At 54.2% G+C, this 139225-nt stretch overlaps 5 protein-coding genes and 1 long non-coding RNA gene across 10 annotated transcripts in view; 4 read left to right on the plus strand and 2 right to left on the minus strand.

Moving 5' to 3' along the window:
* The window catches only part of RSPH1 (radial spoke head component 1), an 18611-nt gene extending 12491 nt beyond the window's left edge, over positions 1-6120 (plus strand). The window contains exons 6-9 of one of the 2 annotated variants that reach the window (XM_043593535.1): positions 1015-1086; positions 3531-3693; positions 4522-4677; positions 4908-6120. In XM_043593535.1, coding sequence (XP_043449470.1) covers positions 1015-1086; positions 3531-3693; positions 4522-4677; positions 4908-4912 — 396 coding nt within the window. In that variant the 3' untranslated portion in view covers positions 4913-6120. The remainder of the gene's footprint in view (positions 1-1014; positions 1087-3530; positions 3694-4521; positions 4678-4907) is intronic. The other variant, XM_043593534.1, reaches the window with a different exon arrangement.
* Positions 6121-22945: 16825 nt separating this feature from the next.
* On the minus strand, positions 22946-63432 carry UBASH3A (ubiquitin associated and SH3 domain containing A). Of its 3 annotated transcripts, none has more exons than XM_043593537.1 (14): positions 63221-63432; positions 61381-61434; positions 58477-58663; positions 56061-56259; positions 52482-52651; positions 51235-51443; positions 42742-42868; positions 37902-38001; positions 34660-34782; positions 32917-33009; positions 30291-30435; positions 29459-29565; positions 26811-26917; positions 22946-23473 (listed from the first exon to the last, which is right to left on the minus strand). In XM_043593537.1, the coding sequence occupies exons 1-14, from the start codon at positions 63331-63333 to the stop codon at positions 23336-23338; spliced, it is 1872 nt and encodes a 623-aa protein (XP_043449472.1). In that variant the 5' UTR covers positions 63334-63432; the 3' UTR covers positions 22946-23335. The 3 variants fall into 3 exon arrangements, with proteins under 3 accessions (XP_043449472.1, XP_043449471.1, XP_043449474.1); XM_043593536.1 differs by having other exon boundaries at positions 26811-26920; XM_043593539.1 differs by lacking the exons at positions 26811-26917; positions 29459-29565 and having other exon boundaries at positions 23410-23473; positions 63221-63416.
* Positions 63433-76251: 12819 nt separating this feature from the next.
* On the plus strand, positions 76252-89580 carry TMPRSS3 (transmembrane serine protease 3). The gene is made up of 11 exons (XM_043595963.1): positions 76252-76262; positions 76801-76976; positions 77809-77925; positions 78297-78420; positions 80391-80516; positions 81724-81767; positions 82445-82610; positions 83348-83517; positions 85593-85688; positions 88262-88404; positions 89012-89580. Exons 1-11 carry the CDS (start codon positions 76252-76254, stop codon positions 89336-89338), a joined length of 1500 nt encoding a protein of 499 aa, XP_043451898.1. The 3' UTR covers positions 89339-89580.
* Positions 89581-98428: 8848 nt separating this feature from the next.
* LOC122491138 lies at positions 98429-108097 on the minus strand. 2 transcript variants are annotated; one of them, XR_006299287.1, is made up of 3 exons: positions 107882-108097; positions 100687-101172; positions 98429-99492 (listed from the first exon to the last, which is right to left on the minus strand). It is a non-coding gene; the product is annotated as an uncharacterized LOC122491138 (long non-coding RNA). The 2 variants fall into 2 exon arrangements; XR_006299288.1 differs by lacking the exon at positions 98429-99492 and adding an exon at positions 100108-100520.
* Positions 108098-109194: 1097 nt separating this feature from the next.
* TFF1 (trefoil factor 1) lies at positions 109195-111967 on the plus strand. The gene is made up of 3 exons (XM_043595993.1): positions 109195-109481; positions 111215-111367; positions 111790-111967. Exons 1-3 carry the CDS (start codon positions 109406-109408, stop codon positions 111804-111806), a joined length of 246 nt encoding a protein of 81 aa, XP_043451928.1. The 5' UTR covers positions 109195-109405; the 3' UTR covers positions 111807-111967.
* A 10140-nt stretch (positions 111968-122107) lies between these two features.
* On the plus strand, positions 122108-125132 carry TFF2 (trefoil factor 2). Its single transcript, XM_043595995.1, has 4 exons — positions 122108-122235; positions 122916-123065; positions 123959-124105; positions 124950-125132. The coding sequence occupies exons 1-4, from the start codon at positions 122151-122153 to the stop codon at positions 124961-124963; spliced, it is 396 nt and encodes a 131-aa protein (XP_043451930.1). The 5' UTR covers positions 122108-122150; the 3' UTR covers positions 124964-125132.
* The last annotated feature ends 14093 nt before the right edge of the window (positions 125133-139225 follow it).

Below are 139225 nucleotides of genomic sequence, written 5' to 3' on the forward strand. Positions count from 1 at the left end.
ATTTATTTTTGAGACAGAGAGACACAGAGCATGAAGGGGGGAGGGGCAGAGAGAGAAGGAGACACAGAATCAGAAGCAGGCTCCAGGCTCCGAGCCATCAGCCCAGAGCCTGACGCGGGGCTCGAACTCACGGACCGCAAGATCGTGACCTGAGCTGAAGTCGGACGCTTAACCGACTGCGCCACCCAGGCGCCCCTACAAAAATTTTTAAAAAATTTAAGAGATACACGACCAATGGGGTTAGGGTATTTGTAACATTAATATAAATATAAAGCACTTCTATCAATCAATGTGATTTAAGTGGCCAAAAAATGTTGAAAAAAAACCCAACCCTACTAATAGCTTAAAAATGTGACTTCATGGTGAGATCCTGTTTTCTACCTGTTCAAAAAAAATGTAAAAGTATGTTTAAAAAAATCTAAAAGTAGAGCAAAATGTTAATGCCCAGGAAAAAACAAGAGTTTGAGGACAAGGTGTTCTTGAGTGCTGTTGTGGGAAGGGACATTATTGGAGCCTCATTCTGGTCAATATATTTTAAAAAATACGTGTGTCCGTATCTTTTGTGTGTAAATATGTGCACAGTGTATGTGTGTGCGTGCGCGTGCTGTTGCCCAGAAATTCCACTTCTGGAAACTTCCCCGCGGAAAATGTCAAGAGGGGACATAAGATGTGACTCCGCTTATGTTTCCGGCAGTGGCCTTTGTCCAAGACTAGTATCGGCACACCAAATATTAGCGGAGTAAATGGGTGAAATAGACTATAATAACTCTTTTTTTAATAGTTTTTTAATGTTTGTTTATTTTTGAGAGGGGGGAGGGGCAGAGAGAGAGGGACAGGCAGAGAGAGAAGCCCTCTACTTGGCAATTCCGGGCGCCACGAATACAAAAAGGCTTTCTTTAACCCGCACCGGCCTTCCCGGGACGTGACTTTGGGCGGGATTTCTGCAGCAGGTGCACCGGACGTTGGGCGGTGAACTTGGGAATGAGGTGCTTCTCGGTTTCCCTTTGCTCGCAGCCCGTCGGCCCTGGAAAGTACGTGTTCGACATTGGATGTGAGCAGCACGGGGAGTACCGTCTGACAGATGTGGTACGTGGCAGACCGCAGACCGCTTCTCTTTTCGTGGGCGACCGAGCTGCCCCGTGACGTGGACCCTACGGCCCCGACGAGGTCGGACGGGAGTGGTGCCAGCCCTCGGCATCGTTCACGCTCTCCTCCTCCTCCTGGGCGTGCGGGCGTTGGTTTGGCCCCCAAGTGCCAGGGCCGAGTGGTATCGCGTCACGGTTCTCGCCGGAGCCTGTGCGTAGCTCTGGCCCCGAGTCGGGGGGCTGTGGCCCCCCCAAGTCCGTCCAGCGACACTGCTCCCCGCGTCCGGCAGGTAGCTCTCCTAGTTTTGTCTTTTTGTCCCTCTCCGGTACTCAGCAGTAATGCTGATGCGACCTCGGTGCTCCCTGGTCGAAGCGGAGATTAGCCCGGAATGATGTCATTAGCAGGCATCCGTGTGTGTGTGTGTGTGTGTGTGCGCTGGGGGAGCGCTGTCTGTGCTGGATTTCCTGTCATTGTCGCCTGATGGGGCCTGTAGGTAACAGGCACTTTATCTACAGCCCCCCCCCCCCCCACGTCCCCTGGGCTCCCCCGCACCCAGCCGCTGCTCAGCCCCTTTTTTCTTGCTGGGCTCCACTTCCTGTGTGTCAGTCTCCCGGAGCCCCTGGGTCCCCCAGACAGCCTGTGGTTCCCAGAGGTCTGCAGAGTGAACGTCCACCTTCTCTGCAGTGGCCAGGATGCCGTATGAGCCCACAGTGACCCGTCCCCTGGCCTTACGGCCCCTGCTTGCCTTCACGGCCCCTTTGGACCAGCTGACACGGACCGAGGTGGGGCCAGCATCCTAGCTCACTACCCAATATGAAACGGCCCAAATGCGCGACTCTGTTGCTAAAACATAGGCCCCGCCCCCACGCCCAGTAGAGGACGCGTCGTCTGAGCGAGGGGCTCCCAGAAGCCGACGCGCCCACCAGCAAGGAGAGGGGTTTGATGCGTCACCCCCACGGGGTACGGCCCCCCGCGTCTACGTCTGCGCGGAGCCCCGTGCGCGCGCGTCAAGTGCAAACGCAGTTAATTGCTGTGCTGTTGGATCGTGACAGCGACGTGGCGCGTGCTCGCTGGGCTCCGCCTGGCGCGGAAGCCTCTTACCCGCCCCCCGGAGGAACCCGTGGGCTGAACTCATTACACTGCCCCCCGAATCTGGCCTTTGTGTTCTCACTAGTGGTCGCACAGGTATTTTGCTTTGTGAAGTGATAAACACTAAAACAGCGGCGTCGTGGGCGGTTGAAGTGTGTCCCGGGAGAAGTTCTCAGAGGTCGGGGCCTCTAAGTAGGGGGAAGTAGGAAGAACATTCTAACAGCTCTAAGGGGGAGAAATAGTGCGTAAGCCCCCAGACTGCTCCTGTTCGGGAATAAGGCCGCGTCCGAGGCCACCCTTGTGCCTTCTGGGACGGTGACTGGTCTGTGATGAAGCAGAGGAACCCGGGTGTCAATGGTGCACGCAGGACGCGAGCCGACGGGGGCTCCAGGGGCGGTCCCCCGGGCCTGGTCCTGGGCCTGCATCGTGGGCATCACCGGGGCCTCCGCTAGAAGTGCAGGTGACCGGGCCCCACCCCGATGTTCGGACGCGGCCGCTCTGAGCCGTGTCTTCCCGGGTCCTCTGCTGATTCTGGGACGGTTCCCTTTGCGGCACGGCCGTCCTGGGGCATGGATGCTACACGACACGGGGGACAGGGCTCAGATATTTTGAAACTGCCTCCTCTATTTCCGAGTGACTCAGCGGAAGTCATAGGGAGGTGTCTGTCACTCTTTGCCATAGGTATCATCCTCCATGTGACAGTGACGCTTTCCACACTTGTGGGCTGATATTCAGACCTTTGGAATTTCGGGATAGCTATAAAGCTGGGGAGGAGCTGGTCTGCTTGGCCCGGTGGGCGTGTGCCGGCCGCTGACCATTGTCGGGATTATACACTCTTACAGAAGACCCCACGCTTAGAGGTGACCAGCGCTCGGTCTGCTTTCACAGAATTCCATTTTCCCTGCAGAATCCTCGATTCCAGAGCTTTTAGTGTTTAGGCCCTTTCATATTATATGGTTGTCTCAGGACCCTCTCTGTCCCGTCCTTACGGTGATGGTGGTCTTGTTACATATAAAGAATCTGGGAGCTGGAAAGTGTGGCCAAGCGCAGGAAGGCGCACTGAGCCTGGGTCAGTTCCCAGCTGTTCCAGAGGGAAGGCTTGGGAGTGTCGGGTCTGAGAGCCGTTCACGGCATGCATGGGGGAGCGGGCAGGTGCCGCGTGGCGATGCCCGTCCGCACCTCGTCCTAGCGCTTCCCAGACCCACCCTCCAGCCCAGATCACCACCAGGGCCAGCTGGCAATCGGGCCGACCCCTGAGCCGTGCGGGGACAACACCCGAGTGGCCCCTCACTGTGAGCATCCCATGGCGAGTTCACAGAGACATCAGTAATTTCACATTTTCAAACTTAAAATAGGAAAGAGGAGAAGAGGAAGAGGAGGAGGAGGTGACCCTGATGACCGTCGTTCCCAAATGGAAGGCCACCAGCATCACAGAACTGGCTCTGTGGACACCGACCCTCCCCGAGGAGCAGCCACCTGCGGACGGGACCATCCAGGAAGAGGCTCCGGGACCCGAGGGTGCGGGGTGTGGAGGAGGGCGCCTCCTCTCCATGGGCAGGTGGCCGGTTGAGCTCTGGGAGTCAGACTCAGCCTGTTTTGTGTGCAGGATGTAGTCAGGGGGCCGGGAGCCTTGGGGGTCGGGCCCTCCCGGCGGGGCAGGAAGGAGCAGCGGCAGAGACTGGCTGTGGAGGGACAGCCTGGCTGGTTCCACGGGAAAGCCCTGTGGTTAAGAGCCCCCCCCTCCCGCCTCGGTCAGCGACTGTCTGTGGGCGGGAGCTCGGGCAGGGCCGACAGCAGCTGGGCGGCAAGTCCTTCCCGAGGAGGGTGCGGCCTCTGTGCCCGGCCCGGGGTCTTCCCGAGAAGCAGCCATCGTGCCGTGGGACGATGAAGAAGGTGACACCGTGCAGGGGTCCTTGCGTCGCAAGTGATTGAAACCCAAACCCGTACTGGCCCAAGTGAAATTATACTAACGCGCTGGGGTCCCTACCGCTGTGGGGTCGGGGGTGGAGGTGCCTCCCCGGGCCTGGTGGGGTCAGGCCTCGGCTCTCTGGTCTCTGCTGTGTGCGCTCCGTCCCCTTTGGAGAGCGGTGCTCAACCGACTTCATCAGATTGTGGCCCCATCAGCGCTGGAACCCTGGGGGACAGAGCGTGTCTTGTCAGTGGGGAGTAGAGATCCCCCTCTGCGCCCCTCGCCGGGGAGCGGGACAGGCGCTCCTGGTGCAGGCTGGACTGGGTGACTTCGGGAAGGGGAGGGTCCCCGGAGGGGTGGCGGGCGCCCTATCAGCAGGAGGCCGCCTGAGACAGGCCGCAGCCCACACGACAGCGGTTCTCATGGCTCCGTCTCAGGTGGCGGGGAGCCCGCGGAGGACGACCAGGCTCTGGCGGACCTTTCCGAGGGGGAGGCTGACCTCACGAGGCCTGGGGAGGACGACGAAGACGCCACCAGGGAGGAGGGGCGCGAGGACGGCCGAGAGGAGCTTCGATACGGCACCATCGACCAGGGTGAGCTCTGTAGGTCTGCTTGGGGCTGCAGGTTCCTGGAGCCGTTGAAGGTCTGCCGAGAGCTGTGGGCACCAGCAGTCCAGGGAGGGCTCTCTTCAAACCGGATTTCTTTTATCTGATTTAAGGCGGGTGTGTTGGCGCTGAGGGGGCCGGTGGTCTGGGAACGGCCGGCTCTAGACGGTGGTTGGAGGGCCAGGGGCCCCGCGCAATTTTGTTTGTCTCTGTTGCAGAGTAAGAGCAAATGTCTTTCCCAGTTTTTTGGAGATACCTGAAAAGATGAACTCCCGTAAATCAGGTTTCAATCTAAATGCTTGAGGTGCACAGAGCGTTAGGCTTTTGTTGGCAAGTGATTGTAACTGCTGTAGGGCCACACCCGAGAAGCCTGCGCTGGCATCGGGTGGCCCATGGCTAAGGGGCGGCCCGGTGACGTCTCACTTGTCCCCCTGCCTCCTGCATGTGGACCGGATGCCCCAGGGTTTGTGAGGGCACAGTAGGCTGTGTCCGTAGAGCATGGAAACAGCACGGAGAGGCTGATGCAGAGCATCCCCGATGGGATGACCGGGTGCTTCCCAGGGGAGCCGAGAGGCACTGAGGGCCCAACAGGAAGTGAGCGGAGAAGCATGTGCCATGTGCCCCCGTGTGCCTGTGCACGCCTGTGTGTGGTTGTGTGTGCCCGTGTGTGCTTGCGTGTGCCCGTGTCTTCCTGCCGTGTGCCTGCGTGCACAATTACCCAAACTTGAGACTTAACTTGATTCTGACAGCGTGTCTGAGGTTCACCCTGCTCATCACTTCTGACATGTTACAGAGCCCACTTCCCAAAACAAGGTAACTCTCGATTTCATGAAGCATTCAAGATAACATCTTTCCAGAATGTAGCAAGTCCCTGCTTTTCTTTTGATTGATGCAAAGGCCAAATAGTGACCCCTCGCGCTTGTAAAGCTGCCCGTGTTTGGATGGCGTGTGCGGGCAGAGACATTCCCGAGCTCACGCTCGCTGACGCGAACATTCTCAGCCTGGACTTGGAATACAACTTTTGCTTAATGTATTAACTGGTGCCAAAGAAAAAACCCACCAGCGTCTGTGTGAGATAAAATTGAACATTCCTTTTTTTTTTTTTGCCCGAGAAAGGCTTAATATTTATGATATTATTCACTGCAAAAGACCTGTTAGCTCACAGAATTTCAAGATAGCAAGAGGGACGTGGGATAGACTCATGTTTCTTTGTCCCCCCGCCCTCCAGGAAATGTTAATTTTGAAGAAGAGGAAAGTAAGCAGGGAGAGCAGCCCGCGTGAGGGGAAGCAAACGGGAAGAGTAGCAGAATGCGTCACAAACGCGCTGTTACTTGCCTGCTGACGCGAGTCTATCCAACTATCTTACTAGTTGTTTATATGGTGCAATATAGTGACAATACGAATAAATTTCTTCCTCGTCCTTTGCTTGTGGAGGAGCTTCTGCTTCCAGTTCTTTAAGCCCGAAGTCGCCAGGTTATTCTGCTGTGTTTGCCCAGGGGTCTTGTCTCTTGGGACAAAGAAAGAGGTCCCACGACCCGGACTCTGCAGAAGATGGTTCATGGCAGCGGCCTCCTGGCCGAGCTCGTGGAGTAACTACTCACCAAAGCTTCTCTCTCAGGCCTTCCTCGACAGAGCCAGGAGGACGCCTGGAAAATAACCCCGTGTGCAACACGCACGAAGCACAGAGTGATGAATAGACTATGGGCTTGAGCGAGAAACCATCGGCTGCCATCGGAGGGGGCGCTCCTGGCCATCCTAGGGCTGCAGCATCCCAGTGTGGGTTTCGGGGGTCCCTGCGGATGGTTGAAGGGCAGGGCTGCCCACAGGCGTGGCTCTGGCCTGTGGTGCCAACTCTTCGGGTCCTCCGGTGGGCCGGGGGCTAACATGTAGACCACGAGCTCTCTGTCCTGGCCCCTCCTGACTGCCCAGCACGGCTGTGAAGTCCTGAGCTCCTGGAGGAGCCCCTGTCCCCTGTCTACCCCAACTCCACGAACAGCATCTGTCTTCCTCCACCCCCAGAATGGCTTGCAGGGGGGGGGTCTTCATCACCCCAGAATGGCGTTCGTAGCTGGTGCGCCCGGCGCCGTGCCCTGCATCTGGTCATCCGGTCCCCAGAGCAGGGGGGCCTCTTTAAGAACAATGCATTATTAACATGGCCTCCGAGCCTCTCCACAGAAACGCACACAGCATTATGAATCTAAAATTACACCAAGGCGGATACTGTTCTAGGATAAGAAATTTCAAAAAAAAATTACCCACTCAGAGGCCAGCGAGTCCACAAATAGCACATCTAGAAAACTATCAGAATACGGCGTGAATTCGCCGCACGCCCCGAGCCTGTCTCTTCCTACGACGATAATTTTGCAAGATTTCCTGCAGGGAGATCAGCAAGGTCATCACTTTTCCCTTGAATGCGGTTTGTAATTCCTGGCGGTTGATGGGCTAGAGCATTGCCCCTCACACCCCACATCTCTTGGCTCACAAAACTGCCTTCGACTGTGCGCTATGTACAGGCGGTCTGATAGATCCTACTGGGCGCCGAAAATTGTGCACGGCGCATCATCAAGTTCCCGACGGGAGAGCGTCCTGTAGATGAAGTGACGTCCACACTCTAGAGCCTGGTGTCCCTCAAAGCTCGTTCCTCCACTCCCACAGACGTGGTGCTGGGTCCACGGGACAAGGGCAGATGGAGACCTGACCTTTGACCCCATACCTATGTGTCAGAGTGCAGGGTAAGTCACCCAAATGGGTGGCAGGAGTATTTCCGGAAGCTATTCCAGAGCAGCATGCAAGAACGGAACCACACGTGGGAGTTACTACAAACCAGTAACACGCATGTATTCCAGAAACCCACACCTGCCAAATCCATCCCCGATTGGGCCCTCCCTTAGCGTGTTCTTTTTTTTTAAGTTTATCTATTTTGAGACAGAGAAAGGGAGAGCACAAACAGGAGAGGGGCAGAGAGAGGGAGAGAGCGAGAATCCCAAGCAGGCTCTGTGCTGTCAGCACAAAGCCCGACAGGGGGCTCAGTCCCGTGAATCCTGAGATCATGACCTGAGCTGAGATCAAGAGTCGGACGCTTAGCCGACTGGGTCACCCGGGCGCCCCATCCCTTATCATGTTCTAAAAGTGCTGTGATGGCTGTATTGCCACCCATCACCAGGGGACAGGTGTCAGAATGCCTCAGAGGGAAAAGAGACAGAGGACTTAGATGGTCATGGGGAAGATACTTGTGCCAAATGCACAAGAGCCTGTACCTGTGAGAGCACACCGTCAGGGTGTGGAGGGACCTCGGGCTCGTGAGCCTTCACACCCTTTATTGGGCGCAGTCCCTCCCACGTCGCTGGTTTTCAGGACGGAGCTGCTGTCTGCAGACTATTGCAGCCCCTGGTTGTGTCTGGGCTCTCTTAGCTTGTTCTGCTATCCCCTGTATTTCTAATTTCTAGAAGTTATGGCCAAAGGCTTGGTGGATTCACCGTTCACGAACAGTTAGCTAAATGCACCGTTTTTTGCTGTTGTATACTTCCTGTGTCATCTGATCAGAAGACACAGTGTGGCTGGCTGGCCCCTGCATTAGCTCTGCCACCCTGCACTGAGCAGCCTGACCCCTCTTGTCCCACGCAGCCAAAAGCGGCGTGTATGCTGTGAACGCTGACATCGTACGACCTTCTGCTCTCCATCCTCACCGCCCAGTTTCAACACCAGCTCCTGATCATTGTCCGAATCTGTTTTATTGTTACCTTACTTTCTCGTGGCTGCTGTCTCAGATTACCACAAACAGGGTGATTCAATCAGCAGACGTCTATTCCGTCACCGTGCTGGAGGCTGGGAAGTCCAAACCTGAGGTCTGTGCAGGGCTGTGCTCCCTGAGGAGCTCTAGGGGAGGACCTGTCCTTGCAGCTCCTGGTGGGTCCGGTGCTCAGTGACTACCCTGATGCCCCCTCTTCCATCTCACGTGTCCCTCTGCTTCTCTCTTGCAAGGACCCTTGTGATTGGACGATCCGGGACCACGTCCCCATCTCAGGTCGCTTGATTTAATCACACCTGCAAAGACCCTGTTTTCAAAGAAGTGACATTTACAGATTCCAGGGATTAGGACCTGAAATCTTTTGGGCCACCCCTCAGACCATTACAACCATGGTTTAATCAGTGGTTTTCCTTTTTTTTGTTGTTATTAAAAAAATTTTTTTAACATTTATTCATTTTGGAGAGTGAGAGAGACAGAGCACGAGCGGGGGAGGGGCAGAGAGAGAGGGAGACTCAGAATATGAAGCTGGCTCCAGGCTCCAAGCTGTCAGCACAACTCACAGACTGTGAGATCATGACCTGAGCCGAAGTCAGATGCTTAACTGACTGAGCCACCTAGGTGCCCCCAGATCTCTCTCTCTCTTTTTTTTTAATTTTTTGTTGAGCGATCCTTGTGGCCTCATGGATTTTCACTGAGTCAGTGTGTTTCAACCCAGTGCGATCCTCATTCTCTACTGTGCTGAAACGGACGGCTTTGGCCACTGGTAGCTCCGCGTACTGACTTCTGGTCCTTCTGACACAACCCCATCAGTCCTTGAAAATTTTATTACATTTTCCCAGTGCTTTTGATGTTTTGTAAGTTATCTTTATATAATTCCAAACTTACAGAAAATTTGCAAGAATAGTAAAAGGAACTTGTATTTTCTTCGCCCAGACTCTGAAATTGTTTCCATCTTGCCCCGTTTGCTTTAGAGAGAGCAAAAGAGAAAGAATAGTGTGTGTGTGTATAACTGTACACATGTGGTTCCGTGGTCACGCTTATCCGAGGACGATGTGTTCCCAGACCCCCGCACATGCCTGAAACATGGGTAGTACCTAACTCCACATAGACTATGTTCTTCCTATACATACACGCATACATATAATAGAGTTTAACTTATAAATCAGCACCGTAAGAGATTAGCAACAATAATAACAACATAGAACAATGATAATATTCTCTAATGAACGTTATATGAACGTGGTCTCTCTCTCTCTCTCTCTCTCTCTCTCTTTCTGCACTCCCCCCTCCTGTGATGATGGGAGATAATAAAATGCCGCGTGATGAGGTGAGGTGAGTGTCGGACACGTTGTGACCTAGCGTTAGGCTACTGTTGACCTTCCGATGACACATCATCTGCTTCCAGATGGTGATGGACTTTCGACACAAAATGGACAAAACTTTTAATTGTTTTAAAGTTTATTAATTTTGAGAGAGAGAGAGAGAGCACAAGTGGGTGAGGGGGCAGAGAGAAGGGGAGACAGAATCCCAAGCGGGTTCTGTGTCACCAACACAGAGCCCGATTCAGGGCTCAGGGCTTGAACTCTCAAACTGTGGGATCATAACCTGAGCTGAGATCAAGAGTCAGATGCTTAGCCGACTGAGCCACCAGGGGCCCCTGCCTCCTTGTCTTCTTGTCAGAGTCCTTGATGTGCAGGACTTTGAAGCCAGGCGAGTCTAACTGGGCAGATGTACACCCGGCTCCTGGATTCTCCGCTCACTTTCCAAGGCTGTGGCTGCCTGAGCCCAGCCCTCTGGCTCTTCAGACTGGACAGGGGCCGAGGTCGCTCTGCGTGGTTGCAGCGGGTACGGGCTGAAGCCACACGAACAGAAGTCACCCTTACCAGGTTTTCCTGCCGCTGTTGGCTCTCCTAGAAGCTGGCTGCTTTTCGTTCACTGTCCACTGGCGCCGGGACCTTGTTCTGTAACCTCCGCAGAGCGCGTAGCTATCGTCCTTGGGAAGGCTGGGTCCCAAAGGGGCTCGCCAGGTATGGAGCCTGCCGCGTGTGACGCTGGGCCGAGCACAGAACGGTTCGCCAAATGTCTTTATCACAAGCGGAACAATGGCGACATTCTTCTTGACCTCAAGATGGAAATGGTTCCTGTCCCCTGGCCTCCGCCAGCCTTACGGCTTTGTCTCCGCTGGAGCCGTCCTGGGGGCCGCTCCCCGCATGTTTGCCCTCCTGGGTGATGCTCTTGGGGCCCCATCTCAGAGAAGTTCCTGCACCTGCCCGTTCTTCTCCCTGACAGTCCAGAGGGGTGGCCTGGGCCCTGGCCAGGCCAGCTCTTCTCTCTCACTGGGGACCCAGCCTCCCAGGGCCCTCCTGTCAGATGCACCCCTGTTCTTCCCTGCTGACTTGGTCTGGTCTCAGTTTGGGCAGCAGGTAAGGTCTTCCTGATGACCAGCCCCCACCTGGGAGCCATCCTGAGCCACCTCGTTCGAATAAGAGATGCTCCCGACACCCCAGAAATTCCAAGGGACTTAGGAGCTCAGTTTCAGGATCCAGGGTCAAACACCGAATATCTCTCATCCCCTAAGAAATTATAAGGGTTTTAGGATTTTAAAGAACAAAAACTCAACCAAGTAACTTCATTTATTTAAAATTTATTTTATTTGAGAAAGAGAGAGAATGTACAAGCAAGGGAGAGGGGCAGAGGGAAGGGGAGAGAGAGAGAATCTTAAGCTCGCTCCACACTCAGTGCAGAGCCTGCTGCGGGGAACGATCTCGTGAACCGCGAGATCATGACCTGAGCCAAAATCAAGAGTCGGACGCTTAACCGAAAATGTAAAGATCTAATTGGCTTTACTGGCGGGTTCGTGAATGGGGCAGCATCCCGCCTGCCAAATGGACGGGAGCTCTGAGCAGTTGTACGGAACGGAAGGCTTTCGGGGGCAGAGATGGGCGGGACCGGGAAGTTATTAGCAGAAGGCAAACCGTTGTCCGAGGCAAGGTCACTTTCCCCTGGGAAGGCAGGGGGGTCTCATCAGGCAGGCCACCCGCTCGTGCTGATCAGCAAAGCTCAGGCCCACGGTTCCCGGTCCCGCCGCGGGGGAAGGCTGCGACTCCTGTCAGGTCGGTATTAAGCCTTGGTGGCGCCCAGCTACGACTTTGCACGATTTCCCTCTTGGCGAATACGAAGTAAAGGTGACCTGGGTTCGCCATTTTTAGTTTATCAAACTGAAGTCCGATCGAGCCCGAGCTTTCACAAATAGTGAAACGTGGATTTCGCTGTTTCACCTAGACTGTCCTCGGGGGACTTTTTCTCAGCGCCCTTATCTTCTGGTAAGGAGAGCTTCCTGATGTGGTTATTTTTACAATGGCCCCGGTAGTGACCACCGCCCCACCGGATACTGTCCTCTGAGAGGGGGACCCCAGCAGGAAGCGGATGACCCTGTCCAAACGGGTGATTCAAGGGAGCACTTGGTAAAGGAGGGCCTCCCTAGAGAGGTGTGAACTGGGTGTAGAAAACTGGCTGGGAAAAAGCCATCAGTCAGGTCCCTTCTTAGCAGACCACGGCTTCTCGTACCCAAACAGGTCACGCAGCACTTTGAACGTATCTCCTTCGTGTCCAGGGACCTCATGGACAAGGAGCCAGCCACACAGGCCAGTGGGTCAAGACACCGTGCCCTCTGGAGGCGTCCAGGCCCGCCTGACCCCTGGTGGCCGGATGCTACTCCCACTCTGGGATCCCATTATCCCTGCTGACATCGGAGTTCAGTGCAGGGGCTGTGCCCCCAGCACCCCCTCCAGGCTGCAGAGGACAGCCCAGGGCTCGGCAAGGACTCCCATGCAATCTTCTTGTCCTCGGGGCCCCCAAAGGCGGGAGGCTATGACGAGGCAGTGGCTGAGTCAGTTGCAGAGAACAAATCCGTTTCTCCACTTCTGCGTCCCTGAGCCTTCGACCTCTGTCCTGGACAGGAGCCCAGGACCTCAAACAGTCTGCCCTCATTAATTCCACACCACCCTTGTTCAGGCTTCAGGTAGTCAAGCTGGTAACTCATTGACTACGCCTTCGGGGCTTGAGGCAACGCGTACGTAGATCCCAGGCGAGGGCGCTTATGTCGAACATTTCAGCAAATCTCGACTAATTCCACCCTATTTGGTCTGCCGCTTGCTCCCGGGTTCCTGCTGGCGTGCTGGGGGTACCCGACGTCTTCCCCTGTGTGGGCAGCCCCCTCCTGGAAAGGTCTGTGCCCCCCGACCTGGGCTCCGTTGACCTCAACTCTTCTCTGGGGCCGGAGCGATGAGAGGAGGAGGGGGCCCTGAGAACCGACAGCAGATCAGAGGAAACTTCCCCAGATGCAGGTGTGGAAAGGCTTGTGTAGCAAAGAAAGGGTGGCTTCCTTCCCTGGGGGAGAGCAGAGTGGAGGCGTCGAGGGGAAAGGGAGGAGGGAGAGGAGGGGAGGGGAAGAGAGGGGGATGTTTCTCTACCGACAAGGGAATTTGCGCTTTCAAATCTTCAGCCTCTCATCCACTTCTGCCCAAATGTGTCCACGACGTGTCTCCACCTCTCACTCCCTTCTAGCACCTTCTCCTGGAAGAGATCTGACAGGGTTGAGCATTTGATGGGCTCTCAGCTCCTTGCCGCCCTCCAGTCCTATAATCAGACCCATGTCCTTGGCACATCTACCCGGTGATCAGCGGAGGACCCCTGAGTCCCCGTGCTTGGTCTTGTTTGTATGCCCACGGTTTTTCGTCTCTCTCTCCCTGGACGTGTGCCTCCAGGGCCATGAGACGCCAGGTGACTGACGGTGCAGTCTGTGTGTTATTAGTTGCTATGGTGACAGCCACAGCTAAAGTGAGCAGTAGGGATGCTACTGCTCGCCGTGGGTGACCTACTCCTTGTCCCAGCCAGCGATGGGGTGACCACAGCTGGTTGGCGTGGAACCTGATAATGGGAGAAGCTCTTTCTTGAGCCACTCTGGTACCGATGACTTTATTAGTCAAGGCCACGGCAGGAGTGAATGCACGAAGGTGAGGGTAGCTTGACAGAAACCTCGTAAGGGAGTGAGCTGTGGAAATAGATACCCCAACCCCGCCCTCCTTCCGGGCGCCCCCCCCCAGGCTCCCCATGGCCCCGAGGACACAGGAGCCTGGGTGATGTGTCCACGCAGGTCAGCCTGGAGACAGAGAGGCAACTGGAAGTCCTCGAGCTCACTGCCTACCCAGCCTTTGGCCCGGTACCCAACCTGGCACAGTGTGGACCCCCAATGATGCATGCTGCAGGAACACTTCTGGAGGAGGAGGAGAAAATGACCATCAAGTGAAACACTGTCCGTGCCTCCAGCTTCCCTGTGGTTCGGATTTTACCGACGGGCAAATTATGTATGTGTCTAGATAGTTATAAAGTCACGGGACCCTCTTCCCCTCATATGGGGGTCTTGCCTTTGAGCAAAGCTGACATGAACACCTGGTGGCCAAGTTCAAGGGGCTGATCTTCGTAAGGGATTTGCGATAGGATTCCTTTACAAAGCAAGTCCCCCTACAGCGGTGGTTCTCAAACTCCAGCGGGCGAGCACCAGAATCACCCGGTGGGCTTGTTAAAACACAGGTTACTGGGCTCGACCCCAGAGTTTCTGACTTAGTGAGCCTGAGTTGGCGGGACCTCAGAGGGTACGTTTGTAACAAGCTCCCAGCGGATGCAGGTGCTGCCGGTCTAGGGACCCCACTTCGAGAACCACCTGCTTAGGGCCTTTCTGACGTGCCTCGGGGTCACGGTGGTCAGGACCCGCGAGTTAACGCATCCGGGTGCCGGGATTCGGGCACCAGCCTCACAGCCAGCCAGCTTCACGACTGCCTCTGCATGTGATGTGATTTCTTCATCCTAGATCTGAGCTGCCTTGCAGATTCGGTGAGATAACGCAGGAACGTGCTTATCACAGCAGCTCCAAGGACTGAACCTTTGCCTGGCAGTCGCTGCCGTCGTTAAGACTCAGTCCGCTCGAGTTCGTTTTATACAGCAGTGGCCCAGAACACATCTGCTGAACGAAACGGACTTGAAAACGGTTGCCTGGAATCTGGATTGTTAAGAGTGCATAACACAGATTACACGACACTATTGGATTTCTTTGCCTCTTGCAGATGCAATACAAATGCGTTTCATGATGCCACGAAGTTCGGAACGTTGGCAAGTCGCAGTGTGTGTTAAGATCACAGAGGATTATAACGGGGCTCCCGTAGGTTTGTCACCACAATAAAAACAACTGCGGAAATGGATGATAAGCCATTATACTCTGGGGGTTTCCTTCGCTGCTGTCCCTAAGACCCAGCAGGGCCAAGGACCAGGTCGGATTTACAAGGAGGGGCCCAGTCTGGTCTGAACGGGGAACAGGGGGTAGTTTTCTCTGTGAGTAACCCCGGGCTGTACCTGCCATACTCAGCACACCGGGGTTCAGGCTGGGGGCGCCTGTCTGAGGCTTGTTGGATCTCTGGCTCATATGAAATGGTGAGTGTTTTTGCTCGAGAGTCCTCATTGGTTTGTCCTGCCCAGGCTCCTGTCTTGTGCGCCGAGCTGTGGCATCAGAGTACACGCTTGGGGTGACATTCACGACCCAGTGACAGGGGCTGTGCTGGGCAAGGTGGGCACACCCCCTCCATCTTCCCTATCATGGTCCCACCCACCTGCTTGGAGACCCACCTGCCTGGAGAGCCACCTGCCTGGAGAGCCACCTGCCAGGGGACCCACCTGCCCGGAGCTCCTGCAGGACAGGGTCCGAGCCTGCATTTCTGTTGCCAGGACCTCGTGGTGCGCTGCCCACAAAGACACCCCGTGATCGCCTCACACAAGCCGCGTGGCTTCCTATGAGGCCTTGAAGGGTGAGGACAGCTTTCCCTCCAGCAGTAAGAATATGAGTCCACTTATCTCACGCAATAAACAAAGCAAGAGGAAGACTTAGGGAGATGTTCAGGTGACCAGCTGTGACCTGGGGGACAGTAGCGGGTTTCTCTAACAAGGCAGTGTCCCTCTCTGTCACCGTGTCCCTCTCTGCTTTATTCTTCCTCATCTCCTCACGGTATATTGCATTGTGTACACTTCGGGGCAAACGGCTCGGCTCCTCGTTGGTGGCACGCAGACCCCCTGGGGACAGTGCTAACGGCAGCTTCCGGTCCAGCAGCCTGGCAGGGGGCCTGGGTCTCTGGTTTCTTTTTCCAAGTGTGTTTATTTTGAGAGAGACGGAGACAGCACAAGTGGGGGAGGGGCAGAGAGAGAGAGAGAGAGAGAGAATCCCAAGCAGGATCTGAACCATCAGCACAGAGCCCGACACGGGCTCAAACTCACGAAACTGTGAGCTCATGACCTGAATGGAAACCAAGAGTTGGAGGCTTAACCGACTGAGCCCCCCGGGCGCCCCAGAAACGGCATTTCCAGCAAGCTCCCAGGTGACGCCCAGGGGACCACACGCTTGAGAAGCAAAGTAGCCAATGACTTACGGGGCCTTCCTCACCTTTCCTCAAGGCTGGTTCTATTTCTCCAGATACTGTGCTCTGGGAGCCCCGTTTTTTAATCATGTCAAAGTGAACCAGGGCACAGGTTTCACCCTCTCTAGCTGCACCCAGACCAGGGAGAGCAAAGTGGTCCAGGGCTCACTGAGGGCAAATCAAATGTGCGTTTCCCCAAATCAATCACTAAAATAAGCTGTGTTGCCTTTCTGGGAGGCGTCGGTGGGGAAGTCTGCCTGTGGGTGGCTGGTTCACAGACTTCTCCTTTGGGATTTAGGTTCATTTTGTGCTGTAGCTTCTTTGGAAAATACGTTATTTATTGCACTGACGAATCTTTACCTCATTAGGGGTGGCACACCATGAAAGATGAGTTGAGAGTTAAAAGAAATATGCTTTTGGAGAGAGAAGGAGACATCTGACGTTTCCAGATCGTTTATTTGCCGAATGACTTCTCAGAGAACTTGCAGGTTTCAGCAAGAAGAGGGGTGTGTGTGTGTGTGTGTGTGCGCGATTCTTGGCTTATTCTGTGGGCTCGAGTTTTAGGAGCATATGGTCCTCAACAGCTGCAAGTAGCATCTGCTTGGAACCAAATGGGGATGAAAAGTTAGCGATTCCGGAAATGTTCCGCGGCAGCTTACAAACACCTTTTGACACAGCCGGCTTCTGGTTACACTTTGTGATGGAGCATCTGTAAAATCCCTCACGTCTCTAAAGATTCCGTCCGACTTAATAGTCCGATGCCCGCCTGCAAATTCACTGTCAGTAAACCTGACGTGCTGGCTTCGTCTCGCCTTGGCAGAAGTGTGTGGCTTCCTGGCGTGGCTGAGCCAATGCCGCCAGGAGAGGCAGAGACATCCAGTTGAACAGGGCGGGTGGGGAGGCAAGGAGTCGGGCTCCCTGCAGGCTTGGTCCGGGCGCCAGAGTCGCTGGCTGCTGGGGGGAGCTTGGAGGAGGCATAGCCTTGGAGAGATCCCACGTGGCCTTTCGCCCACTCTCCTCCCCAGCACTGCTACCCTTCCAGATCCAGTGTCCCTGTTCCCCTCTCCTGGCCCTGCCCGAGCCCAGATCGCGGCCCCTCTTCCCCCCGCCCCGATCCCCACTGGGGAGACTGTTCACTTCCTTGGCGGGGGAAGGGGGCGGAGCCTGAAGCGCATGCTGTGTTGTCCCGGGTCCCCGGCAGACCTGTCCAAGCACCTTCTCGCTAAAGGTGACCTCTCCCCACAGAGCCAGGTTCATGCTTACTGTCAGCGGGGGGCTGAAGTCGGCTCACACCCGCTCATGAGAGCGGATTCCTACATTTTCAGGCATTTTCCAAACGAGCTGTTAAAACACTGGTGGCTCATGATCAGCCACGGTGGGGGTGGGGGGAGCAGGTACACCATGGGGACCGGCCGACACCGCACACACTCCAGATCAGGCCACCACGGCTCACCACTCGGAAGATTCTTCCGGGACAGAGGATGGGAGGCTGTGACCCGGCTGGCCTGCAGCTAAAGTCACAATGGGCGAGAGACGGAATGGGGGCCCAAGCCCAGGTGTCCTGAGTCCCAGTGTGATTCCTTTGCCCAAGATTGTGGCTGATGTTCATTTATGTTGACCGATCACCGTCTCCCTCATTAGCGGAACCTGTTTGCTGCAACTCCACAAATCCTCATGCCTGCACCGGACGGGGCTGACAAGACTCCTCTCTCAGAGCATCTGCGGTGCTGGGATCGTGCCCCCCGCCCGAGGACTCTGCAGGCTCTGGATGATCCTGGCACGCTTTCGAGATCTAGAGTCTGGGCGGGGGGCTTCGTCAAATCAGGCTCTGCTGTCATCCGGATGCAGGTGCCACGGCAGAGCGGCCCCCTCCTCAGGCTGGCCGGCGCTGTTCTTGGTGGCCCTGGCAAGGTGTCCCCACCCGGGCTCACATCTTCACCCGCATGCTTCCAAAAGCCTGGTTCGTGCCTGGACGTCCTCCGTCTTCATTTCATGGAACCCTGCCCTTCGGAACATCACGAGCTGCTCGACTCAAGATATAGGCATATTCTGGGGCGCCTGGGTGGCTCAGTCGGTTGAGCGTCTGACTTCGGCTCAGGTCATGATCTCGCGGTTCGTAAGTCCGAGCCCCACATCGGGCTCCCTGCTGTCAGTGCAGAGCTGGCTTCGGATCCTCTGTCTCCCATCTCTCTGCCCCTCCCCTGCTCATGCACCTGCTCTCTCAAAAATAAACATTAAAGGGGCGCCTGGGTGGCGCAGTCGGTTAAGCGTCCGACTTCAGCCAGGTCACGATCTCGCGGTCCGTGAGTTCGAGCCCCGCGTCGGGCTCTGGGCTGATGGCTCAGAGCCTGGAGCCTGTTTCCGATTCTGTGTCTCCCTCTCTCTCTGCCCCTCCCCTGTTCATGCTCTGTCTCTCTCTGTCCCAAAAATAAATAAACGTTGAAAAAATAAACATTAAAAAAAAAAAGAGGGGCACCTGGGTGGCTCAGTCGGCCGAGCGTCCGACTTCGGCTCAGGTCACGATCTCACGGTTCGTGAGTTCGAGCCCCGCGTCGGGCCCTGTGATGACAGCTCGGAGCCTGGAGCCTGCTTTGGGTTCTGTGTCTTCCTCTCTCTCTGCCCCTCCTCCACTCATACTCCGTCTCTCTCTCTCTCTCTCTTTCTCTCTGAAAAGTAAATAAACATTAAAAAAAAAGATACAGACTTATTATTTTTTTCCTGGCTTTTGTCCGTAATAGTGTGTAGATTCAGCCAGGGTGTGAAATAGTTATTCCAGGCTCCCCCGCGCACCTGTGCCGTCATGTGTGTGCCCGAGGGCCTTGACACACCACCGGGGACCAGGGCTCTCGGCACCTGTACGAAGGGGACACGTCAGGGGTTTTCAGCAGGGGACAGTTTTGCTCCCCAGGGCATATTTAGCAAGATTTGGAGGCATTTTTGGTTACTGTAACTGTCAAGGGGGGGGTGCCATTGGCATCTCACTGGGTCAGGTCCAGGGGTGCTGCTAAACCCCCCACGATGCCCAGGACAGCCCCCCACAACGAAGAGTTGTCGTCCCCAGAAGTCAGCGGTGCTGAGATTTCGAAACCCTGGACACACAGCTTTGCAGGTAAGTCGTGATCACAGGGGCTCCGTGGTCACTTTGCGGATTGGCGCAGGGAGACGTCGCCTTCCGGGTGTCGAATCTTGCTGCAAAAGAACACAGTGCACCTGCCCAGCCAGTGGGCCTTCTTCCGTGCCCCTCGGTGGCACGTTTATGTGCTCAGGTGTTCCCACAAGCGTGTTCCTGGGCATTTTACGTTCTGCTGTCGGTGCTGGGCAAACGGGCCATTCCCGTCACCACGTGTCCTGGCGATGTCGGCGTGCACGACATCCACCAACGTCTGGGCTTTATGTTTGAGCTCAGGCACTTCCTGAACTCGCTTCCTGTGGCTCTAGGATTTCGGTTGGTTTTCTTGGGGTTCCAGGGCCGTGGTCTTGGCGTCTGCAAATATAGACGGCTTGCCTTGAGTGTGCGGGCTGGGGGGAGGGGCTCTGGCTGGGTGCGGAGTGAGACCTGTGCTGCCCACCTCCGTCCACCACGACTCCTTGCGCCGATCTGGGGCTCTGAAGGGTGCAGCAGGATTTTGTGAACCCCTGAGACCAGGTGACAAAGTGGCTCGGAGTCAGAGCGGAGAAGCCCGCTCCCTCCAGCCGGGCACTGGAGGCTCTGGGAGCACTGGGTGGTGACCCCAGGTGGGTTCCTGGCCTTCTTCCCGGCGGGCAGGCTGGCTAAGGCAGCAGAGGCTTCCGGAACAGGGGGGGCTGGGAAGGGCCGTGGACTCTGCAAGGAAGCTGGGGGGGCTGTGTCACACAGACTCCTCCCTGAGCACCACGAGCCCCCTGGAGGCTCCCGGCACGCGTGGAGCGGGGACAGAGGAGCCCAGGAAGCACCGTGACAAAGCTCTTCCCCAAGGCTGGAGCGGGAGGCCACGCGGGTGACCCGTGTTCTTGCCTTTGCCCCTCACGCTAACCTCATCTGCCCACGCGGGGTCGGACTCTTATGTTTCATGCTGAAAAGCAAGGACAAAAAGAAAAAGCAAAGGTCAGGAGAGGTGGTGCACGGAGATGGGCATTTAACAGGCTCGGGTGATGGTGCCGTTTGCCACGCGCCCTGTGCTGAGCTGTGCGATGTGGCCCGTGCCCAGCTGTCCAGAGCTGTACCTTTTTTTTGGTGTTTATACTGGTACTTTCACGCACCGCATCGTCCTGGGGCTGCGGTGACAAAGTACCACAGTCTAGGTCTGCCTCCCGCGGACACCGGCCAGGTTGCATCAGGGCCACCCTAGCGACCTCGCTTTACCTCAATCGCCTCTTTAAAGACCCGGCCTTGACCTCCTGAGGTGCTGGGGCCCGGCCATCAGCTTATGAATTCTGGGGCACACCGTTCAGCCTGCAAACTTCGCCAACATGACTCACGTCTAAAAAAAGCAATCTCGCATTCGGTTCTAAGATAAGACTCGTTCCAGGGAGAAATCACGATGGCTGTTTCTTCTCGGGCAACACGGGGGAGGGTGTTTGCCAGGGGACGGTGGCCCTGGGCCTGTCACCACACACGTGTGTCTCTGAGGCACCAGGTGCCCCATCAGAGCAGGCTCAGGCTCCTATCCTTTGCTGCTGTTTCTCCCCCCCCTCCCCTTCCCCCTGCTTTCATCTTCGAAACGGCCCGTGGTGGGGCGGAGGGGGGCTTTGGTGACCGTGCACAAATTATTCGCCACATCAGGGCAGGCAGCAGACGCGCGGGGAGCTCTTTGGGTGGCCCTGATGGGGGGGGGGGTGCCGCAGTAATAGGGCAAGCATTTCCAGAGGACGTCAGCAGGGGTCAGTCTAGGCTCACAAACGCAGGGGTGCTGGACAGACCCTCCGAGAGCTTAGGGGATCGTTCTGGGTTTCCGGGCTCCTTGCTCGTAGAACTGAAAACTGGAACCAACTGACGATAAACTTCCATTCCCACCCTTCTGCCGGGCGGCTCTGTTCTCAGGGTCCCGTGCTTATGATGAGGCTCGTTCTGGAAGCCAAAAGTGACAGAACTGGGCTTTCCTGTGATTGTGTCAGAATGAGGGGCTAGCGGGGACCAGAATTCTAGAATAGAAAGAAAATGGCATTTCTTGCTATTTTTGTTATAGGTTTTTTTTAAATGTTTATTTTTGAAAGAGAGAGAGAGAGAGAGAATGAATGCGTGAGCAGAGGAGGGGCAGAGAGAGAGAGGGAGACACAGAATCTGAAGCAGGCTCCAGGCTCTGAGCTGTCAGCACAGACCCCAACACGGGGCTTGAACCCACAAACTGTGAGATCGTGACCTGGGCTGAAGTCAGATGCTTAGCCAACTGAGCCACCCAGGCGCCCCACGTTTCTTGCACTTTGGCCTTGGAATCTGAGATTCAATCCCATCTCTCCGTCCCTCGCCCACCCCCACCAGCAGCTCAGCAAGGAGGAGGGTCAGGGGCTTGTGACCCAGAAGCCTCCCTCCTGAAAGGGTAAATCCAGACACCTTGGGACCGCCCCCAAAGAAGGGGCCACTATTTAAATGCCATTTGCTTGATTTGTAAGGTTTTTAATCATCATCATGATTAGTAGTGTCTGGGTGGCACCAGGGGGTATCCGGGAGAGAAAACAAGGAAATACTTCTTCCCAGTCACATACTTGCTGCAGAGAAAGGGGCGGCCGTCCGGGTGCTCCGAGGCAGGACGGACCCGTAGGAGGTGCCCCAGGGCACCCATTGGCTTTCTGGTCAGTTCCTGTTGGGACGCGTGCAAGGTTGTTTCCCCGAGACTGTGTTGTCGACCAGATATGGGAGCCGCCTGTGAGCTGGCCGCCCTCTGCTCTCTCTTCTGTGTCACCCTTAAACTGCTTTATGTTTGGAGACAGAAAAATGATGTCACGAGTAAGTAAAGCAAGGGACAGACACCTTTGTCTTCCTCTCCACAGTTAGACTCCAAAGCCTGTGTGTGTCCCTTGGGATGTGACGCTTCCTGTGCGGGTTCCGGGGTCCACTCTGGGTTCACCGTCTCTGCTCCTCAAGAGCTCCACGGACTGCGTGGCCCCAGCCTTGCCCGGGAGACAGCAGGGGACAGCTGGGGATGGGGCGGGCACTTCCCTGAGAAAGGCCAGGCACGGGTCAGCCACGGTCCCCCGTCGCGACAATGAAATGTCAGAACTGGAGCGCGGTGGGAGAGCAGGGAGTCCAGTCGGGCTCACCGCACCGTGGTGGGATTTTGGCTGGGGCACCGAGTGCACTGGCGGTGGGGTCCGCTGTGACCAGTGGGTGGTGGGGGCAGAGGACACCACGGGAGAGACTCCCATCAGCCACCTGGACCAGCAGCTTCGGAGTCAGAGGCACCCCTGGATTTGCAGCATCCTGGCAGGTGTCCCCGTGCCGGTGGGTGTTCCTGTGAGTCAGGGCAGGCCACGCCCCCCCCCCCACTTGGCCTGGACGAGGGAAGCGCGTCTCCTACTCATATCGGGGCCCCCGTACGAGCAGCCCCATGTGTGGGGTGTGGGGGGTGACGACTGTCCCCCAAGACATCCACATCCCAATCCCAGACCTGCGGCTGTGTCCCTCACAGGGCAAAAGGGGCCATGCAGATGGGATTAAGCTGCAGATTTTGAGGCAGAAGGTCGTCCCAGACTGTCGGGAGGACCCTCCATAACTGCAAGAGACCTTACCGCAGGGGGCTGGGGGTGTGAGGGTGTGAGGCGGTGCAAGCGGAGGGCAGGGACAGACCTGAAGACGCTCCGTGTGCGGATGGAGGCAGAGAGGGCAGGGGTCTCTGCAGCCGGGAACGGCCAGGAGACGGACCCCCCACAGCCTCTGGGGGCCACGGAGTCCGCTGACCTGTCTGAGGAATCCCGACCCGCAGAGCCGGAACGGAACTGATTTGCGTGTGTGTGTTCAAAAATGCGTGTCGTCCCTGACCGCCGCTCCGTGGTGACTTACTGTGCGGCGATAGAACCGGTACCCGGGGAGCGGGCATCGCAAGCCGCGGGGCCCTGATTTCCAGCCGGTGGGTGGTTTCTGGTGAGATTTTATTGCATATTACGCCCCCTTTGGGTCTGTGTAGACATAGCCCAAAGGGGGTTGAAACAGAACCGGGAGAATGACGGGGGACCCACGAGCCACAGTGGGCAGGTCCTTCTGTCCTTTGTGGTGGGTCATGGTGACCCGCTTCCCTCCGGGCCATGCGGCACGTCCACACCTTACAGGGTCGGAGCTCGCAGGACAGAGGTCCACCTGCGGCGGCTACGAGGGTGGCGGCAGGTGGCTGAACGTCCTGGGACGTGAAAGTGCGTCTTGTGCGTCTACAAATCACGCTGAGGGGGCGTGGGACCCCCTCAAACGCCGGCATCGCCGCGAGCTGGGCCTCCTCGGCACGAGCCGCGCAGAGCACAAGCGAGTCTCTTAGCTGCCCGGGATCCAGTTCCTCCAGTTGAATGCGGAGTTCGAGCCGTGGGTCAGCGTCTTCACGGGAGGGTTCACCAACTCCCATTTCCCTTCCTCTTTTTTTTCTTCGCAGAAGCACATACCCAGAGAAGGAATCTAGGACAGAGTTTTCAATCACTTGTTAGTATCTTGTAGGAGGTCGACCGATTTTATCGTCGCTCTAGACCCAACAGACAGGCCCTGCTGGGCCCGGGAGGTGGGCACGATGGGCCCTCGCTGGCACCGCTGCCTGAAACATGATGCTGGCGCCTCACACAGCCGTCCCCAGCGGGGCCGCGCCCCTCGCTCCCACGGACCAGGGCGATGTCTGCGGACTAGCAATAAGCCGGTGGCACTGGGGGTGCTGTTGGCATCTAACGGGCAGAGGCCAAGGATGCTGCTGATATCCACGGTGCCCAGGACGCCCCGCGACCCAGAAGTACCCTGCCCGAGGCTCAACGGTGCCCAGGCTACAGCTTGAAGAGTGACTTACATTCTCAAAGTTGGCATCGCAAAAAGATATAGGCGTTTTCAGAGCCCAGGAAACAACCGCAAGGTGAGACTTAAGACCTTAATCCCTTCATCTGTAAAATGAATGTGTTTGTGGAAATCTTTGTTTTTAAGGCTTTGTTGTTGCTGTTGTCGTTTGCAGGTTTTGCTTTCCTGTTTTTCTTCTCTCTTTTGGTGTCTGGAAATTTCTTGGTGAGACAAAATTTGCAGAAATTCCAACATGCGGTGGGGGTCCACGTGGATGATGGCGCTGACTCAGGATGACTCTCTCCTACTTAGAGAGACTGTGCATGTGTGTGTGCGTGTGTGTGCATGCATGTACATGTACGCACATGTGTACACGTGTGTGCATGCATAGGTGCATGCACACATGTGTGCGTGTACCTGTGTGTACACCTGTGTGCATTTGTGTCTGTGAGTGTATGTGTGTGCATGTGCACATGTGTGTATGCATGTGTATGTATGTGTGTGTGCATGCATACATGCACATGTGTACCTCTGTGTTCATGCGCATATGCATGTGTGTACCTGTGTGTGTACCTGTGTGGGTGCATGTGTGCATGTGCACATGTATGTGCACACATATATGCATGTGCATGTGTACGCGTGTGTGCATGCATGTGTATGTACACACGTGTGAATGTACCTGTGTGTACACCTGTGTGCATGTGTGTCTGTGAGTGTATGTGTGTGCATGTGCACATGTGTGCATGCATGTGTATATATGTTTGCGTGTGTGCATGCATACATGTACATGTGTACCCCTGTGTGCATGCGCGTGTGTATGTGTGCATCTGTATGCACGCAGGCATGTATGTGTGCACACGTACACATGTGTGCATGCATGTATGTGTGCACGTGTGCAATGCACATGTATGTGTATACACGTATATGCACGCACATGTGTACGTGTGTACCTTTGTGTACACCTGTGTGCATCTGTGTCTGTGAGTGTATGTGTGTGCATGCACACATGTGTGCATTCATGTGTATATATGTGTGCATGTGCACGCATACATGTATATGTGTACCCCTGTGTGCATGTGCCTGTGTATGTGTGTGCATGTGTACACCAGTGTGCATGTGTATGCGTGTGTACGTATGTGTGTACATGCGCATGTGTATGTATGTGCACCTGTGTGCATGCATGTATGTGTGCGTGCATGTGTATGCACGTGTGCCTGTACAAGTGCACACATGTGTGTATGCATGCGCACACATGTATGCATGTGTACACACGTGTGTGTATGCATCTATGTGCGTGCACATGTACACCAGTGTGGTTGTGTGTGTATGCGTGTGAGTGTATGTGTGTGCGTGTGCGTGTGTGTGTACACGGGGAGGCAGCGTGATGGGGTGGGCAAGGGGAAGGTCGTGAACGATCTGTTTCCGTCTGCCTTCGATTTGAAGGCCCGTGGCTCCACAGAGCCCTTTGGTAAATTTCTGCTGTGTGCAGGCGAGTGCAGCTTATTTGGGGATGGGGTGGGGCGGGCACCAAAGTGTCAGGATAAAAATGTCAGAGGAATTTGGAAGTTCAAGGCTGGCCAAGGGTCGGGGCAGTGGGTGGGAATGGGGCTGCAAAGACTAATAGGGCTTTGGAACAGCCTCCACATGCAACGGTCAGCAGCTGGCATGTGCGGTGGCCATCGTGGGGGTGACCTGGAGCCCCAGGAGAGGGGGGAGGGGTGCGGGAGCAGGAGCAGGCAGCACGGGAGTACAGGGGAGGTGGACAGGGGCTAGAGCAACAGACAGGGAGCAGGTGCGCGGGGGCCGACCAGGAAAACCCCAGAAAAGTGCATCTTCACCCAGTGTGGCCTCGAGCCCTGTACTCGGAGAGTGGTAGTCGGTGGCCCAGGACCCCTAAGGGCTCGGGAACATCTGGGTCACAGTTGGGAAAGCTCACCTCGGGGGCACTCTGAGGGGCTTCCACTCAGGTCCAGAGGAAAGTGAATGGGAAAAGAGAGGGTGCACGCAGGTATCGCTCTCTGACTCGCCCCCCGTGAGGGAGGACCTGGCTTTCTCTGGCAGGCAGGGAGGGGCTCCGAAAGCCGGGAACTTTGCGTAGGCACAGAGCCCGTGTGGGCCGGGCAGGGCACGGGGCTGCCCCTCTGCAAACAAGCTGGGGCTGGTCGTGGTCCTGTGACGATTTTGCACAAAGGAACCAGCTCAGGGGCCCATCACCCATCCCAAGTGTCGTTTATGCCACTGTACTCCTGGCCTCAAGGTCACTGGCCAATTAGTTTGATAAAAAGGCCAAGGACAGTGGGCAAGTCTGGCCCTGAGTAGATTTTCGGTGCAGGAGCAGGGGGTGTGTCTGAGCCCCCAGTTTGCCTGCCTTGAGTCATTTCACTGGGTGACGGTCAACAGGTCGGTGCAGACCACTCACTACCCTTCTCTACACATCCGTCACCTGTTAGCTTTTCTTGTGAGTGTTTGCAGAGCCCCAGCCCGGCCCCGGACACCCCGGCCGTCACCACAAGTGCTTGTGTGTTCCATGGTGGGCTGACTCCAAAGGCGAAGGGTGGGGGTTCCTTTCTGTCCTCTAGCCCCCCACCCCCTGCCCCTGGGTCCCCAGAGCAAGCCAGCCCCGCAGTTGTCCTTTGTCCTTGTGTCCACATGACTTACTACTCACTGGACCATCTGGTCCACTACAGGGACTGCCTGTTTCTTATTTTTCATATTATCTGGGCAGCAAATGGCCAAAATTGCCATAATGATGATAAAAATGACAAACCGCTCCCATCAGCCCCCCACCCAGGACCGCCCTTTGTGTAAGAGCAGGTGCACACATTCTCAGGACACAGGGTGGGTGGGGTGGGGGGCGTCCCTGCTGCCCCGGGTTGTCTGGACGCCTGCTTTCATTCTGAGAGGGGAGCGTGATGACCCCGTGTGCTCGGGGTGCTTGACTTCACGGCCTGAAGGGGAGGAAGGGGCGGGCACATACCTTTCTCACGAGCTGGGCGAAGTCTCCGCTGTCACGGGGAGGCAGCCCAAGGAGCGGGCGGGTGCAGGAGTCCAGCGCTGAGCCGTGGCCCACGATCAGGATGACGCCTACTGTACAGAAAGGGACACCTCAGAGTCAGAGCAGGCACGGAGAGCGCCTTCTAGTAGAACGAGAGTCCCCAAAGTCATCGGGTGGAATCACCCCCGGGGTACACAAAGCCTTGAGAGATCCCGGGTTGGAAGCGGTGCGGCAGGTAACCCCAAGTTGCGGGTCCCCCGTGCGTGTGCACGGTCCCTGCTGTATTACGTCCTCGTGCACCTTCTGGGGGTGGCTGCGCCTGTCGGGAGCTTCGGGGATGGGACTGTGCTGTGACCTGAGGGACCACCTCTTGCGGGATATGGTGGCTGCCTCCCAGGCTGGGTCCCTCAGCTTGAGAGGCATCAGCCACCACGAGCCTGCTGATGCCTCTCGCTTCAATAACGACACCCCGAGTCCACGGGTGGAGCGAGTCTTCTGCCGGCGGGCGTGACTGCCGCGGGGACCAGTCACAGCTGGGGGGAGCTGGCGGGTCCTGGTGGGTCCACGAGGTGCTGTGGCCAGCCCCACAGGATCCACCTGGAGGAGGCAGTCGGGTGGAGAGCTTCCCCTGAAGGTTCTGGCCAACACAGAACGATTCATTCTTGCTGCTTCCTGACACTGAATTCTCCAGCGTGACCGAAGCCCTGATATACTATTTCCTGTTAATTCCGCTCTCACATCTCTGGCCTCCGAAGTCACGGTGCGGTGGCAGCCGGGATGCCGCCTGGGAGGCAGACGCACGGCTTCGACTCTGGGCCTGTGCTCTCGGTGCTCGGGTGACGTGGGCATGTAGGCTTCAGTCCTCTGGGCTGCAGAGTCATGGGGTGTGCGTGGAGGTGACTCCAGGCTGTGCAGGACGGTGACCAGTTCACAGATAATGTCTGCCCGGGGACCGGTGGGGTTGGCTCTTACCCTCCAGCCCGCCTGGAGTTATTACTCCTCCTCTGCCGCTGGCCACACCTGTCACGCTCCCACCTGCTTCATGCTGTCCCCTCTCCGGCACCGCTCACCTTCCAAATCCGACTTGTCCTGTCCCTCAAGCATTGCATCCTGACAGCCTCAGCCACACGGGGACGGATGGGCTGTGTTCCCTGCGGTGAGCGTCACAAGACAGTGTTCAGAGGGGTTGGAGCTGATTGAGCAGATCCCCATCCCTGTTCCGGAAGGCCTCACCCCTGTAACGGGGGGAGTGTCCTCGGAAGGGCAGAGCATCCTGTGGACACTGAAATTCAGCTCAGGACGGAGGCTCGAACTGGAGCAGCTGGACAGCGGTGGCCTGAGGACGGGCCCCCGTTGTACAGCAAAAGGCTCTCATGTCACCGTCTGTCCTGAGGCGCTCTGTCGCAGTAACTGTGCGTAACAGGAGTCTGAGAATCAACCAAATGCCACTAAGGTGTGGCTTCCGGAAGCACGTTCCCAGGGTGCCAACCGGTCAAAATGGGCCATTTGTAAAGCAGCCTCGTGGCCGGCTGCGTTTGGGGGAGCTGGGCGCGGCAAGGTTTGGGTCTCTTCCTACGGGATGTGAGGGAGCGTGTCCCCCTGGCGTGTTGGGACTGTCCGGGGAGGCCAGGTGCTCAGCTCTTCCCTGAGAGCAGAGACGGTCTTCCCTCGTCAGCAGACATCTCTGCCTGAGTCTGCGGGATGAGGGACGAAGGATAACCAGGTGGGGAAGCGGGTCTGGTGGTCTCTCACTGCCTCGGAGACTCTTCCTCGTGTTATTCAAAACTCCTAATATTCTGGATGTCATGCCTTTCCCCAACAATCTCCAAACTCTTTGAGGGCAGAGCGCGTGCCTTCTTCGCTTGGATTTTCCCCACGACGTTTTATTTGGCCTCTGACACGTCGCTGATGTTCAGCGTGCTAACTTAAAATTCTAAAGGGTTACGTGTCAACTTTTACCACGGATGTTTTCAAATATCCCCCAGTAGGCCCACAGGGGGGTCTAACGCATCCCGGAGCCGCAATGGCGTGACATCGGCACATCGCGCACCATCCGTGAGCTACACCGCCCCTCCCCCGCCACCCCCACCGTCCCACCATTCCACAGACTGTACCTCAGTCTGCCCCTTCACGTGACCGCTTCCCACCCTGCCACGCCCAGCCTGCCGCCGTCACACCTAACAGAATTCACACGGTTTCTCAGGCATGTCCACAATCAGACTCCACACTCAAATTCCGTATTCAGGTTTCTCTAATGGTCTCAACTGTCTACATGTACAGACGTTTTGTTCGAATGTGACCTGACATCTGGTTCGCGTTCCATTCCTAGTCTCTTGTTTCCTAGGAAGCGGACACGAGTGGTTTGTGTTGACCCTGCCACCCTGGATCCCATCGGCTCTCGGTGACAGAATTGGGACCCCCCCCCCCGGGTGGTGACAGGTATGTGGCCACGCGCCCGGTGACTACAGAGGCCTCCGTGTGACACTGTTGGTTGGGGAGGGGGCGGACGAGGTTGGGGCTTTCCTAAACTCTAAAAATTGGCCAGTTTCCACCCCAGAGGTAAGACCCCACCTCCCCGGGGGGCTGCCCATCCCCAGGGCTGGGGGCTGGGGGATGTGGGAGGCCCTTACCATCCCGTGGGCGTATGCTGGTGATCCATCCGACGCTCACCGCACACCTGTTCACATATTCATCATAGCTCTCGGCCGGCATGAGGGAGGCGAGGGGAAACGCAGGCCTGGAGGAGGAGACGGGGGTGGCTGCCACGCCGGCCTGCTGGCCGTGTGGTCATCGGGAGAAGGAGACGCCCTTCCGGGAGGGCGGGGCTCTAGGTCCACGTGACAGTCCAGCGTGGGCCCCAAGCAGGCCGAGGGCCGACGTTCGATCTCTCTAGCAAGTACGCTCACTGAACCCCAGGAGGGTTTGTGACGGCAAAGAGTGGGCCGTGGCAGAGAAGGACAAACCGTGTCTCCTGGACCACACCCTGGCCGGGCTCCCGGAGCCCGCGTCTCACGAGGCCGACCGTGGGCTTCCGTGTCCAACCGTGTAGAGTCGGTTTTAGCGAGACTCCTGCTGACACAGGGAGCCGGAACCCCCACCCTTGGTGTCTGCTCCTCCTCAAATCCTGAGCAAACCCCGCCTCCCCCGTCACCCACAGGTGATGCCTGCGCACGCTCTCTCTGGCCTGCCTCCGCGAGGCTACTGCTCTGGCGGTGTACGGAGAATTGCCCCCCCCCCCCCACTGCCCCATCCCTCAGTAGCGTCCCACCTCTGCCCTGCTCCTTCACTAAAATCCCTCACTTGTCCCCATTATGTTCAGAGCCGGGTCCAGTCCTGGTCCCTGGTCACACCCCCAGGGCAGTGGTCCCCCAAATACAGTCTTTAGTGCTGTCGTGAATGTTTCTTCTTGAGCAGGAGCTACGAAGGTGCCCCACCCCGGCAGAAAGGGAGGGAGTGACCCACCTGTAATCCATGCTGACGTTGAAACCTGCCTCCTGCAGCTCGTCCAGGGTCATGAGGGTTGGGGTGGTTTTGCCGGACTCCCATTTGGTCCATTCAAAGATGCCGGGTTCCACTCTTATCTTAATTGTTTTCTCCAGTTTGAGCTCTGGATCCAACGGAATACAAGTGTTTGTAATCCTCAGTGTCCAGATTGGTTTTATGTGAGTCTCTTAAACAATACTTTTTTTTAAAAATGTGGGGTTTTTTTTCCCTTGGCAAATACTGTTCTGTGATTACTTACAGCTGTGCTATTTCTTTTTTTTAAAGTTTATTTATTTATTTTGAAAGGGAGAGAGAGAGAGGCAGAGAGCGGGTGAGAGAGAATCCCAAGCAGGCTCTGAGCTGTCAGCACAGAGCATGACTTGGGACTCGAACTTATAAACCATGAGATCATGACCTGAGCTGAAATCGAGAGTTGGACAGTTGGCCAACGGAGCCACCCAGGTGCCCCTGCTATGCTATTTCTAAGACAGAACCCACCGGATGGTTGAAAGGCATCTGAGGAGTGGTGACGCTTATCCATAAGGAAGGGGACAGAGTCTGCCGGGCCTGCGAGATGCCACTATCAGTGAGCTCACCCTGATGGTCCCATATATCTCTACAGCCAGACTAGCACTGGGCCTCATCACTGATCAAGAGTGAGAGCACACCATGTCGACCAACCCAGCGATCCATGGAAAAGACTCGGCCAATCGAGGAGCACACTGGTCACCACTGAGGCGCCATCTTGACAGACACCCAGATTGAGGAGAAGGTGAAGGGTGAAGGGAGCTGTCTCTTGGAACACCCAGACTTCTCCCAGCTACCCTTCCCGAGAATTTCATACCTCGACCAAGAGAACACCTATAGCATAAGGCCATCTCTTTGAGTGGGGGAAAGAGGGCCTGAATGCTTTTATTTGAAATGGAGAAAATGTCATTAAGCTCCAATGCTGGAAATAAATCAGTTCCCCAAACTGATCCTGGATCAGTTCCAGGTCCACGGAACAAGTTCCTTCGCCAAAGCGCATTTGCAAAAGGGAGTTACACGGTCTAACCAGGCTCCTGAGTTCCCTCCAGCCTGTGGAGGGCCCGTGTCCAGTGGGAACAGTTGGAGAGGTTCCCAAATGGTCTTGGCCACTCCTTCTGTGGAGCCATCTTGCAGCCACTTTGTTCTGTGGGTCACATTTTGGGAAATGGTCCATCTGGACAGTCACTGACATGACAGTGAAACTAAGGGTAGCATGTAAGCCTCTCAGATGTCAGTCTGAAAACAGGTCTGTCCTGTTCCAGGACCTGTGAAGAAGGTTGAGCGCCCTCATGTTCCTGAACGACCCAGAATTTATACACTTGGACTTTAAACAGCATCGTGATAATAAAAAAAGATGTTCTGCATATAGACCAAAAGTCCACGAGACATCGTATTAGAGACATTGACGTTATCATCACCGGAGAACATTTCTGAGAACTTTGTACTTCACTTGTCGAGCCCACCCGTCATTAGCTCCAGCTCTCTACCTGGTCCTCCACATCTGCCCCTGCAGGAAAGCCCCAGGCCCTGTGGTGGCTGGGTCTCCATGTAAAGTCAGTACTCAGTGACCACCCTCTATCTCTCTGATAGACATGTCGTGCCTTCCGTGCACCCCAAGCCTCCAGAAGTCCTTCCCTTTCTCACTTCCATCTGGTGGCCTGACCCCCACTGTCTCTAAGAAAGTAGAGGCAAGCCCCCTCCCCCACATTGGCACACCTGCTGTGTCTGTGTCCACGTCTTCTGCCCTCTGTCCCATCACTGTGGGGCTTTGGCCTGTGCTCCTGCACTGCTGACTACATCATGTCCACTGCCCCCTGCCCCCTCCCTCCAAGAGGGCAGGGCAGGGCTCCAGCAGCAGATGAAGAACCAAGGCCACCAGAACAGGCTGCACTTCTCTGGCAGGAACTTTCTTTTTCCTGCAGGCAGAAGCTGCTAAAGGTGGTCTGGGGGCTTCCTAAGGGACATCAGCCTTCAGTGGTGCTGGACAGCTCCCAGCAGCCGCTCCTCTCGCCCTGGCAAGAGTCATGAGCTTGGCCCTCAGAAGGGACCACAGCTGTTCCCAGCTCTGTGGGCTTTTGAAACCCCTCCTCAGATGCTGTTTTGAAAGCCACATGGCAGGGGCGCCTGGGGGCTCTGTCAGTTAAGCGTCCAACTTCGGCTCAGGTCATGATCCCACGGTTTGTGGGATCAAACCCCACGTGGGGCTCTCTGCAGTGACAGTGCAGAGCCTGCTTGGGACCCTCTCTCTCTCCTTTTCTCTCTGCGCCTCCTCTGCTCTCTCTCTCTCTCTCTCTCTCTTTCTCTCTCTTTTTAAACATATGTTGGATACAAGCAGATGCAGGTGGACAGTGTGATGACAGGCTCCTGCCACTCGATTAGAATCCTGGCATTCCAGAAATGCTGAGGGGCTCAGTGTCTGCTAACAGCTCTCAGAGGACTGGTCCAAAACTGTCTTGCGACTGCTGTGGCCATTCATTGCCACTCATCCGATTCTTACCCCCGTTCCCTTCCCTCCCCCCTTTGGAGAATAACCGTGAGGTCAGGGCCACCTGCGATGTTCACTGCAGCTCTTACCGACCTTCCAGGATGTGTTTGGCTGTCTGCACACAGCGGAGGGCTGGGGAGGTGAAGACGGAGGTGATTCTGATGCCGCTGTCCCGTAGTGCTTCTCCTGGAAAACAGCAGGTGCAAAAACCCCTCTTCATAATTGTAACCTCCCATGGGGAGGACTCTGAGGGCGGGCTCGCTACCTGAGGTAGGCAGGATCTTAAATGGCCCCGAGATTTCCAGCCCCTGGTGCACCCACCCGTAAGGTCCCCGTGAGTGTGGCTGGAGGCTGTGAATGTGGGAGTGTTGTGTCCTACGGCAGAAGCGAGATAATTGCGGGTAAGCCTGACCCATCCGGGCGAGCCCGTTAAAAGCAGAGATTTATCTCTGGCTGTCACAGAAAAAAAGTCAGAGAGTCCAAGGTATGCGGGTTCCGCATGCAAGATATTCCCTACTGCAGGCTTCGGAGATGGAGGGGGCCACATGGCAAGGAGCGTGGGAGCTGAGAAAAGAAAGCCCTTTGGTGATGGCCAGCAAGGGAACCAGGACTTCAGTCCTACGACCGACCGCAGGGAACCGAATTCCCCCAACAGTCTTTTGGGGGAAACCACAACTGCTTCCAAGAGGCTCCGGATGGGAGCTCAGCCCTGCTGACAGTTGGAGTTCAGGCTGTGAGATCCTGAGCAGAGAGGGACAAGCCCGGAGCTCACATTTCCTCTCGCAAAATTAGAGGGCCTGGCCCCTGGGAAAGAAGGGGACCTTTTTAGGAAATGCACGGTGCCAAGCTGGCAAGGCTGTAGGGGAGGCTGTCACGGGCTGGATCGTACCCCCCAAATTCATCTGCGGGGGGTCCTCACGCTCCGTTCCTCAGAGTGTGACCTTCTTTGGGCATGGTGTCTTTATAATGGCAGTCAGGTTACGATGCGGTCACTGGGTGGGGGGGGGCTCCGGTTCAATCTGACCGGCGTCCTTCTCAAAGGGGGGAGTTTGGACACAGCCATGATGGGCACAGAGGGAGGCGAGGAGGCAACGGAGGCGACGTGAAGACCCAGGGAGAAGGCGGCGTCTATAAGCCCGGAGGAGGGGCCTGGAGCAGCCGCCCTCAAGGCCTCGGGAGGAACTCAGACGCCTGGCTTCCAGAACCGCAAGAGAACAAACACATTTCTGCTGATGGAGCCACTCCACCTGTGGCACCTCATCAGGGCGTCCCCGGAAATGAGTGCAGAGGTCAAAAACTGCCCGCACGGACACCCCTTCAGAGACCCTGAGCTCCTTCCGGTAACCAGCAGTGTGCAAGCCCACACACCTCCCTCATTTCTTGATTCGGGTCTTTTCATCCATAAAATGAAGACCAGATGAACCCGTTGGCTTTTTTGGCTCCAAAAAGTCAACCATGTGGGGCCAGAACCCCAGACATAAAGCATAAGCCCAGACTGACAGATTCTGAAGTAAAATCAGAGAGGATATGTTCTTTAAAAAAAAATTTTTTTTAGTGTTCATTGCTTTTTCCTCCCCTCTCTTGTATCCTTCATTCCTTCCGACCCCCCCCCCCCCAACTCTCCATCCTGGGTCAAACCCCTGCACCTGCACTTACTAGCTGTGTGGCCTTGTGCAACTTCCTTAACCTCTCTGTGCCTGAGCCGCTTCCTCAGCAGAATGGGGTTAATGCTAACACAGACCTCCGCGGGCATGTAGCAAAGGCTCAGTATGCATTAGTGATCATCATTGCTGTGATTAATGTTACTATTTCTACCAGAATGATCCCCAAACATACCTGCCATGCGGGACTGGAAAATTCCACACGATGATAGTGGAGGATCATTTTCGAAGTCTTTGATTCCACTGCTCCTTCTGGGCAGACTGCAAGGGAAGTTCAGGTCTGGCCGGTAGTATTTCCCTGAAGCATAAATAATCACCAGGCGTTCAGGTCCACCAACTTAGTGCAGGTTTGGAACCCCCAAGATCACGACCCACATCGGAAGCAAGGTTATCATTTAAATTGTTGTCATCTGTGTTTTTTCTTTTTTTTTTTTTAATTTTTTAATGTTTATTTACCTTTGAGAGATACAGACAGAGACAGAGTACAAGTGGGGGAGAGGTAGACAGAGGGACACAGAATCCAAAGTAGGCTCCAGGCTCTGAGCTGTCAGCACAGAGCCCGATGCGGGGCTCGAACTCATGAGCCGTGAGATCATGACCTCAGCTGAGTTCAGACACTTCACCGACTGAGCCACCCAGGCTCCCCTCATCTGTGTTTTTTCTTAAAGGTGCTCTGCGATGTGGAGTCAACCGTGACACATCTCTTCAAATGCACAGGACACAGGTGTCAACCCCAGAAACCTCAAGACCCTCTGTGTCCCCTGAGGTCTCCTCAAGAAGATTCACTCATACAATCTTCTTAAGAAAGGAATGTCTCCATTACTGACTGAGCTTAACTTGATAGACATCTCAAGTTGGCATTAATTACGGAAGGGAAATTCTACCCATCCCTGCAGCAGACAGTGTGTTACATTGTCCCCGGGGACAGAGTGCACATGGCCAGAATGCTCCTTCAGTCGATTGCTGGAAATCAGGTGGATCCGTGGGGTCTCCCCTCAACCCTCCAACCAGAGGCTGCAAAATGCTTACCCTGACTTTGACCTTGAGCTCTATGATCTGACAATCCCAGGTGCAAATCCTGGGACCACCAGTTACTAGTTGTATGATTAGAGTCAACTGACTTACTCTCCGTCATTAGTGAAAGGGAGAAATGATAGAGCTGTTAACAACGAATCAGTGTGGTAATGCCCGGATCCCAACGCCTGGCTCAGGGGAGGTGGTCGATAAGTGGTAAGCTCAACCTCATATTGAATTATTGATTACCCCTACAGAGGACACTATGCCACACCAAGCCCTCACATCCCCCCAAGCAACCCCAAACCTTCCGGCTGCTGGTAGTTTCTAGCAGCCCAGCCTCCTTTCCTGAGACCTGCTGCACATCCTGGGGTAGACCCTGTCACTAACCCTGCCCGAGCACACCAGCCCAGCCCTCCACATGGCCTCCTAGCCCTTCACAAACACAAAGAGGCAGCTTGCTACTTTGAATGCCTTGCTTTCATGCATGACTTTCCTGGAAGCTCCCTCCTTGGCATTTCCATTGGCAGAGACTTTGTTTGAAGAAAGGCTTTCATTAAATGCCAAAACATATCTTGTGTTTTCTGGGGAAAGTCGTATTTGTTTTCTTCCCAGAGAAGGTCCCTTGATAGTATTGTTAACCTGTTCCACGTAGGTCTTTTGTCCTCGTTGACGCTTTATCTGTGAGAAGCAGAGAGCGGAGCTCAGAAGAGGATAAAGATTGGAGCAAAGTTAGGGTCTGATGGTGTAGAGCCTCACAGATGGAGGGGGGTCAACTGGCTAGCACCACTGAGAAATGAAGGGCCATATGAGGGCCAGAAGTGAGCAGAAATGAGGAGGAAATCTGGGGTCCGAGGAGAGTCTGGCAGCACCCCCTGAATACCCCATTGTAATTGATTAAACAATGTAATACGCAAAGTTTGGACAAATTAGACTGTCAGTATTGACGTTACCAAGGCCTGCTCGGCCTGTGGAAAGACCCACCAGGAGCCTCCTTCCAACTGGGACTATCCGGTGTCTTTCCCCTGTAGATGACTCAGTCTTTTGTCAATATTCTTCCTCTTTTTTTTTTTTTAATTTTTTTTTCAACGTTTATTTATTTTTGGGACAGAGAGAGACAGAGCATGAACGGGGAAGGGGCAGAGAGAGAGGGAGACACAGAATCGGAAACAGGCTCCAGGCTCTGAGCCATCAGCCCAGAGCCCGACGCGGGGCTCGAACTCACGGACCGCGAGATCGTGACCTGGCTGAAGTCGGACGCTTAACCGACTGCGCCACCCAGGCGCCCCAATATTCTTCCTCTTTCCACGATGTCCAATGAACGTCTTTGACGCTGGTTGTTTTGTGTCGGTTCTCACACCGCCACGGCCACACGCACACTGACGTGGTGTGCCATTTCAATCTGTGGTTTCAATAATTGTTGTATTACAGGGAAGTTTCTTCTCATTGCACGTCTGAATGTCAATTTGTCCTCACAGCCACATGTCATCCTGTTGTCTCTTTCCTGAGCCTTTGCGTCTGTGATTGATCTTGTTTTATAGAGACAAACATAGCATCACTTCTGTAGGGTCTTGTAGATATGTTTGGCCATGATGTAATCCGTTCAGAATTTTCCTGGTGCATGCTGGTCATCTGCCAGTGGTTTTCCCCTACTCATTTCCCCCTTTTCTTATCCTGCTGGGCTCCCAGAGGAATTCCAAAAGAGCTTAGCTAGACCAGTTACTGTGAATAGATTTTATCACTCTGTTCATTCAGTATCTTCAGTTGTACAATTATTTGTGGCTTAGATGTTGTGGCATGCTGGGCTTTCCGTTCAGGGATGTGCATTGGTATAGATGCGTATTGTTGTGGGTGGGCTGTATTTATAAGCACTGTCCTTCGTTCCTGGTTTCCAGTGGGGTGAACTTGGGATAAGCAAGACACACGTTCAAAATATGTCCATCGGTTGAGTTGCACAGCTAAACATTGCAGGGAAGCGACCACAGCAGCGAAGATTATCTCAGAGAGATACAGCAATGAGACTGAGATAGGGTTGTGCCAGCAGCTGAGGGTTCAGAGACCGCAGGTCACAGTGACACAGTGTCAACTCAATGCTGCACTCGCTAACCAACTTGCCGCGTGTGCGTCCAGAATAAAGACGACTGTCCATGGGTCACGCCAGCTGATTGCTTACTGTTGATAGCCATTCCCCCATCTTCCACAAGGCATTTGAGGTAACATACTTACAGACAGTGTGCACGTGTAGAATATCTCTGGAGAAAGATATAGCACGTACCCCTCCCACATATACTATCACCCTGAAGAACGGTGCCACAGGGGACCCGGCTCAGGAAACGGAGAAGTGATGTCATTTGTTAGATCTATATACTTTCTGGGGCTAGATCCTGCCAGGATGTTACCTACCATCAGGAGTGGAACACTGCTGCAGCCACGACTTCCCGAAGATTTGATCCACTCTCTCCCCATGGCGCACCACCAACACACTCTTCCTCGCTATTGTGGCCTGAGATGGTGGAGGAAAGACATGGGCAATTTAACACCCCCATTCTTAGACTTACTCAATGGGCACCTCCCCTCGTCATCCCACAGGTAGCCTAGAAACAGAGTCTCGTCTTCCTTGCTCAGGGACTGTAGCCCATTTCACCAAAGTCATTGCAATGAAAGAAGGTTGGGAATTGAAGGTGGGAATCTCTTTAATTTCTGGCCACTTTCTGTTTCCTGGGCATTATGACATTATAAAGGGAAAGAAAACCCACAGGAATAACCTATGCCATACATCGCACATCAACTTGTCTACCTTTCTGTTTCTTCTAGGTCCTTACCCCATGTCCCTCCAGACTGCTCTCATGGAACACCACAGGCTGGGGGCTATTAGCTACAGATCCTTATTTCCTATAGTTCTGAAGGCTGGAAATCTGAGATCGGGGTGCCTGGTGATCTTCTGGGCTGACTTCTTGCTGGGTCCTCACATGGGGGAAGGGGCAAGGGATCTCTGTGGGGTCTCTTGTATTGTAAGGGTTAAATTGTAGTGTAGGGCTAACCTGTAGCCTTAACAAATAACAGATTTGTTTTAACACTATAGGTTAAAAGATAACAGCCTTATCCTATCAATCAAGGGAAGGATTAGTGTTTGATTGGATGGGGACAAGGGCCTGTTTGAACTGTTTCCACCTGGGAACTATTCTTTTGTTCTGTTCCCAGGTGATAATAAGATGATGTGGTGGGCTATAAAAACTCTGTACCCCGGCTGTTCGAGACCGCACTCTGGTCAAGAGTGTCCGTCCCGATCAATTGGTTTGCCTTGCCTCTCACTGCAATAAACTTTGTTGTGACTGTCACTGGTGCCTGTAGCATTCTGTTTCAGGAGTCATGTGGATGCAACAGCATAAGGGCACTAATCCCATCATGAAGGCCCCACCTCCCCTCACCTAATCGAGTCCCAGAGGCCCCACCTCCTAATGCTAGCACATTGGCAGTTAGGATTTCAACATACAAATTTTGGGGGGACACAAACATTCAGACAAGAGTATCGCTCCATAGTGACTTCTTAGGACATTATCTCTATCTATACATATATATTATCATATAATAGATACTGTGTATTTTCTCTGCATGTAGATACTGCTGTCAGCATCCCTGGGGCCTAGCATACTGGGAGCATGCATGTCAGAGACTAGGACACAAGCTTCAGTTCACAGATTCCCCACCTAGGGACCTTGGATCTCATTGGGACCAAGGGAAAAACATAGAAAGATGAGTCATAGAAGAAGATGAGAGGCAGAGGTGGCAAGTCCTACCACAGCAGGAGGGCTGGGGGGACTTCAGGTAGGACATGGAACTTGGTCATGCCTGCAGCCAAGGTCACCGGGGATGGTGGGCCAAGGTCACTGGGGATGAATGGGCCAAAGTCACCAGGATGGACTGGCCAAGCTCACCAGGGATGGTCAGAATGAGAAGGGCACTGGGCAGGCAGCTGTAGCTGGTGGTCAGCTTGTCTTTTCCCAGTTCCTTTTCCGCAGATGGACCCTTTCCTCCTGCTTCCCATCTTTGGCCTCATAGCAGTTTGAGGCTGGGCTTAGAGGTGAGAAGGAAGGAGCTGATATTGTGTGTTTTTCCTGCAGAGTGGAGTAAGGAAGGGAGGCGGCGAGACATGGCCCTCCTCAGCATGGAGCCCCATCACCAATCCCCAGGCCCGCTCTGATTTCTCCCAAATCCTAGAATGGAAAACGCAGATGCCTTGGACACCCAGCACCCTGGAGAGACAATGACACATCTGTACCCCAGGCAATGCTACTGGCCGTTCCCTTTCAGATTTGATTCTTCAAACAGAGTGGAGCCTGGAGGGTCTGCACCAACTGCCTCCTTTCTCAGCACTTCTCTGAGTTTGTCGGCAGGGTCAAGTGGCACCATGTGTTGGGACGTGCTGAGAAGGAGGTGGCGGGCAAACACCACGTGCCTCATGGTGTTCTTGGGGCCAGTACCACGGACAGCTCCTGCCAGACCCTCGTCCCTCGTGAAGTCCACAGCCACGCATAGTCTCCAGCGGCTTAACCCGCTGGCCATTCCTGGCCAGTCTGTCTGCCTTCTGATGTGTGCATGAAATGTGTTGCTTGTGAGCCCGTGGAACATTCCAAGTCTCCATGTACATGTTCTCAGGGCCTCGGGACCCATGCTCCAAAGTGGACATATGGTCAAAGTAAAGCCAATATTATGATGGTCTCTTAATACAGGGCGCAGACGTTTGGTTCTGGAGGCAAACACCCACCTTCTCGGGTAGAGCACCAAAGGGAAGTTGGTCTTGTCTTCCACTTGTGAAGTATGGCTGATGCCTATTTCCACCAGGATGCCTTTCCCCAGGAGGATGAACATTAAAATGTCTCATCCCTGCCCCCTGTCTGCAGGCAGATTGCAGGACACACAGGGCTCCCAGCCTTAGTCTGCTTACTGAGTCTCCAAGTACTGTTGATCGCTTTGGGCTGGGGTTTTGAGTTTGGAGCATCTTCTTCCCTGGGTTTTTTAATTTGGAGCATTTGAAATTTGAAATGCAGAGCTTTGCAACAGGCGTATCAAGAAAAAGTGCAGGGTCCACGGGGAGTGGAATGACCTTGCTTTGGGGGTCCAGGGGATACCAGGGCCGTGTCGCCTCTTTAGACACGAGGTCCCCAGGTGGAGGTTAAGTGTTGCTGCTGTAACAACACATCACCGCCTGGAGGCTGAGAGCAAAAGACATGTGTTCCTTCAGAGTCTGGAAGCTAGAATTCCGAAGTCACCGTATCAGCAGAGCTGTGCTCCCTCTGAGGCTCTAGGGGGTGATCCTTCCTGGCTTTCTCAGCTCCGGGGCCCCAGCAATCCCTGGATTTGGCTGAGACACTTCAGTCTCTGTCCCGATACTCAACACAGCCTCCTCCTCTGTGTATCTGTGTGCTCTTTTCTTCCCTGTGGGTCAGATCCCCTGTTTCTCCCCCTCCTAGTGGCTGCTGCGATTAGATTTAGGCCCCCCCAGGACACTCCCCATCAAGACCCTTAGCTCAGCCCCATACGCAAAGACGCTTCCTCCTTATAAGAGACCATTTGCAGGTTCCAGGGATTAGCTCCCCATATCTTTGGGGCCATTCTTCAGCCTACTGACGTCCATTCACCAAAGCTGATGCCACTGTATTCTCTCCTTACCATGTGGAGGGGGGACCTCAGACCAGGTGAGGAGCATTCGGCTTGCAGGGAGACGTCTGTCAGGCTTTCGCCCATTTAGAGCCGCGGCAAGTTCAGACACAGGCCAATCTGTGGGCCGACCCTCCCGTTTCAGTTTCTCCCGCCTTCCATCTGGAAAGGGGGGCATGGCCTCAGGGAGCCCCACCCCAGTCCATGCCCTCCCCCCTGCAGCCCACCAAGGGGGCCAAGTCCCGCCTCCACTGTGCCTTCCGGAGTCTGGGCAGTCTGGGTAAAGGAGCCCCAGTTTTGTCTGTTTCTGGCTCCCAGCCAGCGGCCGCTCTGCCCGGGGCCGCTCTGGAACTGGAGATCCATCTACAGGGGACGATCTGTGGCCTCCCCAGTGCCCAGTGTCCTGTGCTCAGCTCTCGTCTGGACCAAGCCCACCTCAGCCTGGAGGCAGCCTCTGAGGGGCTGGTGGTTTCTTGGGGAAGGAGGGCGAGTTTGGATTTAGGGTGATTCGATCAAGAGTCCCGATGAAGGTCTTCATTTGGTCGTTCGGTGATTCATCCAACGAGACTTACAAACCAGGCCCCGAGCCAGGTGCTGAGGACACAGGGACGAGCCAGACAGCACAGGCCTGCTCTCTGCGCAGGAACAGACTCTCAGCACTGAGGGCCTGGCCTGCGGCGGGCACCTTGTTTCCCGTAATCCTCCAAAACACCCAAGTTCAGGGGCGCTTACGTGCCTGAGTGGCCCCCGCAAGCTTCCTCCCGTCCGTAAGCCTCAGTCTTCCCATCTGTAACATGAGGGCTGACATATCCCATGCTGGCTGGAGGTGGCCGGGATGAAGTCCTAGCGCAGTGTGGGGGCACAGGAGGCGGGGCGTGGAGGGACCACTTTGGAGACTCCTCGGGTCAGAGAGGCACCCCCACTGAAGCAGGAAGTGGTCAAGGGCTGGTTGCACGTGCTGGCCTGCCCCCTGGGGCTTCCTGGGAAAGGAACCAGAGGGCCAGCCTGCCCACCGCCCTGACGGCGTCGGGGACACCATGTCACTTGTGTGCTTTGGAGGAGGGGCTGCCTGCCCCGAGGAGGTCCTGCGGGCAGCCTTCACCCATGCACGTACGCCTTGCGGGTGGCAGGGCCTCCGTGCCCTTGCTGTGCCCCAACGCCTGGCCCTGCGGCCTCTGGCCCTCACGATTACCGAGCACCAGCATCCTCTCTCCCAGTGCAGACTTGAAAGCTCAGAACATCCAACTTTTGGGGCTCTGGGGGAGGTCGCTGCTTCAGGGCCACACAACTTGCTGATGAGATCATTGGTATTAGAGTCCGGGATTCTGGGTAGGGCTGTGTCCCTGCGTTTTCCCTGCCTTATGTCCTGGCATCATTACTGACAGAACGACAGACACGTGCTTTGTGTTCTTGCAATGCCCAGCAGGCTGCCGTGAGGGGCTCGCAGGCCGGCTCACAGCTATGGGGCGTCCATCCCTCTGCCCCCCCGGGTCTGTAGCCATACCCGAGGGCCTGAGTCTCCCAGGCAGTTGACATAAAGTGTGGTTTCCCTTCGTTCACCTTGTAAAGCAGGGAATTCTGTCACCTGTAAAGCCTGGATGCTGCTAACGTCCCTCGGCGTCTGTGGAGGGTGCGGTTCTCCGTTTCGCCTGCTGCTGGCTTCCCCATCCTTTCTGGAGACCAGGTCCATGGCCAGGCTGAAGGTGTACGTCCTGTGGAGGAAGAAACGAGGGTGCTCTTGTCATGAAAGCATTGGGAAGCGACCTGCCTGCATCTGGTCACGCGTGTGTGTGGGAATGCTCACGACAAGATGGGCAGGTAAGGTCATTGTCGAGGACACAACACAATGGCGTGTTCAAGGAGCTCAGTGCTCAGCGCATAACAAATCTCGAGTAAATCCTGGTTGTCCGTCATGACTGTTGCCACCGGTTATGGGCTGAGCCGCGTCTCCTTGACATTTGGAGTCCTGACCCCCAGTACCTCAGAGCATGACTTTATTGGAAACGGGGTCTTTTCCAATAGGTAATTACGGTAAAGAGGTAATTACGGTAAAATGTGGTCAGCAGTGTGGCCCGATTCTACATTATAAGAAGAGACCAGGAGGTACAAACACACGGATACTGGCACAGAGGAAAGACCATGAAGAAGCACCGGGAAGGTGGCCGTCTACACACCAAAGAGAGGGGCCTCTGGAGGAACCAGGCCTGCCGACACCCTGATCCTGGACTTGCAGCCTGTGACCCTGACAGAATAGATGCGGGTGGTTTCCGCCCCCGGGTCTGTTGTGCGGTAGGGTGGTCCAGGCAACCCAGTACCAGGTCCTCGTAGATTCACCTTCTGAAATAGCCAACAGTGGGAAGATAGGTGTGGTTGGGATATAAGAATGAATAAGCAGTGAAGAGACACATTAAGATCTAGGGAAACACGGAGGAAAGGGGTGGGACGCAGGGAAGAAATCGCTACTTGTCCGACCAACCAAGAGAGATGCTGTGAGGTGGGCACGCCTCCAGGTGGCCTGGGAAGGACGGAGGGGGAAAAGTTACAGCTAAATAGAGTGGGGTGAGCTCCTCAACATGAGAGGGGCCTTGCAGGTGCCCCAAGTGAGTGTGTCTGGAAGGAACAGGGAGAGTGGCCAGAGGAGGACAGAGAAGGTCATCTACCTGCTCCACGAGCAAGAAACTGGCCAAGTTCCCTATGGGAAATTCATTTTATCAAAGGAGAAATCGTGTTTATAAATTCTATGTTGAAATAATCTACAGTCGGGGCACCTGGGTGGCTTAGTCAGTTGAGCCTCTGACTTGATTTCGGCTCAGGTCACGATCTCATGGTTTGTGAGCTCAAGACCTGTGTCGGGCTCTGTGCTGACAGTGTGGAGTCTGCATGGGATTCTGTCTCTCTCTTTCTCTCTTTGCCCCTCCTGTGTGCATGTTCTCTCTCTCTCTCAAAATAAAAGTAACAAACTTAAAAAAAATAAATATAAAAATAATCTATAGTCAACAACCAAATAATCCAACTAAAAATGGGCAGAAGACACGAACAGACATGTCTCCAAAGAAGACGTTCAGGCGGCCAACAGACACATGAAAAGATGCTCATCATCACTCATCATCAGGCAAATGCAAATCAAAACCACAGTGGGCTATCACCTCACACCTGTCAGACTGGCTAAAATTAACAACCCAAGAAACAGCAGGTGTTGGCGAGGATGTGGAGAAAGGGGAACCCTCTTTCACTGCTGGTGGGAATGCAAACTGGTGCAGTCGCTCTGGAGAACAGTACGGAAGTTCTTCGGAAAGTTAAAAATAGAATTACCCATCGATCCAGTAATTGTGTTACTGGGTATTTACCCCCCAAACACAAAACACGAATTCAAAGGGATATGTGCACCCCTATGTTTATAGCAGCATTATCTACAATAGCCAAATTACGGAGAGACCCCAAGTGTCCACCAGCTGATGAATGGATAAAGAAGATGTGGTATATAGATACAATGGAGTATTACTCAGCCATCAAAAAGAATGAAATTTTGCCATTTGCAACAGCGTGGATGGAGCTGGAGGGTATTATGCTGAGTGAAATCAATCAGTCAGAGAAAGCCAAATATCGTATGACCTCACTCATGTGGAATTTGGGAAACGAAACAAATGAGCAAAGGGGGAAAAAAGAGAGAGAGAGAGAGAGAGAGACAAATCAAGAAACAGACTCAACTGCAGAGAGCAAACTGATGGTCACTAGAGGGGAGGTGGGTGGGGGATGGGTTAATAGATGATGGGGATCAAAGAGTATACTTATGATGAAATTAATTAATTAATTTAGTTTAAAAAACCTACAATCTGAGTGGAGAAGAGGAGCAGTAGCTAGAAAGGGAAACAAGAAAAAAGGGCTTGTGCTTGAGTTTGTTTTTAAGGATAGCGGCGTGTTTGTTTGCTGGCGGGAATGACGGGGGGGAGAGTCTTGGGAAGGGCAGATGCTGGAGCGGAGCCCTCGGAGGGCATGCGATGCCTGGGGGCACGGGGTGTGGGGCGCCGTGGGCCCCTGGGCAGGAGTTCCAAAAGCCCGGTGTGGTCTGATGGGGGAGAAGGGCACGTGGGCCCAGGCTGCAGGTGGGCGGGTGGCCTGGTGGCCAGAGCTGGTGGCCTCTCTTCTGACTGTTCACCTGTCACTGTGGCCAAGAGTGAAGAATACGGTAGGTGACCTCTTGGTGAAACGAAAACGTCAGAAACGAATCACCCAGAGGGCGGACACCCGGGTCGCAGCCGGTGTGGTCACGGAGGGAGAGAAGGGGAGGTGATGTGCTCACGGGGACGACCTATCAGGGCTCATCGTCCTCATTCCTGTGCTCCAAAGAGCATTGCTCTCCTCCTGACCTTCCGACTGTAGTGTACTTCATTCTTCTTAACACCCCAAACCCTTAAATTCTAAGCCTTTAACAGTCAGTGTTAAAGACCGATCTGCTAGGTCTCTGATTAAGACTCCTTCTGGGGGCGCCTGGGTGGCTCCGTCAGTTAAGCGTCAGACTGATCTCACTGTTCGTGAGTTCGAGCCCTGCATTGGGCTCTGTGCTGCCGGCTCGGAGCCTGGAGCCTGCTTTGGATTCTGGGTCTCCCTCTCTCTCTGCCCCTCCCCTGCTTGTGCTCTCTCAAAAATAAACACACAAAAAAGACTCCTTCCACTACTTGTATGCTTTCAAAGCTCCCCTCAGTGTAGAAATCAGAAATACATTCATTTAAAGTGCATTCTACCTGACATGATTTTCTGCTTCCGTTCAATTCTCATCTTTGTCGGGAATGGAGTTCTGTGTATGAGGTGAGGCCACATAAAATACTGTTCGTTTTATGCCCGTTTCTTCCTCTGCTTCTGATGTGTCGAGCAGGTTGTAAACTTCCTGATGGGCCAGGTTCCCCGTTCTGGTATCTGTTTTGTGCCACTGATCTGTTTTTCTCTTTCCCTCAATCCAGGACTATATCGTCAGTTTATAATAGGTTTTTAACATCCTAGAGTAACTATCTCTTCTCATTTTTATTTTTCAAAGTTTTCTCAGCTCTTCTCCCATACATTCTTCCAGATAAACTTTTCAACCATTCGGTAGAGTTCCAGCAAATGATTCCGTTGGGATCTTTTCCTGCAATTTCATTAAACCTGGAAGTGAATCCGAGAGGAATCGATACATTCACGATTCTTCTTCCTCAGTCATGAACGTGGTGTGTTTGTACTTCCTCGGCCCGTGTGTGAACGTCTGTATTTCTCCCATACAGACGTCATGTCCCCGATTCGCCCGCAGTCACCGCTAGCCCCCACAAGTTCATGCTGAGACCTGACCAGGGTCAGATTCTGGGGCTCCCCGGGAGCATGCCCCCTGCACCCCAGGCTCTGGCCACCGGCCCCCCACACACACCGCCTCGTGCCCTGGACCATTCGTGCCTGCGTGGCATTTTGATTTGGCGAGTGCACTTCTCAAAATGTCTGCAAGTTGTACCTTCTGTTTTCGGGTTGTTGCCCTGCCTTGTGCTGGAAACTCCCACTGGCGGGATCCAGGTCACATGGATTTCTTCTGCTCATGTATTGTCACAGTGTCGGTGGCCAGCTCCTGAGAGGTGCGGGCTTTTGTTGGCCATAAGTGGACCAAGAACACTGGAATCCACGTCCAGACCGCTGACATTCTTCCCTCCTCCCGTAGCAGAGGCCCCATTCGCAGTCTCCTACTGACAAAGGAAACGTCGTGGTTTCCTCTTCCGGGGCGGGGGTAGGGGGGGAGGGAATGGCACATCCTGCTAGTGTTCTTCTACCTCACAGACAGCGAAGCCTCCTTATCTATAAATAACATCTGTGAAGTCTACAGTCAGAGAGAAAACCAAATTGTTTTTTGCCTGTCTGTCAAACGCAAGTTTTTTTTTCAGAGTAGCCTTCACACCCAGGGCAGAGCCCAACGTGGGACTTGAACTCACGACCCTGAGTTCAAGACTTGAGCTGAGGTCAAGAGTCAGACGCTTAACCGACTGAGCCACCCGGGCCCCCCAACAAAGGAAATATAATCAAGATTACAACGAGAGGAGAAAGGAAATAACTGAACATTTAAATAGTTCGGATTTTCTCTTGAACTTAAGAGAACTACTTAATGGCCAACTTACACCATGAAAATAGATGGGTTTAAATTCACCGTGGCTTTTAAAAAGGGCGTAACTGCAGTCTGTGGGGTTGTGTGGACCACATCCTCATAGTAGATTCCTGGGACAGCTATAACAAGGCGCCACAGACCAGGTGGCTGCAACCACAGACATTTACTGTCTCAGGGCTGGAGTTCAAGGTCCAAGATCCAGGTGTGGGCGGGGCTGGCTCTTCCTGAGGCCTTTGTCTTGGAGGTGTGGATGCTGTCCTCACCGTGTCCTCATACAGTTGTTCCTCTGCATGTGTCTGTGTCTTCATCCCCTCTTCTCACAGGGACACTGGTCAGATTGGGTCAGGACAACCTTAGGGACCTCATTCTACCCTAATCACCTCTGTGAAGATCCCGTCTCTATAGTCACGTTCTGGGGTGCTGGGGGCCAGGACTTCAACATAGAAATTTGGGGCAGACGATTCAGCCCATGACAGTGCCTTTATTACATCTGAGATACTTGCCACCGACTCGCTCTGTGGCTTTGGAAATTACTGGACAGGTGTGGCTTTAGTTTTGAAAATCTTCTCACCCTGCCCAGAGGACAAACTGTTCTCTGAGCTCTAACCTTCAAAACCTCTCTGCTGTTTGTTCTAGATTATGCTATATCCATTCTTTTACGTAGAGCATTGAAAACCACTCTGAACCAGGAAGACATTCCCTCATCGTATTATGCTGGTCCCCTCTGATCTCCTTCTTCAAGGCCGTGGACAGATTTTTGGGGGGCGATTTTGTTGCCCAGTGAATCCAAAGACGCCTGGGACCATTTCGAAAAGGCTGGCATTGTATTGATGATGGGTGACTGATGTTTCAATCGCCAAGCAATGAACACACCTAGATGTGCATAGGTAGAACATACCTATGCAACCTCATACCGAGAAGGGTGTCTCCTCTGGCAGGTAGGGGCTGCTCCCGGTGCACGTGCACATCTGTCCTCGGGCACTGTAAGGCCAGTGGTTGCACATGCCAAGTGGGAGTCCTGAAAGCTCCCAGAGGGGATGGGGGTGCTTCCAAAACATGGCCAGTCAGACACCCCATCGCCGAGCCTACTATGACTTATTTTTCTCTCTTTTTGTTTCGATTGTCCTTAGTATTTATTAATTCATAAGGGAAACGTGTCTTTAGGAAGAATAGTCCCAGAAATGTCAGGGGTAAAGTCCAGAATGGTTACGTTGGCCACAGGTGGCTGGAGGATTAATTGTGAAGCAAAAATGTAGGAGCCAAAAACTCATCTTCTACAGAATCTTCGCCATGTAGTTCTAGAAATATCTCAGTTTGCCAACTTCCTGGTGGCAGTGAAGCTCTCACATCCTGAGCAGAGAGTGAAGGACCTGCCTCACCCTTCCTGGAACTTCGACGGTCAGTTAGGGTATAACCAGTATCTCCTGATTTCTTAAACAGTTCATTAGACTGGATGGTGGATGGAGTTGGTTCTCAAGGGAAACAAGTTCTTCCTTAATTGTGTGACATCATCCAGCCTCCCCACCTCCCTGGGCCAGAGTGTCCTCGACTCTCCAGGACAGGAGGCCCTATTGGATTATCTCTGCAGTCCCTTGTGGCACCAATGGCCCATGACTTTGTGGTAGCCCACAGGACCCATGGCCGTGTCTGCCCTCACACGGTGGTGTTTCTCGCAGACAACTGGTCTACCGCATCTTGGTTGGCCGTGACCATTCTGTGGAAGCTGTGTCCCTTTTGCATCAGGTGTGGGAAGGGATCTCACAGCATGCATGCCGGCTGCAACCTAGCCCTGGATTTGTCTGACTTCTCCCCCTTTATTGTCTCTTTGACCCCATGTCCTTATATTCTTTTCTTCAAATTTAAAATGGATGAATTTATATTTTGAATAAGTAACACATATATATATATATATATATATATATATATATATATGGTTCAAATACTTACAAATCATGGATGGTAGAGAGTGAAGTCCCTTCCCCAAGTCCTTTTCTCTTCCCCAGCCCCTTTCCCAACTCCCAGGGGACCACTGTGGGAAGTTTCTAGAGATTCTCTTTTCCGGGCAATGTTTAGGCACAGGCATGCATATAAATCCATATTAAGCACATATATGTACAGACAATGGTTTTTTACTTTACCCTTCCCCACAAATAGCTCTGTAATATACACCGCGTTCTGCAACCTATCTTGGATTTTTCCATATCAGCACGTAAAATACTTTCTTGTGACCCTTTTTAAAGACTGCAAGTATTGTTTTATACGGATATATCCTAATTTATTTCACTAATACATTGTTTCATGATTTAACGGTCTCTTTTAGGGGAAGTTTAGGTCGTGGTGGGAAGCATACACACACCTTTTCCTGGTTAGCCAACCAAACACTAAGCTGGGTGCTGCTGTGCAGAGATTTTGCAGATGCTATTAAAGTCCCGGTTGGCAGACTTTAAATTAATGAAAAGGGAGATTATCCTGGGGGGGGGGGAGGGGAGCCTGACTTCTTTCATTGGAAGGTCTTTAAAAAAGGCTCAGGGCTTCCTGGAGCTCAGTGATTCCAAATAGCAGCTGTGCCTGCAACCATTCTCCCACCTGCCTGGGGGGCTTCCTCCCCGATTGTCAGAGGCAGACAAGTGCTTCCAGGAGTCATGGCTTCCAACGTTTGTGGTCCCCTCCCTCCCTTCTTGCCTGCCTGTCCTTGCTTAGCTAGCCCCAACAGTCACACACGGCAATTCCTTAAATGTGTGTGTATGTGTGTGGTGTGTAACATGGCCATACATTATAATATAAATAATATGATGTAAATAGAAATTATTACATTATTAATAGATAAGTTTTTGTATATTAAATACAAAATGTTCTACATTTTATAAGTGCATTTCTATTGTATGTGTGGATATGTATATAAATTACTGCTTCTCTGGCTAAACCTTAACTGCTCCTCAACTTGGTATTAAGCGTGGGGTGCTGCTGTGACAAATACCTAAAATATGGGAGCAGCTCTGGGATTGAGCCGTGGGTGGAGGTGGGGAGAATTTTGAGACACACGCTAAAAAAATTACTTTGGACAGACTCTTCGTGGTCTTATGGATGCTGGTGAGAGTCACACGTTCCAGGAAACTGGAGGAAGGGGGATCCCTACCATGTAGTGGCAGCAAGTTGAGTGAAGTTGGTCGCGTCGCTAAGAATATTTCCAAGCACCGGTTTCCTTTTGTTGCTCACAGTAACACATGTGAGGAAAGAGATTAATGGAGGGAAGTAAATGGGACAAAAGGAACCGGTACCTAATGACTCTGAGCAACCCCAGCCTCTCCAGACGAGGCTAAAAGTGCTAAAATGAAGAGATTCTACAGCTGAACATGAAGAAGCCACCAGGAGCCCCAAGGCTTCTGGGAGATGCGTTCTGCCAACACCACGTGAGCTTGGGGGAGGACCCTGGGCTTCAGGTAAATCCCCAGCTCCGGCCGAAACCTGAATGTGGCCTCGAGAGACCCCGAGCTAAGCCGTGCCCGGATGCCTGCTGCAGGAAAAGTATGAGGTAATAAACGTGTGCTGCTTTAGCTGGGGAGTTCATGGTCATCTGCTACAGAGCAGTAGAAAACTGGTAATGGACCTTCGGACTTGACAATTGACACACTGAGCCGAAGGCTAGGTAAAGCCAAGCTCAGGCTCTCTGATATAATCTGTCGGGTCCATAATACGGAAGTTTTTACAGTCGTTTTGGGATTACGATCTCAGAAGCCACATAGAGCAATTCATGCTTTCTGAGCATTATTTGCAGAAAACCATGGATTGGCCAAGATATTTACCGTATACCTGCAGGGATAATGTCACCAGCATGGAGAAGGCAATTTTCTTTCCAGTGATGGAATGGTCTACAAGCACACGGCAACCACTGTTTTCCGAGGGACGTTCTTGGCTGTTAATCAGAGAGAAGACGTTTGGGCTGCCGCTAGAGGCAGTACTCACCTGTGCTTGACCCAAGTGTCAGACTCATTGGCTTGCTCTGTGTAGTTCTCGGGCAGGAAGCCCCGGCAGCCGGTCCGCTGGGAGGTCCCAATCACCCAGCCCTCGCTGGTTTCCTCCTGCTGGGTGGGGTCCACGAAGATGTAGTCGCCCGGGCTTAGTGTCAGCTCGTCCTCGTTCTGGGGTTTGTACTGAAATAGGGCCCTGAGGGTCTGGAAAAGACGTGAGCATTTTCATGTCTCAAACTTGGGCTGGGAAAGATGGCAGCATGAGAGAGATGACATCTGCCCTTTGCCCCCAGGCTCCCCGGTTGTGCTCTACGACTCCAGGGCCTGTCCAGGCTTGTGTCGGGTGACAGATAGTAGCCGATGACAGACTATGGCACAGAATTCTTTGGATAGGTTTGGAAATGAATTCTGGTATTTACCTATCATCTATCTATCATCTGTCTATGTATCTATCTATGTATCTATGTATCTATCCATCCATCCATCCATTTATCTTATCTATCTAATCTTTCTACGTATGTATCCATATCTACCTATCTCTCTAATCTACTTATTTATTCGTATCTATTGTCTATTCATCTATCTATCTATCATTTATCTTATCTACCTGTCTAATCTATCATCTATCTATCCACATCTATCAATTATCTATTCATCTATCTATCTACCTATGTCTATCATCTCTTATTACTACTTATTTCTAATATGAAAGATCTTAGAGCAGAATTAGACATTCACATCCACCTCCCTTGGCGTAAGGTTATTTATAGCCTTTCATACAACACGGAACACGGTGGATTCATCCATGCTACTTCCACGGGTCTGAAAGGAGCACTGCAAGCTTTCCATCTAAACCATCCATCTCGGGGGAGGAAGTCTTGCGTGAGGTTTCACTGAAATCGTCATTTAAGCAAATTAATAAGCAACACCATGTACTCATAAATTTTTGCAATAGTCCACTTTTTATTGCCAGAAATGGTACTGGTGTTTTTTTTCAAACTTTTTTGTGTCTGCCAGTCATACATAAAAGAATACTAGTTCTAAATTTGCACAGAAATAGGAATGATGTAAAAAAAATAGTAGAAGGGCTTCCTTTCCCTGAAATACCTCCAGAGGAGGAGGGCTCCTGGGGGTAAGTGCTCTATCTCCTGGTGGGCCGCCATTGGCTCCCCTGGGGAGTGTCCAGTTCAACCGCCTGGCCAGGGCCACTCCGGCCGAGGCTCCCGGCCTGGGTTCGCTCACCTGGTAGTGCACGAAGCGCATGTCTCGGGAGTACAGCACGGCGGTCCACTGGCAGCTGTGGCCTGGGTGGATGGCTCTGGCCAGCTGCTCCAGCGTCCTCTGGTGGTGGGGGTAGAACTTGTGGGCCAGGGTCAGGTGCAGCTGCTTGGCGCAGGGCTTCACGGTGCAGTCTGCAAAACCAGGTCAACACGAGGATGGTGGGCGCTTTTACCCCCACCGTGGGCGCTGCGTGTGTGTGGGGTGGCTACGCATCCACGACGGCTACGTGCCCAGGGCTGGTATGCGAAGCCTGTCTGCCTGGTGCCTCCTGCCTCTGCCCCCTCCTTCCCCCCAGATTGTGCCATTTCACAGAGTTCAGCTTAAAAAATTTTGTAACGTCTATTCATTTTTGAGAGAGAGAGAGAGCAAGCGAGCATGAGCAGGGGAGGGGCAGAGAGAGAGGCAGACACAGAATCCGAAGCAGGCTCCAGGCTCCAAGCTGTGAGCACAGAGACCGACGCGGGGCTTGAACCCATGAACCGTGAGATCATGACCTGAGCTGAAGTCAGACGTTCAACCGACTGAGCCCCCCAGGCACCCCCCAGAGTTCAGCTTATAGAGGACATAGCTGGGTATTGCAAATCCTATAAGGAGGAGGAAGGAGGAGGGGTGGAGATACGGGTCCGGGTGTTTGGAGCCTATCAGTTTGCAAGCCAGTGGCCCGAACCTCTGATCAAAGTGGATGTAGTCACAGCTTCTCCGTTCATTTTCCGGGGCGCACACACTACCCAGCTGCCTGGACTCGTAACCTTGAACTCTGGGCCGATGGTTTTGGTTCTGCTGCAGAATCTCGGGAAGAAAATGCCACAGGGAACCCAACTGTGTCAAGCATGACGGCTTCTCTCACTTTGGCGAAGCAGGGAGCCCTCGGAGTGGTCGGTCCCTGGTGTCTTTGGGAGGCCTCTGCCCTGGTGGGTCCTGCCCTCCTGGTCCTCATTCCAGGGCCCTGAGGTCAGCCAGGATCTGACGGCCTCTGGGCCACAAAGTAGTTTGTGTTTGGGGGAGGCAGTGACCGACGGGAACTCGGACTTTGGTGTCACGTAGGCCTGGCTTTAGAGCCACCCTCCTCTCCTGGTGGGGCAACCTTGGGAAGAGCTGCGTTTGCACAGCAGCAGCCTGAGGATGGTGAGGGCCACCTGCTGGGGTGGCGCTGAAACCCGTCTCTTGATTCACATCTCCGGGAGTCTTTTCGTAACTACTGGTTACCGGCCACCTCTCCCCCGGGCAACACATACCAACAGACAGGCCCCGTTCTCCCCTGGAACGTGGCCCGGATGTTGCACTTGCTTCCTGGGCCCAGACCTGGTGGCCCAGTGATGTCTCCCATCCGCTACATGAGACATCAGTGGCAAACAAGAAACCGCCGAGGCGAGAAGCATAAATTGAGAGCACGTGTGGGTGGCGGGGACATTCTTTTCTTGGGTGTTTCGGCCGTGGGCGGAGGACCACCTGGCCACGTGAGTCAGTGTGGCCCGGGAAAGATCCATGCTGGTTGTCATCTGTGAACCACACGTGGCTTCTGCGTGGGCCCTTGTCTTGTCCGCTCTCCCCAGCCCCTGCCTCTGGGGGCGTGTCTCTGGGGCCAGACACAGATGCCCTGATGGGGACACACTGAAGCTGGCCGGCCCCTCCCAGTCCTTTGGGGTCAGGCCAGGGCACAGGCGTGGAGGGCAGGGTGAGAGCCGTGGGGTCGGAGCCTCCCTGGCGGAGCCCAGGGCTGGTCAGCCTGAACCCGGGTGGGGCCGAGCAAGACCGAGCTGGACTAAGGTTCTTGCTCTGACCCCCGCTTAGGGGACCCTATTGCTTTCCGGGGGCTGTGGTCACAAATGGCCACAAACTGGGGAGCTTAAAACCACACAAAGGTGCTCTCTCGCAGTCTGGAGGCCAGAAGTCTGTAGGCGTCCGCAGGGCTGCGTCCCCTCTGAAGGCTCTGGGGAGGCCCCTCCCTGCTGCGCCCAGCTCCTGGGGCTCCGGGTGGTCCCTGGCGTGTGGCCGCATCCTTGCGTCCCTGTGTCCTCCCCATGGCCTCCACCCCTGTGTCTCTGTGTTCTCTCCTCTCTCATGGGACCACCAGTCGCTGAATTTAGACCCCACCCTCCAGTCTGGCTGCCAGTCTGGCTTCATTTTAACTAATTGTGTCTGCAGAGCCCCTGTTTCCAAATAAAGCCTGTTTCTAAGGTTCAGGGTGGACAGGAATTTCAGGGGACACGATTCCCCCGCGCCAATGACCTCGAACAGGAATGTTCCCCTTCACCGGCTTCGGTCTCTTCATTTTTAAAATGGGGCCAGTGAGACCCAACTGGGGGATGCAGTGCATAAGGGAGGTGCCCGGTGTGCCTTGAGGCAAGGGGCTGACGGGGCAGGGCAGGACGAGACCACCTTGTCCTTTTGGCCACAAGGAGACTAAAGAGCCGTCACCTGACTCTTGTTTCTATAAAGGACGCCAATCAACAAAGCCATGGGGTAAGCTGCTAATCGTCCAGCAAATAGGACCCCGGAGCCCAGAGGCCAGCCTCCAAGTGGAAATCCGGGATTCAGTGACCTCCTGGCGTGGCCAGATCAGAAGGGGCCTCGACACCTGTGGAGGGGTAGGGTGGCGTCTCTCCACCAGGGTGCCGGGAGTCACCACAACACTGTACTTTTTCTGTGTGTCAGGACCGAGGGGGAACTCCACAGAAACAGGCTGCGTTGTTTGAAGGGCCAGAGTCCTCGCCGATTTGCAGAGAAAGAGCGACTTCTGGGGCTGATGTGACTTGATGAAGGCCCAGCGCTAACCAGAGACGAGGGAGAGACGCTCCTCTTCTGAGGTCAAGTCCAGAGTCCCTCCCGTGAACCCCAGCCGGATCCTGTCTCCAGACCAGCGCAGGGGTTGGGGAAAAAGGGAGGCTCAAAGATTCTCAAAGTGAATCTCGACGATCCTTCCCCGAGAGGCCATGGAGAAAACACTATGGTCTTCCCTAAAACATCAACAAAAACCAGCTAGGACTTGTGTTTTACACACAGCACTGACCCCGGGAGGGCATCTGTCCAAGGCGGGCATGGAGCTGGGGAGCCTCGGACGTCCCCGTGTGGGAACCAGCCTGTAATCCACCGTCATCACGTGACCACTCGAGGTCTCCTCCTGGGACAGTTTTCCAGGCAGCTGGAGCGCACCCAGTGTTCTGAAAACCCGTATCGATGCAGACAAAGGTATTCCCACTTGGAGAAAAGGTGGCCTCTGCTTTCAGAGTCTGCTTTCCTTCTGAAGGACATCCTGGCTCATTAGATTTAGCTCCGGCTAAGCTGTTCAGCCCCAGAGCAAGGCCACGTTGGAGGAGCTGGCTGAAAAGGGAGAGGTGGCGATGGAAAAGTCCTGGGCCAGGGCGTCTGCGTCCCCTGAGCCCAGCCCAGCCGGCGGCAGCAAGGAGCAGCCCGCAGCCCGCAGCCCGCTCCCCCCGCGGCTGGCCCGCGGCGCCTGAGGAGCAGAGCACGGCCCCGGACACAGAGCAGTCAGTCCCTGTCAACCGCGCCCTTCGTGTGCAACTGGCCAGGGCTGCCTACCTGCCAAGACAGCCACTTCCATGGCGAACGTCGTGGCGAATTCCCGGATGACGTCCGCAGGGCTGTCGCTCACGAAGAAGCCCAGGTAGCTGATGGAAGAATGGAGAGCCAGAGGGACGACCAAGGGGAAGGAACCCCGGATCCTGTCCCCGGCTCTCTTTAGAGCCTCGTACAGACACTCCACTTTGTGGTCCTCGCACTAGGGGAGAAGAGACAAGGATGTGCTTTTCAGAAGGGCAGCTATTAGCTTAGTTGATTCGGATCAGGCAGCCCCGCGAGCCTATTTGTGGCCACAGTGCTGGAACGTGATTCTCTCGCCCCCGCGTCTGGGGCTATGGATTTGTTCTGCACCCCGCCTCGGTTTCTTAGAGATTCCAGGTAAGATTCCTTTTGGAATGGAGTGTCCTCTAAGGGTCCAGGTTGGAAACGCCTGTCACCCTGACTTACCTCTCGTCCCTCTGTGTCATGTTGACTCAACCCACAGCTGTGCTCAGCTGTTCGGACTTCTGGAGGCTTCTCCTAGACTCGGAGGCAGCCACGGTGCATGCACGGCTCCGGGCCCCCTGCTCAGCCTGAGTGCCAGGCTGCGGGCACCGGCCGGACCCTCACCGCCCTTCCCCACTCCTGGTTCCTGGGCTCAGCGCTGCCCAAGTGCCTCCTGGGCTTGAAGACCTTCCTCCATGTGGAAGACTCACGTGGCCACGTGGGACCGCGGTGAGACCACAGTGAGACCACGGTGAGACGCAGACCCTCCCCCGCCCCCCCAAGCAGGAAGTTAGCCCAGCCCTGTGCTTCCCGGCACTGGCTCCCCCCAAATTTCCCACAGCACCTTTCATTCTTGTTCGAATCAGCTGCATTGTAGTTTTAAGATGCATTTTCACGTCCCCCCTGACCAGCGGCTCGCTAAACTCGTCCCTGTGTGTTGCGTCTTTGTGGCCCTCGCGGGTCCTGGGAAAGCGCCTGACGCACGGACAGTATAACCCTGAATAAATGACTGTCTGTCCACAGCGTGTCTCTCGGTCTCAGGTCAGTAGTCTGGGGGCACCGGGTCGTGTATGAACAGAGCCGCAATGGACATCCGCCCGTGGAGGCTGGACTTTTTCCTTTCACAGCGTCAAAAGCAGAGGCTGCATTTCCCTGTCACTCTTTCGCCGGAACGGCTGCTCAGCCAGCCTGGCAGCGTAGGACGGGGCTAGGGGTTGGTGGGGCGGCTAATGCAGGAGAAGGGAGGGGTGTGTGTGTGTGTGTGTGTGTGTGTGTGTGTGTGTGTCTGGACGTGGACGTGGGAAGAGGACCTAAAGGCCCAGGTGGCCCCCTCGCTGGAGTGATGAAGCATGGCCCATTCGATGGTTATTTTCATCACAGTCTCTGGCTCCTTCCTTTCCCTGACGAGCTCCTAAGCACAAGCTGGAAAACAGCTTGACCGTCACAAACGCCGTTGCCGGCAAAGTAGGGTGACCCACGCGCCCCAGTGTGCCCGGGACTTTCCTGGTTTTAGCACTGAAGGTTCTGTGCCTTGGGAGCCCCACCCCTCAGCCCCTGGTAAATCGGGGTGACCGTCAAAGGCTCCCGGGGAATCTGCTGGAAACATTCCCGGCGGAGGCTCGCAGCCCCCTTCCCGTGCACGCCGTGGAGCCTGGCACGGAGCGCTCCTCGGGCCCTGGCGGGACCCCTGAAATGAGTGGGCCCCTTAGAGCTTGCCGATGGCAGAGGCGGCCGGCCAGGGCGTGTCCTCTCCGGGTTTGTCTGGTGTGAAGCCACACAGGAAGTGGCTGTCGGCCCCTCCCTCTCTCTCATGCCCTCCTGCTTCTCTGTTGAGTGGCCCAGGTCCTTCTCCCCTTTCCAGGACCCCTGTGAAGCTGCGTGTTGGGCCATATTCTAAATCAGGGCCGGTCCCCACAGAAGCAGGGAACGGTTGCGCACTTGCAAGGGCCAGCAGCGACCGATCTTTAGTTCATCCGTCACACATTTCCGCAACACCCGCTCTGGGGCACCGTGCTGGTCTCAGGCCACAGAGGTGAGTGAGGCGTCCACCTTGTGGCGATTCAGCCTCGTGGGGGCTGCAGGGCTGCACCGGACACATGGTCACGCCACATGGACAGTGCCACGAGAGATACACGCCAAAAGATGACGGGAGCACAAAGGGCAGCAGCCCCTTCTGCCCAGGGAGCTGGGCAAGACTTAACAGAGGGAGGGGATAAGTGAGTGGGGTTTTGCGGAATGCGTTGGAGTTGACCGGATGAGGCTGAGGAGGAAAGTAAAGGGTGTCCCACACGAAGAGGACGGCTAATACTACAGTCGTGGGAAGTAGATCACGTGGCTGCCCTCAGTTGTATCCAACATCGCTTAGTTATCTCAGGGAAATGGCTTCAGCGGCCTGGTAATGAGCATTAAAGGCGTGTTGGGGCCGACTCACCGTGAAGAAGTCACAGAGCGTTATGTGCGGGAAGATCTCATGAGCTCGGTTCTTCGTGCACTGACGCTTGCTCTCTCTCCAGAACTCTTGAAGTTGTTCCAGCAGGGACCCCGTGGGGCAGAGGAACAGGGCATACTCCTGGGGGATGGGATCGTCCAGAGAAGGGTCGTTGCGATGACAACGTAGCCTGTAACAGAGAACGGCGCTGTCACCCGAAGCCAGGACGAAAGGACCCTTCCCCACGGAGGGCAGCAACTCGGAGGAACAGGCCGTGCCGAGCACGTCCAGCCCCCACGCTGCACCCCCAGCCCCTCTCGGGCGGGACTCAGCGGGCCCAGGCCGCGGAGCAGCTCAGGGGCCGCCCGAGTCTCGGACCCGCGTTAGTCTGACTCCCAGGCCAGAGACCAAGGAAATGAGAGAAGGTGACGGGAGACCTCAGCACCTCTTCAAGCGATCTTTGGGACCCAGCCATCCCCCTTAGTGTTGAGAACAGTTTGCAGAAAAAGTTCACATTTTAATTGTAGCAGACTTCAAATTGAGTGTAAAAGTTAAAACTGCAGAAAAAAAAATAGACGAAATTTAGGTGGCTATTACATATTTTCTTTGCATTCAGAAGCTTGCTTTAAGGACAAGGAGACATGACCTACAACCCCAAATTCAAGTTCATTCTCACTAACAACAAAAACAAGAAGGGGGACCACCCCAAGGTGCTATTTTGCTCCTCCGTCAAACTAACAAAATGCCTTTGAAAGGATAAAAGTTACGCCCAGTGGTGTCAAAGGGGCAGCGAATTTGCGCAAATTTGTGTGTACAGGAGCAAATTGCCAGGACGCACCAAGAGCCTTAAAATACCCATTTCATCCGACGATTCTACAATTCCATTAACATTTCTACTTCCAGAAATTTCTCCAAAGCAGGAAGCAGACGGTACGCCTAAAACTGCACGCATATTTTATTGTACGGTTACGGGTCCCGGTTAGGAAACATGAGATGAAGGACGAGGAGTGGATTTACCAGGTATTCGTCAGGATCCGCAGTTTTGACAACTTTCTAATGACTCAGAGACGTGCCCGGGATGTGAAAGTAAGTTTAGCGGGCAGTGTGCCGCCCCTCGAGGAAACACTAGTTTCGCACAGATACAGTCTCCTTAAGAGTAAAAACAAATACCAACAGGGGGCGCTCTGACCCTTTATCCTGACCCCCTTCCCCCTGCACACACGTGTCCTCTATTGTCACTTTGCTTTCTCCTCCTAGAAACCCAAGTAACAAATCCATAGATAACACTCGTGTGGGTTTTGCATAAATCACAAGCTGCTGCTTAAATTATTCTGCAGTTTACATTTTCTCCCTCGACCCCGTTTTTGTGCTTTATCCACACTGGCACGGAGGCATCTGGTTAAGTGGGTCCGAGTGACCCTTCGAAGGGCTGTGGGTGCCCGTCACACTCGCGGGTGATACTTCACTCATCCGTTCCGCTGCTGGACACTTAAACTGGTTTCTCTTTGAAAAATGTCATGGCGCTGTAATCAAGATCTTGGCCCGTGTTTTTTTAGGCCCTTTGTGTGTTTCCACGGCATGTACTTGGACGTGGAACCGGGCGGTCGGCTGTGATTGCCACCGGGACCGTGAGAGACCGCGCGTGGACGCTTGAAGCTGCCCTCTGTGTTTAACGGCATCTGAATTTGCGCTCCCGCGATTCGGTAAGGTCGGCCCACTCCTGGTTGAGCCTAGGGGACCCCACTGCCTCCCCGGGCCTCGGTGGGACTCGTGGTCTGGCTGACCTGTTGTAACCAGGGGGAAGGAACCGTGGCCCTTGAAACCGTGGGTTTCATCTGAAATTCAAATTTGGCGACTGACTTTAGAGGTAGCCTCACCCAGAGGCTTCTGGGTGTTTCCCTTTGCCTGGGAGACGGGTTGCACGTTTTGTCCTTGGCCTAGAGGTTCTGGGGGAAGAAGGAGGTCCCCGCTGAGGACACACTGGCCCCTCAGAGGCCCACTGTCCTCATTTGCCATCCTGCTCCGGGCGGGCACCGCAGCTGGGTGAGACCCGGTTTTTGGTGTTTGATTTTCGCTGTGGTTTTCCAGAGCAGCGCGTGAGGGGACTTCCCGCCTCGGGACAGAATGATGGCATCATGGCACATTCAGGCGGGACCGGGGGTTAAGAGGACCAGAGCAGAAAGCGGAGGCCCGCGACAGTGGGCGGCCTGCACAGTCGCGTAGCCGGTTTGTGGCAGAACCTCCTGGCACCCTGAGCTCCACACCCCGCCCCCCACCACCCGGCCCCCTTAAGGTGCAACGTGCCGATGCCTTAGGCGCCATTCGGGGCCACCAGTAAATTCTCTCCCCATCCGAGGGAGCCTGAGAGAGTGGTGGCCTGTATTTTATGTCGGAAGAAATAGCTCTTCCCTATTTACTCAACAAATCGCGTGGGTTTCTCCCTTCTTTGACAGTCACATGTGGATAAACTCAGATTTTTAAGTGAAGAAAGGCTTGTTCCAAGTTCAATCTCTCTACTTTGTTTTCCTTTTTTTAATGTGTATTTTTGAGAGAGAGACGGAGAGAGTACACACGTGAGCGAGGGAGTGGGCAGAGGGGGGCAGAGAGAGGGGGTCAGAGGATCCAAAGCGGGCTCTACACTGACAGCAGAACTCGACAAGGGCTTCGGACTCACGAACCGTGAGATCACGACCTGAGCCGCAGTTGGACGCTTCATCTACTGAGCCACCCAGGTGCCCCTGTTTTCCGTTTGAAATGCGGGCTCTTTATTCCTTTCCCCGGGTGCTGGGTGGGCAGGGTGCCTGCCCAGGGTGTATGGGGCCCTCCCACGCCCACCCCGGGGAGCTCTCGAGGCCCGAGCAGTTCAAGCCAAACACCCTGCACACCCGGGGAGGCAGCCGCACTCACCAGTCTGACGCCTCTTCTGCTGTCTTCCTTCCGGTGGCCGCCAGCGCCTTCAGCCTACAGGAGAGCAGGCCGGGAGGAGCATTCAGACCTTGCCTTCCCTTCTTTAGGGGTGGGGGGCACGGGAGAGGCAGGGCTAGCACTGTGGCACATGGGGCCCGGGCTGGGGGCCCCACGAGGACCTGCACTGCTTAGACTTTGAAGCCGGATGCCCTGACCAGGCCTCCGTGCGGCCTCACCGTGATTTCTGAAAACGCGGACCTGCTCACACCCCCCTGCTCGTTTTCCTTCGGGGGCTCCCACCTCCAGGAAACCTTCCCCGAGCCCCCCCCCCACCCCCAGCCTGCCCACATAGGGCCACCCTGCCTCGTCTATGAGCTTGTGTCTGTTTGCCTCCTCTACCGGCCTGCAGGGTCCCTGAGGCCCAGCCCTGTCCCACTCATCATTATAACCCAGGACGTACAGACACTGGGGTAACTGAACGGGGCCAACTTGGTCAGGATGGAAGGAGGCTAAGGTAACTCACTCAGGAATCCAGCCTGGAGACAGCTGGAGTTGATCAGCGGACCCACGTGACGCTGCTCAGAGCTGCTCTTTGGTGAATACCGACAAGGATGACATTGGTTTAAATCACAAGGCATTCTGAGCATGAGTCCAGCCTCGAGACCATCATAAAGGGTGGGCTTTAGAGGTGCCAAGAATAGGGCCCCACCCCTCCACCGCCTGTGTTCTCTGGCTTCGGTATCCCTGGCTGCACCCGGGGGAAGGTGCCCGGCGCGGGGCCTGGCACACGGCTCCGCTGCCCATTTCAAAGGCCCCCGGCTTATTATCAACATAAAGCGACCAAGTTCTGGTTTGGATTAGAAAAGAAAAGGGTGAAGTTTGGGGCGCCTGGCTGGCTCCGCTGGTTAAGCGTCCGATTCCAGCTCAGGTCATGATCTTGCAGTCTGTGGGTTCAAGCCCTGCGTCGGGCTCCGTGCTGGCAGCTCGGGGCCTGGAGCCTGCTTCATATTCTGTCTCTCTCACTCTCTCTCTCTCTCTCTCTCTCTCTCTGCCCCTCCCCCGCTCATGCTCTGTCTCTCAAAAATAAGTAAACATTAAAAAAAAAATTTTTAAAGAAGAAAAAGAAAAGGGTGAAACTTCAAAGTGATGGCAGCTAGTTTGCTCAGGGCTTTGTTATAACGTTTCAGGAAACCTTGGTCCCCAGTCCAAGGAGTGAATAAGTCTGAAAAATCAGTATCCCATGTGCCAACCATAGCTCATGGCTTCTGGGGACTTTGTCTCTCTCTGACAGGGTGGATCCTACGATGAACATTTTCTGTACGGGGACCTCCTCCTTGGGTAAGCAGGATCGATCAACACTGTTCCGGTAGTTTCTTAACCACCTCTTTTCACCAGCAGACACTGAAGAGATCTTGCCTACGGGTGACTGGTTCCCCCGCACCACTTAGAAATATTTCCTAGGTGGTGGTGCCCTCCACCGCTCCCTTCGGCCTAGAGTCTGAAATGCCTCCCAGGGTCGTCTCGGTCCCTGAACCACAAAGAGGCTGCCCAAGCCCCTCCAAACCCTGAGAAATGGGGGTGCCCCCGGAACACGTGGCTTCCGACTTTCACAACTTTTAGGGTCCCTCCACCAGCCAGCCAGCACAGTTTGACCAAAGGGCAAAGAGTATGTCATTTATAAAAAGCAGAGAAGGGCTGTATTTTGAGAGCGTATCTCGCTCGGCAAAGCGCACCCCTCGGGCAGGAAGTAAGTGCTCTGAGCTGCCTGCAGTTCTGTGGTGGGGCAGAAGCGTCAGTGGGCCGGGAACGCACGTCCAGCGGCCAGCAGGACAGTACTCACGCGGTGTGTACCGGGAAGCCCATTCCCAGAAGGGGCTCCAGCAGCAAGGACGGGCCGCGGACCTTGAGCTTGTTGGAGACCTTGGCGTAGAGCTGAGTCTCCCCGGCTGCCATCTCTTCCTGCCTGTGGACAGAAATGAATAGATAAAGCCAGAGAGAGAGACACACGCAGGCAAGGCTGAGGGTGTGAAGAAAAACCTCAAGCCCGTTTTGATCTCTCTGACAAAAGCTAATATCCTGTTTGCATGAGATGTTGGTTTTCAGAATGCTCTCTGCAGGGTGCTGGGGCGCCATGTCCACCGGCCCTATTTCCACATGGGGTTCACGTTCCGGAGGTCCAGCCAAGCCCCCACGCAGGATCAGCCCCTGACTCAGTTCCCCACTGGGGCCACCAGCCATGGGCCCCGGGCGACCCCAAGCCCCCTTGCCTGCAAACGAGATGTTAAACAACACGCCATCTACTGTCCCTGCGGGCTCTGACATTTTTGGTTCTTTTAATTATTCACTGACTCTGTTTTTGATTTTAGAATCTTCTGAAGTTTAATGTGGGTGCAGAGAAGTCGACAAATCCTATGTAGAAGTCAGTGACCTGGCAAGTGAGCACACATACCTAGCTCCCTCCAGGACCAGCAATAAAACGGGGCTCCTCAGCCTGGGGGATTTGGGCTCCACCCCCGGGGACCATTGGCAATGTCTGCAGGCACTTCTGAGGGTCCCAGTTGGAGGCAGGGACGTTTGCTACTGGCATCTATCACGTAGAGGACAGGAACGGAGCAGGCGCACCCCACAGCAAAGAGGGACCCAGCCCAAAATATCAAGAGCATCAAGGTTGACAACATCTGCTCTGGAACACACCCAGAACCTCAGAGGCACCCCTCCCCCCTAGCACCCCTCCCCCCGACTCCTAGTTATTTCCTCCCTCCCTCCCAGAAGGTAACTGCTGTGCTCACGTGTACATTAACTTTGGCCACTTTTGAGTCTTACATAAATAGAGCCGTAGAGCTTATACCCTTTTGTGTGTGGTCTCTCTTTTGCCCCCAAAACTATGCGTGTGAAACGTACCCACGCGATTGCTTGTAACTATACTTCGTTCGCTGCATTGCTGTGTATTTTTCGATCCGATAAATGAAACATAACCTATTTCTCCACTTCTCTGTTGGTGTATCATTTGGGTGGCTGTCGGGTGTTTTGCTGCAGTGGACACTCTTGTGTATATGCCTTTTAGTGCCTGATTTATGTTATTCATGCTGGGTACACATCTAGGATTGGGGTTTTTAGGTCATAGGATACGTGCATACTTCATTAGCAACTACGAAGAGGTTTTACCAAACGGTGGTTCCTATTTGCTCTCTTAGCAGTGGGTTAAGGGGCCGGTTCACCAACATCTTTCTACTGTCAGTCTTCTTAGTTGTAGCCAATCTGGGGGTGTGGAGTGGTGTCCCGCTGTGGTTCTAATTTACCTTTCCCCAAATGGCAATGACATTGAGCCCTATGAGACAGGCTCTTGGCCATTTGAATAACCTCTTTGGGGAAGGGCCTACTTAAATCTTCTGCCTTTGAAAAATTGGATTCTTGGGCTCTTATCAATTTGTGGAAACTCTGGAGATAGTAAGTCTTTTTTTGGATGTGCTTAATGGTAACGACTTCTTCCAGGCTGTGGTTTGCCTTTCTAATCTCTTAGTGTCTTTGTGTGAAACAGAATCTCCTAATTTGAATGAAAAGTAATTTAGCATTTTTTTTAATAGTTAGAACTTTCTGCATCCTATTGTTAACCCAACATTGATGAAGATATTCCCCTGTGTTTTTTTCTTGAAGTTTACTATTTTCCCTGTTTATATTTAGCTGTTTGATCCATTTGAATTCATTCTGTGTATGGTGTGAGGTAGGGGTAAATGTTCATTTATTTCCCTACACCTGTTTTCATTGAAGGACCATCCATTGTCCAGTGAATCACTGGATGTTTCTTGTAAATCAGGTGGCTGAATATATATTAATCTGTTTCTTACTCTCTTCCTTGGTTTGTTCATTTTTGTGTTTACACTATACTGGTTTTAATTACTATGGTGTTAACTCCTCTGATTTTGTTTTCTTCAAGATTGCCTTAATTCCTCTAGGCCCATTGTTGTTTCATATAAACTTAAAAATTAGATCACCATAGTGTGCCTTTGGAGACTGCAGAAAGACCCACGTATGTGGTCATTTAATTTTCAACAAAAGGACCAAAGTAATTCAATAAAGGAAAGGATAATATTCTGAACAAATGAGGCTGGACAGCTGCCTATTGATATGGGAAAAATATGAATGACAATGCCTACTTCACATGATGCACACAACTTAGCTCAAAATGTATGATGGACCTAAATGTAGAAGCTAAAACTACAAAAATTCTAAAAGAACACTTAGGAGAGAACTCTTTGCTATGCTGAGGTTTGCGAAGCTTCATAAAAGAGTCGTAAAAGAAGAAAATCGGTAAGTTGGGTTTCATCAAAATTGAAGACTTCTGGGGTGCTTAGGTGGCTCAGTTGTTTGAGCGACTGACTCTTGGTTTGGCCCAGGTCATGATCTCATGATTTTGTGGGTTCCAGCCCCGCATCGGGCTCTGCACTGATGGAGTAGAGGCAGCTTGGAATTCTCTCTCCGTCTCTCCCTGCCCTCCCCTGCTCGTGCTCTCTCTCTCTCTCAAAATAAATAAGTGAACTTTAAAAAAATGGAAAATGTCTGCTCTTTGAAAGGCACTATAAAGAAAATTAAAATGTAAGCTTGGGAGAAAATATCACCATATATATCTGAAAAGGGCTTGTATCCGGAATTTATAGAACGTAACATAATTGTGCATATGCATATTCTTTTAATTAATACTAAGAAAACAAAAAATCCAACTTAAAATGGGCAAAAGATCAAAATGGGACACTTAACAAAAGAAGGTACATAAATGGCTAATAAGGACGTGAAAAGATATTTAACTTGATTATTCATCAGGGAAATATAAATTAAAACCACATTGTGATACCACAACACATTCACCAGAAGAGCAAAAATTGACAAGATCGACAATGCTAAATTTTGACAATGCTGTGGGATAATTGGAGCTTTTATTTATTGTTCAACCATTTTGAAAAATATTCTGACAGTTTCTTATACAGTTCAACATACATTTGCTATATGACAAATTTACTCTTAACTGTCTACCAAAGAGAAGTGAAAATCTGTGACCGTACAAAGACTTGTATGTGAATGTCCTTGATGGCTGTATTCACAGTAGACTCAAACGAGAAAGAACCCAAATGTCCATCATCTGGTGAATGCATACATAAATTATGGTATATTCAATCAATTATGGTATATTCAAATGATGGTATACTTCAAAATTATGATATATTAAAAAATTTCAATATTTGTAAACTTTATTTCCTCTCCTTGCTATATATATCGTTCTGACAAAGACCTCCAGTGCCATGTTGAATAAAAGGGGCTTTTAGGATAGGTACCTTAGGGGCGCCTGGGTGGCGCAGTCGGTTAAGCGTCCGACTTCAGCCAGGTCACGATCTCGCGGTCTGTGAGTCCGAGCCCCGTGTCGGGCTCTGGGCTGATGGCTCAGAGCCTGGAGCCTGTTTCCGATTCTGTGTCTCCCTCTCTCTCTGCCTCTCTCCCGTTCATGCTCTGTCTCTCTCTGTCCCAAAAATAAATAAACGTTGAAAAAAAAAATTAAAAAAAAAAAAAAGGATAGGTACCTTATATCAGATTAAATGAATTTTTCACTCCTAGTTCACTGAGGTATTTTTAAAAATTTATTAACAGATAATGAATTTTATCAAAGGCTTTTTCTATTGAAATGATTATATTGTTTTCCTTCTTTATTCAGTGAATGAGGTAGCTTGCGACAGTTGACTCTTGAATGTTAAGTCAACCTTGTGTTTCTAAGATATAACCTTGATCGTAATATGTTATCCTTTGTGTATATTGCTGGATTCCATTAGTTAATACTTTGTTCAGAATTTTTTTGCATCAGTGTTTGTGAATTAGCTTTGCCTGTTGTTTTCCTTTCTTATAATTTCCTTCTCCCATGTTGGTGTCAGTAGAGTGATCAGCTCATTCTGATGCTCTTGAGACTTCCTGGTCACAATACTGAAGGAACACCCTCAGTCCCAGGCAGTCAAGGACACTTGGTCACTCGAGGTGTCAGTGTTATTCTGGCCTCATAAATGAGTTGGGGAATATTTCCTCTTTTCCAATTCTCTGAGTTTTTTTTTTTTTTTAAAGATGGGGATAACTTCTTTCTTAAATGTTTGAAAAGATTTATTGGCCAAGTCATCTCGGCCTAGAATTTCCTTGGAAAGTTTTAAATTATGGATTTAATTTATTTAACGGATACAGGAGTATTCTTCTAGTATTGGTTTCATTAAGTTGTTTTTCAAGGAATTTGATAGATAAATTCCTTAGATAAAATGTTATCTAAGTGGTCAAATTTCCTGGCATAGCAGGCCAGGTTTTTAAAAATTTCTTTCAATTTTGTCGCATAATTTTCTGTGTAGAGGTCTTGCAGTATTTACTAGATAATTCTTATGTATTGGATCATTTTTGATGCCACTGTAAATTATCTTTTTATTTATTTTTAAATGTTTTTAATTTATTTTTGAGAAAGACAGAGCATGAGTGGGGGAGGGGGAGAGAGGGAGACACAGAATCTGAAGCAGGCTCCAGGCTTCAAGCAGTCAGCACAGAGCCCGACATGGGGCTCGAACCCACGAGCTGTGAGATCATGACCTGGGCCAAAGTTGGATGCTCAACCGACTGAGCCACCCAGGTGCCCCTAAATTATCTTTTCAAAATTTCATGTTCATACTCTTTCTTGCTGGTAAATCAAAATATTATTGCTTTCACATTATTTTACATTGAACTTATATGTAATTTTATGTCTGGCTTGACTTCCTTATTAATTCTCATAATCTTTCGAATTTTAAAAATATTATATGTACAAAAATAGTTGTCTATGAATAATGCTATTTTTATTTCTTTCTTACCAGTACATATTCATTACTTTTAAATTTTCTTTACTTCTCTTTCTTCTTTTCTTCTTTTTTTCTCCTCATTTACCTCCTTTTCTCCTCCTCCTCCTCCTCATTCTCTTTTTTCTTCTTCCTCTTTCTTTTCCTTTTCTTTTTCTTCTTTTATTGAACTAGAATGAACTCCAAATGTTGAATAGATACAGTATATATCAATACTGTGCATCTCCCTGCAATCCCCCATTTCGGAGGAAAAGTTTTCAATACTGCACTTGTAAGTTTTTAATTATGTTTTAAAATATCTTTTTGCTTTGAGGAATCCAAAAGATAAAACAATTTCATAATTAAATGAATTTAATATCTTAAATTTAAAAGTCTCGGGGCACCTGGGTGGCGCAGTCGGTTAAGCGGCCGACTTCAGCCAGGTCACGATCTCGCGGTCCGTGAGTTCGAGCCCCGCATCAAGCTCTGGGCTGGTGGCTCAGAGCCTGGAGCCTGTTTCCGATTCTGTGTCTCCCTCTCTCTCTGCCCCTCCCCCGTTCATGCTCTGTCTCTCTCTGTCCCAAAAAATAAATAAACGTTGAAAAAAAAAATTAAAAAAAAAAAAAGTCTCAAAGTAGACAAAACTTGGTATCCAGAAGAAAAAAAAAGCAGATTTTGGGTCTGGAATATAGCCTCTACTCAAACATATTTTTCTTTTCTTAATAGTAAACCACTTTTTGAGCAACTGTGCTTACAACATATTAAAATATAAATTTCTCTGGAAAAAATCTTATTTATGTAAGCCAAGAAATGCCCTCTCAAGCCCAATCCCCTTTTCTTACCTTGAAAATTTACCTTCCAAGACCAACAGTGAAGCGACAAAAGCTTCTTGATTGACAATTTTTCCTGTGCCTTACCCTCAAAGCTACCCTTCTCTCACTAACAGCATCGGGGTGGAGACTGAGACCATGCCGGGACCTCAAGCTGGGTGCAGATGGTTACAAAAGCTTCACAGCTCGTGGAGGACCCTCAGGGTATGGTGTCCCTTCTCATACCTGTACACCAAACCCAGCAAAACACGGCCTCGGTGAATGTCAGATGCCAGCCCTGGAGATGCTGATTTCTATTTCCTCTAAATTTGATTTTGAATTTGATGGGATTGATTTACAGGTGAACTTTCTGAGAGGCTGCTATGTGGTCATAGAAGTTCAGCCACCATCACGGGTCATCTCCCTGTTATACCTCGGCAAACAGACTTCATCTGAAACACATGCCAAGATGTCAACGTGTTAATATATGAATGATTGCTCATGATTGCTTTTGGTTTTCCACGTGTCTACTCAGTATTATTCCACCACCTAGTTTGTGATCAGCTCATCTGTGTTTGTGGAGCCCCATCACACACTCATCGTTGTGCCGGGCATCACGAGAGTACATTCTAGACTCTGTCCTCCAAGAGCTTTGTTCCATGTGGGGGCACCATCTACAGCAACCCAGGTGAAAACAAAGAAAGAATTAAGTTCTAAGTCTTCCGTCCCTGTCTTTGAGGGCAAATGTTGGTTTAAGGGCTAGAGACAGTAGTTACAAAGATGTAAAGGACGTATGGGTGAGCTTGAAGGATTCCTGGTCTTAAATCAAAAAACATTGAGAGGTGTGGGCAGGAAAACGAGACTGAATGAAACCACAATTGGCTGAATATATTTCTTTGGCTTCATTGCCAGTGGCAAATCCTGCCACCGATACCTTTAAAACCAATCCCAAATCCAGCCTTTGCACCACCAGCATCCTGGTCCAAGTCACCGCCATGGTGACCCAGGTTTTCAGTAGCATCCTCCTGACTTTCTGTGAATCCACCTCTGACTCTATACCTCTTGCACATGCGTAGAATCCGACTTTGCCCTGCTCAGCTCTTTGGTGGTTTTCCATCTCAAAGAAACCAAACCCGAGTCCTTCCAGTGTCCCAGGCCTTCCACGATCTGCCAATCTCCAAGCACATAGTTTTCTTGGGGTTCTTCAAACATCCCCAGCTCATCTCTCCTGGCCTTTGGAGTTGACGGTCCCGTGCTTGGAACCATCTTAGCTCACAAGACTGACTTTGTCCCACCATGGAGGTCTTGACTAAAATACCACTTCTTCCTAGAAGCCTTCCTCCACCACCTTGCCTGATCACTCCCTAAGCCTCTCCCAGCCTCATCTTGTTCTAGCATTTGTCATCACCTGAGACCACAGGTGAGTGCTTTGTCCCCTCTGCCATCTGCTCTGAGTTTAGATGCCAGGCTCATGGCAGATGGCCCGTAAATATTAGGTGAATAAGTGAATGCTCGATTCACACCCAGCTCCACTCCACTAGACTTCCAATGGGGCTCAGTCCTCTGCCCATGGCGGCAGGGCTATGTTCTCTCCTGATAAAACATCTTAAAGCTGTATTGTGTTCAGAAACCCCTTGGGACCTAGAGGCCCCCACAGAAGAGAGTGCCAAGTGTCTCTATAGAGTGCTGACTGTGTGAGAACACCCCCAGGTTCCCTCTCTTTTGTCTGTGGAGCGGCTGTGAGTCTAAACTCAGACTCAGTCACAGGGAGGAATAGAAACCCCCGCCAAAGCGTTTTGCCTGCCCCTCTTGGCGCACTTGCTTAGCACGGGGCAGGACCTATCTGTTATTTTATAAAAGGAGTGTCTGTGTTCAGAAGACTCTCTTATGCGAAGTTTCTGAAAAGGTTTGCTTACCTTACTTACTAATTAAAGGCAAGTCACATTTTTTCCCCTCCCTGGTCTCTGCAGTCATACCACCAATGGCTATTTGATAGCCACAGCCATATTGGGTTACACAGATGCCCGCGATAATGCCATTCGCTGTGACGATTCAGTCGACAAGGCTGGGTGACTTGGTGGAAGGAAGTATTTCCCGATTGGACTACCCTGTTGGCAGCCTGCTTACCATCACGCTTGCTTTTATAATGAAAAAGGAAAATATTTCTGCTTTGGATGATGGCGGCTCCAGAAATGGTGAGTAAAGTGGGGGGGGGGGGGGCTGGGGAAGTGAGTCTCTTCTGAAAGGGGATTTCTCAACATTTTCCAGTGTTCTGAAACTGACCGCCAATGGCCTGTCTGGGAAGGGACTTCTGTGCCCAGGTTCAAGGTTTCAGAAACCATTTTACCATTTGTTCTTATTCTGGTCATAAAGTTAAGCTGTGTAATTTGCCACATGCTGATAGTAGGAAGCAAGTAACAGCAAGAATCAAAGGCAAAAATGCTGGATGTGAATTTATTAGTTTTCTAAGGTACCCTTCAAAGCCACTCTTGAGATGGAAATGAAACCAATCCTTTTAGCACATAACTCCTGCTTAGATTTTCCTAAGACCACAAAGACAAAGTGTGCGTTCAATGGCTTCGTAGCTTCCTTTCAAATCTCAAACATTGCCACCAACCGAACAGAAAGATGTAAGTGTCTATGCTTATATGCCCGTAGGAACCTCTTTTGAGGAAGCAGGTTCCCAGAGAACTCATGCCTGACTGATGCCTGGGAGGGCGAGTTGGGATTTCCTTGGGAACATTCCGCCATTTTCTTGCTCACTCCACCCCTCTTAGAGTTGCAGGAATGACTTCCAGAGGCTTTTGACCTCTCTGGCTTTGTGATAGGTGCAATTCTCTTGGAGGAAACAGAGCCCCAGTGTGGCTCTGATGCAAGCCAGCGGTCCCCAGCCACTCCTCCCTTTGCTGTGTGGGAGACGGGGCATCCAGAAGGCATGGATATTTTCATCCTTAACTAGGTCATGTCCGCGTGAGCCCGGGAAGGGCTGTGTTTACAGGAAACTACAAATACGGTGGGTGAGCATCCCCTCCCTGGTGCCATCTACATTTTTGGGGCACGGACATTACGTGAGTATAAAAAACTTGTCATGTTTACGATAGGTGTCCCACAGGTGCTGGCAAAGGGATGAGTTTACATGGGACAAAGAATGCAGACAAGAGAAGGAAAGTGCTTTGAAAGTGACTTATCTTCTGAAAAATAATGGTGCAGTAATTTCTAAATCGTGAAAAGGCATATCTCTAAAAATGGCTAGTGAATTGGTTTTAAGATTGGTAGCCTACACAAGGGGAAAGTCATTATTTTAGCGGAAGTAAGTTCATAGTTTTTTACTAACTCTGGAAGTTTCTCTGTTACCTGCTGTGGCTTGGAAAAAAATGCGTTCTCACTGGACAAATGGTTTGATTAATCGGTATTGAATGTGCTTTATGTGGATTGTTAGATTTCAGAGATTTAACTTGTCAAAGATGCGTTGATGCTAAAACTATAAACAGGGAAACAAATGCTTTTTGTTCTTCCCGGTGAAGGAGGTGGAGGTCGATGTGGAGCCAAGTCTCAGAGGTCCTGAAATAGTCACCATGGGGGAAAATGACCCACCCGCGGCTGAGGCCCCCTTCTCCTTCAGATCGCTTTTTGGACTTGACGATTTGAAAATAAGTCCTGTAGCACCAGGTAGGTGGAACCAGGTATGATTTCTGGGGAAGCGTCCCCAGAATGTCCCTCTGGGCACACACCCCACCAGGATTTCTCACACCCACAACCTGGATGCTTGCATTTCCTTGGGTTTACCGAACCCTGGAGAGGGCATCACCTTGTCCAGCCCCTTACCAACTCCCAGAGAGAGAAGTTTGCATTCTCTGGATGGAGGTTTTCAGAAATTGAGACTCCAGTTGCCCCTGGGAGTTAGGAGTCAAGTCCTGCCGGGAAATCTCTGAGCCCCCCCTCCCCCTGAAAGTCCTAAGAACTAGGACTCACCAGCTCTTCCAAGAAATTTAAAATAAGCTGGGCATTGCTGAAGGTATTCGATGCCCAGATTAAAATCCAACTGTAGGAGACAGGAGCCGCTCTGAGCAACAAGGAAGGAAAGCTGGTTTTGTAAAGAGGTCACAAACACAGGACTTGTCACGGTGAGCCGTAGCTCTCTGGTCCTGGGTGCTCTCAGGAGTGCTGACCTCTGGGACCGGAAAGGGGGTCACCTGGGGTCTCTGGCTGAGGTTCCAGAAAACACGGAGTGGGGGCTGCCCTAATGATTCTTTTTAAACCCTCTGGACAATTGTGGTTGGGGGGGTGGTGGAGAAGACTTGAGGTAGGACAGGTTTTAAAATACAGCTCAAAAAGTTGGCAAAAATATAAGTTTAAAAAATACCCTATCACCTGACCCCCAGGATATATTATGTTTGTCTTCATTCTCTTCCTGTCCTTGCTGATAAGTACACATTCACGCACAGTATGGGTCCAGACGGGTGTTTTTCCATGTATGCCTTGGTTTTTATAAATGCCTTCATTCATAACATCACAACATCCCATCAAGTAGATGTGTAATTTACATGGTTTTTAAAAATCATAATTTGACATACAATTGTTTCTAATATTTTTATAGTACGAATAATATGAGCAGGAATAACACCATACACAGTCACCTCTGCTAACTTTTGATGACTTCTTCATGATTAATTCCTAGTGGTAAGAATTTAGTAGTGCTTTTTTTTTTTCAACGTTTATTTATTTTTGGGACAGAGAGAGACAGAGCATGAACGGGGGAGGGGCAGAGAGAGAGGGAGACACAGAATCAGAAACAGGCTCCAGGCTCTGAGCCATCAGCCCAGAGCCCGACACGGGGCTCGAACTCACGGACCGCGAGATCGTGACCTGGCTGAAGTCGGACACTTAACCGACTGCGCCACCCAGGCGCCCCAAGTAGTGCTTTTTTTAAAAAAAATGAGCAATGTATTGTTCTTTATAGAAATTTAGAAAACACAGTTAATCAAAAATACTTTTTTACTTTTTATTAAAATTTTTTTAATGTTTATTTATTTTTGACAGAGAGAGAGAGACAGAGCATGAGTTGGGGAGGGGCAGAGAGAGAGGGAGACCCAGAATTTGAAGCAGACTCCAGGCTCCGAGCTGTTAGCACAGAGCCCGACACGGAGCTTGAACCCACAAACCATGAGATCATGACCTGAGCTGAAGTCGGACGCTCAATGGACTGAGCCACACAGGCGCCCCCAAAAAGATTTTTTTTAATTGCCCACAATTTTACCATTATTCAGAGATAACCCTATTTGTGCTTTAGTATTGTATTTCTTGCCTTTTTCTGTCCAGCATATCAGCATTTTCCTTTGGAAGTGACATATACGATTTTGAAGGTCCCCCCCCCCTCCAAACCAAACAATATTATGTTATTCTTTCCATGGCATTAAATAATTAAAATTTTTTTTTAGGTGTCGGCAAGCTATGGCCCATGGACCAAATCTGGCCCACTACTTGTTTTTATAAATAAAGTTTTATCGGAACACAGACACATACATTTATTCACTATTGTCCACGGCTGCCTTCATACCATAGTAGAGTTGAGTAGTTGCAACAGACACTATATGGCACCCAAAGTTTAAAATATTTACTGTCTGGCCCTTTACAGAAGAGGTTTGCCAACCCCCTTTCCCTATCATGTAACTAACTCTACACATCTGTTCTGTCACCAGTTCTTTTTGATGGACATTCAGGCTATTTCCCGTGCATCGGTATTACACATGCTACCTTTTTAAGTATCCGAGTCAGTAGAAATTTGTGTGCATCAATGATGACCTCTTAAGATAAAGTCCCGGAAGTGGTTTTACTATGTCAAAACCTCCATCCATTTCTTAAGCCTTTTGGTTCATATTTCCGATTCGAACTCTCAGAAGTTAGTTTCCACAGCGTATACTCCTATCGATTGTAAGTGGGGGTCCATTTCTTTTCACTTTGGATGACAGTGGGTATGTAATCATGATGATGATAATAATAATAATGATAAATGTTGTGAGGTTGATATGTCGTTACATTTAATTTGCAGTTTCCCAGATTCCCAGAGAAGGTGGAAGGTTTTTTTCCTGCTTTTTGATCATCTGCATGTCTTCTTTGGAGAGGTGCTATGCATTTTTGTTTTTTATTCCAAGCATGCCCTCAAAGACAGAATGAGGAGAGGGAGCAGGGCCACAGTACCGCCCACAGGGCACCATGGCCGAGGCACTATCAAGGGGCAAATGTGAATGGATACTAAACGTTCTAAATGAACAGCGATCTTTGAATCTACCATTTGGACTGGTTTCCTAAATCCAACTCTTAGACACAGAGCGACTGGAATGATAAGAGGTCATTCTTGGGGTTCCTCCTGGTTTTTAAAGTGTAAATGGAGAGTGGGCTCTCAGTAAGGGGGACTCAGTGATGTGGTGCAGGCTTCCAGAGGCGCGAAGGGATTGGGGGGAAGAGTCTGCTCTACTAACTCAAGACCGCAGATTGGTCGCCCTGAAAGGAATTGATCTCCTCTGCGGAGATAAGACAACCTCCATTATCATGATGTCATTCATCCATTCACCCATTCAGTTTCCTGACACAGTTGACCCTTGAACAGCACAGGGTCGGGTTAGGTTGCTGACTCCCCTTCACAGTCAAAAATCCACGTATAACTTTTGGCTCCCAAGACTTAACTACTGATAGCCTACGGTTGACCAGAAGCCTTGCCAATCACATCAACACTCACTTAACAAGTGTTTTGATTGCTGTGCGTATTATATACTGTTCTTACAATAAAGTAAGCTCGAGAAGAGAAGGCATGATTAGGAAAATCATAAGGAAGAGAAAATACATTGACCGGACCAGCCTATAAAACCTCCACGCGCAGTTCAAACCCGCGTTGTTCAAGGGTCAGCTGTATGGACAGCCATATTGACCAAGGACCGCTGCCCGCCAAGTGTCGGTCTAGGCTCTGAGAGTGCAGCTGCCTGCTCATTGCGGCCAAAACAAAGACCTTGCCCTCTGCCCCCACCCCCTTGCTCTGTATCCTTCGGGCCATGAAGTGTATGGCCTTTTTTCTTCCCGTTCCTTCTCTTACTCTCCTCTCCCTCTCCTCCTTTCTTTCCCACCTCTTCCTCCCCATTTTTGTCTGGTAACATTCAGGGTTCCTTGACTTGTAGATTCACCACCCCAATCTCTGCCTGGATCTTCACATGGGGTCATGCCTGTGCGTCTTCACACCATGCACCATGTCCCCCTTGTAAAGGACACCAGTCAGATTAGATTAGACCCACACAATGACTTTATTTTAATTTGTAAACACTTTTTTAAGTTTATTTATTTATTTTGAGAGAGACAGAGACAGCGTGAGTGGGGGGGAGAGAGAGAGAGAGAGAGAGAGAACCCCAGCAGGCTCCGCACTGTCAGCACAGAGCCCGATGCAGGGCTTGAACCCATCAAACCATGAGATCATGACCTGAGCCAAAACTGAAAGCTGGATGCTAAACTGACTGAGCCACCCAGGTGCCCCGAGTTCTTTTTAATTTGATGGTCTGTAAAAACTCCCATCTCCAAATAAGATGATATTTGGGGTTCAACTTCAACATAATCGGGGATGGGGGGGGTTACACAATTCAGCCGTAACACCGCCCCCCAACCCAGGATGGACACAACAGGGCCAAGGGCGGAGAGTGTGGGGCTGAGCCCCGGGACAACGTGTCCCCAGGTAGGTGGCCACTTGCTTTGGGCCGGAACATTCTCTGCTCCGGGGGAAGGGGGAATAGATAGCTAAATTTTAGGTTTTGTTTTATTGAAATCCGCCGCTCTGTGGCTTCCTGTTCTTGCCCCGCCTTCCGATTTTCAGATGCGGACGCGGTCACGGCACAGATACTGTCCCTCCTGCCGTTGAAGTTCTTTCCGATCATCGTCATCGGGATCATTGCACTGATATTAGCACTGGCCATTGGTCTGGGCAGTGAGTACGATTCATTATTTAGTAGGCTCTCAAATGCCTATTCAGGCATTTAAACTTTCATGAGCCCCCCCAATCCCCCTGCCCCCAGCTCATGCCACTCAGCCTTAATTACCGGAGGCAAACGTCTTTGGGGTTTGCTGACTTTGAGTTTTATTTGCCTGCACGAGTGTAAAGCCAGCCTGGGGCCCAGGAGGGGCTGCTGGCCACACTCGGGGCCTTGTCACCAAGGAACCTGCCCAGTTGGAAGTGTCCCAAAGCAGCTGATGAAATAGAATCCTGCGGGCAGGAGGGGGTGCGTGGCCGGGAGGAGAAGACAAGGAGGCCATTCATGCCGGGCCGGGCATACCTGCTATTTTTAAAAGAAGGTTCGTGTGGCTTTTGAGAAAGTGAGTCATTTGGATGGGCTCTGATAGGGAACAGTATCTCATTTCCTCTTTCAAATGACCGGCCCACCTGCTCGGCTGTGTGGTCCATGGTCCCTTCTCTTCTTGCCCGCAGTCGGAGACAACAGGTGGCAGATTGGGGGCTGCGTGGCCCTCACTCGGAGCTCCTTGCTCAGCAGGCTCAGCCAGTCGGCCCACAGCCAGGCCCTTTCTCTCTTGACCTTGAACCCCCGCATTGTGGCTCCAGGCCACATAGTGAGACAGCCGCCCCACCCTCTGGAATTTGGCACAGAAACCGGGCTGAGGGAAACAGGCTGCAATTTCAGTGCAGGTTTCATTATTGATGGTTTCATTATTGATGGCTCAAGGCCACGTGGCCAGTGGATGGTTGTTAGTGTTGAGCACCGAAGAAGCCCTTCCTTGCCACACCTGTCTTCTCCCTTCCTCAGTCCACTTCGATTGTTCCGGAAAGTACAGGTGTCGCTCGTCTTTCAAGTGTATTGAACTGACAGCTCGATGTGACGGGGTCTCGGACTGCAGGGATGGGGAGGACGAGTACCGCTGCGGTAAGGCCGCGCTCTTCCCTGCGGAAGCACCACCCAGCCTTGACCTTCCCCACCCGTGAAGTGGGTCCAGGTCCACACCACTGTCAGGTCTCAGCCTTAGCTGGGATCCGGCTGGCACTCATCCCCAGGGGTGGCAGGGTTGGGACAAGGCAGGGGCTGTCATCCGGGGCCGAGATTCGCCTGGGGAGGCCACAGGAGCAGTCAGAAGAGAGCTGGGGGTTCGGGCCCGCCCGCCAGGGGGGACGTGCCCCCGGCGGGGAGGGGCGGGCCAGAGGCAGCGGAGGAGGGACCTGGGCGGGCGGCAGAGGGGCCTCCGCCCGCGGGCTCAGGCCTCCGGGCCGCTAAGGGACCGCTCTGCCCGCGCCGTCCAGTCCGCGTGAGCGGCCGGAACGCGGTGCTGCAGGTCTTCACGGCTGCCGCCTGGAGGACCGTGTGCTCTGACGACTGGAGGGGTCACCACGCTAACGTCGCCTGTGCCCAGCTGGGGTTTCCAAGGTAACGTGAAGAGCATCGCCAGCTGCCGGGTAAAGCGTTGGATGGCGGGGACGGGGGAGGGAGGAAGCTCCCTTTGGGCGGGTGGCTCGTCAGGCTGCGTCCCCACGGCAGCCGTTGGTGCTGGACAGTGTCCTCACGTCACAGGTGCGCGCACTGAGGCCCCGCACGCTCAGTGCCGTGATCACCGTGCACCGCACACAGGAGCGCGCACAAGCGCACATGCACGCACACCCACGTACATGCACACGCATGCGCTCACACATACACACATTCACATGCACACATGCACACAGGCACACACACGCACACCATTCACATGCACACACATGCCACACACATACATACATGTGCACACACACGCATACATACACACACCTCACACAGGCACACACCCCTCCCCACACACATGCACACACACCACACACATGCACACACATGCACACATACATACACTGCACACTCCACACACATGTGCACACACACCACACACATATACACATACATACACGTGCACACAGGAACACACGCACACAATTCACATGCATACACACACACATACATACATGTGCACACACACGCATACATACACATACCTCACACAGGCACACACCCCTCCCCACACACATGCACACACATACACACACTACACACCCATATGCACACACATACACACATATATACACTGCACACAGGCATACACACTCCACACACATGTGCACACACATATACACACATGCACATACATACCACACATATGCACATACCACACACATATACACATACATACACATGTACACAAGCACACACATGCACACATACATGTGCACACACATACGCATACACACACACACCTCACACAGGCACACACCCCTCCCCACACACATGCACACACACCACACACAGCATACACGTACACTCAGCACACACCCCACATACACATACATACACACATGCACGCTCACAGCACATGCACATACACCACACATTCCACACACCACACACCAACATGCACATGCACCATATCACACATACGACCACATCAGGCACATCACACACACATGAAGTCACATACACTCACATATACTCACACAGCACACTACATCACACACATGTATACACTCAGACAACACGCAGCCTCATGCACACACACACGTATACACTCACACACGCACATGCACACACACACACACACCACTGCCCCCACCATCAGTGCAAAGGGCTGAAAGCCTCCACCGGCATTTCTGTTCCCTACGGAGGCCCTTTCATGGACTCATGGTGGGGGGGGCATCCCTTCCCGGCTCCCCTGCTTCCCCCTCCTGGAGCGCCACCCCTTGCCCTGAACCATACAGCCTCCCTCTGCTGTGCAGAAGGACCCAGAGACCCCTTCTCTTGAACCCCTGTCCGCCCGGCCAGGGTGAGAGAGTCCTGCCCACCCCAGCATGCGCCCCTCAGGGGACGTGCGGCCAAGGCCACGTTCCCTGGCTACCCCTCAACGTGGCCCGTTCCCTTCACTACGAACCCGTCCTTCCCTCCCTATCTGGTGCTTCAATTCCAAGATGTACCTCTGTTCCCTTTCTGTTTTCTCTCCCTGCTTCCCTCCGAAAGCCCTTCTTTGCCTTTCTCTGCTCGGCTGTGTCCCGTGTCAACTGTCTGTGATGACAGAAGTAGGGGGGGCCGTTGAGCCGGATCACCTGGGTTCGAACCCCCGTGTCCTCCGCCCAGTTCCCTGACTCGGGCCTGGAAAATCTGGAGAACAGTAGCGGCCGCTCTCAAGGGTCGTGTGAGACTCGGGCGGCCTCGGAGCGCGTAGGAGCGAGCCTGGCTCCCAGCGTGGTCCTGGAGCAGTAGGGGGGGGGGGCTGGGGGGAAATGACACGGCCTAGCGTGAGACGTGTGGCATACCGACCGGAGCGTTGGCTTTGAAGCCGAGAGAATTCACGCGTGGGGTCTGCGTTCCCGATGTGCTTGCAGCTACGTGAGTTCAGACGCCCTCAGGGTCGACTTAGTGGAAGAGGGGTTGCAGGGGGACTTCGCTTCCGTCAATCACCTGCTGCCGGATGACAAAGTGACGGCTCTCCACCACTCGGTGTACGTGAGGTAGGCGGCCAGGCGGCGCCGCTGTCTGCACGGGGTCGAGTCGCCTGCTGGCTTCGTCCAGCTGCGCGGCCCCAGGAGGACCCAAGGGACGGGCGAGCGTTTCTCCGGATGCGAGGTGGGGGCTTGGCCACCGCGGCTAGACTGGGTGGACGCACCGGCTGGGGTGGAATACCCACCCGGAACCGGGCGAAGATGGCCCGGCAGGGGGAGGGGGTGGTGAGGGCTACGGGGCCCTCTCTTCATAGGCGCCGGGTGTGTGCGTGCGGGACAGGACGGAGGGACGAGGAAGCTAGAAAGAAAGAGAGTAAGACCCAGACGCGTGTCATCTGTCTGTAAAGTACTTAACGCTCCCCGTTTCTCTTCTGTGTTCCCCCCAGCACTTCGTGGGGGAAGGCAAAAGGAGATGCCCTTAAATGACAGGTCCCCGCGGCCCAGCGCGTCCCCGCCTGGTCCCCTGCCCCCACGGTCAGGCATCTCTATACGCTCTTCCGGGCACGTCGGGCCCAATCCCAGGAGCGTGTTCTGTGCTCTGGGAAACACCAGCTGGTCAGCCTGTCATTGCATAATTCACAGTCCCCTCCCCCCCGGGGCCCACGTGCGATTCGTGGGGACCGCACATCCCTTGTGTCCTAAAACCTCAGTCTGGTGACTCTCCCTTTTTCTCGCATGGTTGCATGAGCGAACTGGGGCTCGAAAGGCAGGGAAGGTCACGAAGGGACGCGGCTGGAGGTGTCCCGGCTCCCACCCATGCCAGGGCGAGCACGTGTCATTCCTGCAGCAATCGCGGCTGTGTTCTGGGGAGGAGGGGGATCCAGGCTGCAAGGACTCTGTGCCAGGAGAGGCTGCCACGCGGTCCAAAGGGCCCTTGGTGTCCTCCCGGGGCCGGCGAAGAACCCTGGGGTCAAATCCACCTGCACGTGACCCCGGTGCGCGTTTGTATAATACGGGTCCTCGGTATCTCCTGTCACCAGCTACACGAAGCTTAGAAATGCCCCGTGCCCTGTCGCATGCACAATCCTTCACGGTAGCCGAGTGTTTTGGGGTGAATGTGTGACCTCACACTCGTGTCGTAGACTAACATTGTATTCCAGAGCAGGGGAATAGAATACAGAATTCCTTTTTCTTTCACCCCAAGATTAAGTCTACACAAGCGCCCGTTTCACAGGCCTCTGGGTATTCACCGCAAACCTACTCTTTTCCTCCTCAGGAAGGAATGTGCCTCGGGTCACGTGGTTGCCTTGAAGTGCATGGGTAAGAGTTCTCCAACCACAGAGGTCGCTCACAGACTCCTGTCCCCCCTGCCCCGCTCCGGCTGCCCGGGGTCCCCTCTCCTGGGTGCCAGGTGGGAACACTTGGGCCCCACCTGACAGGAGGAGGAGGCCAGTGCTGGCCCCTGTCACCCGATGGGGGCGGGGTGGTAGACAGCCCAGAGCATCTTCTCAGCAGCAGACGGACCATGGTCCACGAGGCCCTGTCTCTCCGTGGTGGCTCCAGGAGCCTGACTAACTGCTGCTTTCTCCTCCCCACCCCCTTCCCGCCTCAAGGAAAAGCCTGCACTGGCCGTTCAGTGCCCCAGGCTCCTTGCTTCTGGCCCCGGGGAGGGTTCGCCCCAGGAAGCGGGGTCTGGAGAAGTCAGGCCCATGTACGCTGCCCCGCATTACTGAGGGGAGCGCTGCAGAAGCCGGGCTCCCGTGCCCCCCCGGTGAGCCGTGGTCATACCGGGGTCACGGGCGCCACAGGGAGGGGTTCTTCCCACTGCACCCCCACATCTCCGGGATCTGCTCCCTCCTCTCCCCTCCCGGCTCTCTTTCTCAGCTGTGAGCTCTGGGAGGGCACAGGATGCCAGGGAGGGGGTGTTCTGTGGCTGTGACACAGTCTCCCCAGAAAGTTCTGTGGGATCCACCCTGAACCCTGTTCTGTCTCTGCAGCCTGCGGTCTGAGAATGGGCTACAGCTCGCGCATCGTGGGTGGAAACGTGTCCTCGCTCGCGCAGTGGCCGTGGCAGGCCAGCCTCCAGTTCCAGGGCTACCACTTGTGTGGGGGCTCTGTCATCACGCCCGTGTGGGTGGTCACCGCTGCCCACTGTGTCCACGAGTGAGTGTGCCCCTGGCCTCCCGGGCGTGGGCCTCATTGCTCGCAGATCTCCGTCTAGACTGGGTAGATTTCAGGGCTCAGCAGCAGGTCCGGAAAAAGCAGGCAAACAGACCAGATAGTCACAAAGTAACGTCCAGCCGAGGGACCCCCCCGCCCCCCCACCGTGGACCCACCACCACTGTCGCCGCTGGCTGTGACTGGGGACTCTGAGCTCATTCTGAGGATTTCAGGCCTGCAGCTCGTACAGAGAAGGTAGAAGGCATCAGAAGGAAGCTCTGGTGCAGGGAGAAACCCGCCAGCCTCCCTGTGGCACTTACAGTGACGTGTGGCGGCCAAGAGGGCGGGAGGCAGGGCAGGCTGGCAGGGGGATTAGCTCGGGGGAAAAGCCACAGAGAGAGTCCCCAAACACTGGCTAATTCTCCGATGGCCTGTTTTGTTTTGTTTGTTTTCTGCCTCGCTCTGTTTCGGTTGCTCTCTGACGGAGAATGGGCCCTGACAGACCCCTCACAGCCTCAAAGGTCCAGAAGTCCCAGAGGCCTGCCTGGGAAACTCCTGGGGCACACTTGCACTTGTGCGGGGCACGAGGGCGTGGTCAGAGGCCAAGCGCGAGCTCGGGAGGTGCAGGGGGGAGCCTCTGTCCCGGCCGCCCGCCTGGCACAGGGTCTCCGGACGTTTGAGGTCCGTGGGTTAGAGTATTTGGGGATTTCTCGCTCCCCCTCTCTGACTTCTCACTGCAGCCTGTACATCCCCAAGTCGTGGACCATCCAGGTGGGCCTGGTTTCCCTGCTCGACAGTCCGGCCCCTTCCCACCTGGTGGAAAAGATCATCTACCATAGCAAGTACAAGCCCAAGAGGCTGGGCAATGACATTGCCCTCATGAAGCTGGCCGGGCCGCTCACCTTCAACGGTACGTCCAGGTCTCTCTGTTTTTCGGTTCCTCTTGTGCGTCCCAAGATTGTCTGTGATCGTCCGTTGAAGCATTTGTATGGCAGCCGCTTTGAAATCTTGCGGGATAATCCCGCTGGTTGGTTGATTCGTTTTGCTGCTGGCCTCAGTTTATTGTCTTTTCTCACTGGAGTTGTGACTTGCCCGGTTCTTGGTACAATGAGTCACCTTCCGTAGCATCCCGGACGCTGGGCTGTTGCGTTAGGAGACGCTGGGTCCCTAGCCATCTTCGGGTTTAGCGGGTGGTGACCCTGTTCAGGCTCACTGTGCGTGACGTTCCTATTTGTGGGCTGTGCTTCTGATGGTGTTGGATTTTAGAGACTGTACGGCTCTACTTGGGTCAATTGGGTTTGTCTGGTTCCACTGGGGCTCCCGCTGGTGCCACTTTTCTTCCTGTTGGTGGTACCTGGAGATGAAAGGGACTGCCCCAGGCCAGGCCACCAGGTGCCCCCAGGTGGCGGAAGGGGGTCTCTGGCCCGTGGGGACAAAGAGCTGTGCCCTGTCCTGTAGCTGCTTGTGGTGAGGTCCCCTGCCGGGGCCACTCCTCTGCCCGGTGTCTCAGTCGTGGTCTTCCCAGGTCAGCCCGCGGTTGTAGCGTGATCGTCCCTTCCACCATTTCTTTTTTTTTTTTTATTTTTTTTCAACGTTTTTTATTTATTTTTGGGACAGAGAGAGACAGAGCATGAACGGGGGAGGGGCAGAGAGAGAGAGGGAGACACAGAACCGGAAATAGGCTCCAGGCTCCGAGCCATCAGCCCAGAGCCCGACGCGGGGCTCGAACTCACAGACCGCGAGATCGTGACCTGGCTGAAGTCGGACGCTTAACCGACTGAGCCACCCAGGCGCCCCACCCCCCCCGCCGCCATTTCTTAACTAGCCAGAAGATACTGGCACCTGCAGCTCCCAGAGGGACTCAGAAACATTCTCTCCCACCCAGAGGCTGAGCTCAGCAGGCCACGTTTCTCCATGGGGGACAGCAAGTCCTGACCTCCGGAAGTTACCAGAATACCAGAAAAGCCACCCAGGATAGAACTCTCAAACACTTTGCAGAGGCGAAGGAAGGATTAGGAGCCCACTGCTAAGTCAATCAAAGCCCCCTTCTCCCTCCCCAGCAGCTCGGGGCGCGGGCGGAGTTACAGTCAACGGGGCCCCTTATGCAGCGGGATCCCAGCACAAGGTCAGTGGCAGGTTTGACCTGGAAGAATCAGCAGCATGTTCACAAGCCCAACTCGGGGCTCGAACTCATGAACCGTGGGATCACGACCTGAGCGCAAATCAGGAGTCAGACGTCCAACTGACAGAGCCCCCCGGCACCCCTGCACCTGTACCTTGATAAAAGTTAACGAGCACCCTTATTATTTCTCTGCCTTCCCATCACCGTCCCGTGCAGAAAAACTCAGAGCGTGTCAGAATGTATTCCCTGACAGCCTCACGCAGCCATGACCCTGCCTCTGGCGGAGGGCTTATGTGACACGGCCGGCAGGGACAGGCAAGCTTCTTGACTCCAGATGTGTCAGGAGGGACGGGAATACTAATGGAGGGATGTTTCCTAAGGCGACGTACCCATGGTCCAGACCAGGAGCGGGCAAGCCGGGGCCCCGGGACCGAATCTGACCCTTTGCCTGTTTTTGCAAACGGAGTTTCCGTGGAACACGACCAGGTGCATTTGTGGCTGCTTTCAAGCCCCTGTGGCAGATAGGAGCAGTTATGACAGAGACCACGGGGCCACAAAGCCTCAGGTATTCACTATGTGGCCCTTCACAGAAAATATGCCAGCCCCTGGTCCAGACTCACTCACGGTGCCACGGTTTAGGGGTGTTTAAAGGTTTACGGCTCTGGCGGGGGAAGTCCCTGCTCTGAGCCGGTAGCTTTCAACACGACCCAGGGCTTGACCTTCCTTTGGGAGCCGGTTTGAGCCCCTCGGAGAGGCAGACGCCGGAGAGATTAATTGTTTCCTTGGACTAGTGTTTCAGTCAAGTTCAAGGCTGTTGTTTCTGCTTCAGTCGAGTTCAAGGTTGTTGTTTCCCCTTGGAACAGAGATGATCCAGCCAGTCTGTCTGCCCAACTCCGAGGAACAGTTCCCTGATGGAAAAATGTGCTGGACGTCAGGATGGGGGGCCACGGAGGATGGAGGTCAGTCATTTGAACTCGAGATTCTAAGTCCACGGAGCCCAGAGCCGCGAGGTCGGGGTGGACGCCCACGGCCACACGCTCCTCCCGTGTCCCAGCGCAGTGTCCCCCCCCCCCCCCCCAGCGCAGCCCCCCGGAGGCTCACAAATCCCGGGCAGGGGGTGCGGGTCGACCACTGGACACACGATCTCCGCAGAGCGCTTGTGGGTCAGAGTCATGGTTCCGTTTGTCTCGGGATGTGAAATTGCAGACTTTGTCAGGAGAGGAACAAATCGGAAAGGGGAACCGTGGCCGCCCCTTGTCAGGGAGACCTTTACCGAATGACCAGGGGGGTCTCCTTCCTCCTCCTCCCCACCCTGCTGACCACACAAGGACCCCCTAGAGAACCCCTCCCGAGGTCTGTTCAGAAGACAGATGTTTGTAACTGGTGAGGACTTTGGAAGATGTGTTATTTCACTCAAGCAGAGAAAGCAGACAAACGGAACCCTACCACTCTAATCCTAACAGAAGTAGTCATCTTAGTAAGAACCGTGCACGCAGTTGGAACCCGCCCCATCCGTCCTCGGGGGGCACACGTGTGCTTGCCACCCGTGGAGTTTTTCTGCCAATTGCTTTCTCCCTGGTAGGAAGAGTGTGGGTTTCTTGGGGCTGTTGCAGCAAAGGTCCATAAACAGGGGATCTTTAACAGCAGAGGCTCATTGTCTCTCGGCTCTGGAAGTCTGAGAACAAAGTGTCCCAGGGCCGGTTCCTTCTGGAGGCTCTGGGGGTGAAGAACCTGTCCCCAGCCCCTCCTCTGGCTTCCGATGACTCCAGCCATCCTTGGCTTCCCATGACTTGTAGACACATCCCTCCAGTCTCTGTCCCAGCCTCACGTGCCCCCTTACCCCATGTCGCAGATCTCTCCCCTTTCTCTGTAAGTCTTTGGCTTAAAGCGCCCCCCTAAATCCAGGGCGATCTCATTTTGAGATTCTTACCTTAACTACATCCGCAAAGACCCTACTCCAAATAAGGGCACCTTCTAGGGTTGCGGGTGAGCGTGTTTTTTGGGGGGTGGGTGCAGCTCACCCCAACACAGAAAGTTCAGGATTTCCCTCTCGAGGCTTTTTAGTTGAGTCTGCTCCCTCCCGAATGTCCAAGGCACCCCGGGGCGTACCCAGATCTTCCGCGTGCAGGGTCCCACCCGTGTGGCTGGCTGCTTCCTCTCGCCCATACTAGAAGCTTCTTCCGCACACACGCTGAGCTCCGTTTCACCACGTACCAGGTGCCGAGCCGGATGTCTCCGTGAGACACCGTCTGCTTCTCACAGCAGCCCCTTGGCGGGGAATTCTTTTTGTGGTCGTCTTGAGGGCCAGGAGACTGGGGCTGAGGGGGGGCCCAGCACCTTGCCTGGGCTCCCACGGCCAGGTGGCGGGAGGCCTGCCGCGTTCACGCTCCCCCCGCAGCCCTGTTCATGTCGTCCCTCGTGACTTGACGTGGCAGATTATATTCTGACTTCGCTGGATCCTGTGGGGCGAGTAGGGAGAGGAACTGTTCTCAGTCCAATCTGCAGCCAGTGGTCCCCATACAAGTGGCTGTGTGGGTGGATCGGGGAAGCCCGTGCAGAAAACAGGGTATAATTCGCACTCAGAGAAACTCAGCGTGTGGGTTGGAGGAGCACGCGCCCCACACCACCTGCTGATGCGTGCCAGAGACGTGGGAATAGAGGTGTGTCCCTTGTTTTAAGCCTATAAAGCGTAAGGGTGTCGATCCCTTCGGGTCGGTGGTGGGGCTAATCCAGATGCACCATTTCCCTTTGCCGCAGCAGCAAGCCCAAACTTAGTGGCTTTAGACCCACGAAACGTGTTATCTGACAGTTCGAGAGGTCGGGAGTCCCAGATCCATCTCCGTGGGCCGGAATCAGTGCGTCGGAAGGGCTGGTCCCCCCTGGAGGCTCTGAAGGAGAGTGCGTTTTCTGGCCTTTTCCAGGATCCGGGACCGCCTGCACTTTCTGGCTCGTGGCCCCTCCTCCACCCTCCCAGCCGCTGGCAGAGCCCCATCCAGTGTCCCTCCTGTCTGACCTCTGCTCCACACCATCGTGTCTTCCTCTCTGACCCTTTTACGGACGCTCATGGTGACATTTAGAGGCCCCCCCAGGCCGCCCAGGATCACGCCTCCACCTCAAGGCCCTTTTGCCATGGAGGGTGACACGAACACAGGCCCCCGGGGTGGGGACGCCGGCGTCTTTGGGAGGACACTTTTCTGCTGACCGCACTCGGGTTCTGCCCACAAACTGTGTGTGTGACCTTCATGGGCCTCAGTTTCCCTTCTGCAGCCCAGACAGCTCTGAGGACTGAACGGGCTGGTGTGGGTCGAGTGCTCGGCCCGAGGGGGGCCCTGGGGAGGTCCATGCCGGCTACTGCCGTCCCCCCTCCTCCTGATGCGCATCGACGGGGCCGCAGGGCCCACGCATCAGGGAGCTCGCCACAGCCACGAGCCACCCGTCCACCTCCAGGAGCCGCCTCCTCTGCCCCCAGAGTGTGGTGGCCTGCCCCTCACCCGTCCCGGTGCGTGCCCTCTGAATTCTTGCTCTGCCACAGGCGATGCGTCCCCGGTCCTCAACCACGCAGCTGTGCCTTTACTCTCCAACAAGATCTGCAACCACAGAGATGTGTACGGAGGCATCGTCTCCCCCTCCATGCTCTGCGCCGGCTACCTGAAGGGCGGTGTGGACAGCTGCCAGGTGGGGGCCCTTGCTCACCTCCGGGGGCCACAGCCGCGGGTGAGGCTCTGGAACGGTGACCCGGCCTGTGGGACAGGCCACCGCCAGCACTTCCCCGTGACTGAAAAGCAAATATACAGGGCGTGGGGAAGAAGTTTGCTCAAGATATCCCTCCCTTTCCTGGCTGCCGGCCCAGTGTACCCACCGCTCCCACTCTGGCTGGGTGCTGGCAGTGGGAGGGGTCTCCAGGGCGCTCCTCGCCCCAGCCCTGGCTCTCAGGGTTTGGGGGGGCGGGGGGCAGGGGCGGCAGGTGGGAACCCTGGATCTGAGCCTCACCCGTGAGGTGAGACCCCATCACTGCCTGAGCCCAGCCCCCGCCAGGCAGACCCTCCCTCTGAGCTGCCTTGACCTTCACGGTTCGGCGCATCCAGAATCTGGCGGGGAGACAGAGTGGGGAGACCGTCCTCAGGGGACCCAGGACCCCAGTGCTGGGAGTGCCAACAACCCCTCTTGGAGGCTGGGGGAGTAACGTGGAGCCATCGTGGAACCGAGTTTGAGCTACAAAGTGGGGGATCGTGGTGCTGAGACAAGGGACACGCACGGCAGCGCCTCTCTCCTCGCCACGTAGGGAGACAGCGGGGGACCGCTGGTGTGTCAGGAGAGGAGGGTGTGGAAGTTGGTGGGAGCGACAAGCTTTGGCATCGGCTGTGCCGACGTGAACAAGCCCGGCGTCTACACGCGCATCACCTCCTTCCTGGACTGGATCCACGAGCAGTTGGAGGTGGGTGCAGCTCACGCTGGCCCCGTCACTGGCCTCCGGCATCCTCTTCTGCGGCCCCAGCGCTGCTGTGCGAGCCAGGGAGCGATCACTGGGTGGTCTGTTCAGCAAGCGGTGTTCCGTGGCCCCTGGCTGGTGGTCAGGAGCATGGCTAGTCCCATAGGCAAGGCTCCGTGAGGGGTGGGGACACACAGGGCGGCTGAGGCAGAAACGAGACGGACAACTTGCTCCACCAAGTGGGGAAAGGGGGACGGGTGGCCGAGGATGAGCCCCTGGGGATGGGGATGAATCCCGTGGCACGTGTGCGTGGAGTGGAGTGTGGACCAGGTGCAGACAGGAGGCGAGGGTGTGAATCTGCAGCGCCCCAGGACCCCACTGAAGAGTTTGGACCTTGCGGAGAGCCAGGGATGGGCTGGAGAGTCTCTGACCTCGGGGCCGAGGTGGGGGCGTCCCCGGACAGCTTTGCGCTTTGGGGCAGCCTCCCTGGAGGAGGAGGGGAACAGGTCGGTGAGGCCGGCTCGGCAGGACCAGGGCGTGCAGGAGAAGGGAGCACCGCAGGCAGACAGGAGGGAGGAGCAGGAGGGAGGCGTCGGGGCCCGGCCACACGGGGGCGTCCGCACAGCCTTCTGCCTTGTGAGCGCTCAGCACGTATTTGCAGACTTGACCTCCAACTCCGAGCCGAGCCGCACCACTCACGCCTTAGAATAGCTTCAAAGAACTTGAGATCTTCCTTTTGCTTTTAAAACGAAGGCCAAATTTACATGACATAAAATTAACCGTTTTCAAGCGGACAATCCAGTGGTATCTGGGCTCTTCAGTGTTGTAAAGCCTGCACCTTGATTGCAGGGTCGGGAATGCCTTCACTCCCTGAACTGAACCTCATGCGTGGTCACCATCCCTCCCCTCCCCTCCCCTCCCCTCCCCTCCCCTCCCCTCCCCCAGTCTCTAGCAAGCAGTAATCTGCTTCCTTCCCTAGATCAAAGACCTTTTAATTTTTTTTTAAAGTTTATTTATTTTTGATGGGGAGGGGGTGGAATGTGAGCTAGGGAGGGGCAGAGAGAGAGGGAGACACAGAATCCCAAGCAGCTCCAGGCTCCGAGATGTCAGCACAGAGCCCCACGCCGGGATCGATCCATCATGAGATCATGACCTGAGCCAAAACCAAGAGTCGGATGCTCACCCGATGGAGCCCCCCAGGCGCCCCTCGGGGAAGTTTTGCTTTTCAAGGAGAAGCTGCATGAACTTGCCCCGTCCAGGCTGAGGCCTGCCGTGCATCCTCGGCAGGGACGGATGCTCCCTACCCTCGGTGCCGGCTCATCGCGAGGCGATGCTGGGAGACAGGCCTTTCCTGGAAACGTCCACTGGCACTCATCTTGTCAGCCGGCAGACCGGCCCGGTGCCCACTGCTGGGACGTGTCACACTCTTAAGTGCAGAATGCAGCCCCCAACCATCAACCTCTTTGGAAGCAAGAGAAACGGATTTCTGTTTGCAAGAGCGGTCCTCTGGCCGCAGTGGCCTCGATGGCCGGTGACGGCACCCCAGGGTGCAGAGGGCCGTGTGGGTGTGGAGGGGTGGAGGGCGGGGAAGGGGCAGTCGCCCACAGAGCCACGGAGGTGCTCCCTCCACGCAGCTGCACTCGGGGACAGATGGTCCATGCGGCCCAGCTAGTAATCATGGAAGGTCAAGGTCGAAACGGGGGCAGGTCCAGGAAGTCCACTCCCCGTCTTCAAGCTGGGGAGGAGGGCTGGCTCCCGGGAGAACAAGATTCCCGAGTCTGGGAGCCTTCTCACCGGGGTGCCGGGTGATGTCTTGCCCCGGTTCCCTCAGTGTCATCTTGGGTGGCAGGTCCTAGGACCATCCCCATATTACAGTGAGGGGACCTGGGTAAGGCCCCCGGAGCTAGTGACAGCACAGTGGGACTCCAGTCCCCGCGCATGCTGCTGGGATCTCTACCGTGGGGGTACGTGGGACTCCCCCCGGCTGTTTGTGCACGTTGACGATCCCCAGGCCCCTTCTTCAGAGGCTCTGATCTGGTGATTTTGACGCACAGGGTCTTAAGGGAAGACACTTTGGGAAACACTGGTGCGGGCCACGTGGCTCCCTGGGGGGCCATTAAAAGGAGCTCCCAGGGGCGCCTGGGTGGCTCCGTCGGTGAAGCATCCGACTTCGGCTCGGGTCACGATCTCGCGGTCCGTGAGTTCGAGCCCCGTGTCGGGCTCTGGGCTGACAGCTCAGAGCCTGGAGCTGCTTCGGATTCTGTGTCTCCCTCTCTCTCTGCCTCTCCCCCATTCATGCTCTGTCTCTCTCTGTCTCAAAAATAAATAAATGTTAAAAAATAACTAAAAAAAAAAAAAGGAGCTCCCACCCTCCCTGGCCCCAGATGAGCAGATGCATGGATGCTGGATGGATGGCTCCCTTGAGGCCAGAGGCGCCTCAGTCACCAGCTGCCTCGGGGCCACTGGGGACCGGTATGCGACACGCCCTTTTTTGCAAGGGTCTTCAGGTGTCCTCGGGAGGGGGGATGGTCCATAAGAGGCTTCCTTTCCCAAGGGAAGTTTTCCAGAGGGTCTGCATCTTTGGTTGTTTCTTTGAACATGGCGCCCGGGCCTTCCGAGAGCCCACCCAGGATTGCCCACTGGCTCATCTTCTCTTTTATCCACTATGTTCTGTGCTTGGGGCGTAAAATGTAACTGTTCTGACTCAAAGCAGGACTGCCAGGGCTGGGGGAGTCACGGGAAACTAAGGAGAGGACTCAGTCAGGGACGGACGATGCGGGGGCGTGTGTAGGTAGGAGAGCCTGGGACCGCCTAGCAGGGGCCAACCTTGTCCCCATTGATGCTGGGGACCCACCCACACTTCACTCGTGGCAAAATGCAGGCGCCTACCCCATCTCGGCGCTGGAGGCCGGCCTGACGGGCTAAAGAAGGTAACAGCTATGTTTTCATTCCTAGAGGGACCTGAAAACCTGAAGACAGGGGAACGGGCCGCCACCTTGAGTTCCCGCCTTGATGGAGACACCCCGTCCTTCCGCGGGTCCCCGGGTGGAAACTCACGGCCTGAGCCAGCGCCTCGGGTACTCTTCCTTCTGGAGCCACCGCGGAGCCCCAAGAAGGAGCATCTTTCTGCCCCGGCACCTCCAGAACAGCTCCTAGCCCCTCTTCGAGCCACTGGGGTGTCGGGCTAAAATGGCCCTGAAGCTCCTTTGTGACGTGCCCTTCACTGAGCTCAGAAGCAGGAACGCCTTCGTGGTGCTACCTTGCCCCCCTCGTCCATTTGGTTTTCTCTGCCCTGGGGCATTCGCCATGACTGACGAGACAGGCAGATCTCACCACAGGCCACACCGGTGCCCAGTGGGGACACGCCAGCCCGGAGCCACAAGGGGGTGTTGTGATAAATGTCCCTGTCTGCACGTTTTTTATCCCTAGGCGCCGGAACCAAATCAGGTCTTTCTACTTCCAAGATCCCTTTTTGCCTGTGAGAACATAACCCACAAGTGATTCCTTGCTAGGTGTCTTTCTAGTCTCTCTTTGTAGTAGTATTTGTCCTTTACTTCCAAGGGATGTGTGCTCTCTTAACGCACCCGTCAATCAGAGCTCGTCTGAGTGAATACCGACCACTCGTGTAAATCTGAATCATAATTTTAACTGGGGAGCCTTGATCACTTTGATCTCCTCTAGATATGTTGTGCGTGTTGCATTCTTCTGGCGGGACAGGTTTCCCGGCAGATGAGAATTCTATCCAGAGACTCGGAAGCAGAGGGTGATGAGAGGTCACTGGAATAAGACAGGACCACCTAACCCCGAGTGGGGGGTGCCGAAGGCACAGCGGGCAGTCACGTGTCACCAAGAGGCCGAAGGCTTCCCTGCGTCTCTGCCTGGTTACCCACGCACCTTCTGTCACCCCCAGGCGCACGCATCACAGGAAGGGGTACTTGTAGGCAATTTCTGTCTGGAGGTATTTCATCGCCGATGAAGGCGTCAGACGTGAATCTATTGCTTTGCCTTGAGGCATCGGTAGGAAAGATGGTGAGTTTCAGAGAGCAGGCAGGTGCCTGGGGAGGCAGAGGCCGCGGGGAGCCTCCCGGCACGTCCGAGACCCTGGGGGTGGGGGGGGGTGCACAGGGAGAGAGGGAGAGCCCCGGCAGACTGGCCGCTTAGCAGTCCCATCTGTGCCCCACCAGCCCTGCCTCACGACACAGATCTCCACGTGTCAGAAAGGGACAAGAGCGTTTTTATTTTAAGGGGTTTTGCCCAGGCCTCTCTGAAGGTTGAGGTACAGTAGCTCCTGCGTGGGGCGTCCGAGCTGTGAAGACAGGAGGGATGCTGGATGTGACCTCAGCTGGGAGCCCTTGACCGTGGGGCCAGCGCATTTGAATGGCTAGACATTGTGACTCCGTCCTTCCTTAATTACTATTGAATTGTGTTGGGAAATATTTGCTGTCTCACAATCTTTCAGAAGGTCTTGAGTAATGCCAACGGCAGGCAATTAATCAGGGTGGACCATGTGCCTGGCACTGCTCTACCTACCGCATTTCCTGTGTGCTCTCTTTTATCGTCGCAACGACCTTACGAGACAGGAATTATCCTTAGTCCCGTTCCGTAGATAAGGAAACTGAGGTGTGAGAGGAGTGAGTTTCCCAAGCCCACGTGTGGGGCCAGTGGGGCCTTGGGGGTTTCCACTAGGCACGTGGTACCAGCACGGATTAAAGCAACGAACTCACCGCAAAGCCACGCTCGGTGGCATCTGGGTCTAAAGGTCTAAAGAGACTTTGCTCCACCGGCTTCAACCCATCCGGGACGTATCAGCCATTCAACGTCATGGTCAACTGCTTCCTCCTCTAGAAACGTCTGGTCTCAGTGGAGGCCCCTGTTGGCTGCAGCCAGAGCTTCGTGGGTGGAGCTCTTTCCAGTTTTTTTCCCTTTTATTCGGGGGATACACCTTAGCATCTGCGTCATGCCTGACAGCCAGGCCAGAGTGGGAGCCAGCAGAGAAAGTTCCAGCCGGAGCCCTGCTAACCCGCAGCCACAGAAACAGGCAGGAGAACATGCCACGGCTGAGGCGGGCCGCTCCTCCTGGCGGCTTGGGCCCGAAGAAGCAAGTGCGGGGTGTGCGTGTCGGGGGCTAGTGAATGAGGGGGCCCGTGCCTGCGCCCACGTGTCCCGGACAGCGCCACGGGGACAGCTCCTTCTCTTGTAGGTTCTTTTGTGTTTGATACGGCTGGATTTTAACATTTTAAAACGTATCATAGAAGATCCACCAACATTACGGGACATTTGGAACAAGGAGTGTCATAAACCAGTTGATGACTTAAATGCCAAGGTGGCCACGAAAACCGTGAACGCTTGTGTCCCTCTTCTAACTGCGGGGGTGGGGGGGTTCCAGATGCTCGCAGAAGTCTGACTTCACCTCGCACCTGGAGAATCTGCCCGCGGCGGCACAGGGAGTACGAGCCAGGGACGGGTGTGCAAACCTTCACCCCGTCACTGGCCCTGGAGGAAGTTCCAGGTACCGGCCTCCACCTCCAAGGTCTGACTGGCTGCGAGATGCCCCAAAGGGCAACCGGGGGTTGGTGCGCGTGTGTGTGTGTGTGTGTGTGTGTGAGGACCACGCCCTCCAGGCGGGCAGATGCGGATTCCTGGTCAGGTCCCCAGCAGCCGGGAGGCACGGGGTCTCACCAGTGGCACAGAGACAGAGCCATGGCCGACAAGCACAGGGCGTCTGCTGCGTAATCTGAGACACGGGCTTCAGATAGATTACTTTCGACAACCTACCCGTTGGACCCCCTTCTCCCCACCAGAGGGAAAGCTTGCCGCCATGGTGATGGTTTCTGGCACGACGTTCCCTGCATCCGCACGGGTGGCCGGCTGAGCTGAGGGCGGAGAGCCGCAGCCGGCTGGACTGCTCCTGTGTCACTTCCAGAAGCGTCCCAGGTCACCTGTCCCTTCTGGGGTGCCTACGTGCTCTGAATTTCCCCCCAAATTTCTTACTTGGACCCTGGAAGCTCCCACCCTCCTGCTTTCTTTGGGTGGGGGCAGCGAGGGGGGCTGCAGACGAGCCGAGCTCCCCCATCTCCCCGTGGTGCCCACGGCGGCCGATAGTGGTTGCCAACACAGTCCTGGAGGCACCAGAGGAAAAGGCAAGGAAGGGGGAGGGACAGAAGCCATCGCTGCCCGAGGGTCCAGAGAGCTCACACCCAGAGGGCCTTCTTTTTTTTTCTTTTAATCTTTTTAAGATTTATTTATTTTTGAGAGAGAGAGAGAGAGAGAGAGAGAGAGAGCTTGAGTGGGGGAGGGACAGAGAGAGAGGGAGACCCAGAAGCTGAACCAGGCTCTGAGCCGTCAGCCCAGAGCCCGCCGCGGGGCTCGAACTCACGAACCGCGAGATCATGACCTGAGCCGAAGTCAGACGCTTCACCGACGGAACCCCCCAGGCGCTCCCAGAGAGCCTTCTTCAAAGGAGACCTAGAAACTTCCCAGGCCTGGCCGCCAGGTGGGGCTCTGGGGAAGGCAGCCCACTCATGCCTCCTGGTCACTGGAAAATTCCAGAATCTTTTCCAGCCCCTGGCAGCTGCCTCCTGGCCTGACCGGAGTGACACATCTCACCTTCCCCCCGGCTTCGTCACCGGGCTGCTGGCTGCCAGACCAGCTTCAGAGCTGTGCACCACAGCCACACCTGCCAGCCCGCACCATGACTCAGAGCCCGTAGGCGAGATCCCAGCGCCCGAGTCCTTTCCATCCCCCAAGGGAGTCGGGCCTGTGGCTGCACTCAGTCCCGGGGCTCCCCGGCCTCAGGCAGAGTCCCTCCGTGGGCCCCTGTAGGGGGGGCTGGGAGGCCCCTTATCTTCCTGGCAGGGGGACTCGGTTGTCCCCTCCCACACCCTCTCACACCCCCAGGACGGGAGCCGTCGCCAATCACCCAGAGGGTGGTTGAGGAAAATAACCTTCAGAATGACTTTAAAACAAATTTGTTTATATTCAAGTTAGTTCACATGCAGTGTAGCCTTGGTTTCAGAGTAGAGCCCAGTGATTCATCTCTTACATAGGACACCCCCCACCCCCACCCAGTGCTCATCCCGACAAGCACCTCCTTCATGCCTGTCACCCATCTAGCCCGTCCCCCACCCACCTCCCCTCCAGCCACCCACAGTTTGTTCTCTGTATTTCATTCAAAACCACTTATTTCAAGTTCTCTTTGGTTTGGGCGCCTGGGTGGCTCAGTCGGTTAAGTGCCCGACTTTGGCCTCAGGTCAGGATCTCACATTTCGTGGGGTCGAGCCCTGCATGGGGCTCTGTGCTGACAGCTCGGAGCCTGGAGCCGCTTCGGATTCTGGGTCCCCCTCTCTCTCTGCTTCTCCCCTGCTCACGCTCTGTCTCTCTCAAAGTAATAAATAAACATTAAAAGAAACACATAAATAAAGTTTTCTTTGGTTTACGTGGTCAGAAACGCTATGATTTCAGAATCATTCTTATTGGTCTGCTTTAATTGAAGTTTTTATTTTATTTTATTTTATTTTTTGTTTTATTTTTATTTTATATTTTATTTTTTATTTTATTTTTATTTGTTTTATTTTTATTTTATTTTATTTTATTGAGATAATGATAGAATCACATGCCATCATAGGAAGAGTGCAGAGAGGGGTCTCCTATGAACTGCCCAGTTTTCCCCTAAGGATAACGTTGCAAGACTACAGTCCAGCAACACAAGCAGGTTATCGACAGTGTTAAGATCCCCTGATCTTATCCAGATTTCTTGCGTCTTTTCTTTTTTTAAAAATGTATTTAATTATTTTGAGAGACAGAGAGAGAGACAGTGGAGGGAGGAGGAGGAGGGGAGAGAGAGAGAGAGGGGAAGAGAGAAAGAGAATCCCAAGCAGGCTCTGTGCTGACAGTGCAGGGTCTTGAACCCACGAACCATGAGATCATGACCTGAGCTGAAGTCGGTCGCTCAACGGACTGAGCCACCCGGGCGCCCCAAAGCTCCCCCCATTTAAACCACACTGAACCCCCTCACGAATCCTCCACACTTGCCCTTGTCCTCAGCCCTGGCAAGCCCCGGTCCCCCTCCTGAAGAATGGCTCACGGCTCTCGCATCGTGGAACCAAACGGCCTGCGTCTCTCAGGTTGCTGGGTGAGACCGTACGTGCACAGTGCGGGCTTTTAAGAAGCTGCACGCTCTCTCCCAGCGTGGCCCCGACGTTTTACATCCCCACCAGGAACGTGGGAGGGCTCCAGTTTTCCCAGCCCTTGTCGGCATCTCGTGTTGCGACAGCTTCTCATTTCAGCCATTCTGGTAGGTGAGTGGTGATATCTCACTACGGTTTTAATCTGTACTCCCCCAGGGGCTGATGAAAACTCAGGCTTTGATCTGAGAACTCTCCTCATTTCCCGTGTAAGTTGATGCGACCGACTTCCCTCTCAGCGCTGCCTTAGCCAGAGTCCCGCACACTTTGATATGTCACATATTCATTTTCATTCGGTTTATGCACTTCTAAATTGCTTTTGAAACTTCCTTGTTGACCTAAGGATTATTGAGTAGTGTGTGATTTAACTTCCACATGTTTAGAGATTTCCCTGTCTGCTGTCGATTTCTCATCTGATCCCGTTATGGTCAGAGAACGTACCCTGTGTGATTTTTTTTTTAAAAGTTCTTTTAGATTTGTTGGCATTTGTCTCACGACCCAGTATGTGGTCCTCCTTGGTGAACGTACGTGGACAAAAACAGGGTGCACCTTGCTATTGTGGGGCTGTGTGTCCTGTAAATACCAGCTGGTCCTGTGAGTGGGGTGTGGCTCCGATCCCCTCGTCTCTGCTGATTCCCTGACCAGTAGTTCTGTGAGTGGCTGGGAGGGCATCTGGGGGTCCCCTATGATAACTGTGGGTAATCTAGCTCCCTTTTCTCCTCTATCAGTGTTTGCTTCATCTGTTGGTGCTGTTTCATCGTAAGAACTAATACATTTTGAAGTCTTAAAATGCAAAATGATGGGGGTTTTTTAATGTTTATTTTTGAGGCAGAGAGAGACAGACCATGAATGGGGGAGGGGCAGAGACAGAGAGGGAGACCCAGGATCCGAAGCAGGCTCCAGGCTCCGAGCTGGCAGCACAGAGCCGGACTCGGGGCTCGAACCCACGGACCGCGAGATCGTGACCTGAGCCGAAGTCGGACGCTCAACCGACTGAGCCGCCCAGGCGCCCCTAAAACGCAAAATGATGTTTTAAAGCGACAGAAGTGTCATAAAATTTTCAAGAATGCACATACCACATGTTGTATTTTGAGCCACTGTCACCTTCCTCTTCTCGCTATCCTGGGTACCGATTCTGGTCGGGGAGGCCAGGACCGTGGGTCTCAGAAACTGACTTTCCCCTTTGACATGTTTTGGAAATTTGTTTTCATTACCTCCTCATGTGGAAAGACGAAAAACAGGAAGGGCAGACTTTCAAGGCAAGTCTAAACTTTCCGCTGACACGCTTCGGAACCATGATGCCCCATGATGCCCCCTTTTAGAAGCAGGGATTTAAAAATAGAATGTCACTAGGGGTGCCTGGGTGGCTCGGTGGGCGGAGCATCCAACTCTTGATTTCAGCTCAGGTCGTGATCCTGGGGTCTTTAGATCGAGCCCCCTTTTGCGCTCCGGGCTGAGTGTGGAGTCTGCTTAAGATTCTCTCTCCCTCTCTCTGTCCTTTGCCCCTCTCCCCCACTTGCACTGTCTGTCTCTCTCTAAAAAAAGAAACAAAAAAATAGAATGTCACAGAGGAGCTTGTGGATATGAAGCTATTCCCCGCCTCCTGTGTTCAGGGTGAGTTGCACACGAGACCTCTGGGCTGAGTTTGGCCCCAAGCTCGATAACTCTCCGCCATCTTTCTTGCTATTGAAGAAAGTATCCAAGGATGTGGGGAGAGAGGAAAATATGGGGAGAATCTTGGATGGCTTCTCATTTATATTTTAAAAATAAAGTCACTCCTGTCAACGTTGCCGGTCATACCATAGAGAGGGCTGCTGACCAACCCGCGTTGGCTCACCCTTTATGTGGTTGTGTCTGGGAGTGTGACTGGCACCTGACGTCAGCCGGCTTCCGGGGGCGTCCCAGTGGCTGCCATCGGAGCAGTGAGGCCACCTTGTGGAGCACAAACATCGCCCGAGGGCGGGCTCCAGCCTTCACCACCTCGGCCTAACCACGGAGCTCAGGCGGTTTCTTCATCTCACCCCTACCCCCCAGAGCCCTCCCCGATCACCCACCTGGGCTAAATCTTAGGGTTGTCAGGAAGAGGAAACAGGATCCCGGCTGGGGGAGATTGTTTCTGCGGTTTGGTTTAGCATAAACTTCCAGTAACAACTGTAATGATAAAAGTCGTAAAACGTTTTTGGTTTTGTCTCCAGCAGGTGTGAGGTTTGCACAGAAGCTGGAACCCTGACAACTAGCTCAGAGGGATGCCAGGCTGTCATCAGGGCCGCTGTGCCCCGCAGGGACATGAGGACCAGGCGAGGACACAACCAACGAGCTAGGACTTGGTCTAAGAGGCACAATCCTTTATGCATCATAATCCAAGCATCACCGTGTGACCAGACCTGCCCGAGCTGTAGGACCCAGCCCTCGGTAACCACGTTTAGAAGAAGCAAATAACCAAGGGAAGATGAATAAAAGGTATAAACAGGAAGTAAAGTTTTTGGGGGATCTTCAGACCAACCCCAGGGCCTTTGCCCAGTAAAAGAGTCTCCCTGTCCATCAGTTGAGACTAGAGGACGCTCTGGCCCCTCCTTTGTTCTGCCTTCATCTCTGGGACGTTTATTTATTTATTTTTTAAAATTTTTTTAAAAGAATGTTTATTTGTTTTTGAGAGAGAGAGAGAGAGAGACAGAGACAGAGCATGAGCAGGGAAGGGAGAATCCAAAGCAGGTTTTAGGCTCCGAGCTGTCAGCACAGAGCCCGACTCGGGGCTCGAACTCATGAACCGTGAGATCACGACCGAAGTCAGACACTCAACCGGCTGAGCCACCCGGGCGCCCCTATCTCTGAGACTTTTAAATAGCGTAGCACAATGGCCTCAGAACAGAACAGGGACCTGAACTGCCATCACCGGGAAGTTCCCAATAATAGTAATTCACGTGTGATGCCTCTTGTTCCTTGCTCAGCAGGAGAAGGGACTGTTCATCAACAGTGCAGGCCAAATGGAAAATCCCCACGTGTGAAATAGAAAACCGACCCGCACGCCTATGTCTGGGGTCGACACGGTTGAAGCTGACCAAAGGGCCGTATCACAGGGCTCCATTGGGGGCTGGTCGGGGAATATAGTGGATCCCGGGGACCAGCCAGCACTCTGGTCAGAGAGGTGGAGCACTGAGCCCGAAAAGGCAGATTCCAGCCTGCAGGAAGGAGGAAGGGGTGCCGTCAGCACCACATGAGGGGCGGGCCGGGTTCCTCACCACAGGGACGGAGTTGCCGATGGATGGGGGGATGTTCAGAGGCCATACTTCCCCCCATATTCCCTGGCACCGGGCAGAGGAACCAGCGGATGAATTCCAGACTCACCTGCTGGGAGGAGCCGGGCTTTGCTCAGCCCTGGCTGGTGCTGAGCCGCGTGGGGGAGGTTCACCTTGGCACAGCCCGGATGCTGGAGGCGCTGGCTTGCTGGTGACAGACTTGGCATTGGCTCCCTCGTCGCTCGCTGCTAGTTTTAAATGCCTAGGAGGGCATGGTTGGGGCCCAATATTGGCTTTTGGAGACTTGATCCACGGAAGGGGGCACTGAGCCCTGACGTTTCGTCTCGGAGCGCGCAGGGTGGTGACAGGGGGAGCGGGGCCACGTCAGGGAGTGCCAGTTGTGCAAAATTGTCAAATTTTGGTTCTTAAACCAGAAGACGGTGGTTGGGTGAATGGACACCTCCGTCCAGGGCGAGCGGAAATGAACATCGCCTGGGTGGAAGTCGGCGTGCGGTGCTGTGTATCCAGAGCCTTAGGAAGAACAGGCTCCCAGGCCCAGTAAATGTACTTTGGGGGCTGCCCCAAGGAAACCGTCCTAAGCACAGAAAAAATCATCTCGCATGAAGACGTTTGTGAAAGAAATCCCAGTAATCGTGAAGAATCGTAAACAACCCAGAATTGACCCATGATGTAAAAATCATCAACGAAGTGTGGCTATGGCGGGTCTGAGGAAGCACCATGGAACCGTCAGCAGCTTACCGTATGGAATTCGCAGTAACGTGGAGGATGTTCTGGTCACACCAAAAAGAACACGGCAAAGAGGGTGAAGAACAACTCAGTAGGGAAAAGAAAGGAGAAACAGCAGGGGGCAAGATGGCGGTCACATCGGGATTCTGCTTTTCCTTGTCATCGAACTGTTTCTGTGATGAGCGTAACCGACTTTATACTCGAAAATACTGTGTTCGTATGAGTCGCATGTAAAGATTTCACTCTCCTCCAAAAGGAAGGGGAGTGTTGCCCTGACCCCACAGTCGGTGAGCCAGTCAAGCGAGGGGTATTGGACCAAGCAGGCCTCCCCGTGGGCCACACCCCGATGTGTTTGCCCCAACACCTGCTTCCTGGCACCTTCCCTGAAGTCAAACACAGATCTGGGGCCGGCCTGCAGCGTCTGTTATCTTGGAGATTTCAGCAACCTCACTGAGGGAAGCCACCCTTTCCTGTCCCTCAAGTCCTTGTCTCATCCAGAAACCCCAAGGCCATGCAGGGCAGGCCAGGGAGATGCAGACTTGGCCGTGAAGGGAACAGAAATGGTGAACACGGGGAGCCTCTACGCTCTCTCCTCCCTGACACGGCCCCGCCCCAGCCACCACCACCCTGCTCGCCGGGAGACGAAACGTCAGGGCTCAACACCCCCTTCCATGGATCAAGGCTCCAAACATCAAGATTCAGCCCCCACGGTGGCCTCCTCGGAATTAAACTGTTACAGTCATTTTATTTTATTGTTTAATTGATTCATTTATTTCTAAAGTTTATTTACTTATTTTGAGAGAGAGAGCACAAGAGTAAGCAGGGAAGGGCAGAGAGAGAGGGAGAGAGAATCCCAAGCAGCCTCCACACTCAGCATGGAGCCCGACATGGGGCTCGATCCCATGAAACGTGAGATAGTGACCTGAGCCGAAACCAAGAGTTGACGCTCAACCGACTGAGCCACCCGGAGCCCCTGTTACTGTCATCTTAAATTATTTCTTTGACTACTAATTATTGTTCTCACCTCTCCTGTAGATTTTAGGCACTTACATATGGTCTTCTAAGGTTTGTGGTCCTATTCTTTGCTTCTGTATCCAGGGGCACTCCAGGGTTTTAAATTCTGACGTGCGTAAGACGCTTATGTCTCACAGTTTCTAAACCTTTGTTCATTCAGTGTACTATAAACTTCATAGTTTTAACGTATTTTTAAAAAATTTTTTTTAATGTTTATTTATTTTTTTGAGACAGAGAGAGACAGAGCATGAACGGGGGAGGGTCAGAGAGAGAGAGGGAGACACAGAATCCAAAACAGGCTCCAGGCTCCGAGCTGTCGGCACAGAGCAAGGGCACAGACCAAGCATCGTTCTCCCAGACCCCGCTGTGCAGAAGCACTATGTCCCTTGACGATTGGGACCGGTCCCTCCAGTCACACCTCCTCCTCTGTCTGCTGTTTTGGAGGCAGGAACAGCAGCCCTCACGGACAATTCAGTGGACCCAGGAGTGTGTTTCTGATTGGAAGCCAGCCTGTTGTGGGCCACAACACTCCAGCCCATGAGGGCCGCGGTCATGGGCATCAGAAGCAACATTTCTTCCAGGAGTCCCATCCTATAATCATCTGTTGCTTGGTGCCCAGACGTGGGCACTTGGGTTGAGAAGGAACCATATACTGCTCTGGTCTAAGGCATCAGCTGACATGGGCCACCAGCTGTCTGCTGAGCACATGAGTCCACATTCTGTCGAGGTAACTGCTCCCGCGTGCTGGGCCACGTGGAAAGACGGGCGAATTACTTGCCCATCGTTACATTTCCTTGCCCTACGCTGCACTGTTCTGTATCCCATGCCGTGGACTGTGCATTCTGTTAATTCACAAGTGTGGGCCACCGGCAGCTGCAGGCTCAGAGGGAAGGCTTGTGCAGACCCGACCATACAGCGTCCGCCTCGGCCGTGCCTACTTCTCAAGACGTCCGGCCTCCCAGCCCCGAGGGTCGGGGCTCTCGCATCACAGCCCCGCCCGCTCCTGTGAGGCGTGTGCTGTTCTGACGTCCTCTCGAAACCGCAATCTTTACTGATAGCCTGGCCGACGAGCCAGAACAGAACGTTCACATCTGGCATATGTCACCTCCGAAATCCAAACAGGCCCACGTGTATTTGTTGGGGTGAGTGGTGCAGGTGCAGAGGTTTATCTCCCCCTTTAGAGAGAAGGCTTCCACTGCCCCACACTCCCAAACACCCCACTAACAGGCCGGGGACCCTGAACTTCTGCGGTTGTGATCTCTGACGCACGTGGGCTTTCCGAAGGCGTCCTCGGTCCTATGTTCCAAATCCAGCTGACGTAACCTCATGACACCAGTGTAATGGGCCAGCAGGGCGTTTAGCACCGTGTCCAAGGTCTCTCCAGAGTGTTCTGACAGAGCAGGAGAGCTGGCAGGAGCCTCAACCCACCACACTGTGGGGGTGTATTGTGGCCCCGGGTCACACGATAGCAAAATCCTGTGGACTACCTTGTCTAAAGGGAAGGGGGGAAGGGCAGACATTGTCCGGGTCAGTCGCTGCAGATCAGGGGCCGGGTGGCCGGGGGGTGGGGGTGGGGGGGTGCTCCAGGAAAGCTACCCCCTCTGAAGCCTCAGCTGCAATTACATTTATGATACTGTAGGCACAGGGCTTAACAGAGGACGGTCTGGGGGCCAAACGTTGCCTGTGAACCTGCAAACTAAAAACGGTTTCTGTACTTTTTAAGGGTTGCAAAAATAAAGCAAAGAAGATGCAAGACCGAGAGCAAAGTAGCCCAGAAAGCCTGGTGTATTTACTGCTGGGTCTTTTGCAAAGAGGGCTGCCGGTCTCGCTGGGCCTGGGGAGGTCCCCAAGGGACCCATAATGGGACAGACTTGGGCCAAGAGTCCATCTCGGGCCTGAAACCCACGGGATCCCTCTTTGGTGACTCACATGGGTTTGGGTCTCGGGGTTAGTGGTGTTCAGAGCTCATATTTAATGACCATCAGAAACTCCAAATATTTTCCTTTCTCTGGTGCTCTCACCCTGCTTGGATTAGTCTTCCAGAACTGCTATAATCAAGTACCACAAACAGAACTTACAACCAAAACTTATGGTCACACAGTCCAGAGGCTGGAGGTCCAAAATCAAGGTGGCCCCAGGGTTAGGTCCTTCTGAGAGCGAATCTATCTCGGACCCCTCTCCCGGCTTCTGGAGCCTCAGGCATTCCTTGGCTTGTGTCTTTACATCATCCGCCCTCTGGGTATGTCTGTGTCCGAATGTCCCCTTTTGTAAGGACACCGGGCATATCGGATTAGGGTCCACGCCAATGACCGCATCTTACCCCGGTCATCTGCAAAGATCTTATTTCCAAATAAGGTCCCATTCACAGGTACTGGAGGCTAGGACTTCCACATCTTTTGAGGGGACACAGTTGAACCCATAGCACTGGTGAGTGGCTCAGATCATTCTGGGGAAGGCTTGGGGAAGGCCCATCACGGCACTTGTGGCCTCGATGCAAGGCCCTTCCTCAAAGGGACGTGGCCTCCATCCCATGGTGAAGGATGCTGGTGGTCCCTCTCCAAGGCAGTTCTGAGCACCTGAGTGACAGAGGCACATTCCGGGCGTTCCCAGTGTGGCTAAGAAGGGTGCCCGTGATAGGTGCACTCCAGCGCCCAAGCCTCCTTGAGCCCGAGACCCCATCCTCCGCTGCGGCACCCGGTTTCCTGCACCTACTGTGCACATGAAGCACCTGGGAACCTTCTAGAATGTAGATTTGACTTCATGACGTCTGCGAGGGGACGGACCACCTTGAGCAGCGAGGCTGATGTGTGTCGGGACCCTCAGCATGTCCACTGCATGAGCCGTTGGCCACCACCAAGCCCACGGCTCCGGCCCACCCAGACGGTGGCCTCTCACCCTGAGCGGGTAGGATGAGGTCGGTGCCCTGAGCACGGCCCCTTCATTCCCCAGGCTCTCACGCCACCCGGCTCTGTTCTCTACACCCCCAGGCTCCTGTCCAGGAAGGTGTGCAGCTTCCCCGGGGCCTTGGGTCGTGAGGGGTCTAACCCCGACGCACCTGGAGGCCACGTCAGGCGTGGAATGGCCCTGAGGACACTGGGGCCCTGTTCCTGGGCCGACACCTGGGTGAGCTGTGCTGTGGCCCACGCTCTGCGGAGGTTGCTGGGTAGGAGAGCTGTCCCCCTCACACAGGGGCCCAGGGGGTCACCTCTGCTGCTGGACGAGGCCCGGGGCGTCTGGGGCCCAAAGTTCCCAGCCTCACGCTTCTGCCCAGAACGTCCCAGCCCCGTGTCTCACTCTTTCGTCACTGCTGCCGGGGGCTGGCACGCTCAATCTGGGTAGCTTGGGGAGGGTTAAATGGAGAGACCGTTGGCCTCTCTTTTGGGGGCTGTGCACCTCCCGGCCCGGGGGAGCGAGGAGAGGGGACCGCTTGGGGGCCCTGTGCAGAGGGCGGGACACGGGGACGTGGCCGTCCAGGATGACCCCGCAGGGAGGGACCCAGGAGTTAAGTCCACGAGCCCACCTGCTCCCGAGTGCCGCCCACAGCGGCCAGAAGCCAGAGAGCAGGTGTGGCGGACAGGGCCCACGCGGCTGCCCTCGCGGGACACGGAGAGGGTGGCAAAGGCAGACGAGGAATCCAGCCCTGCACGGCACACTCACCCCTGCACCGAAGAGCACGGCTCTGGGGCAGGAGACCGGCCGGGCCCCTCCAAACACGGGGCACGACACTGGGGAGAAGGGCTCCCAACAAGGGATCCCGCGTGTCTGTGGAGCCCGAGCGCGAGAGCACCGCGTTAGATCAAGGGGTCTTGGGGTCCAGGCACTTGCGCCACGTGACCTGGCGCGTTAGCGGGGACAGCACTCGGTGCGTTTGCTGCCCCACTCGCCGGGCATCCAAACAAGAGCCACAACAGCAACCCAAAAGACAAAGTGTGTGTAAGGCAATTGTGCGACCTTGTGTTACTCCCGCCAGGAGTCCTGGACTTACACCGGAAGTGTCACAGCGCCCCGGGCCCCCAGCACTCCTCAGTCATAAAGCCCCGGTCCCCAGTGCCCCCCGGTCACGGCCCCCGGCCCCGCTCCCAGTCGCAGTGCCCTGACCCCCAGGACGCCCCCCAGTCACTGCACCCGGGCCCCCAGCGAGGCCCCCAGTCACAGTGCCCTGGCTCCCAGCCCCCCCTGCCCGGTCTCAGCACTCCGGCCCCCAGCATGGCCCCCATGTGGCAGTACCCCAGCCCCCAGCGCAGCCCCCAGATCACAGCACCCCACCTGCCAGCCCACCACCCGGTCACAGGGCCCGGGCCCCCAGTGCACCCGCGAACCCCCCCACCCAGCCGTTCCCAGGGAGCAGGGATCACCGCAGGGAACACAGGGAGAACAGCAGGACGCACACCCGTGAATCTGCGTCTCCTTAAATTAACAGATGCCGACCTTTCCACCACAGCGCCCCCCCCCCCCATTTCCTGCTGTGAAAGGAACATGATGCGCGTTCTGATGGCCCTCGGCACCCTGCTGACTCCCATGTCCCCGTCCCCCTGTCCCCCTTCCCGGACACAAGTCAGCAACCTGCCCCCCCACGCAGGGCTGCAACCTCCGCCTCCCTGGGGCGGCCCTCGCTCTGTGCTCCTTGCTGACCTCGGAAATCTGCATCAGCAATGGGTTCACACTGTAAAGGTCATTCTTATAGTTTCGTTCAGCTTTGTTTCAATATTTCTTCATTTCCATTTACTCATTCATTTTCATCGTCTGCAAGGTACTTGGTGCCTGTATATTTTACATCCTTTCTCCCTTTCCCTTGTCAATAAACGTGTATGAACATTTATCTTGTTTCCTCTTTTATCTTCCCTCCCTCCTCCTGATTTCCTCCTCCCTGCCTCTTTCCCTCCCTTCCCTCCTTCCTTCCCTCCTTCCATTCTTCCTTTCTCTTTCTTCTTTCTTTCTTTCTTTCTTCCTCTTTTTTTCTTTCTTTCTTCCTTTCTTCCTTTCCCTTTTCTTTCTTTCTTTTGTTCTCTTTCTTTCTTCCTTTCTTTCTTTCTTCCTTTCTTTCTTCTCTTCCTTTTTTTAAAAAGCTTCTCCCTTTCTTCCTCCTTTCTTTTTTGAAAGGTATGACAGGCAATGCTGCAGAGATGGTCCTTGTCCGTGTTTCCTTCTGCCCAAATGTGGGGGGTTTATCTGGGGACACAGTAGACCCAGAACCAGTGGAACTGCTGGATTGTGAGCCTGTGTAGCGTCAACACCACTGAACTTCACACACTTCTGTCCCAAACTGTTGTGCTGTTCGCATTTCTGTGTCTGAGAGCTCCCACATCACCCTGAGAAGTGAGTAGTGGTTTTCCTTCATCATGAGCAACATTGCAGACGCAGCCCCCGCCCCCCAGGCCCATCCCTGCCAAACTGAACCCCACAAAGGACTCTGCGCCCTGGTCCCCCCACCTCCCGGGTCCTGCACACGGGGCCTCTCCTGGAGACCCTGGTTGGCGGGCCTGAGAGGGGCCCGGGCTCAGGGTGGGAGCTCCCCTCCAGAGGGGCCACAAGGACTTACTCACCAGGCACAAGGAAAGTGAGCACCTCTCCAAGGCTAGTCGTTCTCAGAGCCCCATCTTTCAATGAGGAAAAACTATTTCTCCTATGGCTCATTCATTAATTCATTCATTCATTCTTCCACAGATATTTATGGAATAAGGACGGAGGTCAGCGTTGGGCCACCGGAATGCACGGAGCACACAGAGCCCCCTGCCCTCGCAGACCTTCTGTCTCCGGGGGACAGAACAAGTTCCCTGTGCACCAGGATGGCAAGGGCCCCGGGACGGAAGACCCCAGAGCAGCTGGGGCCAGGGGAGCGCAGGCTGCAGGTGGCTCTTGAGCACAAAGTCAAGGGGGCCTCACTCGGGGACCTGAGATGGGGAGGGCGGTCCCCCAGAGGGAGGAACACCTGTCCTCAGTCGGTTTAGATGGTTGCTCCTATCTACACAACTTCTGGTTATGAACATGAAATTTTAAAAAGACAATTTGGGCGCGCCGGGGTGGCTCAGACGGTTGAGCATCCAACTTCGGCTCAGGTCATGATCTCACAGTGTGAGTTCGAGCCCCGAGTCGGGCTCTGGGCTGACGGCTCGGAGCCTGGAGCCTGCTTCGGATTCTGTGTCTCCCTCTCTCTCTGCCCCTCCCCCGCTCGTGCTCTCTCTCTCTCTCTTTCTCTCTCTCTCTCTCTCAAAAACAAATAAAGATTAAAAAAAATTTTTTTAAGGAAAAAGAAAAAATTAGGTAAATAAGTAAAAATGCGCATGCACGTCCTCTGAGTGGGATGTTAAACATTTCCGAGTTTTCAATGTCGGTGCCCCGCGGATCGTGAGCCCCTCCGGGGGAGTCACGTTTCCTCCGGGAGGGACCTCATCGCGCTTTGGTCACATACGACTTTGCCACAGAAACGCCCAACAGAGACAGAACTCCTGGAGAGAAGATGACGTTCGAAGTCCCGAGTGCTCTGGTGGCGAGGGGAGGGGACGCGGGCCTGTCCCCTTCCTGCTCCTCTTGTCCCGCCAGGGCTCTCCCCCTTACCCCCACCTGGATTCTCAGAATCTCAGATCGATGGAGAACGTGGTCTGATGGCTGGGCCCTCTTTGCTCCTTCTCTTTCCCACCCCCCACCCCCACCCCTTCCCCACATCAGCCGACCCCGTGAAGTGACCCCGTGAGCCACTGTTGACACAACTGTGATTTTTCGGGCCACCTCTCCCGTGACTCACTCTTCGGTGAGTGTAATGTTGACATTCACAGGAGGGCCTCCACTGCGGTTAGGAGCTGGATGGGGTCGTGGCCCAGGAGACTCCCACGGCACAGGAGGGACCTTCTGAGGTCCCTCAGCCAGATGACAATTCGGCACTTGCTTGTATCAGCACACTGTGTTGATCAGAGGAGATTATGCGGAGTGGAGAATTGCGGGACCCTCCTTAGGCAAATGTTACCTAACACTCGTTGGGCAAACAGGCCTGCATAAAATCCAGAGCCTGGACGGGTTCTCATCCCTGACTTGTGGTCTCCTGTAGAGCAGAGAGGAAGGTCACGGCCGCCATGGAGCCCAGGGTTATCTGCGTCCTGCTGTTGGTCTCCACACTGGCCCTCAGTTCCTTGGCCCAGGGCCAGCTGGGTAAGCAGCCTTCTCCCCGCGTCACGGTGGGCGCCAGCCCTGGGTCAGCCCCTGGCTGGGGCGGGGGGGCGCGGGGGGGACACCGTGCGTCACAGTCCATGTGTTTGAGCCGAGCACTGTTCTGGGCCCTGGGAGGATTTTGGAGGGTGAAGGCAGGTGGAAAGCAGCAAAAGAGCAGAGGCCACAGAAGCTCCGAGCGCTGCTGGGAGGACGCGGGTGGACGCCCCGGTGGAAATCGCTTCCGCGTAGTTCTGTCGTGCGACAGTCCATTGGGTGGACAGCAGCTTGGAAACCTTGACTTCCTGTTGAGCAGTGCCGGCCGGGAGGGGCCGCATCAGCCAGCGAGCCCCCCGCCCCCACCCCCAGCTGCCACTTCGCCCTCGGGCAGGGGGAGGGACACAGAGCTGCGTCTGAACGTGCACACGCACGTGCACACACTCATACGTGCACGTGCATGTGTCCTCCTGACTTCACAGCCTCCCTGTGTGTGTGTGGGGGGGGGCAATGCCACCTCCCCTCTCGGGTGCAGAGCCAGACCCGGGGAGGCTGCCATCCTGCAGGGGCCGCCCAGCCGGCGGGAGATGGTCCAGAACTTTCCCGCGAAGCCACGGAACCGTTTCTTCAGAGAAAGCTTGAGGCGATCCTCCCTTTCATGTGCTTTGCCGGGTCTAACAGAGGAACAGACATGGGTTGGGCCCCTTCAGTGCTCGTGTGTAGACCACACGGGAGCCCCGCGTCCCCTGTGCGGTCTGGCCACGTGGTCTGGCTTCCATCACCAGCCCCCACTCCGGGTTAAAGCTGGCGCCCACCGACCCCAGCCCCTGCGTCTTTCTTGCAAACGGGGCGACGCCTCCGGAAATGCACCTTGCTCCCCCTCTCTCTTGACTGCCTTTGAGCACCCCGCTCCCCCTGCAGGATACCCCCACGGCCTCGTCCCCACCTAGAAGCCCTCCTTGCTTCGTTCAGTCTGGTCCCTGTCCGTCCCGTGCTTGCCCTCAGCACCCTGGGACGGACACACTGTGCCGTTTGGGGCATTTACTTGGCTTTCTCCTCCCTTAGGCTGCTAGCTTCTTTTTTTTTCTTTTTTTCTTTTTTTTTTTAAATATTTTTTTCCACGTTTTTATTTATTTTTGGGACAGAGAGAGACAGAGCATGAACGGGGGAGAGGCAGAGAGAGAGGGAGACACAGAATCGGAAACAGGCTCCAGGCTCCGAGCCATCAGCCCAGAGCCTGACGCGGGGCTCGAACTCACGGACCGCGAGATCGTGACCTGGCTGAAGTCGGACGCTTAACCGACTGCGCCACCCAGGCGCCCCGCGGGCTGCTAGCTTCTTAACAACGACTGTCCTATTTTTAGTTTCCGGGTCCCCAGCTCCCGGCACAGGGCCCGGCACGAGCTTGACCTTCACCGTCTGGTTTTGCTGTGCTAATTTCTGTTTCTAGCATGCACAAACGATGCTCCATAGGTGCTAAGCGGAGTTATTGTTGGCTGGAATGAATGAATGCATCCGTAAGTTCTGTCGCTGGGCGTGACGTTTACAAATCCCGGGCACCTTGCGATGGCCCTGAGCTTCTGTGTCTTTGCATCTGGAGACGAGGGGCAGGGTGTCCCTCTTGTCCCCTGAGCCCCGAGTCCCCATCAGCGGCGCCAGCTGGCTGCTGATTCAACTGGAGGAGGAAGGCGGACGACAGCCCGAGACCTGACTTGGCCTCTTGTCCCCTATACGTTCAGAGACGTGCATCGTGGATCCTCACAAGAGGACGAACTGTGGCTCCCCGGGAATCACGCCCTCCCAGTGCAAAGATAAGGGCTGCTGCTTCGACAACACTGTGCGTGGAGTGCCGTGGTGCTTCTTCCCCGTGGCCGTGGACAACCCTCCCGAAGGTAGGGCCAGGGCGGCTCTGGGGGGTCTGAAGGCGTAGGATGAGTGACGGGACGGCCTGGGAGCGCATGGCCCTGGTCCGCACCGCGGGCTGTGTCTGCACGCCCGACGGGGGCCGCGGGGTGGCCGTGGGGAGGTGGCGTCAGGCTGACGCCGGGCTGGGGGCACAAAGACCGGGCTGAAACGTCGCTCGGCGAGGAGTTCTGTCTGTGCGTGGCTTTTCTTCGCGTGGCTCACCGGAAGCCTCTGACGAATCCTGGTTGCTCCTTACCTGCCGCTTGGCTGCAGGGGAGGAAACGCCAACCACGATATGAGGCTGGAGCGAGTTTTCTAAGGAAATGTCCCCCTTGGGCTGCCGAGTCCAATTTCTGTGGTTATTTACCTCTCCCTGCCTCGCGCCTTCTCCCCTCGCCTCACCCTTCAGAGGAGTGCTCCTTCTAGACGCGCTTCGGCCGAGCCTCGCCAGGAGCGGCCATGGCCTCCCCGGTGGCCGGGAGCCCAGCCCTCGGAGCCTCCGCACCTGCACCAGCGCTCCCTGCGTGGACGGACTCACACACTCCCCTGCTCGAAATTGGCTTAAAGATTAAAAGACATGGATGTTACTCGTGTTTTCAGTTCTTGTGAAACACTGCAAATGATTGGACTTTGCGAGGGCCCGAGGAGGGAATGACGCGCTCACCGTGCTCACCAAGGCCCCCTAGGCATGCGTCAGCGGTGGGCGTCAACCCATGAGCCCGCTAGATTGTCTCGGGCAAAGCTCGCGTCCTGGGGAGGGCAGTTGGTCTGGTCCCCGGCACCAGAGGGGCGGGCTCACCCCCATGACATGGAGCCCCAGGCCTTTCCCCGGGTACCTGCCGCCCATTCCCCACCTTCTTTCTTACCTGACTCCCACTCTACATAAAGCGGAGGCAAGTACTCACTCTCCCAGCCTCTCGCAGCTGCAGGAGGCTGCGTGGCTTCCTTCTGACTCTTGAGCCACGAGGGCGTCTATTCCGAGGCTCTGGGGAGCGACTTTTCCTCCTTGGGAGAAGAGCTCCCTCTGGCGGTCCTGGCCAGGCTCTGCAGCCTTGCCTTCGGACGCTGTGTGCTCTGAGGGTGTGATGTGCTGCTCCAAGCAGCCGTTCTGTGCTAATGAGGAAAAGGCATAGAACTAGAGGTTTGACACCCCTGGGCTCCTGATCTGACTCACCCACCTTGAGATTTCATGTTGAGTAAACCCAAATGTCCCGATGGGTTAAACCACTGCTCGTTTGGTCTTCTGTTCCTCGACCACACATAACCAAGGCCCAGCCACCGTGGGGGGAGAGGGGTGCAGCGAACTCTCACCCAACGTGAAAGTCCTTAGGCGGAGTCCTCCCTTGAGCTGTTAAAGGAGCAGGCAATCTATTGGTTTCCTCCTTCACACCCAGCACTCCCCCCCGGCTACTCCCTAAGCCCTTGGTGTGACGCAGGCTCTCAGCGGAAGCTCGGGGTCTGTGTCAGGAGTGAACGGCAGGTGTTGGGGGCAGAGTTAAAAGGCGTATCTTTCTGTTTTCGAAACCAACTCCCTTACAAATGATATCTCGTCCTTATCTTCCCAACTGACAAGGATGGGCGGGAGAACGTTTGCCAGTCTCCCGTGTGAGCAGGCACACCGCCCGACCAGCCCAGCCACCCTCCTGGATCACGGGCTCTCCAGAATCCGGGTCTGTGATAATTTCAAGGATGCAGCTGAGAGAAAGGTGGGGGTGGAGGACGCCTTCGCTCCTTCCCGTGTCACACGGGACCTAGCGTGCTGGACAATAGACGACTTCTCTGCTGGAGCCAACACAGCAGGGCATGTGATTGTGAGATGCACCCCCCCCCCGACTCCCCCAGGGGGCTGTGTGGCTCAAGCGGCACTTTCCGTGACCCGCTGACCGGGGGCTCCTTGATCGCAGCACTCCCGTGGCTGGGAGTGTCCAGCAGGGACGGGCCTTCCTCCTGGCCCATGCACCAGGAGGGGCCCCGGGCCGGGTGACTAGCTGTGTCCCCAGCTTCCTTGCATTTCCCTGGATTCCTGCCCGGTGAGGGTGGGGTGGGGGGAGGGGCTGAAGGCTGGTAGTGTCTCCAGCTCCCCCTCCCACCATGTGACACGGGGAGAAATCCGGGTCCGGCATCCGCTGGGGACCATCCAGGATGCGTGGCTGTGTGATCTTGGCCCCAGCATCTGGACTGCAGCCTAGAGAGAGCCTGGGGACTCTGCAGGGATGGCCCTGCCTCCAGAGGGGACACGCGGCCTTCTGTCCCTGCCTGGGAGGTGGGGCACCAGGGAGGTTCAGTTTGGTCTCTGCTACTCTGTCCTTGTGGAAAATCGCACCCTCTCCAAGAATCCCGCCAGCAGACTACAGACGAGGGGAGGGCGAGAAAACACTCAGGCGGCAGCGGGGGTCCTGACGTATCAGAGGGGTGGGGCGCCCCGAAGGCTCTAGGACTCGAACTGCCTTGGGGACACTCAGTGTAAGCCGCTCTTGTCTGTCTCTCTGTCCTTTGGTCCCTCCGTCCCTTGGTGGCCCGCAGCTCCCTGAAGCTTTGCTGCGGGGACTGGGGAGCCCGAGGGGTAACGTGGGCGCAGAGGCTGGAGCTGGGGTCAGGGGCACTGGAGGCGTGTGGCTTTCTCCTCGGGTCCAAGGAGGGAGGGTGCCTGGCAGAACAGAGAGGCTCTGCGGCGGTGACAGGGGCTGTGTCCTCAGCGCTGGGAACACAGAGGAGTCACTGCTCCATGGGTGGACCTATGGCCCCCCTCCCGGCCCCCTCCCAGCCCCCTCCTGACCACCCTCCTGGGCCCACTCCAGCCCCCCACTGGACTCCTCCCAGCCCCCTCCCAGCCCCCCTCCAGGCCCCCTCCAGCCCCTTCCTGACCCCCTCCAGCCCCCTCCAGACCCCTCCCAGCCCCCTCCTGACCACCCTCCTGGGCCCACTCCAGCCCCCCACTGGACTCCTCCCAGCCCCCTCCCAGCCACCCTCCAGGCCCCCTCCAGCCCCTTCCTGACCCCCTCCAGCCCCCTCCAGACCCCTCCCAGCCCCCCTCCAGGCCCCCTCCATCCCCTTCCTGACCCCCTCCAGCCCCCTCCAGACCCCTCCCAGCCCCCTCCTGGCCACCCTCCCAGCCACCCTCCAGACCCTTCTGGCCCCATCTTCGTCCCCTCCAGATCCCTCCAGGCCCCCTCCAGGCCCCTCCAGTTCCCTCCAGACCCCTCTCCAGGCCCCAGGGCCACCCCCAGCCCTCCCCTGCCTCCCAGCAATAGAAACCCGGGGTGGCCTGGTTGTGGCAGCCTGGGGCCCCTTGAGTCCTTGAAGGGCTGAGGGGGTGGGAAGCAGGCAGCTGTGGCAACAAAGCACCTTCGTGGGAACCGTTGTGCTGATAAGGCGCCAGGAGGGACGTGTCTGTCACACGCGTGCACACACGCACGCACATTCTGCTCTTAAAGGGCCCCGGGGAAACCAGCAAAGGGGGCCATTTGGGGCAAGCCTTCCGTACCTTACACCGCTGGATTTCCGTCAGAGGGGAGGAGGCCACCTGACACCTGCTCTGTTTGAACACATCGCTTGGCAGTGGAAAGATTTGTATATTTTCTATGTTGTTTTCAGCAACAGGCAATGGAGTGATGTGTCTGCTTACAGTGATCTTGGTTTTACTAGACACGAAGCTGAAATGCCAGCTTGATCCATTTAAACCCTGGCAAAGCTGTCCTTCCCATCCCGCTTGCTGCCCTTTTCCCACCAGCCTGGAAACCAGCATCTCAGGGGACCTTCCAGAACTTTCCATGTCCTTGAAGGACTTCAGGAAGTCTCCCGTGGCAAGTGATTCACGTTTCAGGCAGAGTGAAACGTGGTAGAACCCACGTAGGTAGACAGCTGGCGTGGGAGAGAGTTGGTCTCCGTCAGCCCTGGAACGGACCCAGAATCCCGGAATGCACGACGGAGGCGCTCCCAGGAGAGGAGCGGGGAGGACGATGGAGAGGGGCCAGGCCAGGGCGGGGGCACGTCCTGACCCTGAGGCCGACGGGGCTGCGGCCCTGAGGGTCCAGTGACACCTTGAAGCCAGATAACCCTCTCCCCGCTGTCTCCTCCAGCTGGAGTTGGTGTGTTAGCTCAGGCCACCTCGGTGAAGCACCGCACACTGAGGGACAGTGCAGAGCGTGCTGGGGATCCTCTCTCTCCCCCTCTTTGGGCCCCTTCCCAGCTCAGGTGCTCTCTTTCTTTCTCTCAAAGTAAATCAATAAAATAAACTTAAAAAAAAAGGCAGACGGTAACCTGTAGGACATGTGACATGATCAAAGGGAAAGAACAACAGAACTGTTGCCAAAAACAGTCAGGGCTGGAAAGGCCAGGCCATCAGAAGCAGACTGTGCATGTCTGGGCTGACAGCTTTCCGACACCCCTCGGTCAGGTACCCATCGTGACTCCCGTCAGGGCCCCAATGGGGGTCCATGTGTCGACCCCAGAAACACAGACTAATGTCACGGCTGTTCTGCGGGTCACCGTGGGCTATGGCTGGGCGGGAAGGGTTCACCCCGGGTCTCTCCAATGAAGCCTGAGCTTGTGGTGGCCCCTGGTGCCATCCATGTCCTGGCCCCTTGCCCAAATGCCAATTCCGCTCCCAGTTACCGTGCGTTGGTGGAAAGTCCGAGAACAGGACAGGACCCGTGAGCATTTCCTGACCCAGGATCAGGTGTGTGGTCCTTCTAAATCCACCTGCACCTCAGGCGAAATGTGAACCTGCCTCTCGATTTTCACACGCGTTACAGATGGATTACCACGATCTGTGGCTTTGCTCCACGAGCCTTTCTGTTCTGTGTACCTGTTGGCGACCCTTGCTTCTGGATGATTTCCCACAGAGGAACAGGGTTCTGTCCAGAAAAATGTTGAACTAAGCGCCAGACCAGGAACCAGTTCTCGAAGCCAAGTTGTGGTTTCAGATCATGTTTGTAGGGTCACTGACAAGGATATTGTTAGCTTAAGAAAACTCCCTCAACTTTCTCTGTGAGTTCGGGGAAAGGTGGTTGGTGGAAAGGTTCAGTGCCTGCGAGCCTGATAGGAAACATCAGCTCAAAGAGAGACACACACATGGCAAGCCCAGCACCGGAACTTACCGGAAGGTGTCTAGGGCTCCTAGGGAACAGTCCCTCGTGTAGGGTCCAAGCAGATGGAAAGTTCCAGTTGGCAACAGGAAGAGCATTGTCACTGTTTTTAAAGGTATTTCTTAATTGTTCTCAGCTCGTAACATTGCTCTGAGCTGGCCGTTTGGGGGGTAGCAGATTGAATCGGGGAAAACCTCACACAGCTACATACGTATGCAGTGCAACACGACGGAGCGACCTGAAAGTTGGGGACGTGTACTCTTAAGGCAAACGTTGAAAGGGCTTTCAGTCAGTGCGGAGAACTTGGAAGGGCTGAGAGTTTACCTTCCTTGCAAGCTGACAGACTGCCAGGTGCTGGCAGAGGATACGAGATTCCTGGTTCAGAGGCAAAGGGCTCTATTACTCACGGCAGAGCCCACAGCATGGGCCTCAGCATCTTTGTGCTGCCTCCCTCTGCCCCCAAGTCCTCCTGGGGTGGCATGGACGGGCCCGGACGGATGCGGGCACACACAGTGGGTTGCAGTAGAGGCGGGGAGCTCTGACCACTTCAGGGACTCCAGTCTTTTCAGGGGCAGGAAGCTTGCCCGCCTTTGTCCTGGAGGGAGGCATCGTATCTCCCTTCCGTGGCTGTTTGCTGCACAAACATTGGACAGCTGAGATCAAGAGCAGTTTATGAGTCACATACACTCACCCCAGGGGGGGAAGACGTCACGCCGCACAGGGCCACATGGGTTGCAGCCCCGGGAACAGAAAGAGCCCCGAGGGCTGTGGCAGGAGGCTCTGGAGGAATGAGAGAGGGTGGAGTGCCTTCAGGAGGTTCCCACAGGAGAGGGTGGCTGGCTTGTTTGAGTAATTCTGCGGCTGGCCTGGGAGGGAGACCCACCGCTCAGGGGTGAGCAGAAACCGTGCCTGGCCCCTTGATAAGGAGGGTTGTTTGGCCAGGGGGCCATATCTGTGGGAGCAGAGCAGGGAGGGGAACTTGCGTTTCGCCACTCGAAGCCCTCCAGTTCCACCAGATGCCAAGGCGGCGTGTACCCCGAAACCTTGATTGTAGGTCCCATACCGTATGGGTCGTTAATGCCTCGTCACGTGCACAGAAATGAGACACTCGTGGGGAACTGTCTCCCAACAATGTGTACCCAACGTATCGTTTTCGAGACCGGATTACGGAAGGAGAGAAAAAGCAAAAAACGAAACAGACATCGAGGCGTTTTTCAAGAGCAGACTACAAAAGAAGGAGAACAAACATCGAGGCATGTTCCCGCGACATCTTCTTTACAAATGAAATCAAATACAAATATTTCTCTCCATCTTTATTTTGAAAATTCACTGTTAGAGAGTTTTAAGACTAGAATACGGGGCATGGAGATTTTTCTTTCATAAAGGGCCAGATAGTAAATAGTTTAGGTCTTGTGGGGTTTACGGTCTCCATCACAACTCAAAAGGTCTGCCACTATAACGTGGAGGTAGTCATAAACAGGATTTAAATGGGCATGCTGGCTTCTCATAAAGTTTTATTTAGAAAACACACAATGAGCCCACGGGCCATAGTTTGCCTTACAGCGTATTATTCTTCCTTGACATGTAGTAACCTGTATGGTTCAAATATTTTTTTTATTTAATTTTTTTTTAATGGGGACAGAGAGAGACAGAGCATGAACGGGGGAGGGGCAGAGAGAGAGGGAGACACAGAATCGGAAACAGGCTCCAGGCTCTGAGCCATCAGCCCAGAGCCCGACGCGGGGCTCGAACTCACAGACCGCGAGATCGTGACCTGGCTGAAGTCGGACGCTTAACCGACTGAGCCACCCAGGCGCCCCACAAAATCCATTTTTTTTAAAGCGTATTTTGCCTTTCTCTTTGAGGGGTATTCTTACTGAGTATAGAAATCTGTCTTTACAAATCTTTCAGTGCTTAAAAATTGTCACTCGGTTCCTTCTGGTTTGCACTGGCCCAGCGAGAAGTCACCTGACTTGTCCTGTATGTGGAGAACTCCAGCGGCCACAAGGATTATATTAAACACTCATTTTCAACAATCCGAGCTTTGCCTGGGTGAGGTTCTCTTCGTACTTCTCTTGCGTGGAGTTTGTTGAGCTTCTAAGATACGTGGGTTTAGAGTTTTCAACAAGCGTCCCCCCTAAACTGCTTGCCCATTATTTCTTCAAATACTTTTTCTCTCCTCTCCTGCCGGCACCCCGATTACATGACTGTTAGAACCCTTGAAAATGCCTCTGGGGTCACTGAGGTTCTATTCACTGTTCTCAGCCCCCTTGCTCTCTCCGCTAGAGTCTGAAGAATTCACACTGCGCTGGCTTCAGATAAACTGCCATTTCTTTTCTTTTCTTTTTTAAATTTTTTTAATGTTTACTTATTTTTGAGAGAGACGGAAAGGCACAGAGTGTGAGTAGGGGACAGGCAGAGAGAGAGAGAGGGAGACACAGAATCCAACGCAGGCTCCAGGCTCTGAGCTGTAAGCACAGAGTCCGACTCAGGGCTCAAACCCACGGACCACGAGATCATCACCCGAGCCGAAGTCAGACACTCAACCGACTGAGCCCCCCAGGCACCCCTGGGTCTATTTTTATTCCCTGTGTTTTCCAATGACCATGGGTCATGTTTTCCAGCTCCTTCACATGTCTGGTTTTGTGCTAAACATCGTGGATGTAATGTCACGTGTCTGGGTTTTGCTGTCTCCCTTAGTAAAATTACCTGCTTTTAGGACTTGTTTTAAAGTTCCGTTGGGGCGCCTGGGTGGCGCAGTCGGTTAAGCGTCCGACTTCAGCCAGGTCACGATCTCGCGGTCCGTGAGTTCGAGCCCCGCGTCGGGCTCTGGGCTGATGGCTCAGAGCCTGGAGCCTGTTTCCGATTCTGTGTCTCCCTCTCTCTCTGCCTCTCCCCCGTTCATGCTCTGTCTCTCTCTGTCCCAAAAATAAATAAATGTTGAAAAAAAAATTTTAAAAATAAAATAAAGTTCCGCGAGGACGGGCACGGAGCGCCTTTGCTCTAGAACTGGATCAACCCTGCTTTTATGGCATAATGTGGCCTGAGTGTTTGTGTCCCCATAAGATTAAGGTCCTAACCCCCGATACGATCGTTGTTTGGAGGTGGGGCCTTTGGGAGGTAATTAGGGCCAGCTGAGGTCATGAGGATGATGTCCTCATGGTCTGACACCAGAGCTCTCTCTCTCTCTCTCTCTCTCTCTCTCAAGCAAGGACACAGCGAGAAGGTGGCGTCTGCGGACCAGGAGGAGACCCCTCCCCAGAACCACACCCCCCTCATGCAGGGAGCCTGATCTTGGACATCCAGCCTCCAGAGCTGTGGGAAATAAAGGTCTGCTGTTCAAGGCACCCCATCTGTGGCGTTTTGACGTGGCCACCTGAGCCGGCTAAGACACGGCGGGGCCTTCTGTGTCCCTGCTGAGTGCCCAACACGACCAATGGGCTTTCTCCCACTGTCAGAGCTCGGATGATTCCCGCCCTGTGGCCACCCCGCTCGTCCTCCTCGGGGCTCACTCTTTCCCCAGCAGCTGCTCCCACCTGCCCTGTGTCCGCGTGGGCAGCTTGGTTCTTTCGGTAAAACCCCAGGGAGACCCCGCCCACTCCTATTTCCGGAGCGCCCTCCTCTCTGGGACCCCTCCCCTGAAATCCACTCCCTCAAGGCTTCTGATTCAGCCTCTGTCCCCGCAGCCCGGCGAGTCTGCCTGCTGCCTGTGGCCCAGCCGGCACCTGCAGGCAGAGAACGAGGGCGATGGAGGGGCGCCCGCACCGCTTCCTTCCCTCGGCCTGCCACTGCTCTGTACACGCTCAGCACCCGTGCCCGCTGTTTCCCATGTTTCGAGTTACCTGTGCCGGGAGGGATGGTCTGGGACCAGTTTCTCCGCGAGAGTCGGAGGCAGCGATCCCCACGAGGGACGTCTGTGGAGGTTCCCGTCTGTCGGTGTCTGTTTTCTGTGTGAACTGAAAGACGGTATCACCGCTGCAGTTTGGGGGACGGAAGCGACGGGGCTGGAGCAGAATAACCTCAAAGGAAAGGGTCCGTACCGGTGAGGGCCGGGATCCGTGCAGATCCCGCACCGACCGTGGCCGCAGTCGGAGGCGGACGTCCACTGGGTTCAGCGGGTGCAGTGGGCCTGGAGACAGTTCGCAGATGGGCGCACCGCTGGGCACCAGGGCGACAGAGCGGATGCAGTGGGGACCGTGGGGAGCAGGCTGGGAAGGAGGGGCGGAGGAAGGGACGGGCAGGATGGCTCACGGAGGGAACGAGAGGGATCGAGGGGTCCCTGGGGATTTGGAGAACAGAGAAAACGTTAGAAGCTTAGGACCCCTGAACGGAAAGGACATTGACGTGTCTTCTTTCTGAGTGGAGCGTGGGTCCCCAGTGTGCTCGTGGGAGACCCGTAGCAGACACGGAGTAGGGAGGGGTGTTCCTAGAGACGAAACCACAGGCGACTATGAGTTTGGATGAGCTGCCCGCGGGGACGTGGGATGCGGAAGCCAGCAGGGATGTTGCTAAGTCTTGGCGTGAAAGGAACACAGTGAACTCAGTGCTGAAATCCTGGACAGAAGTGACCGGCTGAAGGTCAGCAGATGACGTAGGGCAGGGGCATCGGAAGTGGTGCAGGTCACAGCCTGCTTCCCCAAGGAGCATGCTTTTCCCACACACGTGGAGACATCTGGGCACACGGCCAGCACCCAGCCCTCCCGGCCCCCACGAGCTCAGGTGACAGGCACGCGGCCCCCAGGACTGTGTGGATGCTGAGTGTGCACATCCTGGGGCCGGACTGGGTGGGGCAGGAGGCCTGGAGCACAGAGGACGCCGGGTTTGGGATTCTGTGCCTCTCTGGGTCCCGGGAGGCTCAACCTGCGACTCGCAGATGGGTGACCCCCTACAGGACCTCAGGCGGGAGTGGCGAGGGGGTCACGACCTCCTCTCTGCCCTCCATCTCTTGTCTTTGTCCCTTGCGGTGTTTCCCCCTCCCTCCCCTCCCCTCTCCCTCCGTCCCAGGCACGGACTCTCTTCCCGGAGCATTGCACCCCTGCGCGTGGGCAGACTTCTGTCTTGAGGAGACAAAGCGCTCCCATGGAAGAGAAACCGAGGCGTTTCGGGGGTTGCTGAAATGAACCTGTCAATTTACTCACCGGCCCCGTGTCCAGGGGGAGCAGCCGCTCCCCGGGACGGACACGAGGAGACACAGGAGACAAGGGGCTGGGGCTGGCAGAGGCGTCCCCGCTGCCTTGGAGGTAGGGTCTTCTCCATGTCTCCGGCTGGCTTGGTCATTTTCCCCAGTAACCTTGGGCCTAATATTTAAAAAGAAAAAAAAAAATCCTGTAACCGCCTCCTTTATCAGGAGACATACATGGCTTATCCCTTCCTGGGTGTGATCCCGTGAGCGCCCAGTGCCAGATGTGCACGTGGCCAGTTTTCCACGTCGGCATCCTGGTGTGACCTGGCTCCCGGCCCAGGGCAGGGGGAGGCCTGGCCAGTGTGCCCGCAGCCCCTGGCAGAAACCTCGTATTGTCTCTGGAGCAGCGGGCTACCTCAGCCCCTTTTCCTAACAAAGGAGCCACAGGGCTGGTGCCCCAGGGGACACAGGAAGGTTATCTGCACTCGGTGAGCAAACAGAGAGCAGATTATAAAACAGCCCGTGGCAGCGGGCACCGTGCATTCTGCCCTGGGGTGCAACATGGACATGGGACCTCGAGGCGTCCGGCTCCTGGCGGTTCTCCTGGTCCTGGGGCTGTGGGCCCCGGCAGGGGCCCACAAACCTTGTAAGTGAACGGCTGTAGGTTGTCCTGTGTCTCTCGATGTCCTTGACCGGGCGACGGAGCACTGGGGCCAGCGAGCCCCGAGAACCTTCTCGGGCACCCCCAAAATGCAACGGAGGTGTGCAAACTGCGTGCTTTCTGCGGTGCTTCCCTTGGCCTCGCTGGGTCTCTGTGCTCTTGGTTGTTTCCCTCAAAGCGCCAGGGTGGGGTGTGATGGGCTCACTTGAGAGCAGAAGTAGCTAAAAAGGCACCCCGAGATTCGTGATGTGGGCTATGCGATTCGTGCACCCTTCCCGCCATCAGGATGGACACCCTGATGACGGGGGGCTGTGTGACACCTCCAGGAAAGCCATCCTTCGCGGACAAGGTCAGGGTGAGCACAGGAGCCGGTGGGCCAGCTACAGAGAAGGGCTGGGAAGGGGCCCCCAGGGAGTCTGGAGCCCACGTTGGTCACCTTTTACTCTGACTTTTCCTAGGTCCTCTGTCGGCCCTGTTTCCAGAAGGTTTCTCTTTTTTTTTTTTAAACTAATAAAATAATTTCTGCAGATGCCCTTTCTCAGAAGGGCATCGCATGGTTCAAATACAGGCAGGATGGGACTTTTCTCTTTCCCTGCGTGGCCGCAGGACCCACGTGGCAGTCAGGGAGCACTTGTGGTTCAGGCTGACCGAGGCTCTCTCCATAGCCCCCTGCCGGTGCTCACGGATAGCCCCCCACAAGAGGGAGAACTGTGGATTCCCGGGCATCACCAGCGACCAGTGCTTCTCCTCTGGCTGCTGCTTCGACTCCAGCGTCGTGGGGGTCCCCTGGTGTTTCCACCCCCTCCCGAAGCAAGGTAACCCCCAGGGGGAGCTGGCCCTCTTCTGGCGCCCTGACCGGCTTCCCAGTGTGTATGTGTGGACCCCCGCCCGGGCCAGCCAGGAGGGAGGAGAAAGGGGCCCCTGGCCCGCTGTCCACACCCGGAGCCCCCAGGGTCAGCCACTTGCCCTTCTGCAGACTTTTGTGAGAACCCGTCAGTTTCACTGTGTTAGAAGGAAAAACAGCTCTCGGGGCCCTCCTAGCTGTGCTTCGGAAGGAGCTTCTAAGGGCAATGAAGGCATTTCATAGGACGGTATCCACATGACCGCTCATAGCCCTTAAGTGGTAAGAGGCTCAGTTAAAACTTCCAGGATTTTCCTTTGAGAAGGAGTCTGACGTCAGTGCACATCAGCAAGATACCAGGTCTCTAATTCCAAGGCGTGCACAAGAGAAAGTTGCGTGTGCATAGCACCCCGTGTGGGTGGAACTCGTGCCCGCGGCCGCCCGTCCACACACCGCCAGCAGCTGTGGGTGACGGGCTCCCCGGGCGTCGAAGGGGACAAGACAGACGGGTGGTTGTTAGCCGGGGCCCTCCCGCTGGCGGAAGCGGGGCTGGCTTTCAGCACCTCGGCCAGATGCTCCGCATGCTCAAGTTCACGGTACGGTGGGTCGGCCCATCTTACAGATGGGAATATCGGGTCCAGAGAGGCGAAATGGTTAACCCCGGGCCCCCAGAACTTCCGACGTGCGGCCTCTGCGGGGATCGAAGGCGGCCGGCCTCGGGGTTGTAGTCCGGCGGCCCCCGCGCACGCCGAGGCCGAGGTCCAGCGCATCCCCCGGGGAGGACGGGAAGAGAAGTTGCCGTTAGCTAGCTGCCCTAACCGGGTCTCCGTGTCGCTCCTTTCCCGGTTCCGGGGGCCGCGTGACCAGCGTCGGAGGAATGCGTCATGGAAGTCTCGGCCCGTAGGAACTGCGGGTACCCGGGCATCAGCCCCGAGGAGTGCGCCTCCCGCAAGTGCTGCTTTTCTGACAACATCTTCGAAGTGCCCTGGTGCTTCTTCCCGATGTCCGTGGACGGTAATGTCCGTGCAGGTCGGGGCGGGAACCGGGGCCGTGGCGGGGGGCTGCCGGGCCCCGAGCCGACTCTGGCCTCACGGCCATCGACCCCAGGCCCCTGGGCCCCGTGGGGGCCAGGTCAGCACCAAGCGGCTCTGAGGGCGAGTCCAGAATGCTGTCCATGCTGACGGCTGCTTTTCCAGAAGCCGAAAGCCCCCAGGCTCCCACTGTGGCTCGTGTGACGGTCACAGGGAGCAGGTCACTTCAGTCACGCCCCCGGGTCCCGGTGCGGCTGGTGGCACCGCCCAACTCACTGTCTTCAGGCCACCGGTTTGCGGTGCTGCTTACTAAGGGTTGTGTGTGGTGCTGGCGGCCACGTGGGGGGGCGTGGGCCTCCCCCAAACCCCGGGGCCTTACTGCTCCCTTCATGTGGGGGCCGTAGGGACACGTTCTGCCCACGGCCGCCTGCCCAGCGCCACCCCAGGAGGGTCTGGCTGCCCCCTCCCCATTAGCTACAGCGTGTCTTGGTGTTTGTCCACACCAAGAAAAGCTCAGACGCTTTCCCAAAATGGGCACCGTGGCCTTGACCGTGCTGGATGGTCTTTCCCCGTTTTAGAACCTCAGGGTCCTCCGGAGAGTGCAGCCTTCGCTCAGACTCGTCCGAGCGATGCCTTCGCTAAGGGTCGTTCTGGACAACTGCCATTCCTGGGGTGGGGGTGGGGGGGAGAATGGACCCCCTAGAAGTGTCCCCCTCCATCCCCCAGAACGGGGGTCCTTCAGCAGGAAGTCTATTGACAGGAGCCCCCGGGCTCCCCCGGCCCCCTAACGCTCCCCATTTCAAACCTCCGCCATTTCAAATTTCCAGACTGTCATTATTAAGAGGAGTCCCTTCCGAGGACCCAGCAGGCTCCCTGGATGTCTGGAAATGAGGACTACTCACCACCACATCTCAGGTTTCCTGAGTTCCTGGCTTTCCTGAATCGGCTTTCTGTCCTTTCCACTGGTTCCACATACAGCTCCTTCAAATAAAGAAAATCCTTAAAATCTGCTAAATTTCCTCTTGGCTTCATTGAGGCAAAAGTGGAGAGAGGGGGAGAGGGAGTGTGTGTGTGTGCAGGTGAGAGGGTGTACGGCTCGGATTCTCTCATTTGCTGCTGGAACAAGGGTCCACCCGGCACACGCAGGCTGTGCCAGCCGCCATCAAGGATTGTGTGCACGGGAATTTCAGAAACCACAACCACTCCTGTTCCCGATCACTTGTATAAAACTCAAGTGCCTTTAGCCCTGAAAACCTCTGCGGGGGGGGGGGGGGAACGCCTCGGTGGCTCAGTCGCTTAAGCCAACTGAAACTTTGGCTCAGGTCACGATCTCGCAATTCGTGGGTTCGAGCCCCGCGTCGGGCTCCGTGCTGACAGCTCAGAGCCTGGAGCCTGCTTCGGATTCTGTGTCTCCCTCAGCCCCCTGCCCCGTCTCAAAAATAAGTAAATATTTTTTAAAAATTTAAGTTTAAAACATAAATAAATAAAATTTAAAAAAAAGTCTTGGAGTAACACATAATTTCCGATCGTAGTTACAAAATTGCTTCGCTTGTATCAAACGCATCCCGGACCGCGGCTTCTGCACGGAGGGTGGGAGCCACCTGTTCATCCCGCGTGTGGGGCGAGGTGGGCTGGCTCAGCGCCCCCCCCCAACCCAGCGACACTTTCCCAAAATGGGCTTCCATGTTTCCTGGCCTCCCCCCTAAGTGCCGAGGTCTGAAGCCGTCCGGAGAGGAGGCCGACAGCTTCCATCACATCAAGCCAGCCCGGAGGAAGGTTTGGGCGCAAAACCTCGTTCTAGGGGTCTCCACGAAAGGGTCCCGGCATTCTTCAGTCGGGCGGGAGTGCGGGCGATGACACAGGCCAGTCTTTCTGTGGCCCCTCCCTCCTCCCCGATGCCGCCTCCAGCTTGCGCCCACCGGCTTAGCCAGGGTGTCACCCACTGGCCCGCCTGCCACCGTGGAAATCCAAGGCCTCTCCTTCCAGGGCTGGGGGTTGCCCAGGGTGCCCACTCTGCATCCAAAGGTAGGAATGCTCAGAAACGCCTCTTCAAGGAAGGACCTCGGCCCACATCACCTCTCGGGACGCCTGTTTTGAGTCAGGCCAAGTCAGCGTCATACCTTGGTCTGGCTTACAACACACCCGTGAGCTCAAGGAGACAAGGGCTCCCGTGGGACCGGGGTCTCTGACACAGGACAGATGGGCTGCGGAGACGGACCCTGGCGCCTGTGACGTCACTCACCACAGAGCACCGTGTCCCTCGCCGTGTACTTCACGCCGGAGGCACAGCCGCGTCAGGCCCCGACCTTCGGAAAGTGTCTGGCCCCCGGACTGGAACCGAGAGTTTGGGGTTCTGCTCCCGGAACTGGCACAGGGTCTTCCTGCCTGCAGGGTTCGGGAAGCTCCAGGTCTCATGCCCTCCGTGGGCCTTTCCTGGCCCACCACTCCTGTCTTCAGGCCCTCTGCACCCATCGGCGGGGGCGGGAACGTGGCATCCTTCTCAGAGCTTTCTCGTGCCCCCCCGCCCCCAGCCTCGCTTCCTCCCGGAGGGTCTCCTGGTGCAGCACGCCCTACCTGGAGGAGCGGAGCCTACACCGCCCGTCTGATGACCAAGGGTGGATTCTTGAACAGCGGCCATGGCCTTCGCCCTGGGCTCAGGGGCTTGGCCGACTTACCCCGTGTCAGATACTCTGCCTCCTGCTCCACCCCTGCAGATTGCAGGCCACAGCGGGGCACCCCACCGTGGTGGCTGGGGCTGTGCTCCCTCCTCCCCCTCCAGATGGGCCACCGGAGGGTCCTCGTTGTCCCAGGAGCAACAGCTGGTGACATTCAAACCCACCCCATGAGAAAAACCAACCTTCCTTTCTCCCCCTCCGATGAGGTAATTCCTTCACCCCTTTGCCGTGTCTGCTTCTCTTTCCCTCCTTCCGTCTCCCTCCCGTGGGACCCCGCTGGCCGGGCAGGGGTGCAGAGGATGCAGCGGTTGCCCCCAGAGCCCGAGCAGAGGAAGGGGAAGGCCATCTCCGGCCCTCGATCCCACCGTCCTGGTCTCTGGTTTCTCAGTGTCCTGCAGACTTCTTCCTGGCTGGTTCAGGTAACAGGTGCCGTGACAGGTGCTCGCAGAAGAGGGGACTGGCCCGCCTTTTGGCAGCGGGAGCAGCAGGACGAGTCACAGGGCACAAGTGGGTTGATATCCCATGTGTGTGACCTTGGGGGGGTTCTCTTTTCTCTCAAGATCTTCCGCTTTTCTGTTTGTAAAACATAGGTAGGAGTTAGATTCCTAGCCGTGTTGTGGTGGGAATTAAAACCGATCTTTGTGAACTGCCTGGTGCCTGGTGCCTGTGGGCTCTTTCGGGAGAGTCTGGGCAGAGGTGACCGTCTGCTCTCATCCTGACACCAAGTGGGGTCATGGAGGAAAGCCCGTCCCCACGCACAGCAGCATGGCTGTGTCCAGAATGTGGGGGGAGCCTGACGAATACATATCTACTCCTCGTATTCACGACACGGTCACCATGTCCCGAGTATATACGTGCAGCTGATTCTCTGTTCAAGGTTCCCGAGGGCCTCCTAACCAATTTCGTCAATGACCAATAGGTGACCGTGCTTGAGGTGTGTGTCCGCTTAAAGACAATTTATTTCAAATGTATTATTGACTCATTAGCATTGAACCCACAGCCAACAGCACTATAACTCATGCCCGGACGTACCTCACATGCACACCTGCTTTCTCTGCACGGCACGACACGACCTTCTCGCCCACAGGTCACACTTCCCTACTGTGCACGGGAACCCTTTAAACAGCGAAATCAACGAAAAGCACAAAGATGCGAAAAATGCAGCACTAAATCGGCCATGAAAGGTCTCCTGTCTACAGTCTGAGAGCTGTAACGGGAAGGCACAGTGTCACCTTGCCGGACCTCGGCTGGCAGTGTTCATGTCACAAATAAACGTTAGCCAGCAGGTGAATTTGCACATAGGGGATCTGAATTATGAGGATCGGTTATATATTCATCATAGGTATTGCATGCTCAATACGCGGATGTTGGAGGTGTGCTTTATACACACAAATACCCCTCGCTGTTGCCTTGGGGTCCAGGGGCCCCAGGCCCCCCCCTGCCCCTTTTGCATAAAGAAAGAGAAGGAAAGACCACAGCACAATCTGAGCCTCCGTAGGGAGCCCTGGAATCGGACTGTGGCAGTGAGAGCATAGGTATCGGATCTCCAAAATACATATGCTGCACTTATGTTCTATATGATTTCTGCTTCAAGCTCAGTTCGCAGCTGTGTGACCTTGAACAAGTTACGTAGATGTTCTGTGCCTAATTTTACTCGTGTGCAAAGTGGGGGTATTGACAGCATCTTTTCTAAATTTTATAAGAGAGAGAGAGAATATCGTAAGCAGACCCCAAGCCCAGCCCAGAGTCCCATGTGGGGCTCACCCTGGGATCATGACCTGGGCTGAAATCTCAATGGACTGAGCCCCCCAGGTGCCCCCAATAGCATCTTGTCATGAGGAGTCAATGAGCCAATTCGTGCAACATGCCGACCACAGTGTCAGGCACGTAGGAAGGGCTCAGTGAGAACGTAATGCCAGTTCCAGTCACTGTTGAAGCCACAGCCCAGCAGTCCAGGCCCCACCAGGAGACAAATGTGTCCCCACTGCCTCAGGACACAGCTCTCAGACCCTCCATGATCCTGCCTGCTGATGCAGGAGGCCAGTCCCTCCAAGTCCCCTCCCCAGGGCTTCTCCTGTGGCCCTGGCTGTGCTGTGGTCCTGGGGGGCAGTGGTCCCTGTCCCAGGCACTGGCCAGAGGTGTTCCGGTGAAAAGGACTTTTTCGGTCCCATCACCAGCTTCTCACAGCCTCTGTCCCCTGCCCAAGGCTTGTCTGCCTCTATGTGAACACCTGTGGGAGGTTTCCAGGACATTCCTGGGAGTTTGCCGCCTTTCCCCACGGCCCAGATGGGTTGGGAACAGAGGGGTAGCCTCTGTCCACAGCACCCGGAAGAGTCTGACCCCTGCTCCAGCCCAGCTGGCTCCCCTGGCAGCTCAGACAGGGACGTGCTGATACCATGGCTGGATGACCAGGTTTCCACAAAGTCCCATGGCTGGCCGACTCCATGATCCCCTGTAGCCCAAAGAGAGCACAGAACTTCATAGGTGCTCAACCTTCGTCTGGCACAGGCAGAAACGTGGCTTGGGGGAAAGAAGGACCCTTCTGTTCTGTTTGTCCTGCTTGGGACACAGGGCTAGTGACTAGAAGGACCTTCCGGCCAAGGACGCTCATGCAGCTCCCATGCCAGTCCTCTGGTGCCCTCTGCTGGCCACCCTGGGAGCGGACGTCCCCAGCATTCACCCGCTGGGCACCTGCGGGTTTCCCCAGGCAGTTGCCAAGATTTGGTGTCTGACCACACAGCCTCCCAATGTCAAGAGAGCGATCTCAGTAACAAGTGTAAGTTGCTGAACTCATAACGTAAGTCAGATTGGACCAGATTTAGTGATGTGGGCTCACAAAGCCGAGATTCTGTGTCCGACGATGCAGCTGGAGGGGGCGGTGGGGGGTTAGAAAAGGCTCTCTTGTGGCTGGAAGACAGTCATGTGTCTGCACATGGGAGGGGAAGCAAAGGGAGGTGGGAAGGGAGAGAGGAAGGTGGGAGAGAGAAGGGCAGGGAGAGGGAAGGAAAGGGAGAGGGGAGGCAGGGGGAGAGGGAGAGAGGGGAAGGGAAAGAGGGAAGGGGAGGACAAAGATCCAGTCTCTCTGATCCTAATCCTATCAGATCAGGGTCCTACCCTTATGGCTTCATTTAAGCTGAATTACATCTGTCAAGGCCCCTGTGTCCAAATACCATCAACCTGAGGGGCAGGGCTTCGACATATGGATTTGGGGGCACCACTCAGTCATAGCATCAGCCCTCATCTCACTGACTTGACACGAGTGATGCTGATAATTGTAACGGTTGTACCTTAAAAGTTTGTTCTTTTTTTCAAATCAGCTCTATTGAGATATAATCCAATACAACAAAACGTGCCTAAGTTAAGTGACCTGGTTCGGTGAGTTTTGAAAAACGTACGCGGTCACAGGAACACGACCGCACGAAGGTGCCGAATTCCCTCCGCCCTTTGGCGGTCGGTGTCCGTCTCCCACCTCCGGCGCCGAGAGACCGACCGTCCACGTTCTTTCGGGACAGTTTTGACTCCTGTGGAGTTTCACAAGTTGACCGAAGAGTGTGTGCTCCTGGGCCTGTCTCCTTTCACCCGGCACCGTGCTCTTGGGACGTATCCCGGTCGCTGCGGGTAAAGGGACTCCCTTCCATCGTCCCCCCACCGCGGGGACACCACACGCTGCGAACGGCTTGCCAGCTGCTGGACACGTGGGCGGTTCCTGGTTCTTTACTGCGAACCAAGTGCTATGGGTGGTTACGTACAGGTCTTCAGTGGGCTTTGGGAAGACACCTTTACTCATGGCAACTATCTGGTGGTCAGATTGCCGCGTAGTGTTCTGCTTAACTTCCTAAGAATGTAACAGACTGTTCTCTGGAGCCATCGGCCGGCTTGGCCTTCCCGGGAACAACGTATGAGGACCCCAGGTGTCCTCCTGTCCTCGCCAGCACCTGCCGTCGTGTGTTAATCGTAGCCAGGCTAGTGGATGGGATACAGTATCTTATTTTCATTTCTGTCTCCCTGGCAGCCGGTGATACGGAACATCCATTCGTTGGCCCATCTTTGTGTTACATCCTCTCCTCCGCGAACGCGTCTGCTCAAACCTTCACGCCATTTTACTCAGGGGGCTTTGTGGTCTTTATACCAAGTCGGAGCGCTCTTCACCTGCTCTGCAAGCGAGTTCTTCATCGGGTGTGTGTTGTGCAAACGCTCTCCCCCAGTCCGCCAGGTACTTTTCCATTTCCTTACCAGGACCTTTCAAGGAACAAATGGTTTTCATTTTTCTGAAGTCCCGCCTTCTTTATGACGCACACTTGATGGGTCCCCGCTAAAACAAAATCTGTCTGATTCAAGGCCACAAGGACTTGCCGGTATACATTCTTCTAGAAGTTTCATAGCTTTTGCATTTGGGGTTTAGGACACTGTTCAAGTTAACTTTTCAGTAGGAATGTGGCTCCGATTTCAGCTCAGGTCACGATCTCACGGTTTGTGGGATCGAACCCCGCCTTGGGCTCTCTTAACTTGACTGAGCCACCCTGGCGCCCCTACGCTGTTGTGGTTTTCAAATGAAACACGGATCTGAAATAAGAGATTTTTTTTTATATCAATTTACTTTATCCTATGCCACACAAACTTATTGGCAATTATTTTTTATAATTCCATCGGAAAGGGTTTGGGGCTCTTTTATCCCCATGTAAAGTGTTCACAGACAGAAGGGTTGGGAAGGGTTGCTCAGTCTGCCTCTACCCTCCTTCCGCTCTCGACCCCCATCACTCTTGACCTCTCACCCCCATGCGTTACCCATTGACTCTAGAATCTGAACTCCTGGGCTTTGTGGCGACACTGTTCTGCAAACTGCACCTCGGCACACTGGGCGCATCGAAGTAGGCTCCAAGTGATCCTCGTGGTGGCAAATAAACCACGCAGGGCTCCCACGTGCCCGCTCTCTGTTTCACCAGGTCTGCAAGAGCGTGATGATAAGAAAGTGCTCAGCCTCTGCGGGTGGTTTCCCATTCGTATCCGGAGCCGCTGGGCGCGTGCTGCCTAGCTCACCTCTGGCCTCAGGGCGCAGCTCTGTGGTACGAGGTTCCTCCCCCAGCGCGTCCGGGTGACGCTCATTTCCCCGTCCTCCGTCCGCAGACCCCGTACAGCAGGGGGGAGCTGAGCGGCCAGCGGCTGCCAGCTAAGCGGGGGCGGCTCGAGACAAGAGCGGGAAGGTCGGGTGAGGCCAGGCGTCTGCTCCAGGACTGTCCCCAGCTGCTCCGGGCATAAAACTCAGGGGCTTGGTTAGCGAGTTAGACCAAGTCCCGTGGAACTGAGTCACGAGGGACCAAGAATGCTTATCGTCTCCCCCCCTCCCCCCCCCCCCCCCCCCCCGATCATCACAGTCGTGGTAAAGCAGTCACCGTGCGGGTCTGTGTCGAGCCGGCGACAACCCCGGGTGCTGGCAGGTGGATGGTGCTTGGCCCACTAGGTTGTGCCGAGCGCAGCTCCTCGAGTTACTCCACCTTGGAAGGAAGGCATCACGGTTATCCATCAGGAAACCGCGGCTCGGGTGTCCAGGGACACCCACGAAAGCTTGAACCCTAGTCTCTGTCTCCAGACCCATCAGGGTCGTCCTCTCTCAACCTTCCTACCCCACCGCAAAGATCACGGTGAAGAACCCGGCCCGTGACCACTGCGCTCGGCTCTTGCCAGAAGGAGGCCGAGTACCGGAGATCCTTCTGCCCCCCCGGGGGCTGCCCAGGGTCCCTCCCCCCACGTTTGTTCCCAGTCTCCGGATGTCTCACCCTGTCCTGGTGCCCTGCAGAGAGGTGCCTTCCCGTTTCAGGCGACACTGACTGACTCACATCCCGCCTCTGTTGGAAAGAGCAAGGTGCCAATGTTCATAGCCGACACCCACGCGTCTTTCCTCCCACGGGGGGCATGCGTGTTGGTGAAATTGTTTTTGCAATTAACACATTCACCGACTCGGTGCCCCGGGCCGCTAGAGGGAGGTCGCTGCCGCCGTGAGAACGCGGCATGGATCCCACAAAGTGGCCTTTGACTTTGAGTTTCTGATGCCCCCTCCAGACCACAGCACCTGGGCTGAAGCCTGTGCACACAAAAGATGTTTGGTAAATATTGACTGATTGGTCTTTGTGCAATAACTTATCCACCTATGGGAGTTCAACAAACATGCACGCTTTGGTAAAACCCCTCAAGACGTTCAAACACAACATCTCGGAGAGTGCTCTGTACGAATAATCTGCTAATGAACCGTGCTATTTAGCTTTTTGCCTTTTGAGGCACCAGTCTTGAGAGCAGGTGGGCACCTTCATGACTAAGAACCACAGGGACGCATGGGCTGTTGAGGCCACCTGTTTCCTATGGATGTTGCCCCTCTTTGTGATGTGACACACTTTGCTTTCAATTCCCTGGTGGATTCAATGCTTCACGGGGTGAATGCGTGACAGCAGGGAAAAAGCACTCCTCAAAGCATTGATGGTGAGTACAAGAAGGGTGTACACGAGAGACGTTCGCTTCAACAATGTCCGTGTGGCACTTTTGACACAAACCAGCCGGAGTCCCTGTGAGCAGCAGCCCCGGAGAGGTGGCTGGCTGTGGGGAGTTTCTCCTCCATGCAGAGGACTCCCCCTCCCCTGCACGGACACGTTCAAGGAAGCAAGTGGAGACTCTGGCCCAGGCCATCTTGTACATTCTCTTTGTAGTTTTGATGGTCCAATATGTGGGGTTTTTTTTTGCTTTTGGCAAACAATGCATGTCATTTTTATTTTTTATTTAAAAAAATTTTTTTAATGTTTTATTTATTTTTTAAGACAGAGACAGACAGAGAATGAATGGGGATGGGGCAGAGAGAGAGGGAGACCCAGAATCCGAGCCGTCAGCACAGAGCCTGACGCAGGGCTCGAACTCACGGACCGTGAGATCGTGACCTGAGCCGAAGTCGGACGCTCCACCAACTGAGCCCCCCGGGGGGCCCCGAACACAATGCATTGCTTAAGGATGGGGTCTGCTTTCCATTTCTTTTGAAGTCCTTAAAAACTACTGCAGCTGAACTAAAAATTGTCTGAGGTGTGGTTGGAAAGAACGAGGCATGGCATACGGTTGTGTTTTATGAGATGTAAGATGCTTTCAATTCTATCGTCGTTCTTACTGTGTCTTTTAGTGAAACATCTCATAGGCCATTTAGTCTCGTCTGATGGATTAGTGCTCATTTCCAGAAAGTCAGAGTCATCATCTCTAGTTTATTCTCTGACGGACTTCGAGGGGGAAGGACGAGATGAGGTACAGCAGGGGGACAAACCGATAGCACATTCGATCCAGAGGTTAATAGTGCGAACCCTGATCACTTACTTGGCACTTGCCGCTGGGATGCCGAGCCACACACATACGGCCTCCTCGTCCCCACCCAGGACACAGCCAGGCCTCCATATCTGGAAGATTTGTCAAGCCTACTGGTATAGAGGGAAAGCTGAGGTTGCCTTGCAGAGGCCCAGAGAGCTGGGACTCAAAATCAGAAAACTTGAAATGACTGGAGGCATTGTTTCCTATTAAGATGGAATTCTGGAAGAGGTTCCAGAGTGGTCCCCTCCCTCATCCCTGACCAGATGAACCTCTCTGATATTGACCCGGCATCCCGAATGGAACATTACAATTACTTCTCCAAACCAGGACCCCCGTGTTCTGATCCCCAGCCTCAGAGCCGGCTTGTCCCAGGCTTGGTCACACTCAGCACATTCCCTCCTTCCTTCCCAAACCACCTTACGTTGTCTGGATTTTCTAAAGAAACATTTTCAGCAGCCAGGAGGGGAGTTAAGATGCCGGAGTAGTAGGGGAACCCAGGTCTCGTCTCATCCCTTGAACGCAGCTAGATTAACATCAAATCCTTTTGAACACCTAGGAAATCGATCTGAAGATTAAGAGAACAGTCTGTCCATCTAGAGGGAGAGAACATGGCAGGTACGTGGTGCGGAGATGTGAATTAGGGGAGAGGAAAGCCGAGGTGGCGTGTAACGGGGGGGGGGGGAACCTTTTTCTCGGAGAGAGGAGAGAGAGAGAAAAAGAGAGAGAAGCACGCTGGGTTCGCTCAAGAAACACACTCCCCAAAACCATTAACTGGGGAATTGAGGGGAACTATTGAAGTGTTTACATGCAGCAGAGCTCAAGTTCTGAGGTTTTAAAAGTCTGAGCCATTGGACAGAGTCAAGCCAGGCCCGTGGCCGCGCTCCTGGGGAGGAGAACAGAGGCCCGGGAGTGGGCGGCAGACAGGGGGGTGTGAGGATCCCCCGGGTCCCTCGGGGAGAGAATGTTCCCCTTCCCTGAGTTCACTGGCAAGAGGGCAGATAGAGTGGTCGCAGCTTGTCACTGTGCCTCACCATAAACTCCAGGCACCTGTGCAGCCGTGCGACTGCTTTTCTGGGACCGAACAGTGCCGGGCACAGTGCTGCAAGGCCGCGAGGCTCTCCTCTGGAGGAGGCGAGTGGGTCTCCACCTTGTCAGGTCCTTTAAGATTTGGGGTTTTGAATTCCAGCCGCACCAGAGAGAAAGCACAAGACAGCTGTGGTGCTGGCGGGTTGACGGCAGACAGGTTGAGGGCAGGGATCCGACGGAAGCCGGGGACACAGGAGGGGAGACTGCTTGTCTGTGAGGGCTACCTGAACCGCGGCGGGTGTCCGGTCCCCTCTCTGGGAATGAGAGAGCAGGGTGTCACCGTTCCCCTCCCCCCTCCCCCCACCGGCATGGTCAGACTTCAGCGAGCAGCACAGCTTCCCCAGTGGAGGGGGGAGCTGCTTACACCAAACCCTATCCCCCTGCTCCGTGCAGGTCCATTTTTACTAGGACAGGTCTGACTGTGCCCCAGCACAGTGGGATTACCTCCCAGAGGACCAGCACAGGCCCCCTGCATGCATCAAGTCTACTGATCATAATTTCTTCTTTTTTTTAAGGTTATTTGTTTACTTTGAGAGAGAGAGAGAGAGAGCATGTGCAGGAGAGGCAGAGAGAGAGAGAGAGACAATCCCAAGCAGACTTCATACCGTCAGCCAGCGGAGCCCAATGCAGGGCTCAAACTCACAAACCCATGAAATCATGACCTGATCTGAGATCAAGAGTCGGATGCATAACCAGCTGAGCCACGCAGGCACCCCAAGTCTACTGACCATAGAGTGTCCACAGCATCAGCTGCAGTTCTGGTGGAAATAGGACTCGGCCTTCTTTTCTTCCTTTTCCCTTTGGAACCAGGTGTATAGTCTTTTGTTTGTTTCTTATTTCATTTTCTCTTTTTTGGATAGGCTTCTTCTTCTTTTTTTCCTTTCTTTTTCTTTGGAATTGGGTTTGTAGTTCTTCGTTTCTCTGGGTTTTTTTTTTTTTTTTTGTTCCTTTTCCTTTTTCCCTTTTTTGGAGCAGGCTTTTTTATTTTTATATCAGGTTGATTGTAGCAAAGCAGGGTTCACACAGCACACACCAGAAATACTTCCTGAAGTGCCAGTCCGTGCACAGTATGACCCCTTCTTAATACAGCATTACACTCAGGAGCAGGAAACATACAAGTTTTCATAATAGAAAACTATTGTATCATAAATGTAGACTTACGGAACACAGTGACTCCAGAAAGCATAATAATATTTATCATAGGAGTCCCAGAAGAAGAGCAGGGAAAGGGGGCAGAAGGTTTATTTGAACAAATTATAGCTGAGAGCTTGCCTAATCTGGAGAAGGAAACAGGTATTCAAGTCCAACAGGCACAAAGAACTCCTCTCAAAATCAACCCAAACAGGTCAACACCAAGACATATCATAATGAAACTTGCAAAATACAAAGATAAAGAGAGAATTCTGAAAGCAGCTAGGGACAAAAGGTCCTTAACCTACAAGGCTAGACACATAAGGTTAGCAACAGACCTGTCCACTGAAATTCAGCAGGCTGGAAGGGAGTGGTAGGAAATATTCAAAGTGCTGAACGGGAAAAATATGCAGCCAAGAATTCATTATTCAGCAAGGCTGTCATTCAGATTAGAAGGAGAGATAAAGAGTTTCCAAGACAAGCAAAAACTAAAGGAGTTCATGACCACTAACCAAGCCCTGCAAGAAATATTAAGGCGCAGGAAAGAGAGACCAAAAGCAACAAAGACTAGAAAGGAACAGGGACAATCTACAAGAATAGCGACTTTGCAGGTAATACAATGGCACTAAATTCATATCTATCAATAATTACTATAAATGTAAGTGGGATAAATGCTCCAATAAAAAAACATAGGGTACCAGGATGGATTAAAAAAAAAAACAAGACCCATCAATATGCTGCTTCCGAGAGACCCATTTTATACCCAAAGACACCTCCAGATTGAAAGTGAAGGGATGCAAAACTATCTGTCATGCTAATGGATGTCAAAAGAAAACTGGAGTAGCCATACTAATGTCAGATAAACTAGATTTTAAACCAAAGACTGTAACAAGTGATGAAGAAGGGCATTATATCATGATTGAGGCATCTATGCAAGAAAATCTAACAATTGTAAACATTTATGCCCCCATCTTGAAGAACCCAAATATATAAATCAATCATAAACATAAAGAAGCTCATTGATAATAATACCATAATAGTAGGGTACTTTAACACCCACTTACAACAATGGGTTGGTCATCTAAGCAGAAAATCAGCAAGGATACCATGGCTTTGAATGACATACTGGACTGGATTGACTTAACAGACATATTCAGAGCTTTTCATCCTAAAGCAGCAGAACACGTATCTACTCGAGTGCACATGGGACATTCTCCAGAATAGATCATGTACAGGGTCACAAATCAGGTCTCAACCAGTACAAAAAGATTAAGGTCATAGCATGCATATTTTCAGACCATAATGCTATGAAACTTGAAGTCAACCACAAGAAAAAATTTGCAAAGACCACAAATATATGGAGGTTAAATAATATCCTACTAAAAGATAAATAGATTAACCAGGAAATTAAAGAAGAAATAAAAAAAACACATGGAAGCAAATGCAAATGAAAACAGTACAAAACTTTTGGGATGCAGCCGGCAAAAAGTGGTCCTCAGAGGGAAGAATATAGCAATACAAGCCTACCTCAACAAGCAAGAAAATTCTCAAATACACAACCTTATACCTAAAGGAGCTGGAAAAAGAACAACAAATAAAGCCTAAAATCAGCAGAAGAAAGGAAATAATAAGGATTAGAACAGAAATAAATGACATAGAAATAAAAAAAAAAAGACACACAGTAGAACAGATCAATGAAACTAGGAGCTGGTTCTCTGAAAGAATTAACAAAATTGATAAACCCTTAGCCAGACTTATCAAAAAGAAATGAGAAAGGACCCAAGTAAATAAAATCCCAAATGAAAGAGGAGAGATCACCATCAACACTGTAGAAATACAATTATAAGAGAATACTATGAGCAATTATACAGCAACAAATTGGGCAATCTGGAAGAAATGGATAAATTCTTAGAAATGTATAAACTACCAAAGCTGAAACAGGAAAATAGAAGATTTGAACAAACCCATAACCAGCAAAGAAATTTAATCAGTAATCAAAAATCTTCTAACAAACAAAAGTCCAGGGCCAGATGGCTTCCCAGGGGAATTCTACCAAACCTTTAAAGAAGAATTAAAACCTATTATTCTAAAACTGTTCCAAAAAGATGAAAAACTTCCAAATTCATTCTATGAGGCCAGCATTACCTTGATTCCAAAACCAGACAAAGACCTCACTAAAAAGGAGAATTAAAGGCCAATATCCCTGGTGAATATGGATGCAAAAACTCTCAACAAGATACTAGCAAATCGAATTCAACAGTACATTAAAAGAAGTATTTACCACAATCAAGTGGGATTTGTTCCTGGGTTGCAGTGGAGGTTCAATATCTGCCAATCAACCAATTCGGTATACCAGATTAATAAAAGAAAGGATAAGAACCATATGATCCTCTCGATAGATGCAGAAAAAGCATTTGACAAAATACATCATCGTTTCTTGATAAGAAGCCTCAAGAAAGTAGAGATAGAGGGATCATACCTCAAGAACATAAAGGCCATTATACAAAAGACCCACAGCTAATATCATCCTCAATGGGAAAAAACTGAGAGATTTCCCCTTAAAGTCAGGAACAAGACAGGCATGTCCACTATCACCACTGCTATTCAATGTAGTTTTGGAAGTCCTAGCCTCAACATTTGGACAATAAAAAGAAATAAAAGGCAACCAAATAGTCAAGGAGGAAGTCAAACTTTCACTATTTGCAGATGACATGATACTCCATGTAGAAAACCCGAAAGACTTCACCAAAAAATTGCTAGAACTGATACATGAACTCAGCAAAGTCTTAGGATATGAAATCAATGTATAGAAATCAGTTGTATTTCTATACACTAATAATGAAGCAGCAGAAAGAGAAATTAAGGAATGGATCCCATTT

This window comes from Prionailurus bengalensis, chromosome C2 (genome assembly GCF_016509475.1).
Source record: "Prionailurus bengalensis isolate Pbe53 chromosome C2, Fcat_Pben_1.1_paternal_pri, whole genome shotgun sequence".
In the NCBI taxonomy this organism is placed as follows: Eukaryota; Metazoa; Chordata; class Mammalia; order Carnivora; family Felidae; genus Prionailurus; species Prionailurus bengalensis.

What these genes read in the sequence shown, in the direction of transcription:
- UBASH3A (XM_043593536.1), bottom strand. Translation starts at nt 63,333, where the DNA reads ATGGCAGCCGGGGAGACTCAGCTCTACGCCAAGGTCTCCAACAAGCTC. An exon ending in GCAGTGTTCCACTCCTGATG is followed by an intron (nt 34,783 to 37,901) that starts GTAGGTAACATC and finishes TTTATGCTTCAG; the next exon opens with GGAAATACTACCGGCCAGAC. An exon ending in CAGCATACGCCCACGGGATG is followed by an intron (nt 26,921 to 29,458) that starts GTAAGGGCCTCC and finishes CTTTCTGTACAG; the next exon opens with TAGGCGTCATCCTGATCGTG.
- TMPRSS3 (XM_043595963.1), top strand. An exon ending in ACTGGCCATTGGTCTGGGCA is followed by an intron (nt 76,977 to 77,808) that starts GTGAGTACGATT and finishes TCCCTTCCTCAG; the next exon opens with TCCACTTCGATTGTTCCGGA. An exon ending in GGAGGACGAGTACCGCTGCG is followed by an intron (nt 77,926 to 78,296) that starts GTAAGGCCGCGC and finishes CGCGCCGTCCAG; the next exon opens with TCCGCGTGAGCGGCCGGAAC.
- TFF1 (XM_043595993.1), top strand. Translation starts at nt 109,406, where the DNA reads ATGGAGCCCAGGGTTATCTGCGTCCTGCTGTTGGTCTCCACACTGGCC. An exon ending in CTTGGCCCAGGGCCAGCTGG is followed by an intron (nt 109,482 to 111,214) that starts GTAAGCAGCCTT and finishes CTATACGTTCAG; the next exon opens with AGACGTGCATCGTGGATCCT.
- TFF2 (XM_043595995.1), top strand. Translation starts at nt 122,151, where the DNA reads ATGGACATGGGACCTCGAGGCGTCCGGCTCCTGGCGGTTCTCCTGGTC. An exon ending in GGCAGGGGCCCACAAACCTT is followed by an intron (nt 122,236 to 122,915) that starts GTAAGTGAACGG and finishes CTCTCTCCATAG; the next exon opens with CCCCCTGCCGGTGCTCACGG. An exon ending in CCACCCCCTCCCGAAGCAAG is followed by an intron (nt 123,066 to 123,958) that starts GTAACCCCCAGG and finishes CCGCGTGACCAG; the next exon opens with CGTCGGAGGAATGCGTCATG.